The sequence below is a fragment of the Brassica rapa genome, chromosome A06, assembly GCF_000309985.2.
Source record: "Brassica rapa cultivar Chiifu-401-42 chromosome A06, CAAS_Brap_v3.01, whole genome shotgun sequence".
Classification (NCBI taxonomy): Eukaryota; Viridiplantae; Streptophyta; class Magnoliopsida; order Brassicales; family Brassicaceae; genus Brassica; species Brassica rapa.
Window position 1 is genome coordinate 7,938,855 of NC_024800.2, and position 115,155 is coordinate 8,054,009.

The 115,155-nt window shown below is 36.3% G+C and overlaps 15 protein-coding genes across 26 annotated transcripts; 5 read left to right on the forward strand and 10 right to left on the reverse strand.

The window, feature by feature from the left end:
* Positions 1-2,717: 2,717 nt before the first annotated feature.
* LOC103872727 (E3 ubiquitin-protein ligase RNF185) lies at positions 2,718-5,782 on the reverse strand. Its single transcript, XM_009151158.2, has 2 exons — positions 4,234-5,782; positions 2,718-3,633 (listed from the first exon to the last, which is right to left on the reverse strand). Exon 2 carries the CDS (start codon positions 3,598-3,600, stop codon positions 2,917-2,919), a length of 684 nt encoding a protein of 227 aa, XP_009149406.1. The 5' UTR covers positions 3,601-3,633; positions 4,234-5,782; the 3' UTR covers positions 2,718-2,916.
* An 8,721-nt stretch (positions 5,783-14,503) lies between these two features.
* Positions 14,504-15,679, forward strand: LOC103872728 (pathogenesis-related protein 5). Its single transcript, XM_009151159.3, has 2 exons — positions 14,504-14,646; positions 14,810-15,679. Exons 1-2 carry the CDS (start codon positions 14,592-14,594, stop codon positions 15,493-15,495), a joined length of 741 nt encoding a protein of 246 aa, XP_009149407.1. The 5' UTR covers positions 14,504-14,591; the 3' UTR covers positions 15,496-15,679.
* A 585-nt stretch (positions 15,680-16,264) lies between these two features.
* LOC108868776 lies at positions 16,265-19,185 on the reverse strand. 2 transcript variants are annotated; one of them, XM_018659967.2, is made up of 5 exons: positions 18,002-19,185; positions 17,610-17,749; positions 17,460-17,522; positions 17,293-17,361; positions 16,265-17,192 (listed from the first exon to the last, which is right to left on the reverse strand). In XM_018659967.2, exons 1-5 carry the CDS (start codon positions 18,003-18,005, stop codon positions 17,076-17,078), a joined length of 393 nt encoding a protein of 130 aa, XP_018515483.1. In that variant the 5' UTR covers positions 18,006-19,185; the 3' UTR covers positions 16,265-17,075. The 2 variants fall into 2 exon arrangements, with proteins under 2 accessions (XP_018515483.1, XP_018515482.1); XM_018659966.2 differs by having other exon boundaries at positions 17,610-17,764.
* Positions 19,186-19,441: 256 nt separating this feature from the next.
* On the forward strand, positions 19,442-20,954 carry LOC103872731 (pathogenesis-related protein 5). 2 transcript variants are annotated; one of them, XM_009151165.2, is made up of 2 exons: positions 19,442-19,592; positions 20,116-20,950. In XM_009151165.2, exons 1-2 carry the CDS (start codon positions 19,538-19,540, stop codon positions 20,799-20,801), a joined length of 741 nt encoding a protein of 246 aa, XP_009149413.1. In that variant the 5' UTR covers positions 19,442-19,537; the 3' UTR covers positions 20,802-20,950. The 2 variants fall into 2 exon arrangements, with proteins under 2 accessions (XP_009149413.1, XP_009149412.1); XM_009151164.2 differs by having other exon boundaries at positions 19,479-19,592; positions 20,110-20,954.
* Positions 20,955-21,919: 965 nt separating this feature from the next.
* LOC103872729 lies at positions 21,920-24,871 on the reverse strand. 2 transcript variants are annotated; one of them, XM_009151162.2, is made up of 6 exons: positions 24,423-24,855; positions 23,178-23,304; positions 22,794-22,936; positions 22,590-22,652; positions 22,429-22,497; positions 21,920-22,326 (listed from the first exon to the last, which is right to left on the reverse strand). In XM_009151162.2, exons 1-6 carry the CDS (start codon positions 24,633-24,635, stop codon positions 22,210-22,212), a joined length of 732 nt encoding a protein of 243 aa, XP_009149410.1. In that variant the 5' UTR covers positions 24,636-24,855; the 3' UTR covers positions 21,920-22,209. The 2 variants fall into 2 exon arrangements, with proteins under 2 accessions (XP_009149410.1, XP_009149408.1); XM_009151160.2 differs by having other exon boundaries at positions 21,925-22,326; positions 22,794-22,951; positions 24,423-24,871.
* Positions 24,872-25,265: 394 nt separating this feature from the next.
* LOC103872732 (methyltransferase-like protein 2) lies at positions 25,266-28,975 on the forward strand. Its single transcript, XM_009151167.3, has 8 exons — positions 25,266-27,237; positions 27,315-27,442; positions 27,542-27,575; positions 27,699-27,774; positions 27,881-28,058; positions 28,145-28,234; positions 28,305-28,404; positions 28,522-28,975. Exons 1-8 carry the CDS (start codon positions 26,748-26,750, stop codon positions 28,659-28,661), a joined length of 1,236 nt encoding a protein of 411 aa, XP_009149415.1. The 5' UTR covers positions 25,266-26,747; the 3' UTR covers positions 28,662-28,975.
* An 898-nt stretch (positions 28,976-29,873) lies between these two features.
* On the forward strand, positions 29,874-31,508 carry LOC103872733 (protein BRASSINAZOLE-RESISTANT 2). Of its 2 annotated transcripts, none has more exons than XM_009151168.3 (3): positions 29,874-29,965; positions 30,090-30,424; positions 30,532-31,508. In XM_009151168.3, the coding sequence occupies exons 2-3, from the start codon at positions 30,164-30,166 to the stop codon at positions 31,264-31,266; spliced, it is 996 nt and encodes a 331-aa protein (XP_009149416.1). In that variant the 5' UTR covers positions 29,874-29,965; positions 30,090-30,163; the 3' UTR covers positions 31,267-31,508. The 2 variants fall into 2 exon arrangements, with proteins under 2 accessions (XP_009149416.1, XP_009149417.1); XM_009151169.2 differs by having other exon boundaries at positions 29,900-29,945.
* Positions 31,509-31,537: 29 nt separating this feature from the next.
* LOC103872734 (arabinosyltransferase RRA3) lies at positions 31,538-33,635 on the reverse strand. Its single transcript, XM_009151171.3, has 2 exons — positions 33,092-33,635; positions 31,538-32,874 (listed from the first exon to the last, which is right to left on the reverse strand). Exons 1-2 carry the CDS (start codon positions 33,245-33,247, stop codon positions 31,759-31,761), a joined length of 1,272 nt encoding a protein of 423 aa, XP_009149419.1. The 5' UTR covers positions 33,248-33,635; the 3' UTR covers positions 31,538-31,758.
* A 777-nt stretch (positions 33,636-34,412) lies between these two features.
* LOC103872735 (uncharacterized membrane protein At1g75140) lies at positions 34,413-39,984 on the reverse strand. The gene has a single exon (XM_009151172.3). It carries the CDS (start codon positions 36,369-36,371, stop codon positions 34,563-34,565), a length of 1,809 nt encoding a protein of 602 aa, XP_009149420.1. The 5' UTR covers positions 36,372-39,984; the 3' UTR covers positions 34,413-34,562.
* An 11,774-nt stretch (positions 39,985-51,758) lies between these two features.
* Positions 51,759-53,235, reverse strand: LOC103872737 (putative wall-associated receptor kinase-like 11). The gene has a single exon (XM_033273596.1). It carries the CDS (start codon positions 53,183-53,185, stop codon positions 52,184-52,186), a length of 1,002 nt encoding a protein of 333 aa, XP_033129487.1. The 5' UTR covers positions 53,186-53,235; the 3' UTR covers positions 51,759-52,183.
* Positions 53,213-54,389, reverse strand: LOC117125737 (putative wall-associated receptor kinase-like 11). Its single transcript, XM_033273419.1, has 3 exons — positions 53,600-54,389; positions 53,369-53,500; positions 53,213-53,226 (listed from the first exon to the last, which is right to left on the reverse strand). Exons 1-3 carry the CDS (start codon positions 54,387-54,389, stop codon positions 53,213-53,215), a joined length of 936 nt encoding a protein of 311 aa, XP_033129310.1.
* Positions 54,390-55,345: 956 nt separating this feature from the next.
* On the reverse strand, positions 55,346-57,693 carry LOC103872740 (uncharacterized protein At1g01500). 7 transcript variants are annotated; one of them, XM_009151176.2, is made up of 3 exons: positions 57,363-57,519; positions 56,413-57,172; positions 55,346-55,785 (listed from the first exon to the last, which is right to left on the reverse strand). In XM_009151176.2, exons 2-3 carry the CDS (start codon positions 57,109-57,111, stop codon positions 55,576-55,578), a joined length of 909 nt encoding a protein of 302 aa, XP_009149424.1. In that variant the 5' UTR covers positions 57,112-57,172; positions 57,363-57,519; the 3' UTR covers positions 55,346-55,575. The 7 variants fall into 7 exon arrangements, with proteins under 7 accessions (XP_009149424.1, XP_009149427.1, XP_033129488.1 ...); XM_009151179.3 differs by having other exon boundaries at positions 55,354-55,785; positions 57,474-57,693; XM_033273597.1 differs by having other exon boundaries at positions 55,354-55,785; positions 56,413-57,240; positions 57,474-57,693.
* A 232-nt stretch (positions 57,694-57,925) lies between these two features.
* Positions 57,926-61,658, reverse strand: LOC103872741 (probable methyltransferase PMT28). 2 transcript variants are annotated; one of them, XM_033273594.1, is made up of 9 exons: positions 61,384-61,658; positions 60,317-61,318; positions 60,090-60,239; positions 59,747-60,017; positions 59,574-59,666; positions 58,903-59,077; positions 58,579-58,821; positions 58,315-58,509; positions 57,926-58,239 (listed from the first exon to the last, which is right to left on the reverse strand). In XM_033273594.1, exons 2-9 carry the CDS (start codon positions 61,151-61,153, stop codon positions 58,041-58,043), a joined length of 2,163 nt encoding a protein of 720 aa, XP_033129485.1. In that variant the 5' UTR covers positions 61,154-61,318; positions 61,384-61,658; the 3' UTR covers positions 57,926-58,040. The 2 variants fall into 2 exon arrangements, with proteins under 2 accessions (XP_033129485.1, XP_009149431.1); XM_009151183.3 differs by having other exon boundaries at positions 60,317-61,313; positions 61,383-61,656.
* A 2,469-nt stretch (positions 61,659-64,127) lies between these two features.
* Positions 64,128-66,690, forward strand: LOC103872742 (3-ketoacyl-CoA synthase 4). The gene has a single exon (XM_009151184.3). It carries the CDS (start codon positions 64,949-64,951, stop codon positions 66,467-66,469), a length of 1,521 nt encoding a protein of 506 aa, XP_009149432.1. The 5' UTR covers positions 64,128-64,948; the 3' UTR covers positions 66,470-66,690.
* Positions 66,691-70,431: 3,741 nt separating this feature from the next.
* On the reverse strand, positions 70,432-71,253 carry LOC103872743. The gene has a single exon (XM_033273420.1). It carries the CDS (start codon positions 71,251-71,253, stop codon positions 70,432-70,434), a length of 822 nt encoding a protein of 273 aa, XP_033129311.1.
* Positions 71,254-115,155: the final 43,902 nt, after the last annotated feature.

Genomic DNA, 115,155 nt, shown 5'->3' on the forward strand with positions numbered 1-115,155 from the left:
CGCTTGTGTCTACACAGGAAAGGGTTCAGATGGCAGTTTGGTATACCTCTTGTTATATGTAGACGACATGCTTCTAGCGGCTAAAGACGTGAAAGATGTGAAGAAGCTTAAAGAGCAGCTGGAGTCAAGTTTCGAAATGAAGGATCTAGGACCAGCACGAAAGATTTTAGGCATGGACATCTATAGAGACAGAAGCAAAGGTGTTCTAAGGTTGGGACAAACTGACTACATCAGAAAGGTGGTCTCAAACTTTAGAATGGAAGGAGCAAAGAGCTCTCTCACACCAATGGGAGCTCATTTTAAACTCTCTGCAGTAAAAGAGCGAGAGGAAGGCATTGATACTGAGGTAATCCCATATCTGTCTGCAGTGGGAAGCATCATGTATGCGATGATTGGTTCTCGGCCTGACCTCGCATATGCAGTTGGTTTGGTCAGCCGGTTCATGAGTAGACCTGGGGAGATTCATTGGGAAGCAGTGAAATGGCTACTCAGATATATGAAGGGTTCAGCAGAAGTTCAACTGGTCTTCACCAGAGAGAAGGAGTTCAAAGTCCAAGGTTACTGTGATTCCGACTTCGCAGGCGATAGAGACAAGAGTAGATCTCTATCTGGATATATTTTCACAATTGGAGGTAATGTGGTGAGTTGGAGATCGAGTCTCCAACCAGTGGTAGCTCTGTCAACAACTGAAGCAGAGTATATCTCGTTAACGGAAGCTGTGAAGGAAGCCATATGGCTTAAGGGTCTGCTTAAGGAGTTGGGAATTACGCAGGGACCAGTTCAAGTTTGGTGTGACTCCCAAAGTGCTATTTGTTTGTCCAAGAACGCAGTGTTCCATGAACGCACAAAGCACATGAGGGTCAAATATGATTTCATACGAGATATCATCGATGAAGGGGAGATTGAAGTGGTGAAGATACATACGAGCAGGAACCCGGCTGATATTTTGACGAAAGTGGTTCCGGTGAGTAAGTTCAATGCAGCGTTGAGCTTGCTCAAGGTCATTAAAGCTTAAATGCTTGACTGCGCCAGACGGTATAAGTCTAGAAGGTGAATCCACAGCAGAGAACAAAGGGGTACTAGAAGAGCAAGTACGAGATGGAAGTTTCAAGCTTAGCTCAAGGAGGAGTATGTTGGTGAGTGATCTAATCTTGTAACAATGGGTTAGTTATTAGCTTGTTACTCGGGTAGTTAGAGTTAGTTAAGTTTGGTTGAACCGGTTAGGTGTTATATCCGGTTTAGCTTAATTGATTCAGAGAGACTTGTAAACCCCCTTGGTTATATAAAAGGGGATGAGAGATAGAGTAACAAGAGAGACGTTAGCTAAAAACAGAAAGAGAGAAAAGACGACTTGTGTAGCTCCGGTGATCTTCATCTTCTCCGTTTTGGAGAGGTGCCTTTGTTCTAGTGGATTTGCTAGACTGAGTCTGGCCCCAGGGATTAGTACTCCACATCGGAGTGATACCCTGGGTAAACAATCGGATCTGTGTCGTTCTTGTATGCTTTCTTTAGAGTATCTTTAGCTATAGCGTTCTTGAGAGTTGAGAGGATCACACGAGTGTCTCAACCGATCGAAGTAGACTTCTGATTCATCTCGAATCAGAGGCGTTCCGCACAACAGCGTCATATATGACACATTAAACATAGAGACGATCGTAATAATAAATAAGCATGTGTCATGAGTGCATGAATAGAAGGCTTTTAGTTAATATATGTTCATGTATCTATGCAATATACATATGTATCTGAATTTTTGAAGATAGAATAAAACTCTATAGTATATGACTGGCGACAAATATAGTGTAGCTTTTGGTTTTGTATGTGTATGAACTCTGACAGAAAATTGAAAATATAACATCAAATGTAGATTTCCAATAACATTATAGGATATGTATACATGCGCTTCCAAGAGTCCATAAGCCATAACTTCAGTCTTCTTCTGAATTGTTAGATCGGTACATATCCCACTTCCTAATACTTAAAAAACTTGGATGCATTAACTTCATGTGAATTGAATATCTGTATGTGTATCCATTCGGTCCCATACTTGTTTTACGTAAGCAAAATTTACAACGGCGCATGCATGTGTTTGATAGATAAAGCTTGACATAATATTAACATAGTACTCAAAAAGATTTTATACATATATATATATATATATATATATGATTGCATGGTGCACATCTAATACCGCAAGAAACAAGTTAAATGATCACATATATAAACTCATGTACTATTTTTTAGGAAGAAAAACTAAAATCTGGATAGAACTATGGGTATATTTCCTCAAATATCTAGATAAAATTCATATGTTTACAAGTGTTAAAATGTTAATAAATATAGTGACGATGTAAGCAAATAATTATGAGAACAAATCATAGTAGAACAAGTTAAAACCTTTCTACCGCCCAGTTCTTCTGGTAGCTAGCTACTACCAAGTAATAAGGAGCATCTTGTGTCTTGTCTTCCAAAGCTAACACTAGAGAATATCTACTTGCTGTAAGAACGTAGCCAACAATGGGAAGAAGACAAAGCAAACTGGAAGACAATCTCTTGACCAACAAGAAGACAATGTGCAGACAATGATGCAGATTGAACTATCACTAGATTCATACTATAGCCTCAAATTCAAGATCTTTCAATACAATACGAGGCTCCAAGAACGTGTTTGCCAAAAAAAGCCGACCAATAATTCAATATAAGCCAGCACCATGACATAACGGTAAATTATGATCCGATTTTAACATTATAAGAATATAAACACCAGCAAGAGAAGCCAGCAGGTATTACTAACATATGAACAATTTTGCTAAGCACAAGATTACAAATCAAATCATAGCACAATTTTCCCGGGTTTTATATAATCCGATCTCAAATAAACAACTGAAAGCAAAGTTGTCTAATCGATTTTCCTCACTAGCTTAAGATGAGGGAAAACACAACGACCATAAAAACAAAGCAAAGCAATGCCTTCAAGTGATAGTCTTGTTGTCCTTGTCGCCCCGTGTACCGTTGATAACTATGCATATGCGAGTGTCCTCCATGGAAAGGGTTCGAAAACCCGTGAGGGAAACTACCAGAAGCAGCAGCAGCAGCTCCATACATGGCTGCATCAGGGAACCCATGGAAATGGAGGTTGAACAACGAAGGTATCAAACCTCCAAACGCTGCAGGCAACGTAACGTTCCCGAACCGAGCACTCGCCACCGGAGCTGCAAAACCTCCCATGAACCCTCCAAAACCGTGATGACCAAAACCATGATTAGGCTCAGGTGGTTGCGCTGTTTCGGGTCTCTGTCCCGATGGACGGTTCGGCACTTGGATTCCAGGAATGGACTTGGACCTAGGATCGGTAGATGATTTGCCTCTACCGTACAGAGGAACCAACCTGTCTTCTTGGATCACTGCTTTGCAAACGGGACATTCACTTGAGGTTGAGTGGAGATGGAGCCATTTGTATAGGCAAGGCCAACAGAACAAGTGACCACAGAGAGTCACAATGGGGTCTTGAGCCAAGTCAAAGCAGATGTTACATTCAAAGTTACTCGAATCATCGCTGTTTGTATTGTTGCCGCTAGAACAAGAAGGTACATCAGACATGATTCACCGGACAAATCTCTGATTCTCTAACTCCTACAATAACATTAATCTCATAATAATTTGAGTTAAGTTAAAACAAACATAGATAATTTAATAAAAGACTACTACTTTATTTAACTAATCAACAATTCGCATCAGAGAAAGATTGTATACGATTTCATTTTTTGTTACTGAATAACTCAAATTTACTTTGATCAATATATATATATATATTATTTTTACACTAACCTAATGATTTGTTTTTCGAAAGTTATGTATATTGATTTTGTAACATCAATTTAAATCACTAAAATGACTTGCCCAAAATAAAAACACAATTCTCATGGATTCAGTAAACAATTAATTGCTGGATCGTTAAAGCTTCATAAGGATTCAATAAACCTCCAGATCTCTCTTTTAAACCACTAAAACCTCCGGTTTTATATTCCGGCGATTATAATAACCAAACTAATACCGGAATCAAACCAAACCAAGCAAATCACTAAGCATAAACAAGAAATTCAAGAACTAAGACATGAACAAAACCAGAACTGCTTGAAAGCCCTTTTACAAAAAAAAAAAAAAAAAAAAACGAGAACTGGAACAATTTGAAACGAAGTAATGATCAGAATATATATATATATATATACGTACCGATTGATTAAAGAGTTCGATCACGGCGATGAAGGGATCGAAGACTGATCGCAATCCCGCGAGGAGCAAAGTTCGCTTAAGGGCTAAGATTGGCCGGAGACAGGGAGGGGACCATACCAACCATGGAAAAATCTTTTGACAATTATTTAACTGACCTGTTTTTTAATCTATTTTGTTGTCTTTTTAATTTTTACTTAATTGGCGTGTCGTAGTGGTCCCCAGATACACGTGAACACATGTGTACACGTGACTTTGAACTAGTGGTTATTTGAAGTCAACTATGTCTTGTTGATCGTTGGCTAGGTAGGTCTATAAACGATCTAGTTAAAAGTTATTTCTGAGGTCATGTATCTACCAGTTAGTGTATTATTACCGTCGCACGAGGCGGCTTAAAGGCTTTTTAAATTCAATTTTTAACCGCGTTGGTTTTGACTTTTTACTATCCTGAACTTCAAGTGCAAAATTTCTGATCAGTGATCATTACTCTGGTTCGACCTTATAAGGTATTATCCTATACTATGTATTCTACAGCTTATATCGATTGTATACATGTAAATGGAGTGGTATAGGAGTACACGAGTCTGTATAGAGTATAAATACTATCATTGTACATTGTAGTTGAATTAATGAGAATGAGTTTATTTTACTCATATAAGGATCCTTTATTGGCCATCTCTTGACAATTGCCCTTGAGTGACGTCGGTGAGAATGTGATCCTATTCGAAAACCAGAGAATCTCCCACATGAAACTTTTTATTCTCACGGAACCTAGAACCTATAGGTAAAGATTGTACTGGCTAACATCAAATCCATAGAAGAAGTACTACAAAACTCTTTTTTTTTTTTTTTTTTTTTTTTTGTAAAAACTCTTTTTATTTCTGCTTAGACAAAACTCTCTTCTTATGACCTTTTTGTGTGGAGATGCAATCTATGATTTGAAGCTTAACCACGCTGCCCTTCTTTCGTTGAAAATGTATCCAGAACTAATCCTTAGAAAAGCTTCAGCTCTATGTTGGACAAGTTCCATTGGTAAAAGTGCCTGATGGACTAATTTTTTTTAAAACGGGGTTTCGTTTGAATTGTGAAAAAAGTGTGTTGCATTATTTAGAAACAAGAGGTGATAAATTTTCTGATTTGGTCGGTGAAGGAAGTATTTTTACAATTACTTAGAAATAAGATCCTATGAATGAGCGAGTATACGTAATTTTTTTTTTTTTTTTGACTAATGAAAGGTTATGAAATAGGTAAGCAACTAGTAGTACTAACTAATTTAATACCGAGACTCAGCAGTGAGAGGTCTTCTAGAATTTCGGAAAGTTTATTTAAGGGTTACGTAATAAACACGGCACTAATCAATCAATGATCATAAATTATTTTGCCTACACTTTTTGCAAGTTTCCTAGGCATTCATATGTGTATCCGGGGAATTTATGGGATAGTCTGTAGCATGCTAAAATTCTTCCTACCCGTCTTGGAACGAATTTAATGTAGTTAAAACAGTATACAGTATATATATACTCCATAACTAGGGTCGGCCCGCCCTACGGGAGGGATATTAGTTAATATGATATTCACTAAATGTTCTAGTTGAAATTTGTTTTAAGATTCAAGAATTTGATTATCTGTTATGTCTTACTTATTAGTATACGGTGGTATAGTTGTTTTTCGATTATTCTTGCTTTTGAATTGGATCAAATTAACTAATTGTCCAGCTCATAATTATAGATATACAAATGTGGATTTGTGATAAAGTTTGATGACAATACTATTTTTTTTAATTATTATTCATACTGGAGTGTGCATGTGTCAGAAAGATGTCTATAACAACTTTTATGCTTTTGTGTATGGATTTTAAATATATATTATTTTGTATAATGCATACTTGCTCTACAACATTTGCTTGTAGACTAAAAAAATTGTTTTCTATATTTTTAAAAGAGAAAATATTTAGTTTAGAATATAACATGGACATATGTATTGACTATATATATAAGTTGGGTGTTATTTTAAAATGACATATGTATAGAGATTTTTCAACTATTACTTCACTGGCATAAAACATTTATAACTGTAAATACCTTCTTTTAAAAGCAAAACTAATAAAAGCGTGTACAACAAATGTATTTTGATATATATTATATACATCAAGTTATAAAGGTTGGAAACATTGCAAAACTGTTTGGAGCAAAGTTTTTAACTTCACGATCTTCATCTTGACGTCAGTTCAGTGTCGGTCCTGGCCACAAGCAGAAGAAGTATGGGCTTCCAGCTGACACGATAATAAGTATTTTCGCGGCCACATATTTATAAAAAGTGACTTTAGCCTAGTGGTTCTAAGAGAAATTACCAGTGCTAGAGGTGATGGATTCGATTACTCTTAACTGCATTCATTTATTTTGGCCCTAAATATAAAATGGGACACGTGTCACTCCCAGAACGCACGAACTGATGACGTGGCTTCACGGGAGAGAGGCGAACATCCCCCTACACATTAAAAGAGAAGTCACTTTAGTGATTTCTGCTGACATGGCATTAATATAGAGCTTCTCAGAAAAATTGTTATAATTCTATTGGTCGATTTTTTGAATTTTATTTTTCATTTATTTTAATCAATAGCTTATGTAGACAAGCCCAAAACTATTCTCGATTTCGTTAAGCCCATATATAGCTAGGGAATAATAATTATCGATTTAGTTTAGTCTTGGGTACCCGTTCGGGTTCGGGTCGGGTATTTTAGATTTTCGGATATTTCGGTATAGAGATGTAGAACCCGTTTGGGTATTTCTGTACTTCGGATCGGGTTTGGGTATTTTTAGTTCGGATTCGGTTATTTCAGATCGGGTTCAGATATTTAGATTTTGAAAAAAAAAATTAAAATTTTCATTTCTCAAGTTTCTTATATTTAAAAATATAACTTTCAGTTAACTAATTTTTTATTTTTAATAGATTGAATGGTTTATAGATTTGGACATAACATTTTAAAACTAAAAAGATATTAATTTAGTTATTTTTTTTTAATTTTGGATGTAACTTTTTGTTAATTTTTGAAATAAAAAAACTTGACATGCATTTTAAGTGAGTAACAAAACATTTTTTTCCGTAATTGTATGTATATCATATGAACTTAAAGTATGTGTAGTATCAATATAAATATTTTATATAAAATGAGAGATGTAAACTAGAAATATAAGGTTAATTATACATATGTTCGGTTATCTTCGGATACCCATTCGGGTTCGGGTATTATCCGTTCGGGTTCGGGTATCCAATCTCTCCTTATTCAATACCCGTTCGGGTATTTTGCTACTTCGATTCGGATTTCAGTTCGGTTTTTCGAATCGGGTTCGGGTGCCACTTTGGATATCGGGTAAAGTGCACACCCCTACTAATTAGGTTGTTTGTTTTTAATAACTTAGCTTTCTAATATGAATTACTTGCGCAAGTTGAAATCATTAAATATGCAAATAACTTATTGACAAAATTTGTTTTTAATAACTTACATTTCTAATATGGATTACTTGCGCAAGTTGAAATCATTAAATATGCAAATCACTTATTCACAATATGGATTACTTGCGCAAGTTGAAATCATTAAATTTTATCGATTTAGTTTACCCTTGGGCAAGATTTAGAATTAAGACAAATATTAAAAACTTTCCTTATTATTCAACGGTAAACTTGCGCATGTTGATATCATATTTATTATATTGCTTACAAAATATTTTAATGTTTTTAATTAGGTTGTTTGTTTTTAATAACTTACCTTTTTAATATGGATTACTTGCGCAAGTTAAAATCATATCATATGCAAATCATTTTTTGACAATACACATTTAATATCTTTCTTTAAACGATTTCATTATTTATTGTGCGTCATTAATATGAGAAATAAATCGACTGTATATATATAGGAGACACCCAAAATTTTAAAATACAAACATTCTCTTTTCATTCTTTAAAGTAATATTCACAAATCTCTCCTCTCATACTATTAAGGTATTAAGACGATCTTGCTTGTGTGCTAAGAAAAATGTGTTTAGACGCAAAGGCTCCTCATCTTTAGAACCCTGAACTCAACTCTTTATGTCTTGTCTCCAAAAAGCATGTCTGGTCTATTTTTTTCATGTGTTGAATACTGGTAACGACAATATGGTCTTCCTTTTTTTATATGTAAACCAGGTCGTGAGAGTGATAGTGATCCAGAAGACCTTGAACATGCTGAGAAGCTTCGCCAAGTTAAAGCAGTTCTTGAAGAGGTTCTTTAATACTTTCTCTTTTTTTGTTGAATATAGTCCGGGGAAAGTATTAGAATTGTATTGTTAGTAATACTATCTTCTATCATTTTTTTGTTGAATATACTATTTTATAAGTAAGTTAGCATTATGCATTTTTTATTTAATTCATGAGGTCATTTTCTCACAGCAGAGAATCTTTTGGAATGGCGCAGGAAGAAAATTTCTCAGGGATATACAGGAAGGTTCAACTGAAGCCGCTGAAGTGGAATGGTGAAGGCGAAGAAGAAAGACCCGTAGAGGCCCTTATGATTCTTAAATACGGCGGTGTTCTAACTCACGCTGGTAGAAAACAGGTGTTTACATACTCTACCATTTAATTTGTCATTGTTATATATATATATTGTTTTCCAAATATGGAAGAATTGTTTAAGTTATTGATGTTTGTTTCATCTGCATGCAGGCAGAAGAGCTTGGTAGATATAATTTTTTGTAGGTTTCTAACTGAATTTGCTTTCTTTATCGTGTACTTCATAATTTATATTATTTATGGATAATATTTCGATTTCTATTATATTTTCTTTTAATATGTCTACATAAATGTTTGTTTATTATTTATGGAAAAATAATATTATTCACCTAAAATAAAGAATTACAACACATATACAATACAATTCTAATTAATGATAATATAAAATCTGTTACTTCTAAAACTATACACTATTTATTCCATTTTTTTAATGAAAGAATCTTCGTAAACACACAAAATATTTTGTAACGTTGCAATTATACATACATACAATATCTGTCTCTTCATACTGACGTTACTGTGTTCCCTTTCGTGAGGTACGGGCCGAGAGGGAACACATGGTACGGGCCGGTTATGTTTTTGTGCCTACACAGGGTGCGGGCCGGTCACCTAGTTTCTTTATATATATAGATTTTGTAGAGAAGGTAATTAAAAGGGTAAGAAAAACAAAATTATCTTTTCAACTATTAAATCTTGCTTTACCTTCAATGGTCTTTTTTCTTCCACACTTTACCTTGAATGGTTAAGTAGTACAGTATTATGTAAGTTCAAATATAATGTCAGAATCATGTAACCTATCACGTATTACAAGCCCATATATTAGTGTATTTCTTTCTTATTATTCATAAATAAATAAATAGGAAAATTGCCAGGGAAAAATGCAAAACAAGATTTTCTTTTAAAGACAAGTCAATTCATTTAATGAAAGAGAGACTTCTTGTACAAGAGAATTCTACTAGAAAAAGTTGTCCACACATTTACATAAAATTGGGAAAACTGTTTTTTAGGCCAAAAATATCGTAACTATGTTCCATTAGACTAATCTAATATATTTAATATTCTATTAGGCTAATTATTTTTAAAATAACAATAATACCCCTTAATTTCAATATAAATTCGAAATTACAATTAACAAAACATTTGTTAAATATTAAAATATAATAAATAATTTAAGTAATTAAAGTAAAAAAATTAAAAATCCTCAAATAAAAAAAAACATAAACCTACACTTTATGTCCCACGAATTTTTTATTTTCATTTTTTTCTGAAAAATCATTTTTTCATATATGAAAACTGAATCTTTTCAAAACGATTTTTTATTTTTATTTTTATTTTTTCTGAAAAATCATTTTTTCATATATGAAAACTGAATATTTTCAAAATGATTTTTTTTTTCATTTTTTTCTGAAAAAATCATATTTTTCATATATGGAAACTGAATATTTTCAAATATTTTCTTCCCATATTTTTTGGAACTGATTATTATTATCCGTAGAATGTAGTAAATCGGTAGAACTCTGTTTCTACGGGTTTTTAGATTTATACTCCCTCTGCTCATAAAAGTAGGATTTTCTAGATTTATTTTTTGTTTCAAAATGATAGAATTTCTAAAATTTTAAGGCATTTTTAGTAGTTAATGTTGAAAAGTTGTATATTTTTAAGAAACATTTATTGAAAATATTTGAATTGGTTGAATACTATTGGTTGATATTTATTAGAAAATGTATAGTAAAATAAATAATAAATTCAATTGTAAAAAAATAATTGTTTCCTTAATATGTGTGAATACTCTAGAAACAATTTCTTTCGGAAACATAGGGAGTATTAATGTGTAGATTTTGATTTCTACAGGTTTTAGATTTACAGTAAATCTGTAGAACTAGTTTTTTAAAAGTTGTTAGATTTATAGTAATGTGTAGATTTTGATTTCTACATGTTTTATATTTATAGTTATCTGTATATTCCAATTTCTACAGATTTTAGAGCAATAGGTTAAGCGCGGAATGTGTATTATAAATATTTTTAGAGTACTATTATTTATGTAGATCATGTATTCTAAACATAGTAGATTCAATGAAAAAAATGAATTTCATTTTCTACTTCGTAGAATGCCAATTCTATTTTATGTAGAACATAATTTGAAATTATGATTTAAACATTTTTAAAATTAAAAAAAATCTCACTAAGTTTATATGGATATTTCATCAGTAATTACTATTTTCCAAGAAAAATTAGTTTGTAAAACTATTATTTGATTTATTTTCAAAAATACTAAAAGACATTAGAAGCAAAAGTGGTACAAAATATGAATTAGCCTAATGAAACATAATTATCATTTTTTTGGTCTAAAAAAACAATTTCCCTATAAAATTTAGGTCTATTTAGCTAGAAATCAAAATTCAGCATGGTAATTGCAGATCTATGCAAACTTTTTAATAATTGGCGAACCATGACAATTTTTCATGAGTTGCCAATTATCTCCTTTATCCACACCTTGCTCGTTACCTGCTACCCGGGTTGCTCGCAAATAATTAAATTTGTATTCAAAACGCAATACACTTAGCGAAACCGGCTACATTCTTTTACAACTATGATATTAGTTATTGCAACCGGATGTATCTATAAAAATTAAAGAGAGAAGAGTTTTGATATATTTTACAAGTAACCTGCAACCGGCAGTTATGACTATTTATTAGTTTTATTTTTGAACCTATTGAAAAAGTAAATAAGTGTACAAAATCGGTTATATTTTTCCAAATTGGTGAGAGAAGAGTTGTAAGATATTTTTAGAGAGGAGAAGTGAAGAGAAGAGGAGAAGATATTTTCGGTGAGGATAAGATATTTTCGAAGAGGAGAAACCGTCGTTGCCTATACATAAAAACCGGGTACAACTAATAGAAACCGGATTTGAGTATATACATAAAAACCATGTACAAAGTATAGAAACCGGATTCGAGTATAATTGTCTGAATATTATTTTTGTCGACTTACAGGGACTTCGTTAGGTGAACCCGGTGGAGATGAGTAATGGCTGAGATTTGCCAATATTTTTTCTCTTATCTTACGATTTTCGTAGTCACCTACTCCCTAGGTTGTTTGGAGGAACCAGGAATTGAATCTGAAACTTTTTTTTTCATTGGGAGAAAAAAAATCAAAAGCAAAAATGAAAAAAAAGAAACAAACTTTGCTTGAAGAAAACATAAGAAACAGAACACATGTTCGTTATTACACACATGAAAGAAACGATAAAGGTTGTTGTAATAAGGAGAGAAAAGAGACCAATTTTAATGGCGGTGACTCGGAATCCACATGATTTTAGGATGAGACCGATGCTACTTGCCGTACTCGTACTCATCTACTCCCGTAGGTTATTTGGAGGAACTGAGAATTGAGACCGATTCGGGGAATAATATTATTACAGATCCCTTTGGTTTTTTTGCATAAAAGAGAAAGAAAGTCTTAATTCTTTGCATTATTGACACTTTTTGTGTGCAACCGTCTGTTTTAAGTAATCACGTCTCACGTGTAACAGATACTGTACTTTGCTTTTCCTGTAGAAATAAGGACTGTCTTGGTATTACCTAAAAATATACAGTATCTTATCCATCTACCTAATTATCTCCTATATTTTTGCTATCTAGTGCAAATCCCCAAAAATTTAAGATTTTTATTGATAATTCAGTACAGATTTTTTTTTTAATTGGAATACGTAATGAATACTAGTATTTTGACGTACGTGGAAAATAAAAAACGTAAAATGACAAAAACAGAAAGCGAAATAAACTCGTACAAGAAAATTCAAGTTTGTGTCGTGTGTTTTGGATCTTTGAATTAATACATGATCAAGATAGTAGAAAAGTAATCACCAATTGAAAGTTGCCATATCTACCAGTTTTCCGTTCACCTCGCATATCCCAAAACATCAGTTAGGAAAAGACACACCGATTAGACCGGAACCAAGAAAATCATAGTTCAAAAGTTTGTTATTGAAAATACTAAAACTAAAGGACAGATGAATCGTATATACATATTTACGTTTCTCATGCACAGCTTAACATGGAAAATAATTTATATTGTCACTTAGAATCTTTCGAAAAAAATGATATGAAAATTGGCTCTAGCAAACAAAATGATATGAAAATTGGCTCTAACAAACAAATACACCATAACAAAAAGACTATTCAAACTACAGACCGGGGCGTACCTAGGACCTAGGTGATAGATGGGGAAAATGCCACATACAAAAGTTATATATTTTTCTATTTATGTTACTGAAAATCCAGGAAGTCAAATGGTTTAATCTTGAACCCCTATGGCTATTAATCTTTAGTTAAAAACGTCTTTTAGTATGATGTGTTATATTTGCTAGTTCCGCCCCTGCTTACAGACAAAAAAATTTGTATACTCGTATGTCTTTGTCAAGTCTCCCTAACTTGAGTTACAAAAGTCGTCTATATCGTCTTCTCAATTTATTTTTGATTATGTCCGTTAATTGTGATTTTAACTCTGTATGTACATTGGCCAAACAATTTAACTATGAGGTATTTATTTCAACTTTTTTGCATCTTACAATTTGATGCATTTGTTTGTACAAAATAAAATTAGGATTACTAGACCATATATATATATTAATAATATTCAGTGTTATATATATTATCTTTTTAAAACATAAACCTCTCAATGTTAACTAGAGTTAAATTATATATATATATAAATATATATATATATATAATCTGATATAACTTTTAAAGATAGTCGCTAGTTTAATAACCATGATAAAATTTTAAAGTTAGCTAGTGTGTTTCTAGTTTAAAAATATATATTTAAAATTAAATTAAATGCAAAGTAACCAACTACAAAAACAAAAATAAGTAAAATTGAATATAATATGTGCTAGCCGGTTTTATGTAGTTTGATTTTTGGTATATCCATATCTTTTATATTTTCTTTTAACTTTTCATATTTTTAATTTGGTTTGAATTCTATTTTTTTTATCTCTCGTTTATGTATGGCGAAAGTAACTAGTTGTAACCGTATTAAATAGTTGTATTACTTCGTAATACTCTTATTATGAATATACACATTATTCAGTTTGACCCAAAATTTATAATAAACTTGATTCATTTAAATCTTAATTCAAATAGACCCAGATCTCTTAATTTTATAGCGTTCTAAGATCTGGTAATTTTATATTACAACTGAAACGCTATTATATGCAATAAAATTATTTATTATTATATAGAATTCCATAATTATTTACTAATTACAATAAAAACATTTAAAATTATTTCACATATTTCATTTTAAAATTTAACGAAAATAGATTATATGTAAAGAACAAATCCTTTTGTTTCAGATTCTAAACCTACAAAAATGAATGATAATGTGGAATTGACAGACAAAACTATTTCAATCCACCTTTCTTTCTTTTTTCTGAAAATATACCTTTTATTGTTTCATCAATATTTACAGAAAGACATAGCATTGATCTATTTTACTATAAATATAAAAATGAAAATGCTATTTGAACAAATATATATTGAAATAAACTGCACAACTATTATAAAATTAAACTATTTTATAAAACAACAAAAACATTGGAATAATCAATTTGTATTCTGTATATTCTTTATAGGAAAAACCAGTTACAACCAATATTCACGTCACCCCTTATGAATTTTATAAAAATATTATTTTGAAAATGATAAAATTCAGTCGGTAGCACACTTGAAGGTTTACTATAAATAGAGGGATCCGTGCCATTAACTTTCGTTCATCATAACATACACATTCGATTAATACTTGAGAGATTAAAAATGGCGAATTTCTCTGGTTCACACCTTCTTTTCTTCTCCTTCATCATCGCTACAGGTATACACCACAAATACATACATTTTGTTCTCTTCTAACTATTCCAATAAATCATTGTTCTTATTAGATCTCCACAATAGTTTTCACAACGACATTTTATTTCATGCAGAAAAATGATAAAATCTAATTTAATCTAACTAACTTCGATTGCTTATTTTGCAAGGGACACTATCCGTTGTCTCCGGCACCGTCTTTACCATCGTGAACAGCTGCAGTTTCAACGTCTGGCCAGGCGTCCTCACTGGAAACGGCGCACAACTCAACGACGGCGGGTTTCTCTTAACCCCTGGAGCTTCCGTCGACTTAACCGCACCCGCGGGATGGTCCGGCCGCATATGGGGCCGAACAGGCTGCAACTTCGATGGCTCAGGCGCCGGAAGATGCCTCACCGGAGACTGCGGTAACAAACTAAAATGCGCGGGCGCAGGAGGAGTTCCACCGGTCACACTCGCCGAGTTCACAATCGGCAACGGCGGCGGACAGGACTTCTACGACGTCAGCCTCGTCGACGGCTACAACGTCCAGATGGGAATCACGACGCGAGACGGATCAGGCGATTGCCAAAACGTTGGATGCGTTTCGGACCTGAACGGGAGCTGTCCGAACGAACTACGCGTTATGGACGGAGGAAACGTTGTGGCATGTAAGAGCGCTTGTGCGGCGTTTAACAAACCGGAATATTGTTGCACCGGTGCGTTCGATAAGCCGGAGACTTGTCCGCCGACGGATTACTCGAGGATATTCAAAGCAGCTTGCCCTAAAGCCTACAGCTACGCATACGACGACGCTTCGAGCACTTTTACTTGCACCAACGCTAATTACTCCGTCGTTTTCTGTCCCAGATCATAGATACATACATGCATACATTATCATTTATCACACCATAATTATCATTATCATCGAGTAAAATTACAGTGGAGTCGCTGGATGTAATAAGAGCTTTTGCGGAATGAGATAAATTCCGCAGGCTGACATTATAGTTAATAATAAAGATACAGAATAAAATTTATGAAAAAAATCGTGTGATTAGCTATTTTTCTGTGGAATGACAGCATAAGTTCATACTTACCAACATAAACATGTCTAATATTTAGAACTTGAATGATTTTAGTATTTTACTCACCAATAAACGCAAAATATCTTAATAAATCATAATTATATTAATTAATAATATGGTATATATTTTCCTTGTACATAACAACAAGAAAAGCCTATTAAAATTCCAAATACAATCGGGTTTCTTATGTTATTATATTCCGTATGTTCCTAAATATAAGATGTTTAAAAAAAAATTGATGTTTCAATAATATGTATGAGGTTCTAATATTTCTAGATAATTTTAAATTTATCAAAAACTATGTAACCAATCATATAGTCTATTTGTTTCAACTAAAATATCTTATATTTAGGAACTGGGGAAGTAGTTATTAATTGTTTGATCGTTGATGCATAGTTACGCTACTAAATACATGTTGCATGGTGATATTCAATTTTCTTGGTATCTTTATCCAAGCGCACATGCGTTCTATAAAAGTAATTCACCATGATATGCATCTATAACTATAAGCAGCGATTCCTGTTCTTATACGTTTATACTCCACTAAAGGACTAGTCAGGCAACCAAGTTGCTTTGGTCTAGTGGTATAGGAGCTCCAGCTGGAGTGCCCGTCCTGGGTTCGAACCTTGGCCACTGCGGAATTTACATATGGGCTGCAGCATCCGAGACCGAAGACCGTTACGCGGTGAACCACCTGGTGACCTTCGGGTCCATGCTCGCTTCGGTCTCTAATCCGGACCACCACGGTGGATCCAGGATACTCGGTTATAAAAAAAAAAAAGAACTAGTCAGGCGAAAAAGAAAAGGGAGGCAGATTCTCCCGCGAGGGTTTATTATATAAGAAGGCGAGAGTAAGAGTATGAAGTTATATCAAATCTGATTGCAGCAACAAAAGAGAGATTGAAAATCTTGAATATGTGTTTATTGCGCAAAGAGAAGGACGTAGATGAGTGCATGGAGAGAGATGAAGAGGAAGTTTGGTTGTATGTTTTGTTTTACTCGCAACAGGCCCATCAATAAATTATGTTTCAATCTATAAAATAATGTTACTACTCAATTTAAAACAAAAAAAAAAGGACTGAGAGAAAGGTCACATAAAACATATTTACATTGTAACATACTAAAATCAGAACAGATAGTAAATTCAATTGGAAGCTTTAGAGAGTCATGTTTCTTGATTTCAGGGTCTTTTTTTGTTTGATTGGGGGTAATTACATGGTTAAACAACAGAAGCAAGAAGAAACAACATTCTACTCCTTAGCCAAATATCTCCGGAACGAGCTAAAACTTGCTGCAGCAAGCCACAAATGGTTACTCAAGTTGGCATCACTTTACTTAGAGGATCTATTATTAAAGTCAGGGCTTGTTTCTTTTAGCTGATGCAGTTAAGATCGGTGTTTCTGGCTTCTTTGGATTGCAACTTGCAGGCTCTCTTCATTCTCTTTGCAGCTTGAACAAACCCCATAATAACTTGAGGCTCATCCATTTGCTGAAAGTATCATACATATTTAAATTGTTTTATCAGAACCAATATTATAATAACACATGAGACGAATCAAGTGAAGTCTGAGAAGGATATAGGCATGTACCTGAGACATAAAGTGTCTCTGAACAATGTCAATTAGTTGCTCCTTTGATGGATTTGGAATTGCATCCACCTACAAGGAGTTTATTCATGAGCAAAAGGACACAGGAGCAAGCACATACAAAAGTAGAGTTCCAGATTGGATAAAGTGAAGGCTTTCTTCTTTTTTACGAGGTTGAAATGTTGCCAATATTTGAGTAAAGCAGGCATTTCCAGTTTGCTAAGATCAACCTTCTGCGTGAAAGCATATTAGTACAAGATCAGTCGCCTTATATTCAATACCAAATGGAATAAAATTTATAATAAAAATTGAATGCTTACCATGTTTTGAGGGAGAGTAAAAGCAGAGCTTTTTGATTGTGAGTCAGATGATAGAGACCTGCTCAGGGTCTTGTGAAATGACCGTGATGATCTCTGCCCTCTTAGCTTCGACTTATGAGGCTTCAGTGTGTCCTCGGATGCTGGAAAAGAAACAACTTGTCATAGAAACAAGGCTGAGAATATCAGTTTAAAAAGGTTACAGACAGCTTTTATGTGTGTCCAAAGAACAATATGCCTCTTAGTAACTCACTGGATACTAAATAAAGTTAAGAAAACTCTTATCAAAGTATTTATACAATTGACAGAATCCTTAAATAAAATTCATTCCTTTTCTTTTTTGGTGGAAATTTTGAAAAGCAGAATCTTGAAGAAAGGCAAGGAATCAAACTTACTCATATCAGAACCATTCCTCAGTGTATTTTCGAAATCAAGATCATCGTCTACTTCATTTCCAGTAGGAGCTTCAAGGACACTGAATGCATTCCTCTGCAACTTTACTTCTATTCCATTTGTCAACACCTAAAAATGATTGGGATTAAATAATATTACTCCATAAACAAGTACTGACAGATTCATTTAAATAAACTCCAGAAGAAGAAGAGCAGATATGACATGTTCCCGTGTCCACGTTGGGTGGAACCCAAGCTGGGACACAACGTTCCTAAAGAAACTCCACTCTAGTCTATTGTACACCCTGTTCATATCCGTTTTAACGGCCATTGAACAGTGTCTCTTTGCTGATGAAGTACACAAATAATGGAAAATTTGATAAGAAATCAATACACTGTCAGAGATTGACCTCCTGCTACAAAGGCAAACTGATGAAGTTGCGATGATCTTGCGAGGAACACACAGCTACGGGCCTATAATCAATCATAACAGTCCTCGGGCTCTTTGTCTTCGAATTAGTCGGACACAAGTTTCGTTTTTGCCGCCTTTGAATAGATCCCGTTTAAAAGGTTTCAACTCTATGTTGGACAAGTTCCATTGGTAAAAATGCTGCTGGGCTAACATTTTGTTTTAAATCTCGGATTCATTTGAATAGTGTGACGAAGTGTGTTGCTTGTAGATTTTTTTTTTTTCTAGGTTGTCCACATATTTTTTATAAAACTAAAGATTTTTACTGATAATTCAGTACATATATAACACTTTATTTTTTTTAGAACGTAATCAATACTAGCATTTTGACGTACGTGGAAACTAAAAAAACGTAAAATGACAAACTGAAAACGAAATAAACTCGTACAAGAAAATTCAACATGTGTCGTATGTTTTCGACGTTCGAATAAATACGCGATCATAATGATAGTAGAAAAGTAAGCACCAATTGGCAATTGCCATATCTACTAGCTTTTCTCGCATATACCCAACATCAGTTAGCAAAAGGACACACGACTTAGACTGGCAGCAAGAAAATTATAATTCAAAAATTTCTGACGGAACATGCTAAAACTAAAGGACAAATTAATGAATCACATATACAAGCTTATGTATCAGATGAATCTTTAGAAAAATGATATATAAATTTGTTGTCTTAGATGCCTTTAATTAAATTTGGCTCTACCAAGGAAATAACCATTACAAAAGAATATTCAACCAGTTTAGCAAATAAAGAAAGAATATTCAACCATATGTTACAAACTAGATCAGATCACATGGTATGTTTTTGTCAAGTCTCCCCAACCCCTGTTTTACTTACAAAGTCGTCTATATATCGTTTTTTGCATTTATTTTTTTATTATGCCTGTGAAAGAACTACTTGTGGAATTTAGTTCTGTCTGTAACTTGGTCAAATATTGTTTGAAGAAATGATAGAATTCATTCGGTTGCACACTTGAGAAGATTACTATAAATAGAGGGATCCGTGCCATGAACTTACTACTACATTCATCATTACACATTCGATTAATACTTGAGAATTTAAAAAAATGGCGCGTTTCTCTGGTTTACACCTTCTCTTCTTCTCCTTCATCATAGCTACAGGTATACGTACACACATGATACGTACACTTTGCTCTAATCTTCTAGTAAATCATTATGGTTCTTATCAGCGTTCCGCATAAGTTTTCACAATACGGGTGCAACTGGATTACAAGTTTTTGGAACGAAATTGTTTGGAATGACTTATTCCTGCAGATTCCAAATTTTTTTTACCATTTGAATGGAATAGAAAACAAATCTCATTCCAATGATTCCTTATGGAATGTCTGGAAAAAAATGGAATGTAGTTATAAAACATTCATGGTTAAAAAAACTCATGAATAAGTGGAATGAGTGGAATGGAATTCAATTTTTTTTATTCCATAACTTCCCTTATTCCATTCATCTACGTTCTATTTTTTTTAATTCCATTCATTCATGATATTCCATAAACTGATAACCAGTTACAGCCTACGTACTTGTTTCATGCATAGAAAAGGATATAGTACAAGTATTTCAAAGGATATATAATACAATCTAATAAAACTATATAAGTAACTTTGATTGTGTACTATGCAAGGCACAGTTACCGTCGTATCCGGCACCGTCTTCACCGTCGTGAACAGCTGCAGTTTCCCCGTCTGGCCGGGAATCCTCACCGGAGACAACGGTGTACAACTCAACGACGGGGGATTTGAATTAGCCCCAGGAGCTTCCGTCGATGTAACCGCACCTGCGGGATGGTCTGGCCGAATATGGGGGCGAACGGGCTGCAACTTCGATGGCTCCGGCGCGGGAAGTTGCCTCACCGGAGACTGCGGCAACAAACTAAAATGCGCAGGCGCAGGAGGAGTTCCACCGGTCACACTCGCCGAATTCACAATCGGCACTGGTGGCGGGCAGGACAACTACGACGTAAGCCTGGTCGATGGTTACAACATCCAGATGGCACTCACAACGCGTGACGGCTCAGGCGATTGCCAAAACGGTGGATGCGATTCGGACCTGAACGGGAGCTGTCCGAACGACCAACGCGTTATGGACGGAGCGAACGTTGTGGCGTGTAGGAGCGCATGCGAGGCATTTAAAAAGCCTGAGTATTGTTGCACCGGTGCGTTCGATAAACCGGAGACTTGCCCGCCGACGGAATTGTCGAAGATATTTAAAGCAGCTTGCCCTAGAGCGTATAGCTACGCTTACGACGACCGTAATACGAGCCTTTTTACTTGCACCAATGCTAATTACTCCATCGTTTTCTGTCCCAAAGCATAGATACATCCATTACCATTATCATTATTAGCAACTAGTATTATGTACCGTGTAATCGCTGAATGCAATAAACGCTTTTGCGGGATGTGATAAATTCCGCAGGCTGATATTATAAGAAATAATAAACCTACAGAATGAAATTTATGAAAAAATATCGTATGATGATTAGTTAGTTTTATGAGATGGCAGAGTACTATACTAGAGAACTACCAACATATATAGCGATATGTTTGATATTCATAGTATTTTTAACAATGAATGATTCTACTCACTCAATTAACGCAGATACAACAGAAATCTTAACTGGTTAATAACGTGATGTGTATTTTTTTCTCCTAAGAGCAACCTAATTGCAAAGGTTCATTAGTTTTGGATATTTCACAATTTACAACAGAAACAAAACACTGTATTTCTAAATTAATAAGATTTTCAAATGCTGATATATGCATCCCAAAATAATATTCTTCTAGATAATTAACATTGAGAACTCTATTCATTTAAATATAATTTTGTTTTTGTTTAGTGTGAGATACCAAAGTTAAGAACCTAGGAATAGAAAAGCTCGAAGAAAATATTATTTTTTCATATATGATTTATCTTATTCTAATAATTAATTGTTTGGTACATTGTTAGTGGTGGAATACAAATCTTTTAGTATCTTGTTTTTTTTTTAATCCAGAGGCACATGCGTTCTATAAAAGTAATTCACCATGCAATGCATCCACATTCCTCACCAGGCTAACTTACCCTTATCGTCATCATCGTCGTATATGAACAGCGATTCTTGTTCGTATACGTTTATTCTCCAGCAAAGGACTAGTAGTCAAGCGAAGAAGAAAGGGCCGGGAGGCAGAAAAAGAGACCGCCGTGAGAGTTCTTGCATTTATATAAGAAGGCGAGAGTAAGAGTATGAAGTTAAGTCTCGAGAGTAAGAGATGTGATTGCAGCAAGAAAAGAGAGTAGAAAATCTTGAATATATTGTTTATTGCGCAAAGAAAAGGACGAAGATGAGTGCATGGAGAGAGATGAAGAGGAAGTTTCGTTGTATGTCTTCTTCTACTCGCAACAGGGCTATCAATTAGTTATGTTTCAATCTATACCAATCGTTTTGAAACAAAAGAAAGAGTGAGAGAAGTCATATAAAAACATATTTACAATCTAACAAACCAAGTATCAGAACATATAGTAATTTAAATTGGGAGCTTTAGAGAGTCATGCTTCTTGGTTTCAGGGTAATTTGTTTTTTTTTTTACACGGCTAAACAACAGAAGCAAGAAGAAACAACATTCTACTCCTTAGCCAAACATCTCCAGAACGAACTAAGACTAGCTGCAGCAAGCCACAAATGGTTAAACAAGTTTGGCATCACTGTACTTACAGGAACTGTTATAAAAGTCAGGGCTTGTTTCTTTTAGCTGATGCAGTTAAGATCGGTGTTTCTGGCTTCTTTGGATTGCAACTTGCACGCTCTCTTCATTCTCTTTGCTGCTTGGACAAACCCCATAATAACTTGAAGCTCATCCATTTGCTGAAAAATATCATAACATATTTAAATTGTTTTATCAGAACCAAAATTATAATAACACATGAGACGAATCAAGTGAAGTCTGAGAAGGATATAGGCATGTACCTGAGACATAAAGTGTCTCTGAACAATGTCAATTAGTTGCTCCTTTGATGGATTTGGAATTGCATCCACCTACAAGGAGTTTATTCATGAGCAAAGGACAAAGACTTCTAGAATGATGAGCAAAGAGAAGGTTTTCTCTTAGTTCTTAAAATCTAACTTACGAGGTTGAAATGTTGCCAATATTTCAGCAATGCAGGCATTTCCAGTTTGCTTAGATCAACCTTCTGCAGAAATCATTTAATCTCGCATTAGTACAAGATTTTTTTTTTTTTGAAAACATTTTTTTAAACATCACATTAGTACAAGATCAGTCGCATAATGTTCAATAGCAAATGGAATAAACCTCAAAGATTTTGAATGCATACCATCATGTTCTGAGGGGGAGTAAAAGCAGAGCTTTTTGATTGTGACTCAGATGATAAAGACCTGCTCAGGGTCTTGTGAGATGACCGTGATGATCTCTGCCTTCTTAGCTTCGACTTATGAGGCTTCAGAGTGTCCTCGGATGCTGGAAAAGAAACAACTTGTCAAAGAAACAAGGCTGAGAATATCAGTTTAAAAAGGTTACATGTTATGTGTGTCCAAAGAACAATATGCCTCTTAGTAACTCAGACTAAACAAAGTTAAGAAAACTCTTATCAAAGTATTTTTACAATTGACAGAATCCTTAAATAAAACTCATTCCTTTTCTTTTTTGGTGGAAATTTTGGAAAGCAGAATCTTGAAGAAAGGCAAGGAATCAAACTTACTCATATCAGAACCATTCCTCAGTGTATTTTCGAAATCAAGATCATCGTCTACTTCATTTCCAGTAGGAGCTTCAAGGACACTGAGTGCATTCCTCTGCAACTTTACTTCTATTCCATTTGTCAATACCTAATAAAAACAAAAATAAACAACAATTATTGGGATTAAATATTCTACTCCATAAACAAGTACTGACAGATTCATTTAAATAAACTCCAGAAGAAGAAGAGTAGATATGATATATTCCCCTATCATTGAAAGAAACTTTATCATATTTTTCCATGGGAACTGGTGGGAATGTGATATCGCATAACTAGAAAACTAGTACTGAGAGAAAATCGTATATAATATTCAGATTACTCTTTAAAGTTGAAAGCCAGAATATGGTGAAGTTAACTCCTTTTTGGTCCACATACACAGAGACACTATAAACAAAAAGGATCTTGGCAGAGCAATTTATAATATTAAACTATATACTAAACCAACCAGAAGAAAAAGATTTTGATAAAAGAAAAGTCGACAGAAAATGACTCAACTAAACAAAAAAAAAAGCCAAAAACAAATGATTATCATTAAAAAAAGACTCTTATTAGTCTTGAATTTCAAAAGGCCAGCTTGAATCCATAGGGTGGAGAAACATGATGGAGAATTAGATAACAAGTGCACATTTGATATGATGTTTTTTTGTTCAACAGGGGCGAAAAATATAAAGTTGTCTTTATTTTCTGCCTAACTCAAAATCCCATTATCTCCTACAGATGATTCCTGAGATTGAGCCTGAATCTCAGCAAGAAACATCAAATAGATGCAAACAAAGTTTTAATCAGAAAAAACCAAAATTAAAAAAGAAAAAATCAATGTAGGCTTCATGAATAACCTAACAACTAAAGAACACCAAAAGCAAGGTTGAACAGTTGTAAGAAAGCCAGTAAAACAATAATGGTAAACTTAAATGCCAACATGCATGCAAAGAAGCTCAATCGAGGAGAAACATTACAACTACTTAATGAATCTGTAAACTAATAAATCGAAGCTCATTGATGATGATATATCATTTAAGTAAAGACATTTCCCAGAAACTAAATCATATCCAGAAATTCAAGAAAAAGAAAAAACCCAAATTCGAAAACTTTACAGATTCAATAGATTGAATTCAAATTTGATAAATCTAGAGTAAACCCAGATTGGATCGAAACGTTTTTCACTTACTAAAAAAAATCTAAAGATTGAAACTTTGGTTCACTAACCAGCCAATGCCAACCACCAAGACCGACAGCTTTTTTGACAACACCTTGAAGACCAACAAGCACCGATTTGGTTCGGTTGTTTCCGGTCACCACCACTTTCGTATGACGTGGCAGAACAGTTAACTCCTCTTCGCTGCTGCTGTCTCCGCAAAAGCTCTTTACTTGACGAAATCCTCCATTAACGACTCCCGAGCTATCCACAGTCTCCAGCATTCTTCTTGTCTAATTAGATTAAGTCTCAAGGGAAAACAAAGATTCTGAATTTCAGCTCTCCACACTGCTACAAGATCGAAGATCATGCATTGCCAGAGAGTGAAAGTTAGATGATCTCCAAGGAGATATTGAAAATGTAAAAAAATTATTAGGGTTGTTCCACAAGAAGAAGCAGAGAGAGAGAGAGAGAAACAGAGTAAAGAGGAGGAAGCGAGGGAAAGAGAAGAGAGAGAGAGGGTGATGATAGCGACCGGCTCCGAACACGTTGACCAATTAAAACTCGCCACGTAAGCATTGTACTGACACTATATGCGTTATGCAGAAACAGAACCGGTTTTTCAAAAAATTTCTTTGGATTTTTTTAACCGAAGGTTACTTTTCGTAATTTTAGACACGCGATTGACCTGAATGGTTGACTGGTGTTTAATAAAGACAGGCATGAATGGGACCCATTTCGCAGTAAATTACGCTTGTATCCTTCTTCATGTCACTTTTTTCCTTTGTTTGAAATTTAGTTTGCCTCTGTCCTTATCTAATAAGTTTTCTCTTTTAGTATAATGGTTCTCTCTTTGGTAGAATTTTTTTCTTTTTTAATGTTTTTTTTTGGTTGTTGTAAAACTATGTTCTGTAATCAGAAAAAATAAAAGAATCCAAGGAAACAATTGCTGGTTTAGAATATAATATCAGTGAAATTAATGGAACACATGCATCAAAATAAACAGTCTACAATAATTATAAACTCATTTAATGACTAAGAGCATCTGTATTGGTGGGATGAGGAGAGAGGGAGAGAAAGTCCCTTGTTGTTGTTGTTGTTTTTTTTTTTTTTTTTTTTGGTCATAGAAGAGTAAGGGACAGCCCTTAATTAAGGGCTTTTCCCTTCTCTTTCTTCCTCGGTTCCCACCCCTTCCCCTAAGGGATGTCTTAAGGGCCTTCCAATACAGATGCTCTAAAAACCTTTATTAAATGATAACTCTGTTTGATTTCAAGAAGTAGAATGGTTTGTAAAATTACAAATCAATACGACTCTTTAAATATCATGGTGTTGTTAAGAAAAATAATACAACGGATACATGTTTCAAAAAATAGATTGGTCCTATGCCATTTTAATTTTTTTTTTAAATAGTGACATAAATTTTAAAATCAAACCTTTAATATGTAAAAACTAAAAATTTAGGAATAATAAAGAAATTTTGGCTAAAAATGTGGGACTTTGTGCATATGCACTCTTTGCACTCCCCTTGAATTATTACTGTATGGATATAAAAACGAAATTTAATATTATAATTAGAAAATCTCAAACCAAGTAATACAACAAATCATAACAATATTAATATCTAATAATTTTTAAACATTAACAATGCTGAGGAAAAACACTAATATCTAATAATTTTAAAACTTTTAAAGCAATTAAGTAACAAATGTAATTATTTGTTGACTGAATTTTGCAGAAAATAATTTCTTTACTTTTTTCTTATAATTGTTTTATTTAGTTTGATTATGGAAGATTAATTGAAAACCTGTTGATAGTGATGTTACGAAAGGTCCTTAAACCAAATCAGCAGCCATCAAGCTATGTTTTTGTTTGTATGAATTAATTTATTACTAATTTAAAAAGAGAAATGGTTTTTTTACTTTTTACTATGTAAAATTACACAGCTTTAAATCAATTATTTGTCCATAACTTTTACGGGGTCACTGATTGTCATAGTCACAGTTTACAAAGGCCACCCCCACAAATAAAACAAACCGTCCCCATATTTGGGGAAACTATCAAAGCGACCCCTCACCAAACCCCTGCTTCAATTATTCACAGCTTTTAATGCTTACCATCTCCCTCCCTCCTTCCCTCCCATCAAAAAATCAAATTCTTAATATTCTTTAAAACATAAAAAGCTATAAATAAACCTAGGGACCAAAATGGGCCTTTTGCTTGTTTGAATTAAATGAACACAATCTGTTAGTTCACCGGCAATCTTTTTAAGGATTAAATGTGAACATTCAAAAGCCTAAGGTTAATTATGATTAGTTGTAAAAACTCAAGGGGCTTATAAGAAAAGTTCATAAAAGTATCCTTCTTGGAGGGTTTTGTTTGAAGCAGAAGACCCGTTAATGGCGAAACCTGATCGGCTAGCTCGCTTCCTTGATTCAGGTATCCACGAATCCGAAGATTCTAAATGGTTCTTCTTAGACCCAGTTCGTATAATCAACCGTTCATACACTCGATTTAGGGTTTCACCTTGTGGTTACTACTCTCGTTGCTTCAACTCAAAGCATCTCAATCCACAACAACCAAACGAACTTACTAATACGAGAAAGCGTAAACGGAATAAGCAGAAAGACCCTAGCTTTCACCTTCCTAGCGCAGCAGAGCAAGCTTCTAATCTCCGCCATCAGGAGGCGAGTCTGTTTATATCCGAAGCGTATGAATCGCTTTTAGAGGAAACCGAGTTGCTGAGTTTAATAAAGGGTCTAAGTAGTGATGATGATGGTGGTTTGTTGAGGACCAAGTGTTGTGAGGATGAAGTCTCTTTTGTTGAGCTTGGAGGAGTGTGGCAAGCTCCTCTGTACGAGATAACACTGAGTTGTGACGATAACAAAGGTTTTGTCTTCCTCTATATCTTTATCTGAAAAACAATGAATTTGATAATGTGGTCTTAATTGGTTGCTGCTCAATAGAGAAGTGCAGTGAAGAGAGAGTGTTTAAGGTGTTCAATAATCTAGTAGTGAACGAGACAGAAGAAGACATTGATGCTGAGTTTTCCAACAGGAGATATATAATGCCTAGAAAGAGCTGCTTCTACATGGTTTGTGCTAATTTATGATTGCTCTCTAAAGATTGAATTTTTATTTGACTAAGCTGATGTGTGATATGGTTCTTCTCGTGTTTTCATGTTGCCTTGAAGTCTGATTTACTGCACCTCCGAAACCTTGTTCCTGGTAACTATTGTGATTTATTGCTGCTTTAGAGTAAAGTCCCTTGTAGAACGATCAGTCATGACCATATCAGTAGGCGACTTTGAGCCTAGTTATGTATTTATCTTATTGACGTTATATGTGCAGCTAAATATGAAGAAGGCTTCAATCTTATAGTTATTGATCCGCCCTGGGAGAATGCAAGCGCTCATCAGAAGTCAAAGTTTGTTCTTCCTGCCTCTGTTATATAATATCGACTTGAGGAATAGATTGTTTATTGCATTTGAATGAGAGTTTATGGGACATGTTTTTTTTGGGTCTTGTTTTAGGTATCCGACTTTACCAAACAGATACTTCTTATCCCTCCCAGTCAAACAGCTTACTCATGCTGAAGGAGCTCTCGTGGCTTTATGGGTGACCAATAGAGAGAAATTACTTAACTTTGTTGAGAAAGAGCTATTCCCTGCGTGGGGAGTTAAGTACGCAGCTACTATGTATTGGTTAAAGGTTGATCCCAACTTGCACCTCTTGATTTCTGAGTTTGGGTACATGATTTGAACTTTTCTCACGTTGTCTATGTAAAAATGTTATAGGTGAAACCAGACGGTACAATGATTTGCGATCTGGACCTGGTCCATCATAAACCTTATGAATATCTAATACTAGGCTACCGCTTTACCGAGGTAAGTTAGTCAATTATTGTCTTTGTTACTTGGATAATCTGCAAACTGAGCTTCTGTTTCTATGTTACAGCTTGCAGAATCAAAACACAGGTCAGATTTTGAACTCTTGGATAAGAACAAAATAATCATAAGCATCCCTGGAGATTTTTCGAGGAAACCCCCAATTGGAGGTATATTTCTACATCTTTGTTTTACAATCTTCATCAAATTCAAGAGCTTAATGCAGTTTATTAAATATTAGCTGTACAAGTTCCCTGATTCTCCTTTTCACTTGGACTTTTGTGTAGAGATACTAAAGAAACATGTTCCCGGGTCTCAACCAGCTCGGTGTCTTGAGCTATTTGCTAGGGAAATGGCATCTGGATGGACCTCTTGGGGAAACGAACCGCTTCACTTCCAGGACTCGAGATACTTCTTGAAAGATTAATGGGTGCATTAACAAACATTTTTTAACCAGAAGAAGCCTGGCTTGGGCCAATTTTCATTGTGGGGATACAGTGAGGAGACCTTCGGCTAGCGCTAGAAGGTCTTGCCGACCGTTAAAATAAAGACGAAGCCTGAAAGAGCTACAGTTAGATTATTGTCTGAAAGAGTCAGAACTGTACCATCATTTTTCTTTTGACATCATTGTACCATCAATTTAGTAAAGCTAATTTTTTTCTCCTGTCATGGCAGATGTTTCAGAGAAAAATAAGATATCATCAGTAGAGTAAGATCACATACTGTATTAATATCACAATTTATTCGAATTTCAATTCTTTTTAAAATATACACCATGAATAACTAAAAGCAAAAGCGTGTAAATGAATTCAATAAATGTCTACTCGTTGGAAGATCATATCTGCTTTGATGGGTCAATGTGTGGGGCAAATCCACTATCCCATTTTCCTATTATGTTCAATGAACTATACAGTTTTTTAAAAAACATGAAAATTAAAGAAAATCAAGACCAATGAATGGAAGGTCCACAACAATAATTCCAAGTATAGTTGATTGTCACAGCAATCAAATAATATGCTTACAAATATCAACGATATATATAATCCAACCATAAACGGTTTCAAGTTTGTCTTTGTAAATCAAATATTAAACCTGACATTAGCTTATGATATGGTAAATACGTTTGTACAAAATCAGAGATTAGCTTATGATAAGCAAATGTGGAACTATATATATGGAGGTAGTAGCTTTCCAAATTTTATAAATATACTCCATAACTACATAAGGGTTTAGTCTAAAGATGGCAGGCAGCTTAATCATCTAACAGAATCCAATTTGCATATTTTGTTTTCACAATATTATCAATTAAAATTTATAAAATTTTGTGAGAAAGCAAACAAAGTAAAAAGAAAAAGATAGCAATCATTAGATAGCACATGATAATATTTACATACAGCACTAATCAGGACAAAAGTGAGCATTTCTTTTGTTTTTGTTTCACACTATAGGCTCTATAGTGACAATTAATTTCTAATTATAATAAAAAATCACTAAATATTATGAGGCTTAAATTAATTTGTTTTCTAATAACATGTCCCAGAAACCAATCAGGTGGGGTGTTCCACGGTCATACTATCAAGGGACCCATTTCAATTAACCGGACCCCACATGTCTCTCCTCTCTTCTCTTTATAATCTGGTCATTTTACACAGATCGAGAGAAACACACATAAACGTACTGCTTCAACTGATTCACTGCGCAAAACCACACCGTAAGTTACGTACGCCACAGGTAATTTCACCATTCGTCAAAAACTAGATAGACACGTGGCCAATTTACGTCAAAACACAATCATCCAGTTTTTTGCTTTTTTTAATTTATTTAATAATGGGAAAGATTCTTTGCATCATTCCAGCGAAGAGAGAAAAAGCGGCTTCCTCGTGAGCACTAACTCCTCTCACTCTTTCCGAAGGTGGTTGAGAGAAGAAGATGACGTCTGACGGTGCGACGTCGACGTCAGCAGCAGCAGCAGCAGCGTTGGCGACGAGGAGGAAGCCGTCGTGGAGAGAGAGGGAGAACAACAGGAGGAGGGAGAGGAGGAGAAGAGCCGTAGCTGCGAAGATCTATAACGGTCTTCGAGCTCAAGGTAACTACAATCTCCCAAAGCACTGCGACAACAACGAAGTCCTCAAGGCTCTTTGTTCCGAAGCTGGTTGGGTGGTTGAAGAAGACGGAACCACTTATCGCAAGGTATACCTATTAGATCTGACCTTATATATATGTCTGAAAGTTTCTAAAAATGGATCTAGTTACTATATTTAGATCTCTTCATTGGTTAAATTTTCTTTGACCGTCAGGGACATAAGCCTCTTCCTGGTGATATGGCTGGATCATCCTCTCGAGCCACTCCTTACTCCTCTTCTTATAACCAAAGTCCTTTCGAGAGTCCCATCCTTTCTTACCAAGTCAGTCCATCGTCGTCTTCATTCCCTAGCCCTTCTCGTGGCGACAACATCTCCACCATCTTCCCTTTCCTCAGGAACGGGGGGATCCCTTCGTCGCTTCCTCCTCTCAGAATCTCAAACAGTGCTCCCGTCACTCCACCTGTCTCTTCACCAACCTCTAAGCACCCCAAGCCGTTACCTACTTGGGAGTCTTTTACCAAACAGTCCATGGCCATTGCTGCTAAACAGTCAATGTCTTCTTTTAACTACCCGTTCTACGCGGTATCTGCGCCTGCGAGTCCCACTCATCATCGCCAGTTCAATGCTCCGGCTACTATACCTGAATGTGATGAGTCTGACGCCTCAACTGTTGATTCTGGTCATTGGATAAGCTTTCAGAAGTTCTCACAACAGCAACAGCCTTTCCATGGGGTGTCGTCTGCAGTGCCGGCTTCTCCTACTTTCAACCTAGTGAAACCACCAGTGCCTCAGCGGCTATCTCCAAACACTGCGGGAATCCAAGAGATTGGTCAAAGCTCGGAGTTTAAATTTGAGAACAGGCAAGTTACGCCGTGGGAAGGGGAGAGGATCCATGATGTGGCTATGGAGGATCTGGAGCTCACACTTGGAAACACCAAAGGTCGTTAGTTGATATATGAAGAACAAAAGGACCTGTTGTGGCATGTTGGAGTGTTAGTGTGTTGTTCAGTTCTTGGTTCTGGTTCTTGTACTAGAATCGATATTCATAGTACCAGTAAGAGTTTGTTTCACATTGCATTATTTTGTAGATAGACTGTGTAAGGTGTTATGTTTCTATTATGTATCATTCCTTTTAGAGTCTTGTAAGACATTACAAATATTTTAATATGATTTGGCTTGAATTTGAGACATAGCTAAGGATGAAACAGAGAGAACAATGTGGAAGAAAAAGGATTCATCATGTAAAAAGAACAGAGTTGTAAAGAAAAAAGACTTGAGATTTTAGTCATAAGTTACACAAAATTCATAATACAAAAAAAGAAGGCAGATGACATGAAGCATTAAACATGAAAACTATAAAGGAAAAGTAAAATTAGAATCACGAAACGTCAAGAAACTGTGAAACTTTTGAGCCTACCCCTGCTTTTTCAGGTGAATGAATCATTCAGAACCATCAGGGAAGCTATCAAGTGCGTCTTGCTTACCGTTTACATAGAACTCAACGACAGCTTGCATTCTATTAAGCTTATCTGGATGGTAATTCACATGAACAATCACCGGCTTCACCTTCTTCTTCAGTTCCTGATCCTTCCTAACAGTCTTGAAAAGCACCTTACTGTTCATAAACTCATACATATCCATGACTCTCTTCGAAGCATGGAGCCCAATGTAGTCAGGATGCGAAGGATAAAACAACTCCTCATTAAAAACCGCTTGGTCCCATAGTTTAGCCTTGGAGAGCCTATCCGCTACACGATCCAGCAGCTCGATGGATGGAACCGTTGGTCTTAGATAGAAAAACCCGGAATTGAAAACCCATATCCTCATGGTGTGAGCATACCGAGCCCATCCCATGGCTGGCTCATCAAACACATCGTTGAATCCGTAAGCCGTCATGTTGCTATGCCCATCGCTCATCGACTCAACGTCAGAGTCTCTGTACAGATGCCTAAACGGGTTCTGCAAGAAGACAATGTCCACATCCGAGAGGAGAACGCCGTACCCGAGCTGCAAGAACTCTCTCAACACACGGAACTTAAGTCCAGAGACAGCGTGGTTACCTCCGGTTTTCCCGACCGTGTCCACGTCCTTGTCCGGATCCCTCTTGTAATAAGCAACATCGTTTGATTTACAGAAGTTCTCAATGTAATCGTCCAACGCAACGACAAGGTAGTTAGTGATACCCAATCTCTTCACGCTAGCGATCTGAACCTCTAGCATTGCTTTGACGTTAGAGTTTGCGAGAGCCACGATCACCTCTTTGTCGACAGCGATGTCCTCTAGAATCTTAGCTAGTCTCGGGTTTACGGATTCATCGGGGAGGATGGTTGGATTAGTTCTCAAACTCTTGACTGTTCCGAAAGGACCAGCCTTGATCTGTGGTCCTAAAGACAGAACTTGTTTTCTTGCATTGTCTGATCCTTGCTCAGCTAAACGCAGCTTCTCCGTTAGCTCCCTGATCTGTTTCTTCAGCTCAGCGTTCTTCTCAGAGAGAGATGCGAAGTCTGATTTCAGCATCTTGATCCGTGCGGGGGATTCACAAGAAGATGATCCAACCTGAAACAAAGAAAGTAATGAACTTTCACCAAGTCAACTACAACCTCAAACTAATCTCTAACAAACACAACATCAAGAGAAAAGTTTTCATTTTTATTACACAACACATTGCAACTTAAGACCTATAATGGGTGAGACTAGCGCAGGGGATTCTCAATTCAGGTCAAATCAATCTATGTAACTTGTTCTATACGTTTTAGGGCGCAAGATCGAGTACCTGGACGCGTTCATTAACTGTAAGAGACGAGCTCGAGTTGAAGAAGCCGTTGGGGAACAGAACGGCGCAAACGCAGCCGATGATGATACCGATGAGGATGGCGATCGCGATTCGAGATCCACGGAGCTGTTGGGTTCTGTCTCTACGACCAGCCATGGCCGTTGACTTTCTCTGATCCGGAGACGCAGAAGCTAAACTGAATGACGTGACTCCTTCTCTGATTTACCCAAACGAGAAAAGTTTGGAACAGTGTGCAGCTGGATCAGAGAATTTTTCAGACAAAGCCCTAGAAAATGTGGTTGTTTTCTTTCGGTGGGGTTTGAAGTTGTTGAGAGAAGAAGAGAGAGCTTGATTGGCCTGTTCTGCGTAGACAACGACGACGACGATGAATCAGAGGCTGCTAAGTAGTGTTTCTCTACTTCACGGTGTAGATTTATTTCTCAAGTTCACTAGTTTCAAATGAAGGCTGGACCGTTCGATGAGATGACTTGATACATCTGACGGTCAACATAAGCAAAATATAAAACCTGTAAGTGGTAATTAATTTTATGAATATTATGAATGAATGAAATTAAAAAAAAAACAGGATGCAAATGAATGGAATAAAGAAAGTCATAGAATTATAAAGAAAAAAAAGAATTTCATTCCATCTTATTGCATTTTATTTATGAGCTTTTTAGTCATAAATGTTTTATGACTATTTCATTTTATTCTATATGAATCATTAGAATGAGATTTGTCTTTTTATTCCATTTAAATGGTAGTGTTTTTTTTTTTTTGAAATCTAGGGGAATAAATCCATTCTTTACAATTCTATTCTAAAAATTAGTACTCCCTCCGTTTTTTAATATAAGTCGTTTTACAGCTATGCACGTAGATTAAGAAAACTATTAATTTCTTATATTTTCTAAACAAAAATATCATTAATTATTTACCTAACCACAATTCAACCAATAGAAAAATAGAAAATATATTACCATTGGTCGTACAACATTAATTATTAATAAATTTTACATAGAAAAACGAAAACGACATATAATTTGGAACAAAAAAATTTGTCTAAAACGACCTATATTAAAAAACGGAGGGAGTAATTCTCTTGTACCTAAAGAAAGATTTGAGAGAGATAGAAAAAAAAGCCTAAATAACTCCTCACATCTATAATCCACTTGCTAGCACGATCACACATGATAGACCAAACACTCAACGTGATTGAGATTAGCGTAAGCTGTCATGCCTTGAATCGCATCTTTACTACCAAACGTCTATCTTAGTGATCAAGAACGTGGTTTCAGCTGAAATTTTGGGTTGTGTGCATCACTTTGCAAAGAATTTAACATTATTCAAACATTTTGAAGAGAATGTCTGTAAAATTACAAAGGAAGGAATAACAAAAAGCTTTGAGAATTACAAAGTGTATTTTCTTTCTTACACGTCAAAATTCAAATGCAAAAAGTCACAGAGATTCTTTTTAACTCTCGTCGTCCATAACTTTGTTGTTACCATACAAACTATCTCTTCTATTACCAAACCCGCTTGAGTCAAGCCCCGACCCGCCTCGATAGTTATTATGATCCTGTGCCGTTGTTCTATACCCTCCTCCATCCACCGGAGCTCTCGAACTCTGGTCATTACGGTACGGCGACGCACCAACGTACCTTCTCCTTAGATCCATGAGGTCATCGCTTCTTCTAGCAGGCTCAGTAAAACTCGGCTCTTTCGCCGAGCTGTTCTGTCCCGCAGCCGTCGGAGTAAAAGGATCATCTGGTCCCCAAGCCGTGAGAGATTCTTTCTTCTTGGCGAAAAAATGCCAAGCTCCGAAGAGAAACAGTATGAAGAAGAACACAGGACTGCTCCAAAGCATTGTGTTGAACTCTCCTTTGAGACTCGGAAGCTTCGACTTGTAAACACCGAAGTACCCGTCTCCTAAACCCATCACAAGAAGATTCTCTCTGTCGCTAGCTATCAAAGGCCTCGCCTTTACACCTACATTTCTTGAAGATGACTGACGATGGCTCAAGAACGAGGATCTGATCTCTTCCAAACCAGCTGAGAACAAGAGACGAGGACCAGCGGTTCGTACGTAATGCTGAGTCGATACATTAAAAGCGAAAACTTTGTCCTCGTTGATCACAAGAAGGTAGCCTTTGATTGATTGTAACGCGACTGGCTCCTCCATTTGAAACTTCTTCTTGGATCTAACTCTGCATTTGAAGTTCATTATATCTCCGTGAAGCAGCACGTGAATGATCTCGCCTTCTGAGGTGAATCCGTAAGCTTTGGACCGTTCGGTCGCGTCGAAAACGTAGCTTCTCGCAAGAGAATGGTTTAGTCCTTCGCACTCGGTTTCTCTAATCTTCATGCTCCTCAAGTCCAACGAACCGGCGCCAGACTCGGTGAGGAACAACAGCCTCTGCTTCAAGAACACTAGCGGTCTACTCGTCGGGATAACCGAACCGTAAACCGTCCGGTTCTCGGTTAAAACCGTCAGCTTCCCGCTAAGATCCGTGGCCAAAATGTACCTAACACGTCCCACGTGGTGCACTTCCAACAGAGTGACGGGATCAGCGGAATCATCAACATCGAAAGCCCCAACGTGTTCCATCGAGACCGAGTTGGAGTTCCAGTCTTCTCCACTCGATCCCTCGTGGATCCGGTGGAACAAAACGGCGCCGTTTTGGTGACCAGTGACGAAGAAACTCGAGTTCTTAAACATGGAAAGATACGAAACCATAGCTGTAACGGGCGAATCAACGGTGGTGAAGAACTCGATCAAAACGTCGCCGTTTCTCAAGAACACGTAAACTCTACCTCTAGAGTCCCCGATCGCGAAGTACTTGCTCGAGCCTTCGAAGTCTTTAAACGGCAGCACGTTGATACACGTGGCGTCTGAATCGAGCTTCACTGCCGATGTGAAGGAGAATCTCTCCGTCCAAAAGGGGCTGTACTTTGTCACTGAGAACGCCTTGGCTCTTCCTCCTCCGACGAAGGCTTCATCATCTGATTTAGAGATCTCGTTCTTCGATTCGGATAACTTAGCGTCTAGATTAGAGACGATCTCGGTCAGATTCTTGACGAGTTCCTCGAGCTTATGCAGTAGAGCATCTTCTCGGGTGGGTTCGGTAACCGACGCAGCTACATCGGTGGAAGTAACGTCTTCGGTCGAATCAACGATAGCCGGAGACTCGTTGGCGTCCGACGGCGAGATGAAAAGCAGAGTGAGGGTGATTATAAAGTAGAAGGTGAGAAAGAAGGACTTGCCGTTTCGAGGATCTGCCATTGGAAGTGATGAAAAAGTGAAGTCCTTTTTCGGCGTGTCTGAATCAGTGAGTAACCGCCATATATGTAGATCTGTAGGAGGAGATGATGAGTGGTTTAGGATCTGGAAGGAGAACTGGTTGGAGTTTAACTGAGATTTTGTTTTGGGTTTGTTTATTAAGAAAAATAATTGTCCGAAAGAAGGAGACTTTTATGTCCGAGATTTGATCCGGTCGTCTTCAGTCACGGTGAAGCTTGGAGCTACGAAAAGCGGAAAAGATCTGATACATGTCTTTTAAGATATTTTTGAGACTCTTTTTTTTTGACATCAGCATTCAACAATCACAAATTTAATTGGTTAATTTTGTGGTTGGTTGTATATGTTAATTTTGTCTTTAAGGTATATGACTAAATCAGTAATTATTATTATCTTTTGGATCAAAAATTGAAACTACCTTCACGGAAATCGAACTCATAAAGTATATCAACGAATGCCTGGCTTGTGAATTGATAGATAGATAGCCATATTAGAGAAAAGGCATCGTAAGACGTTATCTCTTACAGAAATAGAAGTTATAAATTAATTAATGTAAAAACGCATATTCAACTGACTGTAAAACGCATAAATTGGTTTTTGGATTTAAAACTTTTTTGCTTGTTTCAGGTTAAATCAATTTACTTCACGAACTAAACAATAATATCACAGATATCATTAAGTTTTTCGCCGCCGACCCTTTTACATGGCCACATTTAGAAATAGAATTAGAGAAAAGCTCACATGCTGATAGGCGACAAGATCCACAGACTCTCCACGTGAAGTTTATTGGTCACAGTGAAGCAAAGCCCTCGATCTTTCCACAACACATTGTCCCAATGCTCATACATAGACAATATTCCACCCAATCTCATACGAGATCTCGTAAACTTGTTTTCAATTTAAAGACCAACCAAAATCGAATGTATCAAAACGCTTTCTGTGTTCGGTCATTGAAAAAGAGAAATGTGAAATGAGGAGAAAGAGGAGTGTCTGAATAGCCGAGGAGACTGCCTACAGCCTAACCAACTCAGAGACTATCGATAAAGTCTGTGATATGGTGTTAAGACGCAGGCAAGTCATCCTTGGCTACCACACAACTTCTCATTCTTCATGTCACCGTTTCTCTTTATTTGTTTTTCCCTTTGTTGTGAAGTTGTTGATGTGTTTACACTCTACTACTATGTATATATATAGGCCTGACGGCATGAACATCTAGTGGACACAAAATGTTTGACTCAACTTGTGTGCATGGCGGTGTTGGAATATGTTCTTAAAGATTTGGTACTGGAATGGTCTGATAAGTATAACAAGTTGGCTAACCATAATTAAATATTAGAACTTTGAAGAACGTTGTTTAAGTGTTGGAGGTCTATATTCACATGTGATATATAGTGTTTAGAAGAACAAAAGCAATTCAAAGTGATATTTTCACTATGATAACTATCAAACAGTCTAGCTACCAAAATAATATCATTATAATATGACGATTGATAATCCATTATAGACACAACCACTTGATTTTCTCAGTTTATAACTGTGTTTATTCATCTAGATAGATGGACGACATGTGAACGATTTGTTATCCTTGTCTAAGTTTATATTTCTTCTGCCAGACAGAGTAAACAAGCGACATCAATAGACAGGTCATCAACCAATCTATCACTCCTCCTACGGTTGTGTTTAAGGACATCAATAGACAGGTCATCAACTCCAACAACGCTCTGAGAAACAGGAAGAAATTCAGGAACCTCATGACTTTTTAGTTGATTTAATTCTTTGCTAAATAGCTTTCGGCCTTTTGCATCTTCAAGGGACTCCTTTGGACTCCATTTTGTTGTTTCACTCTACCAATTACCCTGTTTTATTACTTTCTTTTTGCCAGGGTGTTGTTGTTGTATAGATTAGTCTCTTTTGTAAGAAACAATCTCTATCTTTTATGATAATTAACATTCTTTGCAAAAAAAAAATTCTTTTGTTCCTTCGTGGACCACCTTGACTTATTCTCCAAAATCTGTCCGTATCATAAATATGGTTATTTTTTGTATATACAGACTAATTACTGGAATATATAAAAGACTTCAAACAAAATCTGTATACAAATTCTACTAAATATGTGTGTTTAACATAACACGGGGATATAGTTTTTTTTTTGTCCCAATAAACTCGAACTAACCCATATCCTTCTTCCAAAAAAAAAACTTGTTTACATAACAGAGTTGTTGGTTAATATCAACATACCCGCATATCACAAATATACTGATGGTCGCCTCTATGTGTGTTTTTTTCTACTCTTCTTATTACATATGTTTTCTAAATGCTTAAATAGCATGAAATATGCTTTGAAGCCTAATCTTCTCTACCGGGTCAATACCCTTTTTTTTCACTAGTTGACTACTAGTGTAACTGGGACCATACAGATAAGAACATTTATAAAAGTCATGGTGGCATATGAATTTGTGTAGTAAACATGGAATATATGGAGATTTCTGTGAATACTAGCTATATTGAAATATAAATTATAGTATTATTCTCATTTCTATTCAGAGCTAGCAATAAGGAATGTACCATCATGAGAGATGTTGGGAAACGAAAGCTGTCGCCCATATATATAGGATATTGCTTTATTTTCCTTTTACAATATTTTGGTATGTAGGACTTGTATGAATGATCTGAGAAAAGACACATAATCAAGAATGTAGCTATTAGAATAGTAATCACCAGTCAGCCTTGTATATGAAACTTATATTATATTACCAACTTAACACATGGGACAGCTAATCTATAAATTAGTGTATTAATAATATATATTCCAGTGTTAGTGATATTTGCACAAATCGTTGGTATGTTTAGTTAACTTATAGAACATTGTATTTGTGGTTTTTAGATTTTATAGGCCAGGCGGCCTGCTATACGTTTATATTATCACGAATTATGCAGCTTTTACTTTTTGTACAGCACTGATCGAGATCCAGCTCATCAAACGATTATATTTGTACGCGTAATCTGGATGATCAAGGCGAAGTCAATTAGACGTAAAAGTTATATAGGTTGTTGCATCTGTCTGTCTTAAATATCTGTGCACCAGTAAAAATCCAACATTCGTGGATACGGTATGCCTTTTAAGTTTAGAAAAATTTATTTTTTTCTAGATAAGTATGTATTCCTAAAGGATAAAAGAAATCGGGTTTTAAGCCTGTTATAAATATGAGTCTAAAGATTTGTAAGATTATTAATTCACACAATAATAAAAAACCTTAAACGTGTATTTGTCTCAATACGTTTTGTTCTCTATTGTCTTCTTACTTAATTTGTGGCTGTTCACAACATAGGTGAAAAGCATTTTTTTTTCTCTATTGTCTTCTTACTTAATTTGTGGCTGTTCACAACGTAGCTGAAAAGCATATATTGTTCCTATGAAATATAATTATCAAAAAACGATGGTCTAAAGTATTCCAGAAAAAAGTAATAAAACCAAAATGGTCGATGATATACACTTGATATCAATCGAATATTTCGTGGACTCATTCCCGGCGTAAATTTTACATATGGACGATTCTTTATGGATATGTTATTGTTGGTTTCCACTTCCATGCATGTAATATAATAATAACTAGAGCTTGACCCGCGCATCCGCGCAGGTGTTAGTTTTTTGATAAATGAATATTTATTTGTATAAGTGATAATATATATTTTAAAATTTACCCGTTTAATTTTTTTTTAATATGACATTTATAAACACAATAATTTTATAGTTTATATTGAGTAGTTTTATTTTATCATGTAAACCCTTAATAATATCATCCATTTATTTAGAATACGACCTGTAAAATCACACAAATGTATTTTTATTTTTTATGGATCAAAATTTTATGATTATATATAATAAAATTATTGTATAAACTGTTTTTATGGATCAAAATTTTATGATTATGTATAATGAAATTGTTGTATACTATTTATTATGTATATGTGGAATTAGTAAAATAATTACCGTATAATGTATGTAATTACGAAATGTATATATGGAATTAATTATTTTCAAATACACATATGTATAATAAAAAGGAAAAGACAAAAAATATTAAAAGTTAGGTTTATTAATTATTGTTGCCATGATTTTTTAGTTAGAATTTGATTTTGGAAATACATTAATTGAAGAGAAAAGACAAAAATCCTAAAAGATAGGTTAATTAATAACTTCAGTGGCATGCCATTGTAAATATAGTGGAAAACTAAGGGATAATCTAATTTTGTACTCCTATTTTAATAGATTAGATATTCGAACATGGGCATATATAATCAAACATGTTGGACTCTACAAATTTCTATATCTGCCTACATATTTCTTATAGAGCCATGCATGGATCACAAACAAGTTACCGGTCCAAACGAAAGGCAATCTTATGAGAAGTAAAATCGAAAGAAAACACCTTTACAGTGCTTGGGTTTCCGGCAAAGAGGTCAAAACACATTTTTTTTAGACCAAAAAAAAATCGAAAGAAAAGAAAGCACATGAAGTTTAGAGTGCACATATGTACATACATGTATATAAACAAACCCAATATATATCAATCCATCTTTCTTGATGATTTTAGTTTTCTATTGTGAGATTGCAGTGATGATCAGTAGGACTTTTTTTTTTTTTGGTAAAATAGTAGGACTGTTTTCCTTGGTTATTTTAATTACATCTCTTTCTCGTTATATCACATCTTATTTGATACGCTTGCGTTTAGACGAACTTTTTTTTTTTTGATAAGTCGTTTAGACGAACTTTATGTTTTGTTTGAGATGTTTAACAATGTGAAGCATCTCCAAAATAACATTGGAGACGTGGAATGAACTTTTGTATGTATATCAAAATTCTTTGCATTGTACAAACAAAAACTTGTACATACGTTGATACTGCTAGAATCACACCATGAATGGACTGAGACTTATTTGACTTAATACCCCATTAGAGCCATTTTACAACAAAACACCGATCAAGTTGATGTTCCAGTCAGACGGTAGTACGGTATAGAATATCAGGCTCGCTAAGTTTCATTAATTCTTTTTGAGGACTGTTTGGACACGAAGACCTCTTTATCCACCGTCTGGATTGGCTATAGTAAATCCATATGCAAACTATATATATACTATTATTTGAAAAGTGAATTTGCTTATTTGTCATGTTCTCCATGATTTTAGGCTGAGTTATTAAACAATTTTAATTTGACTAATTAAAGTTTTGATATCTAATAAATAAATTATATAATTAATTATTTAACTGATTACAAACTAATATTATAAAAATATCTCAAAAATAAATGGAAAACGTTTTTAAAAAAGAAGATAATTCCATGTATTTATTTTGTGTTTATCTACATCTTTATTTCTTATATATATATTTTTATAATTAGTATTATATATACACATATCATTTTTCATTTATATACAAAAATTAATGTTTGTAAACATAATATGTCATGGGATATTTTTAAAAATTATTAAATTTATTTTAGTATTAAAATATTAAAAAGAAATATATAAACAATAGCAATAAATTTGATTTATTGCTGTTTGTTAACCTGATTTTTGGGATATTTTCATTTTTATTCTTATCACTAATTTGCAAGAATAACTTGTATTTGTTATTTAAGTTGAAAATTTAATATTTCTTTTTTTATATTTATTAAATATTTATTGTTATCAATTATCATCCAGTTGCAAGAATAACTTTCAAAAAAGAATATTTTCAAAATATATGTATATTTTTACAACAAGTACCTTATATTTATGAAAATTTAAAATTTACTTTTAATTTTTCAAGAGTTTCAAAGAATTATAATTTTGTTTAAATTAAAATTTCCTTAAAAGACCATTATGTAAATAAAAATCTGATTCTATTATTTTTTATAAAAAATGTATTTTCCAAAATATTTGTCTTAGTTATAATTATTAAAGTTTGAAAGTTAAAAGACGATTTGAAAATAACAAACTATGATTTACAATTAAAAATATTATTTTATAGGAAAATAGTAATCTCTATTTTAAAGTAAAAACTATGGATTGACTATAGCTTATTGTTCTCTATTATAGCATTTAGAAATAAAAACAACAATAGATAAAAAAATGTTCTTATCTTATACATTACATATTAATGTTTTGTTTCTCAACATAGTTGGTCTGCTTGAGTGTTAATTCAGTTATTATAGGAAGTAACAATATAATTAATTAATTATACATATATCAATATTCTTATTTACTTTGACTAATATAATATGTAAAGCTGAGTTTGGTTTAACATTCTTGTGTTTTTGATTTATTTTGAGATTTTGTAGTTTATGCTAATTCTTAGAATTTGGTTTAATAACATCACTTTATATTAACAATTATATATTTGTTTATTTAATTATATCATTCTTTATAAATCTTATATAATAAAAATATGTTTAAGATAACAACATATTTTAAAATACAAGATATTAATGTTGTTATCCAAAATAATGTTTTAAAATCAATAAAATTAAGAAATTAAGAAATTGAAACATTCATAAAATAGTATAAATTTATTTTTTTATTTAATTTTTGATCTTTAAACTAATAGTATATTTATTAATAAATATTTATTAAATAAATATGTCCGCATGTGCGGACAAAACTCCTAATTTTCATTATATTTAGTTAGATTTTTAGTTAATTAATTAATAATTGATTTTTGAAGATTTTCGTGATCTATTTAAATTTGGTAGAAGATATAAATGTTTTAACATATTTTTTATCACAATAAGTTTTTTAAAGATATTATATCCTGTTTTAATAAAACAAATAACTATTATTGTTGGAAAAGAAAATTATATAGCAATCAAATAATTTATTTTAATAAGTTAATAAATATGGATTATATCCCAATTATTTGCTCAAAATAAATAAAGTAATTAGTTGACACATCAAGAACTATATACTCCCTCTGTTCCTAAATGATCCATGTTTTGGAAAAAACATTTGTTTCAAAAAGATGTATATTCTATGTTTTCTATGAAAAAATTGCAAACTTTAAGAAAATTAATTGGTTTTATTAGATTACTATTGGTTAAAAGTTGTTGAAAATTGAAAATTACAGAAAACGATAAATTTATTATAGCTATTTAATGCGTTTTCTTAATATGTGTGAAAACTCTAAAAAATCTATCTTTTAGGAACAGAGGGAGTATTAGGAAGATAAATCCTATATACTGTCAACAAGTATTAAAAGAGAATCTTACATTAAGAGAATATTATGACACGTGAGCTTTCCAAAATTAATTTATTTTGCCAACTTAAATCACGCGCGAATGTTTAACCGACTTTGCTCGTTATATTTCATCTTTGCCGTTGATTAATTTACACGTCCAACAATTTGAGACCGTAGGATCTCTCTGATATCCCCGAAATTTGAAACCGACTCGGGATACTGGGGTTCTATATAAGAAGTGGTCAACTTATTATTCCTTTGCACCCAAATCTCCCGCTAATTAGGCGATGGTTCTCTTGTTAGGGTTTGGCCTCAATTTTTCCCGGCCCTTCATCGAGGTACGTTCTTGTCTATTCCTAGGTTTTCTCGATTTCTGGTTCCTACTGTTTCTGACTCTTTCGGGTATTGTGTTGGATCTCGTCGATGCAGTTGCGTTACTTTTGGAGATTCGTATTTCTATAGGGATGGAATAAGAGCGGAGAGGGGTAAACGAGATCTGATCAAGTCTCGTTGATCAACAAACCACGACAAGTCCTTGTGTAACTCTTGCACATGTTTTGTTTGGGCTCTCAAACGGAAAAAGAAAGTAGTTAGGGATGTATATGACCTTTGCCATGACAGGTGCGCTTGCTTGGCAGGTCACAAACCCTTAATAAAAAGTGAGTTTTTGTTGTGCGGAGGATTGGGAGATGGTACGGGATTGGTTTATTTTCTTTCTTCTGCCCGGCTCTCCCTTCCTCCGGTCTGTGTGTGTGTGCGCCTGTGTCTCTCTTTTTACTTTCTTGCTCATTCATATGCTTCTTGCATACCACGAACATGCTACTTGCATACCACGAACATGCTTCTTGCATAACCCGAACATGCTTCTTGCATACCACATTATGCTTCTTGCATAACCCGAACATGCTTCTTGCATGCACGTTATGCTTCTTGCATAACAAGAACATGCTTCTTGCATACCACATTATGCTTCTTGCATAACCCGAACATGCTTCTTGCATGCCACATTATATATGCTTCTTGCATACCACATTATATATGCTTCTTGCATACACACATTATGCTTCTTGCATACCACAAAGAGTATCACAGACCCAACTGTGGCATCAATTGTGTCTCTCTAATATGCGGCTTGCATATGAACGAAGAGAATCACTGAGCATCACTTGTGCTCTTTATAATGATTCTTGCATGTGCTAATGGGAAGAACGAACCTGACATTGAGCCTTGGATGACCAAAACGATGGTTATTATCTGTAAATCTTTTTCTCTCAGAAACATATTAAAGAAGTAAAGTGAAAACTAGTCACAAACTGGGTCATTGCATTTTTAGTTAAGTGCGGTTTATTTTGCGTCCTCCAGTTCAGATTGGGTACGTGGCTAGGATTATAAAGATATATGTATAAATATTAATGATCAAAGGTTTGGCTCAAGTAATTGTTGTTCTGATGTATCTGTGGTGTACTGTGGGTAACACTTAATGTGACTATGCTTGTTAGTATTTTTACCATCGAGTTATTCTAAAGCGATGGATGTGTTTCAAGAATGGCGGGCAGGACGATGGAAACTGAATCTATAAAAGCTGAACAGTTGTAAGGAGGTTGGTATCTGTATAATTTGGGTTTGCAAGGATTTTTCGTACACACTATTATCCAACGGTAACGTTTTTGGCCAAGAAAATACTAAGGCATTAATGCGTTGTTCATGGCTCTCTTTTTTCCTTTAATCATTGCCCTTTTTCTGGTACAGAACTTCATATTATTTGATGACTATTGTCTGAATGTTACTTGTCCTAATTGCGCATGCATGCCTGCCTAAGATTCCTCTTTCGTGTCAGGTACTTATTACGTAATGACCATCTAAAGTGAGCAAGCCTTCGTCTGTATATATTCTTTTGGATGCAAACGAGAGACTAAGAAAGTGGACCTATCAGCTCAGATGAGAAAGTACAATCTGCAAGAAAGTTCGGAGGCTTAAGGTGGCTGTAACCTATTTGGTTCCTTTTGCTCTTTTTTTTTGTTTATTCTCTTTTCAAAGAGATCAAGAAAAACTTATAGGCTTGGATGGCATAGATAATAAGGATACATGTATTGTTTTGTGTAGTAGTACTTGAATGAAACTTGTGGTTGTCTAGGATAGTCATGGCTTTTTTTGTGTACATCTGAGTATGCCTCCTCAAATGTGGGAAAGCCTTAATACTGTAAAATCTAGATAAGTTTGAAAGATAAAAGACAAGAGTTTGATAAAAGCTTTTAGAGTACGAGGTTGTAATTAAGTTCAGCATGTAGAAAGATCGCCCTATGTCTTTTACAAATAACAAAGAAGCAGATTGTTAAATGAAGAAAAATAAACGCAAACCACAACCACATCTAATTAAAGCACAACAAATGCCAAACCTTGGAAAGTGATCAGAGTTACCTTCACTTTTTACAATTCACCATGTGGAAGGAGGAAACAATGGTTTAACATCTGAAGATGAAGGCGAAGCGACAATACTGAAGGCTGGAGCAGTAACACCAGTGGTCCATGAATCAGCAATCTCTATCATATTCATTCCTTCTTCCTCTTCATCATCATTATCAATGTCATTTTCAATCTTTACCAATGGATCCTCTGGAGATGAACATATCTTCTCCAACTGGGCAAACACTTCTCTCATATATGGCCGCTTCTTCCCCTTGTTGAGATGAAGAGATCAAGCTATATGAAAGAAGGATATCAAAGGTACCAGACTTGAGAAGTTAGGCACCAGACTTGAGACTGTTGCTAAGGCACCAGACTTGAGAAGTTAGGCACCAGACTTGAGACTGTTGCTACAGTACTCGGCCCAGAAAGGAAGAAGCCCATGACAGCCTTTCTCAAGCTCTTAAAACCCTTGTATCCTCTCTATATAAACTTTATAATCTCTTCATTAAGATTTAAGCAAGATAATAAAAAGTCTCTGGTCATCTTTGAATTCTCTCTCTAGCCTTTAATCTCATTTCCAAATCTCATTAATCTCCAATCTCTAATCTCTAATCTCTTTAATAATCCTCTCAAATCTCTTTCTAATCTCATTTATTATTCAAGATGTCTAGAAATCTTATGGTATCAGAGCCTGGGTGAATGTTCTTGAGTTCTTGAGTGTTCTTGAGATTATCCAAGGCTAGATCTTTGAAAATCTCAAGAAAGTTTCTGTTGGTGTTTTTACTGAAGAACTAGCCTAAAGCTGGTTTCTTTGGTGGTTTGGAGAGCTCAGATCCGTGTTCAAGCTTAAAGGTCAAGTCTTTGAAGTGTATTGGTGCTTTTGTGTACAAACTGAGAGGTCTTTGAGGTGTTCTTAAGGATCTAAGTGAAAAAGTTCAAGTCTTTTCAAGCTAGTGGGTTACTAGAGTCAAGATTGAAGCTTTTTGAAAGATGGAAGATAGTGGTGGAGTCTACATGAAGATTGCTACCAAGTTCAAGGGAAACAACTACCTTGTGTGGTCTAGGATGGCCAGGAATGCTATTGGAGGCAAGGGATTGCTCAAACATCTCACATCCAGTGTGATTCCAAAGCAAGAGATCAAAGAAAAGGAGGAAGAAGATGACGAAAGTGAGACTGCCTATGATAAATGGCAACAAGCTGATTATATGGTGATTAATGCTCTTCTTGCCTCCTTGGATCAGAACTTGATGGATGCTTATAGCTACTGTGATACAGCTAAAGAACTTTGGGATACATTGAAGCAAATCTATGGAAACACCTCAAATCTCAATAGGGTCTTTGAGGTGAAGCAAGCTCTCAATAGTCTAGTACAAGAAGATATGGACTTTGAGAAGCATTTGGGCAAGTACAGAGCACTGTGGTCTGAACTAGAGATGTTGAGGCCAAATACCATTGATCCAATGGAGCTTAACAAGAGAAGGGAGCAGGATAAAGTCTTTGGACTGCTTCTCACTTTGAATCCAGCATATGGAGGGTTCATTCAGCACATGTTGAGAGATGAGACTCTACCTAACCTAGAAGAGGTGTGTGCTAGGATCCAAAAGGAATATGGGAACATGGAGCTATTTAACAAGAAGGGAAAGGAGCTAGCTTTGGCAAATCAAGCAGCGCAAGCTCAAGGAGATCAGGGAGAACTTGCACAAGCTAACAAGGCCATCCATGGCAAGTATGAGAAGTTTGGTGGGAGTTGTGATCACTGCAAGAAGCAAGGCCACAAGAAGAGCCAATGCTGGATCCTACATCCTCATTTGAAGCCAGCCAAGTTCAAAGAGGCCAAAGCTCACATGGTGGAGAGTAGTGGTGGTGGTGCAAGCAAGGAACAGGCTGGAGAGATGGATAATGGGAAGTCTTTGGTGGCTTATACTGGTGGTCCTAGTTCTAGAGGCAGCACTAGTGGTGATGAATACTTGAAGAGATCAGACTTGGATGTTCTCATCAAGCTCTTCAAGGAACATGGTAACACCCTTGCATACTCTCATGGAGCTTCTATGATTGCTAGAACTGATAGGTTACTAGAGGACTCATTTGACATGTATAATCATCTTAGAAAGGGTATCTTTGATAGGATTGATCATGCATATGATTCTGCCCATGCATATAAGCCCTCTAGTATACTAGCGCATCTAGCTAACTCCACATCTAGTTCATATAAGCCTCTCATTGTTGATTCTGGTGCATCTCATCACATGATAAGTGACACTAGATTGATTAACAACATTGAACCTGCTCATGGTAATGTGATGATAGCCAATGGTGCTAAAATTCCTATTAAAGGAATAGGAGAGCTCAAGCTATTTGATAAAGATTCCAAAGCGCTTTATATGCCTGATTTTACTTCTAATCTTCTTTCAGTTAAGAAGTGTGCTACTGATCTGAATTGTAATGTCATTTTCAGCCCTAACAGTGTAAAATTTCAGGATATTGAAAGTCATAAGGTGCTTGGAAGTGGAGTTACCAAGGGAGATCTTTATGTGCTAGAGAATTTGAGCTTCTCTGCTCCTAGTTCAAAATTTAGTTGTTCCTTTTCTTCTGCTTCTACTAGTCTAAGCAAGAATGCATTGTGGCATGCTAGACTAGGACACCCTCATAATAAAGCTTTAAAACTGATGTTGCCAGGTGTTTCTTTTGAGAATAATGATTGTGAAGCTTGTATTTTAGGCAAGCATTGTAAAACTGTTTTTCCAAACTCTTCTACTATTTATGAAAATTGCTTTGATCTTGTTCACTCGGATGTTTGGACAGCTCCCTGCTTATCTAGGGAAAATCAGAAGTATTATGTCACTTTCATTGATGAAAAATCCAAATACACCTGGTTAACTTTAATTCCAACCAAAGATAGGGTGCTTGATGCATTTAGAAACTTTCAAACTTATGTGATTAACCAATATCATGCCAAGATTAAAGTTTTCAGGTCTGATAATGGAGGAGAGTACATAAGCAATGCATTCAAGCAACACCTATCTGGCAGTGGGATTCTTCACCAAACTAGCTGTCCATACACTCCTCAACAAAACGGTGTGGCTGAGAGGAAGAACAGACATTTGATGGAGGTCGCTAGGTCCTTGATGTTTCAAGCCAATGTCCCAAAGAGATTCTGGAGTGATGCTGTCGTTACTGCTTGCTACTTGATCAACAGGACACCTACTCTTGTGCTACAAGGGAAGTCGCCATTTGAGGTGCTCAACAAGTACAAGCCAGTTCTCTCACATCTCAAGGTCTTTGGGTGCTTATGCTATGTAATGGTTCCTGGTGAGTTGAGAAATAAGCTAGAAGCAAGGAGCTCCAAGGCTATGTTTATTGGATACTCTACCAGCCAGAAAGGGTACAAGTGCTATGATGAAGACACTAGGAGAGTGATGATCTCTAGAGAAGTGAAGTTTGTGGAGGAAAGAGGGTATTTTGAAGAGAAGAACCAAGAAGATCTGAAAGATTTGGCTTCAGATAGAGCAACAGTCTTGAGAACTATACTGGAGAATCTTGGTATCAATGTGAACCAAGGAGGTGGTAGTGCACCAAGGGATGCGCCTACTACAACAACAAATGGAGGTCAAGAAAGTGCACCAGTGAGTGCACCAGTTACTGATGGAGTTCATGTTCCTACTCTTGATCATGAGGGGGGGAATGAATCAGAGACTCTTAACCAAGGGATGGGAGAGAGTAGTTCAAGTGGTCAAGAGAGTTCTAGTTCTCATGATCAGAGTGGTGATCAAGGTGTGGAGCCTATGAATCATCAAGGAGAAGCTGAGGCTAGTGGTGATCAAGGTGTGGAGCCTGTGAATCATCAAGGAGGAGCTGAGGCTAGTGGAGATGATGCGCAAGAAGAGGACAATGTGGAAGAGCCAGAACCTGTACAAGGTCCCATGTTGAGGAGGAGCACACGGAATAGGAAGCCTTCCAAATGGGTAAACACGAGAGTGTACTACAATGCCCAGGCTGTGGAACATTCTTCTCAAGCTGTGTGTTCTTTTGCTCAATATCCAGAAGAGCATTGTGCATTTCAAGTGAGCTTGGATCAGAGTCATGTTCCAAGAAGCTATGAAGAGGCAATGCTGATACAAGAGTGGAGAGATTCAGTTAAGGCTGAAAGTGATGCTATGATCAAGAATGAGACATGGTATGAGAGTGCATTGCCAAAAGGGAAGAGAGCTGTTTCTAGTAGATGGATCTTCACCATCAAGTATCTTCCAAATGGAGAGATAGATAGGCGCAAGACAAGGCTTGTTGCAAGAGGTTTCACTCAAACATATGGAGAGGACTACATTGATACATTTGCTCCAGTTGCTAAGCTCCATACTATCAGGATTGTGCTCTCTTTGGCTGTGAATCTCGAGTGGGATCTTTGGCAAATGGATGTGAAGAATGCCTTTCTTCAAGGAGAGCTAGAAGATGAGGTTTACATGCATCCACCACCTGGTCTTGAGCATCTTGTGAAGAAAGGGAATGTATTGAGACTAAAGAAAGCTATCTATGGTCTCAAGCAATCTCCTAGAGCTTGGTACCACAAGCTGAGCACTACTTTGAATGGAAAAGGATTCCGCAAAAGTGAGCTTGATCATACTCTCTTCACTCTCACTTCTCCCTTGGGTATTGTTGTTCTCCTTGTGTATGTTGATGATATCATCATCACTGGTAGTGATAATGATGGTATCAAGGCTACCAAGGAGTTTCTCAAATTGTTTTTGAGATTAAAGACTTGGGAGAGATGAAATACTTTCTTGGCATTGAGTTGTGTAGAGCCAAGGAAGGTTTGTTCATCTCTCAAAGGAAGTATACACTTGATCTCTTGAAAGATGCAGGTGCTTATGGAGGAAAGACAGCCAAGATGCCCATGGAAGATGGGTACAAGGCGCCACGTGAGGGGGAGCTTGAAGATAGCAAGCTTTTTCATGATCCAAAGCTTTATAGAAAGCTAGTGGGTAAGCTCATCTACTTGACCATCACTAGACCTGATATTTGCTTTGCTGTGAATCAGGTGAGCCAGCATATGCAAGCTCCAAGGGAGCATCACTGGCACATGGTGGAGAGAGTGCTCTTGTACCTGAATGGAACACAAGATCTTGGAGTGTGGATGGGCTGCAACAGAAGCACTGAAGTGGTGGGCTACTGTGATGCAGATTGGGCAGGAGATAGGACTGATAGGAGATCAACTACTGGCTACTGCACATTCATTGGTGGTAACTTGGTTACTTGGAAGAGTAAGAAGCAGAAGGTGGTTTCATGTTCTAGTGCAGAAGCTGAGTATAGAGCCATGCTGAAGCTTACCAACGAGTTGGTGTGGATCAAAGGGATCCTGAAGCACTTGGAGATTGATCAAGCTACACCAATGACCATGCATTGTGACAACCAAGCAGCAATCCACATAGCCTCCAACTCAGTCTTCCATGAGAGAACCAAGTACATTGAAGTAGATTGCCACAAGGTGAGGCAAATGATTGGTCTTGGAGTGATTCTACCTTGCTACACCAAGAGTGAAGATCAGTTGGCTGATGTGTTCACTAAGGCTGCGCGGCAAAAGACTATGGAGTCCATCCATATCAGGTTGGGACTCATAGATCTTGGCAAGAGAAACTAGTACCCCTTACCATGAGGTCTTTACTCTTTTTCCCTCATCAAAGTTTTGTCCCAATGGGTTTTTCTTTGGTGAGGTTTTTAATGAGGGAGATCTCATGGCTTCCAAGCTTGACTTGTTCCACATGGTCAAGCTTGAGGGGGAGTGTTGAGATGAAGAGATCAAGCTATATGAAAGAAGGATATCAAAGGCACCAGACTTGAGAAGTTAGGCACCAGACTTGAGACTGTTGCTAAGGCACCAGACTTGAGAAGTTAGGCACCAGACTTGAGACTGTTGCTATAGTACTCGGCCCAGAAAGGAAGAAGCCCATGACAGCCTTTCTCAAGCTCTTAAAACCCTTGTATCCTCTCTATATAAACTTTATAATCTCTTCATTAAGATTTAAGCAAGATAATAAAAAGTCTCTGGTCATCTTTGAATTCTCTTTCTAGCCTTTAATCTCATTTCCAAATCTCATTAATCTCCAATCTCTAATCTCTAATCTCTTTAATAATCCTCTCAAATCTCTTTCTAATCTCATTTATTATTCAAGATGTCTATAAATCTTACCCCTTGGAGTTCAAACATTTCCTTGCGAGGTTTGCCACTGCCATTACTTGTTCCGGTTTGCACACATCTCTTATACGAGCATCAATAATATCGAAGAATTTATTTTCTTTCATGGCAGCTCTGAAATGATCAGCCAAGCCTCTTATTTCCTGAGAATCCGGTAGGGTTATCACAGGCTTCTCCCCTGTGATTAGCTCAACAAGGATAACACCAAAGCTATAAACATCACTTTTATCAGTATATTGGCTAGATCCGTAGTACTCTGGATCCACATATCCAACTGTACCTGAAATAACAGTTGTCCAGTGTGTATGATCCACTGTTACTGTTCTTGAAGTACCAAAATCAGACACCTTGGCTAAATATTTCTCGTCCAATAATATATTTGTTGACTTGACATCTCGATGATAAATAGGAGAGCACGCAGCAGAGTGCAAATAGGAAAGAGCTCCTGCGATATCTACAGCAATGCGTAGGCGCACTCCCCATATCATTGTGTAATCATCAGACTCTTCATGTATGTGTTGGAAAAGGTTACCATTGGGGATAAACTCATAAACCAGAACAGGAACTTCCGTCTCTAGGCAACATCCCAGGAGCTTGACGACATGTCTATGGTTGACCTGGGTTAGAATGACGACCTCGTTGATGAACTCCTCTAGGTTATCTTCATCTACAACTTTGGATTTCTTGACAGCAACCGTCCGACCATCTGCCAACATTCCTTTGTACACAGTGCCTTGACCTCCCTGTCCAAGTATCCTGTTGTCGCTGAAGTTTTCTGTGGCTTTTTCAAGCTCTCTTGAGCTGAATATTCTTTTCTTCTCGACGTTGCCATCTCTTGTTTCTAATTGTTGTTGTAACAATAGCCCGCTGTTACGTTTGAAGAACATTCTTTTCCTCCGAGTTATCCTTCTCTTCTTAAGAAATTTTCTCAGCAACCAAATTCCACCTACTAGGACTAAGACGCCAAACCCTGCACCTACTCCTGAAAACATCACAAAATAACGGTATATGGATGATCCTCACATGTTTGAATCTGTGAGAGTATCTTTATGATGATGTTAAACTAAAACTCAATATATATATATATATATATATGTTAAACTAAAACTCAATATATATATATATATATATATATATATATATATATATATATATATATATATTTAGTGACTTGCCTTTCATTATTGCTCCAGTCTTATCTCCCACGCAACGAAAATCTCCAGGCACATTTACGCAAGTGTCGCTGTCTCTGCAGTACATGCGCGTTCCATTTCTATCAGGATCTCGTTCTAGGCACTCATTAATATCTGGATAATGGATATGAAAGAACGTGATTTTGTAATCAGTTGTCTATGTACTACATGGAAGCCACCAAACGTTAAAGATTTTGAAACAATTTTACTGACCTTTGCATCCGTTAAAGAGGTAGGGGTTGCCTGTGTAACCTTGGTTGCATCCACAGTTTGCATAACTGGTCCCAGAAGTGGTGACACTGTAGCATATGCAGCTTATTTCTTGAAATTTACTATATGGAACACTCTGGTACTCTTTTGTGGTTTCGCAGCCCAAAGATTTTATGTAAGAAAGATTATTCGTCTGAATGATCCATCCCATCCTAACTGTAGCATACCCCTTAGAGAAAAAACTTTCTGGCTTCGTTGCATTCGATAGCATGTACACTTCATCTGTTAAGAGAGCGACTCTGCATTTTCTGAATGTCGAGTTTCCTTGCTCAAAGCTCTCTATTCTGACACCCATCACACGTTTATCCTGAAAACCTTCTAGAGTTTCCTCGCAGCAACCATTACCATCGCATCTTCTTTCATCTTCTCCTTTGTTCTTGGTACAAACCGGATTGCTAGAACACCAGGCATTGTCGAAAAAAGGGATACTTTTGCTAGGTAACCTCTCTTTGCTTGCAGTACAATTCAACTCGCATCCCACTTTGGTCGGTTCAATGTTAGTCAACGATGCTTTTCCGTTGCAACCAACCGCTACAAGGCTGTTTCCATCTTCGAAGAAAAAAGGACTATCCGTCAAATTCAAAACCAGTCCTGAATCTTTTCCATCTCTGGAACATCCAACGGAGGTTATCAGGCTTTTAATACGGATTGACCCATACGAACTGGAAGGGTATGAACTGGTTGTATAAGAATTCTCACGCGGAAAAGAGAAATTCACAACTTCCAGGCCCATCTTGAAAAGGAAGGGAAAAGTATTGTTTCTGCATTCGATTTTGTACCATTCGTTGAGATAGCAACCTTCTCTGACTCCAAAGGGGTATGGGATCTTTATACTTCCACATGATTCGGTTTGACACAAGCTCGAAAGAGTGACAACATTTGAAGCAAGGATGAGCATCAGCATAACAAAGAGAAGAATCGACGTGGAGTAATTGTTATAGCACCTCATTATGTTGATTCTCTTGCTAGACAAGATTTGGTCCTTCCGCACGGACTCACACGGAATGTTACGTTTACTTGCAACACAGGTTACAAATTAACATATAATGTTTTCACAAGAACTTGGAAGATATCATAGGACAAGTTTTGGGTGTTGTGTCGGAAACAGTTTTCATCTGAAAAGTATAATTCAACCAGTTGCGAATTCTGAAAGGTCAAGGTTAATAGTCAACTATAATGTTAAACTATATTCCCAAGATTACATTATCTCCTACTCCCAATTTTTATTTATTTTAAGTCTTAACTAGAGAGACAACGATAGAAGAGTGATCGATTCGACTTCTGTATAAAAAAGGATGATAAATGTGGAAAATAGACAAACCATATACAAGTAAGAAGAAGAAAGGAGGTGAAGAAGGTTGAATGTGACAAAGTAAGAGAAAAAGAATAGTATAATTGAATATATTCTTTTTATAGTTGGCTGTCTATTTTTACAGTTTTATAATTGGTTTATGCGTTGGAAGATAAATAATTAGATCTCGTCATAGGGAGAACTATCGATTATGATCATAGAGAAAGATTTGTTAGAGAGTGTTATCTGCAAATTAGGTGATTTTCAAAAGTGTGTTTCTGAGTTCAGAAAAGATGATTTCATGAGAGATAGTAAATGTGGTGAATCGATTATGTATTTCACTTTGATAACCAACACAATAGAGTTGTTTTCTTATCAAAGATTTAACAAGTATTCACTATTCAAAGGGCATCCAAGCCAGAATTCTGTAACCAGTATATTTATCTAGTTTACAAGTGGTGGTCTCCAGCCAAGTTCTGAGTACAAAAAGCTAACTCTCTCATTCATTTATTTACAGGAAATCAGATGCCAATAAACCCACACCTAAGTGTTTAATTCAAATCACACCCAAAATACTACGGTTATAAAACAAGAAGATTCTTACAGAATTTCAATTTATTTTATAAAACTAGAGAAGCCTCCTCCTGAAGTTTCTGGTAGTTGATTGATAAGTACGTACGAGAAGACCGACACCAATCCCAATACCAACACATGCACCAAGTCCAATCCCAACACCAACTCTTACACCTGCATTGAACCATGACATTTCTCCATCTAAGCACTCACTTCTCCAATACCTGTCTCCTTCATAATCTTTGTAATTCGCGTATTCTGCTGCCTAGAGATAAAGAGATTGATACTTTTAAGGACACTAACAATATAAGAGAATCATACTTTCAAAGATCAGCTTTGCTAGTTACTTCTCATACAGGCTTCTATGCAACAACTCCCATTGCCTATTTACTACAACCCCCTAGTCCCTAAAACACTCTTATAAGCCTACAATGATTCAAAGTATTTGACAGACTTTTTTTCAAATCACAACATTACAAACAGAGTTATATTGGGGGGGGGGGGGGGGGGGGGTTGTGGGTGGCAACCATATGTGGGCACCACATTGGGTCATAGAAGCAGCAGACAAATGGATAAGAGCTTCAAGATAACAAAAGCATATGGGAGATTTTTATTTGTCTCCTTCAACTGTAAACTGTGTCCAGCCACATGCCACATTCACCAGCAGGAGAGACTGGTCCACTTCATTTCTTTAAACGATTTTTTATCTTCCTACTATCAAAAACATGAATTTGCTAGGGAAAAGAGATCCAAAAACATTAAAGTTTTCATCAGAGATTTTGAGGCTATGAGAACATTGAGAAGGCATAAGACTGTATCAGACATATGCTATATCTCGAAATATGTTGAAGAAAAAATTCAGATAATGTCATATGATAACGTTGATAGTTACCTGAAGATCAAGCTCAGAGGATATGTCTTTCTGAGGCTCTTCTGCAGTTTCATACTCAGGAATTGAATCCAATGCCATTCTTCTACTTTGCTTCTTTCTCAAACCAAGCTGCAGAGTCTTGGTTAAGATGATGGGTGTTCCTGAGAAGCAGCCAGTGACATAGACCTCGATAGTTGGCAAAGCGGGCAATAACTCTTGACCATTTCTGCTCTTCTCCTTTACAAAACCAGACCCTACAGTGATCTCAGCTTCGCAAGTCATGTTCCACTGCTTCTTCGACTCCCCCGTGAACCCATTACCATCAGACATCTCAAGAAATCCAGACAAAACTAGCTCTTTCTTGTCATAAACCTCAAACTTTACACTACCATTTAACCTGATATTGTCTGTGCTAACGTAAGTAGCTTCTTCAGATTTCTTATCAACACGATCCCTCCTAAGCTGTGAAGAACACCCTTCCGAGTACATGCTCATCCTAACACCGTTTATCTCCAGAAGCGTGTCTGGATCCAGAGCAATGTGATTGATGGTGAGGGCCTCAGGGGTTGAATCTTCAACCCTGACGTTGCTTATCCTGACGTAGAACACTCTCAGATCCAACCAGGGGGAGGAGATTCTGGGGCTGTGGTTGTTATAGCTATGATATCTAGACATGTGAAAGGCTTCACTATTGTTGAGTGTCTCACAAGGATCCTCCATGACACAGAGGACGAGGATCAACGAGTGTTATAAAACACAAAGTTAATTCTTACTCCAAAACCTAATCAGAAAAGTGAAAACACTTGTGTGTAAGCCTTGATCCTGATGCAAAGGGAGAGAGACCTGGTTCTGAGGAACAGAAAGACTTAAGGACATGAAACCAGTAAAATACTTAACATATAAAAAGAATCATTCTGTCCAAAAAGGGAATATTCTCATCATGTAACACACAAACAGTTGATGGTACCTACCTGCTTTAAGTTGAATCACAAACGCTTAGGTAACTAAAGATTCAAACTCTTGAAGATCCCAAGAGAATAGAAAGTATAATATATATATATAAAGAGAAAATAAAAACTCACCAAAGAAGAAACACCATCCACAAATCCTCTAAATCAGGTATAAATTGACTCGTCTCTAGACTCGTGGTGTACAATATTAATCTTCTTGTCAATGTCTTAAAGAAACAAGATTAAAAGATATTGAAGGGAAATATTGTTTATGGCCAAGATTATACTTGTGCAAACCCCACCAGGCCACCACCACCACCAAGATCACAGCTTTTCTTTTCTATCTAATGGGAACGCAGCGCGTGTCCGAGGATGAAGATGGACCCACTTGAGGTGATATAGTGTTAAGTATGTCCTTGTCTAAAGAAAACATCCACCAAATGTCGGTAAAATAGAGAAAAGTCTTAAGGGGATGAAAGGGAAAAAACAAAAATATCAGAAACAGTGATGAAGATGATGTGTTCTTCTGACCTAGCAATCTTATCTCAGTACTTAGAGATATAACTTCTAACGACCGACCTTATCTCAGTAATATAAATTGCATTTGAGTCCTTGCAATTGAGATGAAGATGTATGTATATATGTAACTTAACAGTAATATCTGATAGATACAGAGTAACAAAAGTAAAAAAAAAAGAATCAAGGACGCCACAATGTCTTCTGAGCACATAACATTCCTTCTTTGTCTTGAGCATAAGTCATACGTATCTCCCAATGCAAGCTTCTTAATATCTCTTCCAGTGGCTCTAATATCTCCACTTTGTCACGTACCACCACCCAACCTCCAGGCCTTGTCAACCTATCCATCTCCACCACTATCGAAGCCGGTTGCTTACACCTGTAAGAAGAAGATGGAGATTCCTCATTTGCCAAGCAGTTTAGATTCAACGGTCACTACTAACTTTACTAGTACCTGTTCTTGAGCCGTGAGAAGAGATGATCAGCATGAAGAAGGTCATAAGATCTTGGATATGTTCCAAATGGTTCACACCAATCATGGTATATACCGATGAGACCTCTCTCGTATATGAAAGGAAGCGTATCTGGCGAATGAACAGGCACTACATTCATCACCCACACGCTCTGATTCACCAATGAGGCTGCAAACCTGTTGATATTTTTGTAAGATTCAAAACCACCAAATGCATAATAAAGAGTTCTTCTTTTTCCTCATTACCCGCCATATATTGCTGTCATGTCCATCACATTCCTGATATGTAACCAGTCGATGCCTAGTCCAGTGAGGTAAGACTTGTTAACCATAGCTTTCCAGTGATCTGTATCTCCAACAGCTTTCTCTTTGCTGGTTAACCACTCAGGGTATGTTTCAAGTCTCTTTGGCCATTCTTCAGGCCACTCTGCTCCGTGTTGTTCTATAGCTGACGGTATCTCATATAAACAGGTTTTCATCGGCACATACCTAAGCCAAAAGCTCAAAACTCATCAACAAGTTCATTGAAAGAAAGATAAAAGCTATATATCAACAATTGCTGTTACTTACCAAGCTGCGTCTGGGTTCTCGTTTTCCTTGCAAAGAGGTGGATTCTTCCTCCTTCTCAGTTCATAGATATCATTTGATTCTGGTTTCTGATATATTCTTACTCCCATTTCACTTGCTTCTTCGGTTTTGTGTGCAAGAATGTTCCAACAAATAGAAGCTGTCAATGCAGTCATCGCTGCCCACCACGGATGAACTTTGTTACAAGTAGAACTAATTACAATAAAAATACTAAAAGAACAAGTAGAGTTTCAACTAGGCCTGAAATTTTTAACCGAACCACCGAAATTTTTGGTTAGTTCGGTTGGATTCGGGTAGGTTTTCTAAAAAAAATCGTTTTTTGGTTTGGCAATCGGTTACATTGCGTTTCTTCTTTTTTTAAAAAAAAAAAAGAATACCCAAACCATATCAAAAATCCGAACTGAACTAACTAAATTTCTAAGCAAATTAACGGAATTTAACCAAATTTATCTGAAATTTTAACAAAACTGAACCAAAATCAAAAACTTCGGTAGGATTTTTGAAAACCGAACTAACGAATACTGAACCAAATTTTATTTTGGGTTAATTCGGTAAGATTTATGTTGAACCGAACTAACCAAAAACCGAATAACCCAAACCCGCATGCCTAAAACCACAGATGATTATGAGCTTTAGATACACAGTATATATACCTTCATCATCCTCAATCTTTTCATTATTACTTGACAATATGAAGTATCCATTGGGTCTTAAAATCCTGTTCATCTCCAGAAGAAGTCTACCACCTGAGATTGGGAAAACCTCAAATAATCATATGACTCAAAAAGCAAATTGAAACTCATGACAATGTAAGAAAAACACTTACCATGAGAATGCCAGTGGACTCTGCAAGCAGAACAGTGAATTATATCAAAGACCCCACTCGGAAAAGGAAGCCTTCTACTTGCCAAAGCACTGACAAAAGTAGGAAACCCGCGCTCAAGAGCGACTTGTGCTAAGTCGACTAGATCGTCTTTTAAGCCTAGAGATACTGTCAAAACATCCTTATCCAGCAATGCAGCTACAAAACTTGACTCTGAGCATCCAATGTCCAACACTATACGAACATTCTTCCCCCATTCAATGTCTGGTACCATCTATTAAAACACCAATCATGTTTTCAAAAGGTTCTCTTACACAGAGCTTTGAGATTAACAAATGATACTCACCTCTTGGATGAATTCAAGGTACTGAAGAACATTTCCACTGAAGGCAGTCTTGTTCTGTGGGAAGGTTAGGTATTCACCGGACTCATTCACCCAGTTGTGCTTCTTTATATATGCAGCCAACTTCGGATGCGCCACGTTCTTATACAATATCTGATGTGAATAAAGAAAAAAAAGCATGAGATGAAAACTAACTTAAAATCAAAGTAAAGAAGATCAACAGTCTTAACCTTAGATTTGCTTTCAGGCCAGGGAACAGGAGGATCATATCCATCATGTGGTAGAGGAACAAGACACATTACAGGCTTCTTAGGACAACTCCTCTCTCTATGTCTGTAACTCTGAAGCCTCCCTATTAACCCATCGTTATCAATACACGGCATGTAATTATGCTTGCTCCTAGTGTTACACAGTCTCCAGCTATACTCAGCTTTAGGATCAAACACTGGACCTTTCCTCTTCCTCTTCTTACTTATCTCTACTTCCTCCTTCTTTTCTTCCACTTCTTCGTCCACTGATGCACTTGATTCATCCCCATTTTGATCAGACTCTCCTTCATTGCCATCTGACTCAGTTCCGTCCTCTCCATCTTCCTTATTAGACTCAGACTCCTCAGTTTCTGCTTCTACTTGTTCTTGAACCTCTTTAACCACAGCTTCTTCTTCTACTACCACCACAGGCTTAGGCAAATCCTTCTTCTTATGTGGATGAGACACAACAACATGCTCTTTCTTTTTCTTGGTTTCGTGTTTATGAACAGACCCACCAACGTGTCTCCCCTCTTTTGATTTCGAACCAGATTCAACTTTGCTTCTCTCATGTGATTTGCTAGATTCAGTCACTTCGTTACGAGCTGGCTTAGTGCGGGAGGACACTGGCTCAGCTATGTCGTCGAAGCTTTCTCTCTGAACATTGAACGAAGAAGCGTAGGAAGATAAGAAGGACCAGAAGAAGACGAAGCAGAGACCCAAAACAACAATGAAGGCCATCTTCACCCAAAGCCCACGTGGATGTTTGATCCTGCGAGCGAAATGAGCAATCCCCATTTTTCTCTTTATCTCCATCATTATAGAAGACCACTTTCAACGCATATATGTCTGAACAACAGAGATCTCCAAAGAATACTTTAACCAAACTTGGGATAAGCTCAGGAAACTCAAGGATTTGAGCTATAATCACAGATTTAAGCAGGATTCAAAGAGTCTTGAGCTCGAAGTAGTGGAAAAGCTGTTAAAAAGAAGAAACTTTATAGATTTGTTCGAAACGTACGGATCAGCAAATCTCAGATTTTCTTACCGGGCGAGAGAGAAGAAAACAAAGTATGAATCTTGCAGCAACCCAAATCCAATCGTACAAATCAAGCTTGAGGTAATCAATCACACAACTGAAAATTACAAACTCTTTTTGCTTACAGCTTACATTAATGTATTACCTTCAATGATATTTCTCGCTTTTTTCCATGTTTAGTTGAAAGTTGAAAAAGGAAAGAAAAAAAAATTGTAAGTTCGGTAATAAGTTAATAACCGAGCAGTGGTCAGAGCTAAGTCCGGTGAGTGTCAAAGTGCGATGAGACAACCAGAGGTATCAGATTACTGAAAGTTAAGCCCAATGGGCTTTAAGTAATTGAGCTCAGTAGGATTTAAGTAATTGAGCTCATGCGATATATAATATGGGAGAATCTATATTATTAAGGGTTTTTAGTAATTAAACCCCTCAACTAAAGATGAATCGTAAAAAAAACCGTCAACTAAAAATCCTGTGAAATAAACCCTCAACTTTAGTTCCGTTAACATATGTTACCCTCCGTCTAAAAACCCGTGATGGAGGGTGACATATGTTAACGGTTTATAAGTTGAGGGTTTATAATGTTGAAAACTTAGTTGAGAGTTTTTTTACTATTCAAAAATAGTTGAGGGTTTTTATTACTAAAAGTCATTAAAAGGTTTTTAAGTTATTTATTATACATTTATACAAATTGTTTTAGATTGATTTGTAAGCCTTTAAAACTAATTTATATTTTTAATACATTAATCTATTATAAAATTAATTTATACATCTTAAATTAATAATTTTCAATACGATTTACAACTTATTATAACTTCAAAATATTAAATTATTTGATATTTGGCAATAGTGATATAAAAAAAATTGTGTGTTTATATCGTCATTTTCAAATATCAAATAATTGAAAGTTTCTAGGTTATATTAAGTCTTAAGTAGTGTTGAAGATAATTCATCCATGAAGTCAATCTTTCTATTTGGAGTATGATGTACTTTTTCTTATTTTCATGATTTTCGTCATCAGGCTCATACTTTCCTATTTTCCTATATTGTTCGTAATTTATTGTATTACTTTATGTTTCAAATATATTATTGATCAAGAAAATAAAAATATAATGTAGTTATTCAGAAATCAATGAGAATAAAAATAATCATGCATTATTTTGGAGGAGGGAGAAGTATGAGTCGGATGACAAAAATCATGAAAATAGGAAAAAGTGTGTCATATTCTAAAGTTGAGGGTTTATTTCACAGAATTTGTAGTTGAGGGTTTTTTTAACGATTCATCTTTAGTTGAGGGGTTTAATTACTAAAAATCCAATTATTAAAACTGAAGTACAAAATAGGTTTGTTTGGAAACATGAATTACAGTTTAAAAAGATTGTTTGTTTGGAAACATGGATAACAATGTTATATGAGAATTGTTTGAAAACTTGGATAGCAATATATGTATTTTTTTTTATTTACACATTTAGTCATTGCATTTATAATAAATTAGATATTTCTTTTTGTATTTGTTTTTATTTACAGATTGTACCACTTAAAATCAATTTAAATTAATTAATTACAATTACAAAACTTATCTAAACAAATCGATATTCATATATCGATCATTATTAATATTGTACAAATATTACTAAATAAAAAAATTTCTATTTCATTTAATTTAGCCAAACACATTAAAATAATTTTTTTATTTGGTTACGGAATCAGTTAGGCATAGACATTCGGGTACCCATTTAAATACGGGTTGTTTCTTTCGGATAAAGATTTTTTGGGTTTTGAAATATCTTTTTAGGTACTTCTTTTTTGTATTTCTTTTTATTTACGGATTCTACCACTGCATTTAAATTAACTAATTACAATTCGAACACTTATCTAAACAAATCGATATTCATATATTGATTATTATTAATATTGTAAAAATATTACTAAATAAAAAAATTTATATTTCACTTAATTTAGCCAAACACATAAATATATATATCTATACATATATTTATTTGTTTACGGAATCTGTTAGGCATAGACATTCGGGTACCCATTTAGGTACGGATCGTTTTTTTGGGTATAGATTTTTTGGGTTTTGAAATTAGGCCATGTTTGGATATAAATTTATGTGTGAGTTTCAAGTTGGATCTCCCGGATTTGTATGAATTTGGTTCTGATATACAAAAAAGTAAAAATATTCAAATAACGAATGTATTTAAAAATGATTTAGATATTTGAACCAAAAATAATCATATTATCCGGTTCGATCTGGATTTTTTGAATACAATTAGTTATATGAAGACATATCTCAAATATATTGCACTAATCATGAAAAACAAATATCAATGTATGAATACGTAAAAACTAATACTTGCACGGACGCGCGGGTCATGCTCTAGTGTTGATTAATGATTACGGTAGAATATGTTAATGGTTGAAGTTTCAAAGCTATCTTTAGAAAATGAGAAACGTAAATTTCAAATAAGAGAAAGCGTGATAGAGAGAATCTCAACTTCCAATGAAAACTGGGATAGCATTTACTACTTCCCTCTGTTCTTAAAAGTAGGATGTTTAGGTAGAAATACACATATTAAGAAAATTACTTTTTATCTAGAAAGTATCATTAAAACTATAAATTAATAGTATTCAACCAATTACAAAATAAACTATTAAAATATGATTGGGTACACAATTTTTAATAAAGTAAAAATTATCTAAAAAAATGAAAACATCTTATATATTGGACCATCAAAATTTTGTAAAATATCCTACTTTTAGGAACAGAGGGAGTACTGTATTAGCCACTTTCATAGGTGATAACGAAGTCAACAATGCTGTTCAACTTTAGATAACATTTCATCAATCACTAGTCACAATAATACTAGTATTTTAGATTTCTTTTTCAGTGGTAAATTATTTACATAAATGTTAATGGATTTTTTTCCCAGTCCACTAGCACTCCCCTCTTTCCAAAACATGCTTTTCTGATAAAGATAAACACTCATTTTAGTCATTTATCACCAAAAACATGTATTTTAACGAATTTTAATCAATTAAAAATAAGAAAGTTGGTGTTGTTCATTCACGGAATCTATGGAAGTTCATTTTTGGCACACGCGCAAACATTTTCTAGAAAGAAGTATATTTACAGATAGAAGAGATGCTAAATTTTATGTATTTTCTTACTAATAAAAAGAGGGACAGACAGATTTCTCAAAAAAAGGAAGAAAACAGGTCACATGGCTCCTCACGTTCCTCGGGTCTCTCTATATTACTGTGTGCCTTGGCGTCAAGATTCCCTTGGACCCTCCACTTCAATTCATTTCCGTTTCTCTGATATCTAAAGTTTCTGGGTTTCTCCTCCTCCATTCTCATTCTCAGACACAAAGTATTCTCTGAAATTTGTTTTTTTTTCTTTTCCTTTCTCAAATTCAAACCTCTGAGTTTTTTAGGTGGGTCTTCGTCAAACTTTGTCTTTCCAAAAAAAGGACGCCTGAATTTAATAATCTTCAGACAACATTGTCCGCTTCGGCTCCTTTTTAAAACAAAACAAAACAGACTCTTTTTCTGTAAATCTCAGACCTTTGACCATGGACGGTGCCGGAGACGACGGCAATGGTTCGGTCGGAGTACAGATCCGACAAACCCGGAGACTCCCGGATTATCTCCAGAGCGTGAATCTCAAGTACGTGAAGCTAGGCTACCACTACGTAATCTCAAACCTCTTGACCCTCTGTCTACTCCCCCTCGCCGTCGTCATCTCCGTCCAAGCCTCCCACGACGATCTCCGCCACCTCTGGCTCCACCTCCAGTACAATCTCGTCAGCATCATCACCTGCTCCGCCATCCTCGTCTTCGGTTTAACCGTCTACGTCATGACCCGACCCCGACCCGTTTACCTCGTCGACTTCTCCTGCTACCTCCCTCCCGATCACCTCAAAGCTCCCTTCTCCCGCTTCATGGCCCACTCTCGCCTCACCGGAGACTTCGACGACTCTGCCCTCGAGTTCCAGCGCAAGATCCTCCAGCGCTCTGGTTTGGGAGAAGACACTTACGTCCCCGAGGGGATGCACCACGTCCCGCCGAGGATCTCCATGGCCGCCGCGAGAGAAGAAGCTGAGCAAGTCATGTTCGGTGCCTTGGATAGCCTCTTCGAAAACACTAATATAAATCCCAAGGATATTGGGATTCTTGTTGTCAACTGTAGTCTCTTTAACCCGACTCCTTCCTTGTCTGCGATGATCGTGAACAAGTATAAGCTTAGAGGGAACATTAGAAGTTATAATCTCGGCGGGATGGGATGCAGCGCGGGGGTTATCGCGGTTGATTTGGCGAAAGATATGTTGTTGGTGCATAGGAAGACTTACGCGGTTGTTGTGTCCACGGAGAACATAACTCAGAACTGGTACTTCGGTAATAATAAAGCGATGTTGATACCGAACTGCTTGTTTCGTGTCGGTGGCTCTGCGGTTTTGCTGTCTAACAAGTCTAGCGACAAGAGGAGGTCTAAGTACAGGCTTTCGCATGTGGTCAGGACGCACCGCGGAGCGGACGATAAGGCTTTCCGCTGCGTGTATCAAGAACAGGACGATACGGGAAGAACGGGTGTTTCTTTGTCCAAAGATCTGATGGCGATAGCCGGGGAGACTCTCAAGACCAATATCACCACGTTGGGGCCTCTTGTGTTGCCGATAAGCGAGCAGATTCTTTTTTTTACAACTCTGGTTGTGAAGAAGCTTTTCAACGGTAAGGTGAAACCGTATATTCCGGATTTCAAGCTTGCGTTCGAGCATTTCTGTATCCATGCTGGTGGAAGAGCTGTGATCGATGAGTTGGAGAAGAATCTGCAGCTTTCGCCGGTTCACGTCGAGGCTTCGAGGATGACTCTTCATAGGTTTGGGAACACGTCTTCGAGTTCGATTTGGTATGAGTTGGCTTACATTGAGGCGAAAGGAAGGATGAGGAGAGGTAATCGTGTGTGGCAGATTGCGTTTGGGAGTGGTTTTAAATGTAACAGTGCGGTTTGGGAAGCTTTGAGGAATGTGAAACCTTCTAAGAACAGTCCATGGGAAGATTGTATTGACAAGTATCCAGTAACTTTAAGTTATTAGGCTTCGTTTTGAGCAACTTTGAGAGACTCTTATGTAGTATCAAATGGTTGTTTCGTTAACAAAAAAAAAAAGACGTTAGATTTGATCTTTGACAATGTCAATGTTCTGTTGTTTTTACTATGTTTTGAGAGGTTTTGTGGTGTCTTAGTCACCTTTCTTGAGAAGTTGAGCTCATGAGTTCAGATCTTAGTTGTGTAATGATGAATTCACAATTTAAAAAACAAAAAAAAAACTGAAAATAAGATGATGGTCTTGTAACCTTAACAATTGGTGAAACTGAAAACCGTGTTGAATTGTCTGAATATGAGCTCACAACAAAATCATTTACGTGTTTAAGAGTAATGTGGTAACTGTCTTGTAACGTTTTATTAAATTGCTTCTGTGTCTTTGATATTTTCCTACTTTATGGAAGAAAATGATATTTTTGATGTAAACTTAAGAGATTGGAATCTGTAAGTTATTATTATTATTACTCAATCATAAGGTGTCTTTATATATGGAAGTTACAAAAAAATAAAAGTAAATACATAAATATGGAAAGTATACAAATACCGAGAAAAGGAAATAGGGTTTCTTTTTCTGTAACTACGTAAACCACCTCTCTTTCTCTCTCTCTCCTGCTGCGGCCGCCTCTCTCTCTCTAGGTATTGGGCCGGTTATGGACCGGACAGGTTATGGACATCCATCATATGATTTATAACACTCCCCCTTGGATGCCATAACCATACATGGATTGTAATACGTTTTGGATGTTGCCTCATTAAAACCTTACCAGGAAAACCCAGTGGGACAATACCATGGTGAAGGAAAAAAAGTACAACACATATACTCCCCCTGATTTGTACCTCCGTATATGTCCTTCAAGTTGGCGCATCCCATCCTGATGGTTGAGCTTCATGGACGCCAATGACTAATGGTCTCAATACCAAGGTAAAGTAGTGCTACCGCGTTGCAAAGACATAACTTGCCTGGGATCTATCATTGTGGATCCGAGAGATAACATGTATCAATCAAAACATATTAACCCTTCTTTGGGTTTTGGTTAGTATAACGTAATCTCAAATTTTAGTTCCTTATAGGTAACATAGGATGTATTTTATCATGTCCCAGTCCTTTATGTTCGGACATTACCTAGGGACAACTTAATGGGTGAGCTTTGGTCTATGTTAAAACCGTTTGAATACCTTTCTATAAGTCCTTTGATGCACAAGGATTCCATCTTTTAAGATGTTCAATTTGTAATCCTAAACAAAACTTTCTTTGTCCCAAATTTTCATTTCAATCTCTTTCTTTAGATAATCGTTTGAAAGTCTCTCCAGAAGTTCCTAAGATATTTTAGATCATTAACATATGCTTGTATACTTTAGTTCTCGAGAACCTGTTGCATTTGACAACTCAATACCCTTCGGGACTTTTATATATATCTCATTATCCAGTGGACCATACAAGTAGGCGGTTTCTACATCCTTTAACCGCAAGTCTATTTTTCTTCTTTTATGGCCAGACTTGTTAGGAATCTAAATGTCTGTTGTATCCACCACAGGGGAGTATGTCTTCTCATAATTGATTTCTGGTCTTTGTGGAATCCTTGTGCATATGGCCGTGCCTTATATCTTGCTATCTCGCCATGTATCATTTCTTTCACAAAGACTCATTTTTGTCCAACTGGTTTCACATCTAGAGGTGTCCGAATTATGGGACCAAAACCTCTCTTTTCTTAATGAACTTGACTCCGCGTCCCCTTTCCATTTGATCTAATCTGATTTGTTGAGTGCACTCATGTATGGACGTGGGTTCATGATCCTCATTCATTTCATAATCTCAAGTGCTACACTGCATGCAACTATATCACCAATGTTGACATTCTTTCTCTTGTTCCATTTGTGTCCCAGACATGACATAACTTATTGAGGTTTCATTATGACCTTCAGTACCCTGAAGCTTGGCGTCCCAAGCCTCATTGTTAGGCACCTTAGGTGCAACCATGTTTATGGTTTCTTCATCCCCGACCGTGGCTTTTAAGTTTGTCTATCTTAGGATCGACCATGTCTAGGATTCCCTCGTCCACGGATTTATTAGCACCTTTCTTTAATATCCGAGGGATCTTATCTTTGGAACTTATTGGTCTACCATGTTTCAAACGTGCCTTAGACTCAGTAGCAACTTGATTGTGTCCTTCTTGAACATCAATTCGAATTTGGTGCATTTACAGCTGGTATATATGACTTAGTCATTCTGTTTGGGTCAATAACGGAATCTGGCAATTGTTTAAGCTAGCTTTTGTATAATCTTTTGGACTTCTAAATCTCATTCTTGAGTCCGAGGATCTTGCCAATATAAGGATGTATAATTCCATGTAATTTCTTTTACTCTTGTACCAGCTTATTACTTTCTCCCCCTAATCCGTGTACCTGGCCTCAAACTGATCACCCATATTTGGCTCAAGGTACTTAATAATCGTAGGAGAATCATATCCAACATATATCCCCATCCTCCTTTGAGGTCTCATCTTAGTTCTCTGTGGTGGAGTAATTTGTATATAGACGGTACATCCAAATGTCTTACGATGGGATATGTCTAGCTCTTGACCTGTTATCTAATCGATGGGGAATATTTATGCTCACTAAATGGTCTGATGCGTATGAGCTCGGCCGCGTGAGTAATGGTCGAGAAATGAGTTGTATGCGTTTTATAAATGATTCGGCCAAGCCGTTATGTGTATGTACATGTGCCACGGAGTGTTCCACACTTACCCCCATGGACATATAGTAATCATTAAACGCTTGGGAAGTGAATTCACCAGCATTGTCAAGACGTATAATCTTTAAAGGAAAATCTGAAAAATGAGCTCGTAATCGAATTATCTGAGCAAGTAACCTAGCAAATGCCTGGTTGCGGGATGACAGGAGACAGACATGCGACCATCTAGTGGACGCATAAATGATGACCATGAAATATCGAAATGTCCCTCAAGGTGGGTGTATTGGTCCACATATGTCTCCTTGAATTTTTTTCAGAAAGTTTATAGTCTCCTTAGTGACTTTGGGAACAAGGAACACAAGATAGGTGTTTAGGGATCATTATTTTCTCTTTAAGAAAATGGCCATTTGAGTTTAGGATCAGTTTACGCATCATGGTCGAACCGGGATGGCCAAGCCGGTCGTGCCATAGAGTGAAATTGTTGATTGCCTCTTTGTTAAAAGTGGCATTGGCCTCGATCATACTGACTTTAGCATGGTAAAGACCAGTAGATAGTGCAGATATGGATTCTAAAACTTTCTTATTACCTTGGGCGAGATCAATGATCTGGAGGAACTCTTTGTTTCCTTCGCCCTTGGTTTCAATATTCATTCGAATGTCTTTAAAGCTTAATAGAATTCTCTTAGAGTTGGGTGAATACAAATCATCTGGTATCTCAAGATGTGTATCCATAGGAAACAGGATATTAGCCTGGCCGTGACCCTCTATGAGACTAGCTTTACCTGCAATGGTTGAGATGTTGGTGTTTTTAAGGGTTAAGTTTATGAAGTATCTCTTGTCTTTTAAGATCGTGTGGCTTGACCCACTGTCCACAACGAGTACATGAGTACATCCTTGTTCTCGTTCATTTATAAAACAAGATTCAAAAGGATGCTACTTAGAGAGTTCATTTATAAAATCATTCATTTATTATTAAGTTTTAAAATAAGTTCAAAGGAATGACAACATATAAATGAAAACCACCAAAGCACATAACACATAAATTAGATTACAAATGTCGAAATCATACTTCAGTTTTTAAGACAATCTGAAGTTTCATAATCCATAAGATCGTCCTTCTCATGATTGAAGTCATTTTCATTATCTTGGTAATTCATATGGGTTTCAGGATTCTTCCCTTTCAAACTCTCTTGATAGAGTTCAACTAGATGCTTGGGAGTCCTACAAGTCTTAGCCCAATGATTGCCCATACCACATCTATGTCACACTGATTTGCTGGAATTGGTCGAGTGTTTAGGTTTGAATGAAGATCCACGGCCGCGACCATGACCTCTTCCAAATGAGCCACAGTCTCGACCATGCTGATTCCCTCGCCCGCGGCCAAAAGAGCTTCGGCCATGGCCACGTCCGTTTCTGTTTCCTCGACCACGGACATGATGTCCGTTTCCTTGGACATGGTGGGACTCTTTATTGTCCTCAGTGGTGTGTGCTTCAGGTGGTGGTGCTGATCTAGTAGGTCTCATCTCACTGTTTCTCATCAATAATTCATTGTTCTGCTCAGCGAGCAAGAGACAAGAAATAAGATCAGCATAGGTCTTGCAACCTTTCTCACGGTACTGTTGTTGTAACAGCACATTGCTTGTGTGGAAAGTGGAAAAGGTTTTCTCAAGCATATCCTCATCCGTAATACTTTCACCACACAGTTTCCATTTTGAAACAATCTTAAACAGTGCCGAGTTATACTCGTCCACGGACTTATAGTCCTGGATTCTGAGATCTCTCCAATCAGACCGAGCCTTAGGTAATATCACTGTTCTCTGGTGATCATATCTCGATTTCAATTCGTTCCAAAGATCTAGTGGATTCTCAATGGTTAGATATTGATCCTTGAGACTCTCAGCTAGATGATGACAAATTATCAAGATGGATCTGTAACGATCTTTCTCACTAGCATTAATGTCCTCGGTGATACACTCACAGAGTCCCTTGGATTCAAGGATGATCTTAGCATCAAGCGCCCATTGAAAGTAATTATCTCCAGGGAAATTTAGGGCAGCAAAATCCAAGTTGTTGATTTTCGACATCTGAAATCATAGATTTAATTATTTTAGGTCCTTTAGGAATATTATTAATGTTTAAATAATTAATATGCCTCACGGCCAAAGATGATGCCTCTCGGCCAAGAAGAAGCCACACAGCCAAAGATAAGAAACAAGCCGCACGGCCATGGAGTAGTATTAATGCATTCAGTTTGTTGTGTAATTGCAATCTTAGCATAGATGATTTCTATCAGTTTCATGATGTAATCAATACAAACAAACCTCTCGGCCAAGCAAAAGAACAATCATACGGCCACTTGATTTTGATTCAATACCATCCTAGCATAAGATTCTAAGTGTAATTGCAATCAATCAATGTGATTAGGCTATGGTATGAATGCAACAAGGCCGCACGGCCGCGAGATGATATGGTCTAGTGATTTTAATCAAAGCTATCAATATTAGGGTTTCAATCAATTCAATACCAAATTTGAGATTAAAAAATCTTAGCAACATATCTAGGTGATAAAACAATCAATTCAGATTCAAATTCAAACAATCAAAACCGATTTAGGGTTTAGGATTTTGAATTTGATCTTAGATCAAAGGGGTTCGTTTTGAGATTCAAAACCATTACGGACTTTGATTTTAATCGATCAATAGATCAATCTCGATTTTAGGGTTTGGGGTATCGAACTTTAGAGCTTCGATTTACTCATTAGGGTTAATCTATTACCCTATGGCTTTATCTTAAAGATTAGGTTTTAGGGTTTCATTCTTTATTAAACAATCCAAATTTGATCACAGGTTCTTATATTTCGAATTACCTTTTAACCTAGATGATTGTTGAAACCGGACCACCAAGAAGGATGAACCGCGAGCTGCAATACAAATAGGAACGAACGCGAGCTATCCGCGAGCTGGACACGAGCTGATCGGGATCACCTTGATCGTCGGATGAGTGCTGACCGTGACCTGGACACGCGCGGATTGAAGTTGATCGGAGACGCGAGCTGGAATGGGTCGAGTCGCTCCTATCGAGTCGCGAACGTCGGATCGGGAACGCGGGCCGTCCGGGATGCGAGCTGAGGCTGAGGTCGTCTGAGTGCTGAGCTGAGACGGATCGCAATCGGGAACGCCTCGGATCGGGATGTAAGAGACGCGATCGGGAATTAGGGTTCGTCGGGTCGCGGCTAGGGTTAGGGTTTTAGGGGTTTTGGCGATCTGGGTTTTTGGCTCAGGGTGTTTTTAGAGTTTCGTGTTGATAACGTGTTGCAAACTTACGAGATTGGAATCTGTAAGTTCTTATTATTATTACTCAATCATAAGGTGCCCTTATATATGGGAGTTACAAAGAGATAAAAGGAAATACATAAATATGGAAAGTATACAAATACAAAGAAAAGGAAATAGAGTTTCCTTTTCTCTAACTAGGTAAACCGCCTCTCTCTCTCTAGGTATTGGGCCGGTTATGGACCGGGCCGGTTATGGACATCCATCATATGATTTATAACAATTTTAGTATTGTTTAATGTGTTTTGAACTTTGTAATGAATATTTTTTCTCTCTCTTCGCAAGGCGATCTCTAGAATTCTCTAGGAGAAAAACGAAACTCAACTCGATCTTTGATTCATCCTCAATCAATCGGAAATTCATCATGCAATCAGAGGATAAACACCAAGAGCAGGATCAGAATCATCATCCCTATCCGCAACCAGATTCGACGAGGGTGATTTGGAAGGCGTTACAGGGGCTGAAGCTCGGAGCTGATAGATCAAAATGGTCAGTTCATGATGATGCCCAGAAGGAATTCGAGAAAGATCATCGACTCTGCCTTGTAGCCAAAGGCCTTAATATGGAGCATCAAAACTCGCCTGGAATCAAGGAGCAGCATCGTCCCACTCGCCATATGGCGAGCTGGGTTGGTTCCGTCCCGCTCACAATATGGCGACCACGACTGCATTATAACAATATCATGCTCTTGTCTCACCCTTGTATCTTTCTCATTCGAGCCATGACCGTACCGGCTCTTGTTACGTCTTGATTGGAGTTACAGTTGAAACTTTACGATAAAAACCGCAAAGACTTGTTTTCTCGTATAAAGTCTGAATCAATCGTATAAAACGGCAACGGTTAACTAAAACACCATAGTTATCTTAACTATACGATTGGATTAAATTATTTCATAGAAGCGACATCGTATCAGGGATGATTTCTCAAAGAAATCATAAAATAGGCTAAGTCGAAAAACAACCCGAAAAAGTCTAAAACGCGGCTAAAAGCCCACTTACGATTTCAAATGAGAATGAACCCAAGGCTACTATGGAGGACTATCTTTTATGCACAAGAGTAGATAAATGTCAAGTTTCGAAGAAAAATGTCAAGTTTCAAGGGATAATCGTGAAAATCAAAGAGAAGTGGAATATTTCTGCGAAGCAATAAACTCGACTCGGGGATAGAAAAGGAAAGGGAAAACCGACCTATGGAAGAGTATATAAGGGATTTTGAGGCGAGAGGCGCAAGAGAGAACTTTTACACAGCAATTCAGCACTCGTAGCAATTTAGGCAATTTTCCGTTTTTGTTATCGAGCTGCACTCAGTTAGGTTTACGCAGTCTCTTAGGTTACTAGAACTAGTGCCGACAGCTCTCGTAACCAAGACTCTTACCTTCTCTAAACGCTTAAACGCGGATTTGGAATAAGACTTTTTTGCTCTCTTTTTGATTCGTCTTATATTTTTTTCATTTGTTTATTCGTGTTTCTGATTGCTCAGCGTGTGGTTTAGCAGTAATCTGGGACCTCTGGGAAAATTAGGTTTTTTTAGTTTTCCTTATTTTACTGAAATTGACGGTGCAAATTTTTTTTCCCACAATTGAGTCTTGATATTCTTTGGTTAAGAGTTTGATAACATATGTTATAGTTTTGTTTGTATTTTTAGGGTTAGATTTTGGAATTTTTTTTAAAAAAAATTAAAATTGATGTATATGTGTTTAGTTTTATGTATATTAAACACTTTAAATATTGATTTTAAGATTACTGAGATATGTGTTGCTATTCAATTATTTATTTAATTTTATGGTTTAGATGGGTTCTTGGGAAGTGTTCTAATAAAAATTTACTTGAAAACCTTTGGGAATTCTTCTAGGACAAATAGTAAAATTTAGGGTGTAGAAGATTTTTTGAGAGGTCTTCAAAATTATTTTCTCCACAAACAGTATACATCAACACATAAAATTGCACATTTTATTCATAAATTAAAGATCAAAAACTAAACTGAGAAGTTATATACAAAATTAAAAATTTTAATAAAATATTTCTCTTCTAAATTTCAGTTACTTTAATTAAAATAGTACATGGCATGGGTCAAAAAAATTTCCTAACCCAAAAATTTAACACACTTAAAATTTAATAACTACGATATATATATATATGGAGTTAAAACTTGTTTAAAAATTGTTAAACAAAAAATATCTCGCGCGCGGATCAAAATCATTTAAACATTTAAATTTAAATTATTAATGATATAACAGTTTAAACCAGTATTTAATTATCTCGATAAAACAAATATAATCCTCCTTTACCGCTGCACTCTTGTGTCCGTACTTTCTAGGGCGTCCATCATTCTTCTTCATCAGTCCGCTGGAAAAAATCTTCTGCTGCCAGCTGCGGAACGCTCAGAGGAATGAATATTTTGAGGGGGAGCGAGGGTGTAGGTGGATTTGAAGTTTCTGACCTCGAGCCATATGGAAGTCTGACAGTGCTTTGGATCTCACCACCATCATTCCTGTCATAACATATTTGCCATGGCTTTATCTTTTGTTGTGGATGTTGTAGATTTCTCTTGGAAGAAACCTTCAGTAAAGTGATTTAAATAGGATGAGAAAGAAAGGAGGTGAAACGATATCATGAAGTAAGGATTAAAGAGAATAATTGAATGATGGAGATTGGCTGCGACTTGTGATAATGGTGGTTTCAAGTGACTGCAAACAATGAAGATGAAGGAGAGGAGCCGAAACGATTAACGCTTTCATGGCAGATTAAGTTCTCGTAACATGGACTTGAATTGAGCCAATGTGAATTATTATAGGCGCATACGTTTGTAGACTTTTTGATGTGGCAATTTGAAGAAAACTTAATTTCTTCTAAAAACACTTTTAAAATACAATTTTAAAACCATTGAACCAATTATAAAAAGTTTGAAAAATCTAATTGGTTGAACCGTTTCTAATAAAATTAAAGTTAACCTCACAATCTCAAAACATCTTATGTTTTGAAACAATATAAACCTTCTAAACATCATATAATTTGAATCAAAGAGAGTATATAGACTAAATAAAGAAAGTACATGTGTGTTTTACTAACCATTGAGTCTTGATTAAAATTTATGTTATTCATTATTATAAATAATGCAACAAATCCGAAACAAACAATTCAATACTTTATTTATATTTCAACTTCAATACTTTATTACAAGGCTCCAAAAATATATATTGTAGTGTTTTTCTATTAAAGAAAAAATTACAGAGCAAAAATGTGAAAAATACTTCAAAGATATCATGGCTGAGAATCATAATTATTCACCATACTTAACCAGGAGGTCTAGGAGGTCCAGGACGTGGACAACGAATTCCGCAACTGCATGTCTCAATTCCAAATAAGTGTCTATACCTCTTACAAATAAACTCCGCCTTAGGTCCATGTGTTTCATGACACTTCTTTTTGCATTCAGAATCAGCACACGACTCATTTTTTTTTACAAAGTGGTGGTCTTGGACATTACAAAATAGTTCATTTTCTTTTTTATTTGCATTTGCCATCATTCCTGTTGAATATAAAATATCAGATTTTGTAGTTAAAATGAAAACAAATACCAATGTTCTCTTTTCTCTGAAATATAATTTTTTTAACACAAATATAAAATTTATTTATAAAAGAAAGACTGAATTAAAAAATTTATTTTAAGAATTATTACCAATAGAAAAAGAGAGACCGAAGTAAAGAAAAAAAGAGAGAGCATATATATGATTTGATCACAAAGTATTTTTTTTCTTTGGTGAAGATAACTCTGAATAATTTCTGAATATTACTGATAAAGTGTGAGTAACATATAAATATGTTTTAAAATTTTTTATTTATTTTTGAAACATGACATATTACTACAAAAATGTAGAAATATACTTAATATATCATATAAATTTACTGAAAAGGGCATTAATAGTTATGAAAAAGAAATGTTACCAAATTTGTATGTTTAAAAAAAAGACAACTGAAAGATACATGATAAAAAGTGGAAATATGTGGAACCATTTCTATATTATAGTTCTTCATAAATTATGAAGAACATATATATTTATACAAAAACCTCTAAACTCGGTTTTCTAGTTTTTATGTATGTTATGAAATTTACTTGAAATAAAAACTTCTAAACTATATAAATTATTATGTAGTTTTCACAAAATAGCCTGAATGATATTTTTAAAATATCAAAATCACATTATTCAAGATCAGTTTATTTTATAACGAGTATATGCAAATGTTAAGATAAACTTAAAATAAAAATACAAACCTAGCACAAGAATGATGAAGATAGTCAAGACTGTAAACGAGAGTTGAGGGGTTTTCTTCATCATATTTGACAGAAGTGAATTGATAATGGTTTTAAACTCTAATAAGAAAAGGTAATCCTTTTCTTATTAATAGATAAACATTTTAAAGGAGTAACCTTTAAACTGTAACTTATTTACAACCATGTCATGCTGAGGTGGCATGCTAACAATGATTCTCACACTATTAATTTATCCTCCATTCATTACTAAACTAATTACAAAATATGCCACACTCATTCAAGGTCCACATACGACTTATTGCTATATTACTATACTAGGATAAGACCTGCGCTTGCGCATGGTAAATTTATATAAAATTATTTAAGAAATATTGTATGAAAAAATTATATTATTGATCAAATTAATATATTTGGTTCTTAAATATTTTTTAAAAACTATTTTGTTAATTACATAATTTGTTTACTAATGAACTGATCATATTTTTAAAAATATTTTAGGTCAAAAAACTATTTATCGCATAAAAATCTAACGTTTGGGTTGAAGAATCTCATGCCTACTATTTGGTTACAATGAAACTATGTCAGCACAGTTTTATATTATTATTTAGCAACTTAAAAGTTAATTATGGTTATGAGAAGTTTATGTTCACGTGCCAATCTTATCTATCTTCGATATTTTTCTTCTTTTTGTGTCATTTTGGTTATTGCTCGATATAAATATTGATTTTTGAGTTTATTCTCATTTCTTTCTTTTATTTTTGCATGAGATTTAGAAAATGTTTAAAATTCAAAATTATTAAAGAGATACATACTTAGGTTAAGATTTGCGTCTTGTGCAGAATAAATACTTATTTTATATTCTGCATAATATGAAATAATAAAATAATAATCCCCTAGACAATATTTGCGAAGTGATTTTGCCACATGTCCTTTATACAATCAATTTCACAAAACAAATATGACATGGCTACTAAAATTGATGACATGTCTTATAACTTAATATGACATGGACAATTGCATTTAATGTTAATTTATATTTTTGGTAAACTTTTTAAAATATGGTAATAACTCATATATTACATTTAATGCAATTTTTATTTTTGGTATTTTTTTAGAATATGGGAATAAATCATAAATCATAATTAAAATAAATATATTCATATATGGCATTAGAAATTTCGAAATCTATTTTAATTATATATTTTTAAATTATACAATTTTATTACTAAAACTTTCAAAAATGTATAGAATTTTTTTTAGAAAATTATAAAAATTTAATCGTAAAATCATTATTTTCTTATATATCTACAAATTTTATAAATATTGTTTAATTTTAATTTTTGGTAATTATGCAACTGTTACAAATTTATTTAATATATTTAATTAAAATAAATAGTTAGAAAAATAAATCTAAGATTATAATTTCAAATATATACATACATATTCTTAAATATAATTTTATGTTTAATTAAATCAAATTTATATTAAATTATTGATACGAAAAAGGCAATTTACAATATTAATAAAATTTTATTTTAAAATATAATATATATTTATCTGTTAAAAATATTTTAATTTTTTTGGTGCACATAGTGCAGTAAGGCACCTAGTTATATATTAAATAACTAAGAAATCAGTTAATATTATGTAATTAATTGGCTTGCGCATATAAATCAAATGACCGCTCTTGCTTATTCGCAACTATTTTAGAATAAATAAATCAAAACAATCAATTTTATCTTCATATATGATATATAATTAAATTTAAACGATATGAAGTACATATATATATTAATATAAACAACTATTAAAATAAAATTATTTATTTATCTGATTTTATTATCATTGTATCTTATTATAGAAAAATAATTAAACATTGATCACAAAAGTTTATGTGAGACTTTTAAAAGTTTTAGTAATTTATACTCGTTTAAAAAAAAATTCAAAATACAACATATACAAATCTAATTTTCTTATATATGATTAATGTAATTGTATAATTTATTTTAATAGTAAAGAATTAAACAAAAATAATAGAAAGCATACACATTATTAGCAAATCTTCATTATTTAAAATCATTAATTACTATATATATCATAATCACAATAGGTTGTAGGTTTTATTTAATGAAATAATATATAATAAATAGTCACCTTGCTTTATTTAATATCATATGATATCATATAGTTGATATTAAATGTTTCTACTGAGATATAAAAATTGAATTGGACCAACATATTTTTCAATTTCAATGTGAGGATGACTCGTAAAATTAATTAACTACGTAATTGATTGACACATAAGTAAAGAGTCTTTTTTAATTATTATAAAATTGAGGTTACATATTTTTCAAATGTTCATCAATTAATATATATACTCGGTTAAGACCCGCGCCTTGCGCGGGATAAACATTATATATATAATTTTTTTTATATATTATATGTTTCAAACATATTATGAAATAATAAATATGTATTGAATAATTAAAATGACGGTAACTATTACTTATATAATTAAATTGGATAGAACATATAAATAAATTTGATTAATCCAAAAATAACTTTTCTATTTGATATATAATATAATTAAATTTAAATGATAATAACATATATATAGTATATTTTAATATTAATATTTATTAAATGTTAATTTTTGCTCATATTTTTTTTTACCATTTGTATGTGTTATAGCCAAAAAAATTTAAATTGGTGATAACAAATTTCCACTGTGAGATTAATAGTTTAAATGATTTATAATATTTTTAAAAATTAACTTGTCAATATTTTTCAAATTGTTTATCAAAAACAAATTGTTCACAGTAAATTTCAAAATTAAAATATTTATATATTTTTATATGGTCGTATAATTTAATTTAAAATGATATATATATATATATATATATATCTTTTACTTTTAATACTTATTAAATGAGACTTTCAACTTATATAACTTTTTAATTATTTGCATCAACTCATAACAAAAATTTTAAACCATGGATCACAAAATTTGAATGTGAAATTTTTAACAGTTTTAGTAATTTATAATCGTTTTTAAAAATTTAAATATAACATACAAAGAAAAAATTTAATTTTTATTATATGGTTACTATGAGTTTTTAATTTATTTTAATAATTTAAAATTAAACAAATATAATATAAGACATCCTTATTTTTATCAAATCTTTATTATTCAAAATTATTAATTGTCATATATATACTTTAGCCACATTAGGAAATTCCGTAATTTTATTTAAGGAAATAATGAATCACATTAATAATGTATTTATGGTTAGTTTAATAAAAAAACTTATTATATATTTAGATGAACCAACCTATTTCTTTAAGAATTCTATGAATCATTCTATTGATGACAAATGGCTACAAAAAAAATGTTGTAATGCTTCTCAAATAATATATAAGGGATATGATACATAGATAGTTGACTATTTTGCATAACGAACCAACTAAAAACGGAGTATAACAAACATACGTAATTATCAGTTTATCCATTTTTTATATTCTGGTCTGCCTGCAAAACAAAAGAACACATATATGGTTGACACACGTAAACAATGTAATTATATGATAGTCAACTATTATATACTATCTAAATAATCTACTGAATCATACCATTTTTGATATTTAGTATTGTTTATTTTCTATTCACGAATTGGTATGATAATTATAATATTATACGTATAATATATTTTATAAGTTTAAGCAAATATTTTAAATAAACAAATATAATACATAACATCAGGGCCGTCTTTTAGCACGTGCAAGTGGAGCGGTCGAACAGGGTCCAAAATTTTAAAGGGTCCATAATTTTTTTTATTTTAGTAATATAATAGTTAAAATTTTAAAATCATATATATTTATTAAAAATCAGATAGCTATATTTAATTTTAATTTTCGTATTTATTAACCAATAAATATAAATTACAAATTTGATTTTGTTTACATAACCAACAAAAATGCAATAAGTCAGGAAAAAATTAACATTTATATCAACTAATATATTTTGGAAAGTACAAAATAGATGTTGGTGTTTGATTTAATATTCAATGTAAATTTAGAAACTTAATATTATAATTTGATTATTTTTAGGAAACTATTATTAATTAGTTATTATAAATAAAGAGATAAATATATAATTTTCAGCAACTTTTACAAAAAATAGTAAACACAAAGAAGAATGACTAATCTAAGCTCTATTGTGAAGAAAAAAGAGGAGTCTCCAACTTCTTGTTTAATCAAATCAAGAGTCTACGGATTTTGGTCTAACCACTATCGATGTTCTATTGCTCTACTAGTTTTCTTATAGATTATAACTCATGATTGTTGATATAAAAAAAATCAAAAGAAAAAGGAAACTGAAATATTCATAGTCTCAAAGAGATGTTTTTCCAAGGTTTTAATTATAAAACCAAAAGATGTTAGTAAAATATATTATAACAATATTTTGACAAAAAAACATAAATCATTTCAGGTTAGTAAAAAGAGCTTTTTTTTTTTTGAACAGGGTCTCTTTAGAGTTTGAGACGGCCCTGCATAACATAGTCAATCACGTGTACTATTTTAGGGGTTTTTGCAAAATTGACCTACAACTTAAAGTCAAACACATAACTAACCTCCATTTTTTAAAAAAATTGGTTTTGCCCTATTCATCCCACAAGTTCATATAATTTACGAAAATGCCATCAATTTTTTTTTTTTTTTTTGAAAATGACATTTTTACTCTCTCACCCTCATCATCTTCAAGTAATTACAAGATTGCCATTGTCGTCAATACCACAACCACCATGAACAACCAATTTGAAGCTCTTAATGCTCCCAAAATCGATTTACCCTTCTTTTTTTTCCATTCTTGTGAACTAAACACAACATATCTCTTACTTTCTATCCACAATGAGCTAAAAAAACCCAAGATTTTGATTCTAAATTTTTTATGGTTCATAGAGTCATAGAAGCTAACGATTATGGGTGGGTGACTTTCGTTTGTGATTCTGTGTGCTTGGAGAAGTCTTATGTATGCTAAGGAACTTATCTCACCAATATAAGGTATGACATCGAGTTTTTTTCCAGATCTGTTCGTCAGACGATTTACTTGGGAAGTCGTCTGGCTGTCGTCTGGCTGTAGACGACTTACCTGGAAGTCGTCTGGCTGTAGACGACTTACCTGGAAGTCGTCTGGTCAACGCAGAGGTTATTTTTGCAGTTGACTTTGAAATCTGTAACCTGAGACGACTGAAAGTTAAGTCGTCTACTATTGTTTGGTTTCAAAAAAAATTCCAAAGAACCTAGACGACTTACATTTCAGTCGTCATAGGTTAGTTTTGCATTTGACTGGATAATTTCAGAAGTTTGACTTCCCCAGACGACTTACATTTCAGTCGTCTGGCGAAAATTAAAATAATAATATTTTTTTAGAGTAAACGACTTACAATTAAGTAGTCATAGGTTAGTTTTGCAATTGAAAAAAAAAAAAATTCAAGATTTAATTATACACAGACGACTTATAATTCAGTCGTCCACCATACGACTTAATTGTAAGTCGTCCTGGATTTTTTTTCGAGATTCTGGTCAAACCTCGTAAATCCTGGACGACTTACATTTCAGTCGTCTCGTGGACGACTGAATTATAAGTCGTCTGTATATAATTAAATCTTGAAGTTTTTTTTTAATTGCAAAACTAACCTACGACGACTTAACTGTAAGTCGTCTACTTTTAAAAAATATTATTATTTTAATTTTCACAAGACGACTGAAATGTAAGTCGTCCAAAAAGTCAAACGTCTGAAATAATCCAGTTAAATGCAAAACTAATCTCTGACGACTGAAATGTAAGTCGTCTAGCTTTTTTGGAGTTTTTTTTTAACCAAACAATAGTAGACGACTTAACTTTCAGTCGTCCGAAATAACAGATTTCAAAGTCAATTGCAAAAATAACATCTGCGTTGACCAGACGACATATAGTTTAGTCGTCTAGACAACTTAGATTGAAGTCGTCCGCGTCTTCTCCACTAGTTTTTAAGTCTTCTACGTAAGTTTTTGAATAACTTGTATTTTTAAGAGTGATAAGTAACTTCAAGATATGTAAAACTCATATTTACAAAATATGTTCTCTCCCTTAGTTTTACTAAATTTGACTAAGTTTTTCAATGCAAACTTATAAAAAATATGATATGCTTTGACAAGTTACTATTGTTTGTTTCCATCTCTTAAGTATTATTGTTATAGACAATAATGATGACTATTGTTATGAGTTGGAAGAATGGTTAAAATGCTTCTTAAAATGTTATATCAATATGAAGCTACCAACATTCTTGTTTATTAAAATGAGAAAGAGGCCATTGGAGTTTATTATTGCATATGAGAGATCCAAAGATAAGAAAAAGGCTATTGAAGTCTATTATTTCATTGATTTGTAAATGTGTAAACACATTGTTAGCACATTTAATACATCTTGGAAAACATTATTACTGATTTTACAAAAAGTTCACAACTAAAAGAGTATACATGCAATTCTCAAAACAGACCACAAACAAAACTATTATAGATCATTCATCTACAAAGACAAGCTTGAATTCCACTTGAGTAGACAAGACCAGACGACTTTTAAGAAGTCCAGACGACTTCTAAGAAGTCCAGACGACTTCCAGGAAGTTCAAACAACTTTGTAAGAAGACTTTTAGGAAGTTCAGACGACTTTACAGGAAGTCCAGACGACTTTTAGGAAGTCCAGACGACTTCTAGACGACTTCCAGACGACTTCCAGACGACTAACAAGTAAGTCGTCCCAGAAGTCTTCCAGATCTGAAAAACCTGCATATTAAATCCAGATCTGAAAAACCTGCATATTCAAAAACGTTCAAATGGCTTAAAACAGAAAAAAATGAGTGGAAGATTAGATAAATCTACCTTTTTAGAACACACAAAAATACATATCTAAAAATAATAGATCTACCTTTAAATTAGTGGAAGATGAGTACCATCTAATTAAAAACCTGCAAAAAAAAAATAGATTAGTAAGAAAGACATGAGACAAAATTGAAAAATTCATATAAAGTTTGGTGTTTTCAAGTCAAAGAGATTAGAGTGGGTTTGGAGAGTTTTAGTTTGGGAAAAAAGTAAGAACTTTATACAACAAGAAGTTACCAAATGAAGAAAAATCAGACATAAGAACTTACCAAAACGCTCAGAAAAATTCAGACGACTTCCTAGAAGTCCAGACGACTTCCTGAAAGTCCAGACGACTTCCTGGAAGTCCAGACGACTTTGTCAGAAGACTTCCAAGAAGTCCAGACGACTTCCAGACGACTAACAGGTAAGTCGTCCCAGAAGTCTTCCAGATCTGAAAAACCTGCACATCAAATCCAGATCTGAAAAACCTGCATATCCAAAAACGTTCAAATGACTTAAAAATAGAGAAAATGAGTGGAAGATTAGATAAATCTACATTTATAGAACACACAAAAATACATATCTAAAATTAATAGATCTACCTCTAAATTAGTGGAAGATGAGTACCATTTGATTAAAAACCTGCAAAAGAGATAGATTAGTAAGAAATACATGAGACAAAACTGAAAAATTCATATACAGTTTGGTGTTTTCAAGTCAAAGAGATTAGAGAGAGGTTGGAGAGTTTTAGAATGATGAACATTACATTTTTGTTGCAGCCATTTGAGATGAGGAGAGTGAATGTGTAAATTTTTTTTTATATATAGGGAGACAAAAAATCCAATTAGGTTAAATATTTTTGACTCAGACGACTTCCTGGACGACTTACATTTCAGTCGTCTGGTGAAGAAATTAAAACAGACGACTTACATGTAAGTCATCCAGAAAAGTTTAATATTTTTAGCGGGAAATTAAATATTTTTAGCGGAAAACTAAAATATAAGACTTTCCAGACGACTTACAAGTAAGTCGTCTGGTTTAAATTATTTAAGCGGGAAAATAATTTTTTTAAAAAATTTTAGGCGGGAATATTTGGACGACTTACATGTAAGTCGTCTGTTTTAATTTCTTCACCAGACGACTGAAATGTAAGTCGTCCGAGTAAAATGATCCGGTTAGGTTAAAACGTACATTGGTAAAATATAAGGTTCGGTACGATGTGGACGACTGAAATATACGTCGTCCGGGTAAATTATTCAACAGACGACTGAAATATAAGTCGTCCACACCCTAAACATAACCCCTAAACTTAATTATCTAATTAAACACTTCATAATACCAAATCAAACTTGAAAAGTGTTTACTATACACAGAAATAAACACATATAGGTGAAAACTAATTTTTGAAAAAAAACATTTTAGTTTTCCAAAATCTAACCCTAACAATACATACAATACTACAACATATGTTTGCCAAACTCTTAAATCAAAGTATTTCATGATTCACTACTTCCACTCATCTATCTTCAAAACAAATCAATTTTATCATATCTTAATTTATATCAGTTAAAACTGTTTATAATTACTTAATTTTTATTTTTTACGCATTAAAATATTTTTTTGCAAGATTTATAAATTATTTTTAAAATAAACTGGTACCAGACGACTTACACTTCAGTCGTCCAGACGACTTCCAACATCTCAGACAACTCAGACGATTTACTGGGGCTATATTCGTAAAAATGGCTTCTGTTTTTTTGTTTGGTCACAAGGAGCTGAACTGTAATTTCACTAGACTTTTAGGTTAGTTTTGCATTTGATTCAAGTTTAGGTATAGGTTTGGGATTAAAATCAAGTTGTGGGTTATTTTTGGCAAAAACCCCACTATTTTATACTTCTTCTCCAATAACCATGTGTAATTTTTTCAATTATACTGAACTCGGTTATGATCACCACAGTATATAATAGTCTTTCGTTATATCGTTTATTTAAAATTTTGCAAAACCCAAACCAAAATCATTATTTAAAAAATGTTAACCCAAACCAAAATTACCACAAATCAGTTTTTATGGAAGCCCAAACCAGATTTCTAGTGCTTAACCCAAACCAGATTTTTAGTGCTTAACCCAAACCAAAATCAAATAGAACGGATACTAGCAAAAATAATCATACCGAATTGAAACTATGGTTAAGGAATTCCTTAGAGAAAGAATATTAAGTAGTAAAGTATAATGTATATAGCCTAGAAAGTGGATCTTATTCGTGTATTTAATACAGTGTTTCTTGCCATCTTTAGATTTAGGAAATACATTTGAAAAGATATAACCTTAATTTAGAAATAATTAAAAAAAACGCGTGTCAATCAATTAGGTAGTTAATTAGTCATACGTGTCTCATAATGAAATTGAAAAACATGTTGGTCCAATTGGATTTTTATATCTCATTAGAAACATTTAATACCAACTATATGATATCATATGATATTAACTAAAACAAGGTGGTTATTATTATATATTATTTCCTTAAATAAAACTTACAGAATTACCTAATGTGATTATGATATATATTGAAATTAATGATTTTAAATAATGAATATTTGCTAATAATATGTATGCTTTCTATCATTTTTGTTTAATTCTTTAGTATCAAAATAAATTACACAATTACATTAATCATATATTAAAAATTTTGATTTTTTTTTTTTATATATTGTATTTTGAATTTTCAAAACGAGTATAAAAGACTAAAATTGTTAAACGTCTCATATAAACTTTTGTGATCAATGTTTAATTTTTTTTCTATAATAAGATACAATGATAAAAAAATCATATAAATAAATAATTTTCTTTTAATTGGTGTTTATGTTAATATATATATATACTTCATATCGTTTAAATTTAATTGTATATCATATACGATAGATAAAATAATAAAATTGATTGTTTTGATTTATTTATTTTAAAATGATTGCAAATAAACAAAAATGGTCATTCGATTTATATGTGCAGACAAATTTATTACATAATAGCCATGTTCTAAAAGGCGGATGCCTGGCCTAGGTGTTCGGCGGAGCTTGACCGATGCGGTTTGGACCTATTCGGTTCAATTAATTGGAAATCGAATTAATTAATTGATTAAAAAACCAAATAATCGCCAAAAAAATCAGAACAAAACAGATTCATGCCCAAAAACATTAGACTTAAATGACAAATTTTGGGCCTGAAAACCGGCCCAATTGTCTTGAGACGAGATCAGACCTTCTCTTATTTATTTATAAGAAGATTCCAAGACCCCTCTTAGTGATATTAGTCGCGATGTGGGACAAATTCAACTGGTTTCTTAATTTGGAGATCGAACCCAACACCCTTTAAAACAACAAAAATAAGTCACGGACCACTGGGTTAAGTTACTTCTACGTCTTTTTTTCACATGTACCATATATATCCTTATATTTATAATTGAAAAATAGAAATCTAGGTTCCGTATACCCTTATTAATCCCCGATTTTTCGATAACTCGCTAGGCCCGGAATTACCGTCTGACTAGCGCCTAGCATAATTCCGAACATGACATAATAATAACTGATTTCTTAGTTATTTAATATATAATTATTATTTTATTATTTCATAATATGCAGAAAATATAAAATAAGTATTTATTCTGCACAAGACACAGATCTTAACCTAAGTATGTATCTCTTTAATAATTTTGAATCTTAAATATTTTCTAAATGTCAGGCCAAAATAAAAGAAATAAATGAGAATAAACTCAAAAATCAATACTTATATCGAGCAATAACAAAAATGACAGAAAAAGAAAAAAACATCGAAGATATATAGGATTGGCACGTGAACGTAAACTTTTCATAACCATAATTAATTTTTAAATTGCTAAATCATGATATAAAACCAAACTGACATAGTTTCATTGTAATCAAATAGTAGGCATGATAAATTTTCGGTCTAAACATTAGGTTTTTATGTGATAAATAATTGTTTGATATAAAATATTTTTAAAAATTAGATCAGTTTATTATTAAACAAATTATGTAATTAAAAAAAAATAGGTTTTTAAAAAAAAAAATTAAAAGCAAAATATATCAATGGGCAAATCTCCAAAATAGCACTTTTCTAAGTTTATGTCACAAATAGCCCTCAAAAAACTAAAATGACCAAAATAGCATTTTTTATTTTGAAAATTTTAAGTTTTTTAAATTTTTTTAAATTGGAAATCATTTCCCCAAAACCCCACTCCTCAACTTTAAACAAAAAGATCTAGGATTAGTTAACTCAAGGAGTAAAAATGAATAATTTATAAAACATTTAAGTGCTATTTTGATCAATTTTATTCTTAAGTGCTATATTTGTGATAAAAACCTTTTTAGTGTTATCCTAGTCATTTTTTCTATATTAATTCGATCAATAATATAAATTTTTTTCCATACGATATTTTTTAAATAATTTTCATATAAATTTACCATGCGCGAAGGTCTTATCCTAATCACATATATAATATTATCTATTTTGAAATCAATCGCGTTATTTAAATTGGTCAACTTAATGTGATACGCGTTAATTACTGTATCAATTGAGTGTGTGGTTAACAAGCAAGACATATATGTTCATAATTACCAAATCGTGGGAATATATTCCATAAAACGATTCTTACACCTATATAACCAAATGTCATGTGGTCCGCTTTGTCACTCATTCAACCCTAAACCTACTGATTCTCCATGGCTGTGATGAACCTAATCTCCGAATTGAAGCCTTTCAAGATTATCCGTCTATTAAAACAGTACTCGGCTGCCGAAATTGTTTTTGTCCATGCTAGGTATTCTGTTTATTGAATCATTACTCCATTATCTCGCTAGGGTTCCTATTGTTGTCTATTTGTTGATATATTGTACTGCTTCCTTTTAAGGTTCTTATATAGGTTTGGGTTTTTGTTTAATAGGGAGACAAGATTCATGGAACCATGAAGAAACTGTAACTCATCAATCATTGTCGGAAAGATGATTAACTTCTTAGTTGGTCGGACATAGATTTTGGTTGATGTAGATGAGGAAGCAACATAGAGGAGGTGGTTTGTTATTGAAGAAGAAACATACTGATTGAGTTATCCACCGTCTTAGAATAGCCTAGAAAATTCTTGTTATTGAGCGCACGTCAAGTTCGGTAGCTACGTAGCGAACGGGCTCGAGCCAAGCTCGAGCATGCGTACTGTTCGGTCGATGCATAGCGACCGAGCTTTTCCGAAACATCGGATGCGACATGAATCCATGCATTCTCATCTACCCTTTGATGCTATCTCTCGACATTTGAAGTCATCAATCAAACTTTACGATAAAAACCGCAGAAAGTTCGTTTTTATCAAAAGAAGCCGTAATAAACGCTTCGAGTCAAAAGACGGCCCAATGGGACCAAAGACATGACTCGAAGCCCACTTTACGATTTCTTAACCAACAGCCCATAAACCATAGGACGGTTTACGCTTGGTTCGCAAAAAAAGATAAATGTCAAGTTCCGCGGATAAATACGAAACTTTGAAGATAATTATGAAGATCGGGAAAAATAGAATATCTCCATTTTTACGCTATGATGGCTTAAGGGCAGAAGGGGAAAAGCGTAAATCGACCTAGGAGAGAGTATATAAGGAGTCCTAGGCGAGAGGCATGGAGAGAGAACTTTTTTCAGAGCAAACGTAGCACTTAGAGCAATTAGGCAACTTTCTGTTTTTTGTTATTTCGAGCTGCGACTCAATTAGGTTTAACCGTCTTAAGGTTGCTAGAACTAGGAATCTCGCCGACAGGTCTCGAGCCCAGGCTTATACCTTGTTGTAAACGCTCATACGTAAATTCGGAATAAGACTTCTCTTTGCTCTCTTTTTACGATTTCTTATACTCTATCGTTGTTATTCTCGTGTTCTGATTGCTTGGCATGTGGTATTAGCAGATATCTGAGACCTATGGGAACTAGGGTTCTCCTACTTTCCTAATTTAAACGGAAATCGACATTACGAATTTCGATTCCCACAACCGCTTTCAACATCGCTATGGGTTGAAATCACATCTCCGACAAAGAGAGAGACTCGGGTCTCTGCCAACTATTCGTCGAGAGCCTCTCCTGACTGGCCCTAAGTTGGTTTTCCCATTTAAAAGAAGGTTTGATCGATAGCTCCGACGACCTGTCCGCATCTTTCCTGAAAAACTGCATCATGTGGTCCCTTCAAGGAACATCCATGGCCGACCTATGGAAGCTATCCCAGTCGCAAAACGAGTGTCTCAAGGACTTTATGGAAAAATTCAAGCAAGTACTATCAAAGGTACCTATCCCGGATCACACCACCGTGGAAGCCTTGACCAACGCGCTTTGGATTAACTCCAAGTTTCGAGACTACCTCGGGATTAACCCGACTATAACCATCGACGACGCTCTGCACGATTCAAAGAACTTTATCAAGATGGACGAAGACAGGCGAGCTTACAACGCGAAGCAACAGGCTCTAAAGCCAACGGCATCGAATACATCAGACGCCCAGGAGCCACGACAGCACGCCCTTACAAAAAGAAAGGACCCGTCTATGCCATCTCCGAGGATGACCATCTGGAGTAATTGCTGCGGTACGTGAACCAGGGTGGAACGTATGGGAACGCGATACCGAAGGAAAAACCCAGCAGTCCCGCAAGTCCGCATCCGCTAACCCTAAAAGCTCATTCGACCAAAACAAGTCCCGCAAGTATCATGATATGAACGGTCATGACACCAAAGAATGCAAACACCTCTACGAAGCATGGCTTGCCTCCACCAGCGACGGTCGCACCGAGGTCGAACTACCGAAACAAAAAATGATGGCAAGAAATCGAATCACGAAGAGGAATCAACCTCCAACGAAGAAAAACCAAAATCTCGGCGAAAGATTTTCACAATCCGAGCCATGCCATCCCCTGCTCCATCCACAACGGCAAAGTCGGAGAACGATCTACATATATCACTCAACCAAAAATCAGTGTAGACGATCGAAAGCCTCACTTCCACTGACTGCACGCTTATGGAAGTCGATGGCGCACCGCCTAGGATCAGTCGCTACGTAGGAAAGCTCAATGCTTACGACGCTCGACACATCCTAAACGCCAAGCGAAAGGACCCCTTCTACCGACAAGACGAACTTAAACAAGAACTGTGGTCAAACAATCAGTCTGATGGTATCGAGACAACTGATCTCCGAATTAAGCTCAACTCGAAGATCTCGGATCTTCGCAAAAAACTCAAATGATGCAAGACCGACCGTTCCGAAGCAAAGCCAAAGCCGATCGTCCCGTATCAACGCAAGACTCAAGACCTGCGTACGTGTCTCGATTCCCTCAGGGCCGAGCGAACTGCACGACCCGAGAAAGAGAATCAAGAGCAATTTCAGCGCTTGAACGTGATCATGGGAGGATCCCCCTGGCAACGATTCCGTTAGAACTGTAAAAGCTTTCTGCCGGAAGGCAATCACAGCTAAGCGCTGGCCCAACACCCCAGAGGGTAGCCCTCCAATCACCTTTTCTGCCGAAGACGCGGCATGCATCCACATGCCGCACAACGATTCGCTCCTGGTTGACATCGGAATCAGTGACTGCACGGTAACCAAAGTCCTCGTGGACATTGGCAGTTCGGTCGATCTCATCTTTAAAAGAACACTCATCAAGATGGGGATAAGCCTTGACGACATGAAACCTTCCGCGTGATCGCTAATATGCTTTAACGGGTCAACTGAAGCCATGCTCAGAATGATACGCTTGCGAGTGTACGCCGAAGGCATCACCAAAAACGACAAGTTCTCCGTCATCGATGCCCGAACTCCATATAACGCAATCCTAGGCACGCCATGGATCTATGCGATGAAGGCTATTCCTTCCACCTATCACCAATATATTAAATTTTCTGGTAACGATGGACGGATCATCACTCTTCGGGGCGACCAAGCAGCTGCTCGAGATCTACTCATCGCTGAGATAAAAAAATGCGGCTTCCCACGTTAATGCAGTCGCCAAACCAATACAGAAGATCTATCCTTTTAAGGAAGAGATTCTCGAGGTAGCCATCGACGACAGTGACCAAGCCAAAACTGTCCGAGTCGGTGCCCACCTTCCCGATGACACGAAGGATAAGATTGTTTCATTTTTTAGAGACAACGTCTCTACGTTCGCTTGGCCTAACTCCGACATGAAAGTGATCGACCCCATCATCACTACACACGAGCTCAACGTCCACCCAACATTCAAACCAATTCGCCAAAAAAAGCAAAAGCTCGGCCCTAATGATCGAAGGCCGTCAATGAAGAGGTCGACCGATCGCTTAACACAGGTACCATCAACGAAGTGAAGTATCCTGAATGGCTGGCAAACCCAGTCGTCGTAAAGAAGAAGAATGGCATATTGAGGGTCTGTGTTGACTTCACCGACCATAACAAAGCACTTCCAAAAGACAACTTCCCCCTCCCTCACATCGATCGACTTGTCGAATCAACAGCCGGCAATGAGCTGCTGACATTTATGGATGCCTTCTCTGGTTATAACCAAATAATGATGCATCCAGACGATCGAGAGAAAACCACTTTCATCACTGACCGCGGGATATACTGCTACAAAGTAATGTCTTTCAGTCTCAAAAATGTCGGCGCGACATACCAACGACTCGTCAACAAAAATTTTGCCGAGCGATTGGGAGCCACAATGGAAGTATACATTGACGACATGTTGGTGAAGTCCCAAATGGCAGCCGATCATGTCGACCACCTCAAAGACTGTTTCTTCATCTTGAACAAGTATGACATGAAGCTCAATCCAACGAAATGCACTTTCGGCGTAACGTACGGCGAATTCCTTGGATACATAGTCACTCAAAGGGGGATCGAGGCGAACCCAAAGCAGATAACTGCCATACTTGACCTTCCTAGTCCCAGAAACAGTTGCGAGGTGCAACGATTGACCGGTCGCAACACCGCCCTATATCGATTTATATCACGATCGACCGATAAGTGCCTCCCATTTTATGATCTGCTGCGCGGCAACAAGAAATTCGTTTGGAACGAACGCTGTGAGGAAGCTTTCGAACAGCACAAATGCTATCTCACAACGCCACCCGTGTTGGCTAAGCCAAACAGAGGTGACACATTATACCTTTACATTGCCGTCTCCGACGCGGCTCTAAGTAGCGTGCTCCTCAAAGATGATTGAGGTGAGCAGCGCCCAATATGATATACTAGCCAACGCATGACCGAAGCAGAAACACGGTATTCGACCCTCAAAAATATGGCATTGGCAGTTATGACCTCGGCAAGGAAGCTTCGGTCTTATTTCCCATCTCATTCGATCGTTGTCCTGGCAAACTTACCACTACGAACCATCATGCAAAACTCCAATCATGCGGGTAGACTCTCGAAGTGTGCCATCGAGCTCGGTGAGTACGACGTCACGTTTAAGAGTAAACCAGTGTTGGGGTCAAAACCGGTCACGACGGAATCAATGTCTGAAAGTCCGTAAAAATCAGCATAAACATTTTTACGAAAAGTAATCTTCGTAAAGATATCTTTACGAAGAGACTTGCGGTAAAATCTCGTCCAAATCTCAATCTAACCACTAAATACCGATTGTCCGAAGGCAACAGACATGTATCCAAATCGGCTGCGGACAAGCTTGAGTATGGAAATCGGACTGCGGACAAGCCAAGCTCGATCGATACGCGGCGACCAAGCATGCACACTGCTCGGTCGCTACGTAGCGACCGAGCGTCCGTCTCGCTCGGTCGCTACGTAGCGACAAGGCTCGAGCCAAGCTCGGTCGCTACATAGCGACCGAGCTCGAGCCAAGCTCAAGCTCGAGCCAAGCTCGAGCTCGAGCCAAGCTCGGTCGCTAAGTAGCGACCGAGCGTCCGTCTCGGTCGCTATGTAGCGACCGAGCCCGAGCCAAGCTCGGTCGCTACATAGCAACCGAGCGTCCGTCTTGGTCGCTACGTAGCGACCGAGCGTTCGTCCCGCTCGGTCGCTATGCAGTGACCGAGTACTTCCGAAACATCGATATGACACCAGTCCATGCGTTCCCATCTATCCTACGATGCTATCTCCCGAAGACCGTAGCAAATTTAGTTCATGCCTTCCGACCATCCTAAGACATCAACTAAACTTCGCGGTAAAAACCGCGGAAAGTTCGTTCTTTATCGAAAGAAATCGTAATAAACGCGTCGAGTCGGAAGACGGCCCATAGGGACCTAAGACACGACTCGAGGCCCAACTTACGATTTCTTAACCAAAGCCCGTAAACCGTAAGACGGTTTACACTTGGTTCACAAGGAAAGATAAATGTCAAGTTTCCGCGGATAAATACTGAAGTTTAAAGATAATTGTGAAGATCGGAGAAAAATGGAATATCTCCATTTTATGCTATGACTGCTTAAGGGCAGAAGAGTAAAAGCATAAACCAACCTTGGAGCTAGTATATAAGGAGTCCTAGGCGAGAAGCATGGGAGTAAACTTTTTTAGACACAGAATTCTCTTCACTTAGAAACTTCAGGCTTTATTCTCGACAAGTTTGGTTTCTATGACTGACACTCAATTACTAGACGAACTCGCCCAGGCAGTTCGATCTCTTGTCAAGCTCTATCAATTGAACTACGTTTGGCTTGATCCTCGAAAGGGGTACGTAGGCAGCCTTTAACAAGGTTCAGTCCGAAATCAATCAAAAACCTTTTCTGTATCTTTTTCGTCTTTTGTTATCGAGCTGCGAGTCAACTAGGTTTGAGCTTTTAGTCCGCTAGAACTAGGTAATTCGCTGACAGCCTTCGCGGCCAAAGCTTTTATGATCTCTTGTAATGATCGCAACGCTCTTACGCAGACTCAAAATAAGATCTACTGTTTTCTCTAAACTCGTTTGTTATCGTTTCACGATTTTCGCATATATTTGGTCACTTGTCGTTGGCTCTCGCAGAGATCCGGGACCTCTGGGAAATTAGGGTTTTCTTAGTTTCCTAATTTAAACGTAAATCGACAGTGCGAATTTCGGTTCCCACAGTTTGGCGCTAGAAGGAGGGGGGGGGTCGGATTACTCTTACTCATGGCCGCAAAACGCTTGATCAAAACGATGTCTGGATATATGAAAGACAAAGTCGCAGCTCGCAAAAGCGCTGGTAAAACAACTACAGCAGCGACAACTCCTATAGCCAACGCTCACGCAAACGCTGCAGTACTTGACATGAGAATACCTAATCGCGACTTTTCGCCACAGGAGGAGCAGAAAAAAAAGCTCACGATTTCTCTCTCTGATCACTAAGGGCAACGATAAAATCTATCAAACCCCGTAATGTTCTCTTATTTCCGAGTTGGACAAATCTCATTGCGTATGGGTTGACCAAAAGGCGTTTTCCGAAAAATTTTCGGAAAAATAAAAATTGCTTTCCTAGAAACTGCGTAAAAAACCCTAGGTTAAACGCGGAAACACTCTAGGTTACTCACGGAAAAAACCCTAGGTTACTTGCAGAAAAACCCTAAGATACTCGCGGAAAAACCCCTGGTTACTCGCGGGAAAAAGGGAGCGCAGCAAATTACAAACGAAACGTCCAGCTTGTACAATGGCGAGATGGACAAGACTCTCAGGATCCCAAGCCTGATCCTACTCCAAACAACGATCATACAGCCTTTCGTTTCGTCTCTATCGGACTTTCCGTTGAGATTCTACGACGAAAACAAGTCAGCCCGACGAATCAAGACTGCCCACACCAGCTCGCCCAATGGCGAGCTGGACCACTCCTCGAGTTTCTCTCTCGATTCTCCATCGCGCAGATTTTCATTTCGTCTCAATCGAAGTTTCCGCTGAGATTTTACGATAAAAACCACAAAGACTTGTTTTTTCGTACAAGATCGAATCGATCGTCTAAACGGCAACGGTCGACTTAACGCCAAAGTTGCCTAAACTATACGAGAAATTTGAACTCTCTAAACACAATCTGGTTTTACAAACTTCTGCAACGTTGAGTAGAAAACATCTAATCGTAAACATCAGATGAATTTTTCAACGATATACAAAGCACACCTAGTAAGTTAAGTAAAACCAGCAGTACGAAGAAACGAGAACATAAACTTGGATGTTGAAATCCCTTTTTCACTCCGAAAATCTCGTTGGTATTTTGTCAAAATCAATTCGTACGAGAATAAGTCAGAAGACACGAGAATACCGAAGAAGAGGCAGCTCCAAATCATCGATGAGACTAAGGTATGTCTGATTTGAAAATTTTATTAGACTTCTAATTTCTCGTAGGAAAGAAATGAAAACGTTTTAGAAACTGCCGTAAACCCTAGGGAACTTAGAATTTAGATGGATAGTCTAGCAAGCTAAGTCATATGCAATTTTTCTATCTCGATCTATTGTTCTCTAACTGTTCAGGAAAACTCGCAAACCGATCCAATCTCTCGTGCAACCGAGAAACGATTGCCACGCATTCAAGCGTACTCATCTCACTTCCTAAAGAAACAAGAAACTAGAGACACGAACGTCGTCTTAAAACCGACTCGCTCCTAGAAATTTTCGTAAAACCAACATATTCCAAGTCATCATCAAATTAGTCGTGGTCTTTAATCGACCCGGATTGACGATCATCCCAACCCTTCGAAGGAACAGTTCATCTGTTTTCTTTCGTAAAAAAAAGAGGGAGTAGGTGCGTATACTATACTCGTATACTCCCATACTTCAGAAACATTTTTCCTCGCATCAAGAAAAAAATTTCTATAAAGCAAACTCTCGCAAAAATAGGCGGAAAAATATTCGGACAATGCAATGCCTCGTCAAAATCATCCCAAAAGCAAACGACAATCTAAGATTCATCTAAACGCTAAAAATTGATCTAAACCATATGGGAAATAATCTCGAGGACTATACAGCATCTCTCGTCGCAATCATGTGTTTAGAATACCTCTGCCAAACTTCAGAGTGGAACTCGATGATTTGCCGAAGACATAAAGATCTTTTCCAACTTGATAAAACAAGTTTTGTATAAGAATCAAAAATTATACGAGAAATCTTTAGGCATCAAAGAATTGCTCTCATTTTCCGTCGAACCAAGTGAGCCACAGAATAATATCAAGAACATTTGCGGCAAAAGGAAAATCGAGAACACAAGAAGCAGCAATAAGGCACACGTCCTCCTTGCTCGCCGACTGATCCTATCACTGGTCAAGTGATTCGTTCCGCTCAAGAAACCCGCTAAAAGTTTCGCGACTAGATCTCGGTGAAATAACCTTTGGTAAAACTCCGTGAGTGATTCCAAGAAACTATCACCGAAGAATCGAAAACGAAGCGGAAAAGTTTTCTCAAAAATTCGCGGAAGCATCGTTATTTTGACATCTCCATAAGTCGCGACTATTTACTGAATTCGTAAAACCAGTCACCCGTTACTTACGCAAAAATCCTTCGTATAAATCAAATCAAGCATACGAAGAAACTTTTGAAAGTAAAACATAACAAGTTTTACGAAAAAGTATTTTTTTCTTATGGCACAAACAAAGCCGTATGGTCCACCATTGGACGATCAATCTAAACTTTATTTCCTCGCGCCACGATCTGCCAGATCCTATTTTTAGCCTTGCGGCTCACCAGCATCCACTTTCATTCCCTCGGTTACATCTGAGCAGGAAATCACCCCGCAACTGAATCTGCACGGGCTCTTTATCGAGCTTCTTAGGCTTTGCCTCTATCGGATACAAAGGAAACAACTTCCATACGAATAAAGGAAACATTATACGAAACTTTCATCGTATAAGTTAAACCCAAAGTGGAAAATCGTTCTCTACAACCATGGGCATACTCGGCCTATCAATCTCGATAAACGCTGCTCGGTCCTCGAAGCCGAACTGGATTACGGCATCCCTTTTAAGGATGATTCTAACTGAGTTGACCTTATCCTTTAAACAACTACATCCTCGGCTATGCGGCTGAACACAACCTCCACGCCAAGCCAACCATTTGAGAAATCACTGCTCCATTCGATCGCTCGACAGAAAAACGACATTCCGCGATTTGTCTAAAAATGCTAGGCGACAATTAAGCAAATCATTATCGTATATACCATAATCGGAAATCATATGATAAATTCTTCGTAACGACACTATGTCCTAACAACCAAACGGTTAACGGAAAATCTAAACTTTTCGAAAATTGACCAAGTTCAATACGCTCCACAATTCACTTTAAACCCGCAATATGCAGCATGTAAGGAAAAATTCGTAACAAAGCTTCTAAAGCTATACGAAACATCCTAAAAAATGCACAAAATAGATCTCGGAAGGCCAACACTTCACAAAGCACTATGAAGGAAAACGCTTGTTCCCATGGACAAATTTACACGACACCTCAGTCATAATTCCTCGATCGCAAATAAAACTATTAGCATCCAAACAGGAAAAACAATTTTGGCTGCGAACATTCTTAGTCAAACCAGAATGTTTCTCAAACGCAGGGCTAAGACTAAACCCTCGCAACATCGCGAAATATCTTCAAGCCCGCGAACATTTCAAGCACGAAGCGTGGCATACGAAAGAATAACAAATCTTCAGCATCGCGAGACGTCGCAGACACCTGAAGATTAGTTCTTCGACGAAATTTCCTTCCTCGATAAAAAACACCTTCATGGAAGACCAGACAATCATAGGCACTAACACCTTCTCAAAACATAATCTTCGCGAAGACTCAAAATGGTAATTTTTACCATTAAGTTTGTTGCTGATCACAACAAACTCTTAACGTCCTAAACAGACTTAGCCATCTCGTAGAGATGACTCTCGTACATCCGACACAAGGATAATAGCGATATAAAAGAAACCCAAAATTTTTGGTCAGCACTTCCAGGAGGCTTAAAAATTGTCCTTGGAGAGATGCTCGGTTCCAACCATACAAGTCGTATAAGCTGAGAACCCATCGCGGACTTTAAATCGGTATGGAATCAGGATGAAGCTGAAACGGGATACGTAAGTTGAATTAGTCATCGCACCCTCTAAAACCAGGAGTAAACCTAGGTCTTGCCCTAAACCCAGCGCACTGGTCTTTAACATCTCTAGGCATAGTATCAAACACCCTGATACGAGATCCCAAAATTTGTCTCTTTGCCAATATTCGAGAATCTTCAGAAATCCCGCAAGTTTACACATTGCGGAAAACTCTCGAAACAAATTATGGATATGGCAGTTCACACAGAGTTAGATTACGAGATGACAACTCGTAATCTTCCCTCTACACCCATACAAAATGCTCTCGGCAGCAACATGCCTTATAACCGCTACATAAAAACTAGACCATAGAGATCCTACTGGAAAACTAGTCATAAGAACCTTGACTCCAAGACGAACTACGAAAGGCAGCCGTCATAAGGCGCAGCCCCAATCTTATCGCGTTTCTACTTTTAGGAGAGCGAGAAGATCACTTACCACAGACCTTTTCAACCATTAATTCCGCCTAAGTCACCTAACTTGCCAAGCCACTCGCTAGAACCTCACGCTAGAAGCTCATGGTTCTAACGAGCTGGGGGCTAATTGTTGGGGTCAAAACCGGTCACGACGGAATCAATGTCTGAAAGTCCGTAAAAATCAGCATAAACATTTTTACGAAAAGTAATCTTCGTAAAGATATCTTTACGAAGAGACTTGCGGTAAAATCTCATCCAAATCTCAATCTAACCACTAAATACCGATTGTCCGAAGGCAATGGACATGTATCCAAATCGGCCGCGGACAAGCTCGAGTATAGAAATCGGAACGCGGACAAGCCAAGCTCGATCGATACGCGGCGACCAAGCATGCACATAGCTCGGTCGCTACGTAGCGACCGAGCGTTCGTCCCGCTCGGTCGCTACGCAGCGACCGAGTACTTCCGAAACATCGATATCACACCAGTCCATGCGTTCATGTCTATCCTACGATGCTATCTCCCGAAGACCGTAGCAAATTTAGTTCATGCCTTCTGACCATCTTAAGACATCAACTAAACTTCGCGGTAAAAACCGCAGAAAGTTCGTTCTTTATCGAAAGAAATCGTAATAAACGCGTCGAGTCGAAAGACGGCCCATAGGGACCTAAGACACGAATCAAGGCCCAACTTACGATTTCTTAACCAAAGCCCGTAAACCGTAAGACGGTTTACACTTGGTTCACAAGGAAAGATAAATGTCAAGTTTCTGCGGATAAATACGGAAGTTTAAAGATAATTGTGAAGATCGGAGAAAAATGGAATATCTCCATTTTATGCTATGACGGCCTAAGGGCAGAAGAGTAAAAGCGTAAACCGACATTGGAGCTAGTATATAAGGAGTCCTCTGCACTTAGAAACTTCAGGCTTTATTCTCGACAAGTTCGGTTTCTATGACTAGCACTCAATTACTAGACGAACTCGCCCAGGCAGTTCGATCTCTTGTCCAGCTCTATCAATTGAACTACGTTCGGTTTGATCCTCGAAAGGGGTACGTAGGCAGCCTTTAACAAGGTTCAGTCCGAAATCAATCAAAAACCTTTTCTGTATATTTTTCGTCTTTTGTTATCGAGCTGCGACTCAACTAGGTTTGAGCTTTTAGACCGCTAGAACTAGGTAATTCGCTGACAGCCTTCGCGGCCAAAGCGTTAATGATCTCTTGTAATGATCTCAACGCTCTTACGCAGACTCGAAATAAGATCTACTGTTTTCTCTAAACTCGTTTGTCGTTTCACGATTTCCGCATATATTTGGTCACTTTTCGTTGGCTCTCGCAGAGATCCGGGACCTCTGGGAAATTAGGGTTTTCTTAGTTTCCTAATTTAAACGTAAATCGAAAGTGCGAATTTCGGTTCCCACAACCAGCTGCGAAATATCAAATGCTGGCCGACTTTCTCATTGAGCTAACGCCAAAACTCGAGAAAGATTTACAACTACCTAACGCTACCTGGATTCTGCACGTCGATAGATCATCTTCTAACAAAGGTTCTGGGATCGGCATCCACCTCCAATCCCCCACCGGCGAATTGCTCCAGCAATCTTTCCGACTCGGTTTCAAAGTATCCAACAATGAAGCGGAGTACGAGTCCCTCATCGCTGGACTACGCCATGTGCAAGCTGTCTAAGCAAAGCGCATCCACGCTTACTGTGACTCTTAATTGTTCGCTTACCAGTTTAGCTGGGACTACGATACTAAGTCGTGCAAGACCTCGCCAAAAAATTTGAGTCTTTCCAGCTTACAAAGATTCCTCGTGGCAAAAATATATGCGCAGAGGCTCTAGCGGCACTCGTGAGTAGCCCGAAAGATCAAGAAAGCAGACCACTCAGATTTAACAGATTGACAAACAGAGCATCACTTTATCACACGATAAGATCGACCATGTAGTAGCCATCGACGCAACAACGCAATGGATACAAGTGAATCGGGTGATCGACCCGATGATACACCGCCCGACTGGCGAACTCCTTTCAGCCAGTTTCTCTCGAACACCCCCTTTCATCCAATTTCTCTCGAACGGATCACTTCCGCAAAACAAATGGGAAGCTCGTTGATTGAATACCAAAAGGGCAAACTACGTCCTCATCGATGGAAGACTACATCGTTGGACCTCTGCCAAAATTTTGTTGACATGCCTCGGTATAGAAGAAGCATCTCTAGCCATGACCGAAACTCACGAAGGAGTAGCGGGGAACCATTCAGGCGGCCGGGTGCTAGCTCTTAAAGTGAAAAGCCTCGTACGCACACAAGTGCGACAAGTGCCAACGGCACGCGTCGAACATAAACAGCCCGACCGAAGTTCTACGAACTATGACGGCTCCCTACCCGTTCATGCGCTGGGCAATCGATCTTGTGGGAACTGAAATTCACACTGCCGATTTTCGTTTAAATTAGGAAAGTAGGAGAACCCTAGTTTCCCAGAGGTCTCAGATATCTGCTAATACCACACGCCAAGCAATCAGAACATGAGACAACAACGACAAAGTATGAGAAATCGTAAAAAGAGAGCAAATAGAAGTCTTATTCTGAATTTGCGTATGAGCGTTTACAACAAGATATAAGCCTGGGCTCGAGACCTGTCGGCGAGATTCCTAGTTCTAACAACCCTAAGACGGCTAAACCTAATTGAGTCGCAGCTCGAAATAACAAAAACGGAAAGTTGCCTAATTGCTCTAAGTGCTAAGTTTTTCTCTGAAAAAGGTTCTTCTTCGTGCCTCTCGCCTAGGACTCCTTATATACTCGCTCCTAGGTCGGTTTACGTTTTTCCCCTTCTTCCGTTAAGCCGTCATAGCTTAGAAATGGAGATATTCCATTTTCCCGATCTTCGTAATTATCCTCCAAAACTTCGTATTTATCCGCGGAAACTTGACATTTATATTTCCTTGCAAACGAAGCGTAGACCGTCCTACGCTTTACGGGCCTTTGGTTAAGAAATTGTAAGTGGGATTTGAGTCACGTCTTAGGTCTATTTGGCTGTCTTTTGGCTCGAAACGTTTATTACGGCTTCTTTCGATAAAAACGAACTTTCTGCGGTTTTTATCGTAAGGTTCGATTGATGATTTCAAATTACGAGAAACATGAAAATGGGTTTGCTACGGTCTTCGGGAGATAGCATCAAAGAGTAGACGAGATTGCATGGATACATGTCGTATCGTCGTTTCGGGAAAGCTCGGTCGCTTCGTAACGATCGACCCAAGTCTTAGCACTCCACTCTCGAAAAACCATGTCTCTCCTGAGCGAACTGGGGGGGGGTTACTGTTAGAGGAGAATCTAGCATTCCTCCACAAGTCCCATCGAATAATGGGATTCTGCCCATCACCATTGATAACTCAATCAAAGTCGGTTCAAGTCCATAGAACAATCGGTTCGACAGTACGGACGATCGATTCACTGAGCTCGCATCGGGTTAATGAATGTCGTTCTACTCAAAGGCCCATCAAAGCACGAAATCAGGCTTGGGCCTTCAAAGCAAACACCGTCTTAGGGCGAACGAAGGATAGACAAACTGGAGCTATAAAAGAATGACATAAGGGAAAGAGAAAGGGATCCAAAAATATACACAAAGACTTGCAGGCAAGATTTAGGGTTTAACGACGTATCGATCTCTCCAGTGTTCTTGTCGGTGTTTTCCTACAAAACTCCGACCTTTCTTTCCGTTAATCGTTTTGTAATCTCGTTCGTTATCACATACTGATCAATAAAACGTCTTTGAAGGACCCACCATCGAGTTTAGTTTCATTTCTTTCAACCTAACCAAACTCGGATTCAACACCACTCGTCTCTCCTTCTTCCAATTCTCAAGCCTTATTTTTTGCTCAATACAATCTAAGCAATACAATCTCATCTGTCTTTAGTTCGTCACTCTCTCTCTCTCGCCATCTTTACTTCGTCACTCTCTCTGGCTTACTCAGTCTCGCTCTCCAGGTTTTGTCGTAATTGTCGTCTCTCTCTGTTCTTGGTCCTTGTCTCTTTCTCTCTCTCTCTCTATCTGTTCTACGTCGTCCTCGTCTCTCTCTCTCTCTCTCTCTCTCTCTCTCTCTCTCTCTCTCTCTCTCTCTCTCTCTCTCTCTCTCTCTCTCTCTCTCTCTCTCTCTCTCTCTCTCTCTCTCTCTCTCTCTTTGTGTTCTAAGTCGTTTTTCTCTCTCTCTCTCTCTTCTACGTCGTCTCTCTCTCTGTTACCGGGAATGAACTGTAAATTAATTAACTCTAGTGATCAAATGAATTGAGGGAAAGTATTATAGAAAAAATCTCTAAGCGTGTTATACAAAGAGTTTTGCCATAATAAGATAGCACAAACCAAATAATCACAAACACAATCATTTTTTTCAGATTATCAGTCTCATGGAAGACTGTTGTGTAAAGACTGATAGCGTCTCTAACAAACAACATCAAATCATACACTCTCACTCTCTCAAACTCAGCTCTTATACATAACTAGGGGCTCCGCCCCGCGCATTTTTGACAATTTACATGAATCGTAAAACTTGAAAAATGTTACAGCAAGTGTTGTGGATTGATTTGTTTGTTTAGTTGAAGTGGTTTATTATGAGTTGCTTATATGTTTTCTGCGCACATTGGTTCTTGTGTTCGGAGATCTACCGGAGGTTTAACCATGCTTATTAATCAAATCCTTATATGTAATTAATGCATCACACACGTGTAGATATATTAGTCATGGGTATTGATTGTGTAAAAGATAATATAACAAACGTGAGAGTAGAAACAAATCTCAGTTGTTTTGAAAACAGTTTTAAAAATGAATTCAGGAAACTGAGAAACAAAGTAGAATTTTTTTTAAATTTGTAAAAAGTTCTCGATGTGCATCTGTATTTAAACACACTATCAGCCCCCAAAGTTTCATTAGTGATAATATCTCCAGAATTCATAATTAACCATGTACAAAGCAAAAATAAATTTATATTTTTCCTAAGATGAACGAACATAATAAAAAGATTGTAGAGGACATAAGGAAGCAGAGCTTGTTGCTAATAAGGTCCATATATTTAACGCTTTTTAATCTGGGAGTTTCTTTGTCTACTGGGGTTTTATGCTTAGGTTAAAACTATAATGAACTCTGTAGAATATTGACAACTCCTTCGGGGTTTGATCCTAAACAAAGATCAGTAGAACAACATAGAGACACATCTAGGTGATATTCACCGTTTGGTTGACGAAATAAAAGAAGCAACCAATAAAGAATATTAAGAAACAAAACTCAGTCAAGGGGGACTAAGGCAAGACATAAGCACATTAGTTACCAGACATCAAGTTTTATTTGATTGATTCTACTCACTCCATTAGGAATTGCCCGTGGCAGATGAGTTCGTTTAGGTATGAGGGGGCTGTGTGATCCTGAAATAGCACGCATTCACAACCATTGCCGACAGCTCTATGACTGGTTATGACTTTTAGAACCAATACACCAAAGGCAAACATATCGACCTTCTCATCAACAATATTGGTGGTCTTGGTGGTCCACTTGGCATGGTCTTCTACTCTTCCGATCCTGCCATTAATTCAAATATATTCAAACAAAGAAACCTATGGATCAAATTTTCATCAAACAAAATTAGATGGAAAAATGTAAAGATGGGGTTTTACCTTATCCTTTGAAGTTTTTCTTTCTTTATTATTCTACACTTGAATATCATTTCTAACCATGTTTCCTAGCGGGTCAATGTCCAGGAGATTCTCTGTTACTTCACCACCCTCTTTTTCGTTTTCCCTACGGCCTTCCTAAACACGCTGTCCTCCTGATGGAAGCCCTTCTCCCATAGCTTTTCAGTAACAGTACAGCATCCCACAGCTATTAAGGATTAAAAACCTTATATCCATCCATCCCTCAAGTTCGACGAACATTTAGACATACTGCTGTCTTTTATGAGCAAGCCTCAGTACAAAAAGGTATTTCTTTGCTTTTTCTTGGCAGCAGATTCCATGACTGACTCGATGACTCTGGGCCAAAAATATCAATCTCCAATAAATCATATATATATAGATAATTTGCACAAAGCTGTAGACAACACAATACTATGGAAAAATCAAAATCATAGGCTCTAACAATCCATAGAATATCAGACGATTGACTGAAAGATTGTCAAATATAAGATCTAGAGTATGGATCAAGAAACCAAGGTGATTTGTGGGCTGGAATATCAAAAAAACATACCTGAAAGTTTGATGCTTAAGTTGAGAATAGGTCACAGTAGTCCGTCTAAGAAACTAAAATTTCAGAGAAACGAAGAAATATCATGGTAGAATTTGGCTTGCCTTGATTCTTCATCGTCATCCTTGCCTTTATCATCTTAAACATGTTCCCCTTGAACTCTTAAACTCTCTAAGACAAAAGATTTTTTTCGATGACATCAAAGCTTCAGATGCTCTGCCTCCACTCGATCGAATCAATGGTTCTGATTCATTTATTTGCTCATCTATCAAACCAGAAGCGTAGAATCAGACCAAATTCCGAATCAGTAAACATATCAAATATAACTGAGGGAAAAAAACCACAAAGATACTAAAACAAAAAGGTGCAAAACAAATGAAAAGAAAAACGATCGAGCTCCCTGCATATGGAGTCATCAAAAGATTAATAAGGAATATGAGACTGAATTAAAGAGTAAAGAACATAATCTCGTTGTTTGAAAAAAGTTTGTACCTTCTGATGCTTTTAATCGTCCTGAAGCATATAGTTAGGCCTTGTTCGTTTGTACATCTGGAAGATGCATCCAGATGGTTCATCTAGATGTCTTATCCAGATACTCCATCTGGATGTTGTTCCTTTCTTCATTTCGTTCATGCATCCAGATGAATCATTTGAATGCAACTATGTTCGTTTGCTTTTCATTTTTTAACTTTCATTTGCATCCAGGTGGACTTGTTAATAAAATGACTAAAATATAATTTTTTACGTTTCGGCGGGAAAATAGCATTTTTACGGTTTTGGCCGAAATATTTTTGCGGTTTTTGAGGAAATATGTGTTTTTCGCAAAAAAGTGCATTTTTATGGTTTTGGCGGAAAAATACGCTCTATGGGTTTGGCGGAAAAATATGTTTTTGCGGTTTGAACGGAAAAAGTGTGTTTTGAAGTTTTAGCGGGAAAAGTGTTTTTGACGGGAAAAGTTTTTTTCACGATTTTGTGGTAAAAGTTTTTTTCGCGATTTTGGCGGGAAAAGCATTTTTGCGGTTTTGGCGGAAAAATACATTTTTTCCGGTTTTGGCGGGAAAATACATTTTTTCGGTTTTGGCGGGAAAATGCGTTTTTCCGGTTTTGGCTGGAAAATGCATTTTTCCGGTTTTGGCGGGAAAATGCGTTTACCCGGTTTTGGCGGGAAAATGCGTTTTCCGGTTTTAGCAGGAATGCATTTTCTGGTTTTAGCGCGAAAATGCATTTTTTCGGTTTTAGCGGGAAAGCGTTTTCTGGTTTTAGCGGGAAAATACGTTTTTTCGGTTTTGGCGGAAAATTTTCATTTTCTGGTTTTGGCGGTAAAATTGTGTTTTTCAGTTTTAGCGAGAAAATGCGTTTTTCCGGTTTTGGCGGGAAAATTTTGTTTTCCGGTTTTGGCGGGAAAATTATGTTTTCCGGTTTTGGCGAGAAAATGCATTTTCCGGTTTTGGTGAGAAAATTGCGTTTTCTGGTTTTGGCGAGAAAAAGTTTTTTGCGGTTTTGGCCAGAAAATGCTTTTTGGAGTTTTGGCGGGAATATGCGTTTTTGGGTTTTGGCGGGAAAATGCATTTTTTTTGTTTTGACGGGAAAATGCGCTTTTTAGGTTTTGGTCGAAAAGTGCGGTTTCACTGGTTTAGCCGAAAAATATGTTTTTATGAAAATGTGTGTTTTATGTTCTTTTTTTGCGGAAAATTGCATCTTGTGGTTTTGGCGGAAAAGTGTGTTTTTCAGTTTTTGCGAGAAAATGCATTTTTTTATCGTAGCGGAAAAATGTATATGCAAAAAAATAGAATTTACGGTTTGAAAATAATATTTTGATTTTAAAAGGTCATTTTTGTCATTTATCATTTTGCACTGAACTAGATGCATCTGCATCCAAATGCACCATCAAGACTCACCTTCATTTGGGTGAGAATTTGAGATGAGTTTTTAAAAATTCAGCTGGGTGATCCATCTGGATGTAGCATTATAATGCACAAAACAAACATCAATTTGCATCTTCACTCAGATGGATCACCTGGATGAGCAAACGAACAGGGCCTTAGTCATCTGCCTCTTCACAGCATCGGAGGAAGACTTTATCAAAGGATCTTTGTATGCTTTATATGGAAGATTAATTGAAATCGATTGTGAAGATTCATCCCACTCGCAATCCTCTCCAATACATAGATCAAAGGAAGGAAACAGAGAGGTTTACGTTATTATTGGGTTAAATGAGAATCATATTAATGGGGGAATTAAGTAGAATATGTTGAATCTACGTTAGGGGAGGTTAAGAGTTGTAAAGAAGGGGAAAGGGCGAAGAGAGGAGATGTCGAAGAGATTCATCGCCTGACCGTTTTAAGGTTACTAAAGAGCGAAGAGATGAGATGTGGAAGAGTTCGGGTTACCCATCACGAACGTTATCCGATTTACCCAGATTTGGGCTTCTGATCCACATGTTTCTTGCATTTTCACGGCTCAAAAAAAAATAACAGCCCAAGATGAGTCCAAGTTCGGTTTGACGTGGCAAAAATCTGATTTCCTATTGGTCGATTTTCCAAGCTGACGTGGACACCTCCCCATGGCTTATATTTGCCTTCTTAGTATTGTATATATCTATTTATCTATGATAATAAAGTTGAATGGAAAGGCTCCTCATGAAGCCACCTCGTCCCTTTCTGCTCCAAAATTCGTCACGTGTCACCATTTTTTTTCTCTGTTTCGATTAGTAACTTGCGTGAAACTGTACTTCTTTGGGCTGTAGTAATTTCAGCTTTAGTTACAATACTAGAACTCTAACTAAAGCTAATGTTTTGGGCTTTGTTTATTTCTTTTATATTTCATTTTAGGTCAATGTTCCTGGGCCTGGTCAATTAATTAAGCCATATATACATAAAAACTCATTAATCTATCTTTTAAAATAATAAAGTTGAACTATCTGCCATTTTAGGCTGTCCACGTCGCTCAAGGAGGGTGGGGGGTTTTGCGCCACGTGCCGATTCGCCAGACCACTTGCGTTTTTTGTTTCCAGCCGTTCGATCTAAATCCACTTATTTACACTGGGCTTTTATACATTTACCGATTAAGCCCAAACCTAAAGGCATGTTAGAGACCCACATGGAAATAGATTTTTTCTTCGGTCTTCCTCTTGCTCCTGTCGACGACGAAATTCAGAGACTTAAAGTGCCCTTTGATCTCTAAAACGTCTCAACCATCCTTTAATCCGTTCTTTACTCTGTGTTTGTTATGATTAATCCACTCCTACCACTTGAAAAGCATTCAATCTACCTCTTCGTTACTTCCAGCTGAAGCTTCAGCTTTAAATACCGGACCTTCCTAACATGCACAATTCAACTTCTTTTTTCTCTCTCTCTCTCTTCCTCCAACATCATTTGTGTTTTTGCTTTTTATTTTCGTTTGATCCAGAGCTCGATTTGGTTTCGTTCTTTAATTCTCCATCTTTATTTCAATTTCAGTTACCGAAACACCATCGCAGGTTAGTGTTTTCTTGGTTTGTGTTTTAGAAGTGATCTGATTACTACGTGACGTTTTGGATTCTTGAGGTTTCACTAACGAGTTTACAGTGAGTGGTGAAGGCGAAAGAAAAAGTTTTAGCAGGGACGATGCATCATCCGACTCTGGAGATATTGTCTGTGAAGAAGAAGCTTTACCTAGCTTGAAAACCATCATCTGGTATGTGTTATGGTTGCATAATTACTATAGAATCACAAAGTTAATAAGAAGTCCTTCTCTTATTCAATCAATCAAGCAATAGCTCAACAAGTCAATCAAGTTCTGTTAATCACAATCACAACTCACGCTTTTGTTTCATGACAAAAGCTTATATATATAAAGCCATCAAAACCTATTCCTAGTTGATAAACCCAAAACATATTATGATCATTATCTATAACAATTCATAATCCAACTAGGAATTAGATAACTTGTCACTTAAGGTTTCTTCAAGCTAACTCCAACATTCTCCCCCTTAAGCTTGAACTCACTCACATCTTCAATTCCAATCAGTCTTCTCATTTCAACGAACTTGATTCTCCCGAGTGGCTTGGTTAGTATATCAGCTCTCTGTTCGCTGCCGGGTATATGCTCAACTTCAACCTGTTCATTCTCCACACATTCTCGAATAAAATGGAATCTCCTATGAATGTGTTTGCTTCGACCATGAAACACTGGATTCCTTGCTAGTTGTATTGCTGACTTATTATCAACTCTGATGGTTATCTTTCGACACTCCTCATTCACAACCTCGCTCATCAGCTCTTGAAGCCAAATATCCTGCTTTGCGGCTTCAGTAGCAGCCATAAACTCTGCTTCACAACTTGACAAAGCAACGATCTCTTGCTTTGTAGAACACCATGTTATGGGAATGTCTCCAAGATAAAATACATGCCTGGTTGTGCTTTTCCCACATCATCTATGTCCACATTATGTGAACTATCACTGTAACCCTCAAGTTTCATACCTTTTCCTCTTTGAAACCGGATGCCAAGAGTGCACGTTCCACGCAAGTATCTTATTACCTGTTTTAATGCTGCAGCATGAGATTCCTTTGGTTCTTGCATATATCTGCTAAGCACTCCCACGCTAAAAGAGAGATCTGGACGAGTATGTATTAGATATCGTAAACATCCAATGCTACGGCGTAGCATTGGATGTTAAGGTGTTGTCTTTCATACGAACCTCACATCCAACTTCGGTTGCTTGTCCCAAGCTAATTATATTGCTCCTAAGCCCCGGAATGTAGTACACATTGTTTAATATCTTCTTCTCTCCTCCATCAAACACGAACCGAATAGAGCCTTTTCCTTTTATGTCAATTCGCGAGTCGTCTCCGAACCTTACTTTTCCTGTCACTGTTTCATCCAGCTTGTAAAATAATAGACGATCACCGCACATATGATTTGACGCACCATTATCTAGATACCATATCTTTTCTGTATCTTGATTAGCTTCGAACATAGCAGTGTTTATTTTCTTTTCATTAAGATAGACAACCTCGTGTACCATCAACTCATCAGCATCTTGAGTGTCATCGTCCCTTCTTTCCACGGTTTCTTGAAGCTTAAGCTTCTTGTCCGGACAATCAGTCGCATAGTGACCTTGTTTATCGCAGCTGAAACACGTTATGTGAGATATGTCTCCACTTTGACGTTGTTTGAATGCTTCTCTTTGACTTTGATATGTTGATCCAGTACGGCCACGGCCCCTACCTCGCAAGTTAGATCTACCACCTCGGCCGCGGCCTCGTCCATAGCTTCCCCCATAACTTTCTTGACTTGTATCACCATACATCAATTTTTCTTTGTCCTCGTGTGTGTCATCTTCTTCTTCTTCAGCAATCCTTTCCTCATATGCCTTCAAACGCCCAACTATATCCTCAAAACTGGTGATGTTAAGATCAAGGACTTGCTCAAGAGAGGCAACCATATGAATATATTTCTTTCTTGGCAAGCTTTTGAGGAATTTCTTCACAAGTTTGGATTCTTCGATTGTCTCACCCAAGGAAGCAGATTTTGATGAGATTTCAGCAAGTTTTCCAGCAAATAGATCGATTGTTTCATCATCTTTCATCTTGAGTCTATCAAATTCTGCCATTAGGGTTTGTAACCTGGCTTCTTTGACTCTCTCAGCTCCCACATGGCGTGCTCGTATTGCTTCCCACACCCCCTTCGATGTATCAATGTCGCCAACTTGTAGAATTAAGGCTTCGGGTATGGATTGAAATAAGAATGCTATAGCCATATTGTTTTTCTTCTCATCTTTCGATCCGGGATCAATTGTTTCCCACACCTCACACACTTTAAGCGCTATCTTCATTCTCATGGACCAGACTGTATAGTTTGAAGAAGATAACATTGGGAATTTGACAGCAGCTGGGCCGGTGTCTTTGTTCTTGATGCTCGCTTCTTTGATGTCGTCCATGGTTGCAGTTTCTTATTTTGTTTGTGTGTGGCTCTGATACCAAATATAGAATCACAAAGTTAATAAGAAGTCCTTCTCTTATTCAATCAATCAAGCAATAGCTCAACAAGTCAATCAAGTTCTGTTAATCACAATCACAACTCACGCTTTTGTTTCATGACAAAAGCTTATATATATAAAGCCATCAAAACCTATTCCTAGTTGATAAACCCAAAACATATTATGATCATTATCTATAACAATTCATAATCCAACTAGGAATTAGATAACTTGTCACTTAAGGTTTCTTCAAGCTAACTCCAACAATTACTGCTTAGTTATGGCTTTCAGTCAATACGTACCACTGCGTGTTTTTCAGTTCACCTTCCCCACCTTCTCTATTTCTCAAGTCTCTGTTTATAAGTATTAATCACTTGATTACCAAAAAAAAAAATATATTAATCACTTCTCCAGATTTTTTTCCTTATTTACATATTATAAGAGGAATGCATCCGAATCTAATCTGATTTTGAAGATTGAAACTTTCGTACGTTTCAAGTTTTGGGTTAGAACATTCTTGATTGTTCATGTGTCATAGTCGATCAGATACATATTGTAAATTTATTACTTTTTACTGTTTAACAGCTTCAGGCTTTCTGTGGGCATCTAAAGGTCCGATTTTGAATGAATCGTGAAGCTTCAAATTCGTTTTTTAAGACCCATGAGCTGGTGTTTGCCGATCAGTCATGCGGTGAAGACTGTCTTTGTAAACCTTCTACTTCAGCTACTGGTAGCGAAGAAGATACCATCTATTCGAAAATCTTCAATTCGTGTATATGATTATTAAAATAAGCCCTCCCTTGACTTATCTCTTAAATAGAAAGATTCTTTGTGTATCCTAGATGAACATTTAGATGATGATTGCATTTGTTGTATTAAGCTTGCAGAGGGATTGAATGTTGATGGAGTATTGGAGAGCTTGGGATGAAGAAGTTAGAGATGATTGGATTAAAAAGGACTTGACAATTTGGTTTGGTGTCAATAGGTATGCCTTCAAGATCAATTCCTAGAGAACACAAGTTTAGAGACCTATATTGTCGAAACAACATGTTCATATAGTCAAATTCACGATCTATTATTCAATGCAACTTCCATTACCTCCTTCAATTGTCTGTGGGAATCTTCGATTATAAATAAGTAAGCCCCTATCCCTTGAAATTCATCAGTACAGTCCTCTAAATCTTTAGCTTTCTGGGAACAACGCTGCGAAAGATGGCAAAAGTCTCGCTCGAGAGACTATGAATATGTGACTACTATACTTGCAGATTCTATCCATAAGTTTTATATACTGAAACTTTCTAGGTCAGAGCTTTATGTTGTTACCACGAAGCTACTGTAATAATTTAAACTGTCTAGACTTGCATACTGTGTGTCGCTATTTATAGCTGAACTTTGTAGTATGGGTTGGTATGCAGAAGCGTTGTAATTGTAAGTTTATTTGTAAAGATGAAAGTTCAAGCCCAATACACTAGAAAACAAATACCATATGGACCGGGTATGGAGTATGAACAATCAGAATCAATCAAATTAAAAATTTGTAATTAAAATATTAAGAGCTCAGGCTTTGGTTGACTATCCCAACCCAAGCTGTTGTAGCCAGTATGAATCTTTTCTCGAGAACCTTCTTAAGGAAATAATACTTTATAGTAGGAACAAATTCTAAAGAATATGAACACGTTGATTTGGTTATTGTTATTATCCCAAGGTTAGCTTACTGAAAATAATATATTTCATGTGAGGTTGAAAAGTCAAAATAGACCATGCCATGTGAAAAAAAGAAAGATGGATGAGTTGCTTACTTCTAATGCGATGAATTCAATAAATAAACAATACAAAAACAAGAAGTAGTCTATGCGTTTAGTTTTTTTTTGGATGGGTTGTGAGTAGCATTGACTCCTTAATTTTTTTTTATGACTTACTTAATTTGTTGAAGACTGATCGTTATGCTGGTTTCTAAAATGTGATGCATGTTTTCTTTATCTGGGTTTCAGATGATGATGAGGATGGCTCAGAAAAAGAGAAGGAAACAAACACCTTAAAAGTATTTTTTCTAAGAAATTAGCTCTTTGCACAAGTGCCTACGAAATATGGATCAATAATAAAAGGAATAAAAAAGAGTGGAACCACCGAGCAAGAGGCCAAATGAGGGAGCAATGAATAAGAACAACACGATTGTGTCAAAGAAACCAAGGATGCAACACAAACTAACTTGGTAATAAGTGGCACAAGTGCATTGATGTTTATCCTCCAAAAAGAAATTAGAAAATAGGTCAAGTAACATTTTTCATATAAATTTTTAATAGTTTTTCTTATTGGTGAATGGTTGAGTGGGTGAGGATTTGGGATCCTAAAATTTTGGATTCTTAAATCATTCAAATCTATGTTATGTTGTCGTTTGGGATGTTAATTGTGGGTTTTGGTCTTCATTCTGATATGCTAATGGGGCAGCTTTCATTCTATTGGGCCATTGAAGTGTTGCTGAGAGATCGAGGAAGCGTTCGAGCTGGGCCTCGTATCACTTGAGATGAAACTGAGTCAGCATACGGTTATAACGGCCTAACGTCTTCTTCTTCCTCAAGCTGATCACTCTGGAGAGATAGAGAGATCAAGAGAGAAACAGAGAGCTTACGAGAGAGATAATCAGAGAGAACGAGATCTACCTGAGACGATCAAGCGGGAACGGAGTCGGAGTGTCTCCGGCGACGTCGTCATAGCAGGATCCGATTACCTGTAGTGTATTTCGGAGGTAACATCAACTCCTCTTCTCCGGTGTGTTTAGATCGAGTTGTATTGTTGTTACCGGAACTTGAATCTGATTATAGTGAAGCTCTTGAGGGATACCGTTCCCTCCCCGGACAGTAGGAAACGAAGTCCGGGTGAACAAATCTTGATTGTATTGTGTTTGATTGAGTTTCTAGACGTGAACACAAACCTAAGCGAATTAGATCACCTATTGAATCTGAAATTGAACCAAGATCAAGCGAAGAAATTACCAAGAAGTGGTATCAGAGCCGTGGTTTGCTTGCTTGGTGGCTAATTTGTTTCAGGGAGGTTTATTGGGGAAGATCTATTGAGAAGGCGTATCAAGAAAGTGTTCAAGATGGATCCTGTGAATGACCGTGTGGAGATCGATCCTACTCGAGGCCGTTTCGAGATGGATAAGTTCGATGGAAAGGGAGACTTTGGCATGTGGAAGTACAAGCTCCTCGGTCAGTTGGAGATTCAAGGTTTGGGCTCAGTTCTACAAGAAGGAGCCACTCTTTACAAGACATCTGAGAAGCAGGAAGAAGGAGCAGACCCTGTACTGGATCCTACAAAGGTAGCAAAAGATACAAGAGTTAAAAATCTGATGGGAACGTGTTTGAGTGACATCATTTTGCGAAAGGTTATGCATGAAACTACAGCTTATCAGATGTGGAAAGCTCTTGAGCGTGATTATCAGACTAAGACTCTACCAAACAGGATCTACTTGAAGCAACAGTTTGCGAGTTTCAGAATGGATGAGACTAAGAGTATCGAAGAAAATATGGATGGTTTCTCGAAGCTAATTGGAGATCTAGCAAGCTTGAATATAAATATCAGTGATGAAGATCAGGCAATCCAGTTACTTACAAGTCTACCTTCACAGTATGAAGCTCTAGTTCATACCCTGAAGTATGGAACTGGGAAGGATACTCTCACAGTAACTGAAGTTGTTTCCTCGGCTTATGCAAAGGAGACAGAGCTGAAGCAACGGGGTCTACTTGGGAAGTCTGGAAAGTCTAACGAAGGATTGTATGTGGAATCACGTGGAAGGTCTAGCAAGAGAAATGATCGAGGAAACCACAACAGTCAGTCTGATAAAGGCAGATCGAGGTCAAGAGGTCA

Excerpts from the sequence above, each read along its gene's own strand:
- LOC103872727 (XM_009151158.2), bottom strand. The coding sequence starts at position 3,600 with ATGTCTGATGTACCTTCTTGTTCTAGCGGCAACAATACAAACAGCGAT.
- LOC103872728 (XM_009151159.3), top strand. The coding sequence starts at position 14,592 with ATGGCGAATTTCTCTGGTTCACACCTTCTTTTCTTCTCCTTCATCATC. Across the intron at positions 14,647-14,809 it reads CTCCTTCATCATCGCTACAG|GGACACTATCCGTTGTCTCC; the intron begins GTATACACCACA and ends TTATTTTGCAAG.
- LOC108868776 (XM_018659966.2), bottom strand. Across the intron at positions 17,523-17,609 it reads TTACTCTCCCTCAAAACATG|AAGGTTGATCTTAGCAAACT; the intron begins GTAAGCATTCAA and ends GCTTTCACGCAG. Across the intron at positions 17,362-17,459 it reads ATTGGCAACATTTCAACCTC|GTGGATGCAATTCCAAATCC; the intron begins GTAAAAAAGAAG and ends AACTCCTTGTAG.
- LOC103872731 (XM_009151164.2), top strand. The coding sequence starts at position 19,538 with ATGGCGCGTTTCTCTGGTTTACACCTTCTCTTCTTCTCCTTCATCATA. Across the intron at positions 19,593-20,109 it reads CTCCTTCATCATAGCTACAG|GCACAGTTACCGTCGTATCC; the intron begins GTATACGTACAC and ends GTACTATGCAAG.
- LOC103872729 (XM_009151160.2), bottom strand. The coding sequence starts at position 24,635 with ATGCTGGAGACTGTGGATAGCTCGGGAGTCGTTAATGGAGGATTTCGT. Across the intron at positions 22,498-22,589 it reads ATTGGCAACATTTCAACCTC|GTGGATGCAATTCCAAATCC; the intron begins GTAAGTTAGATT and ends AACTCCTTGTAG. Across the intron at positions 22,327-22,428 it reads AGAGACACTTTATGTCTCAG|CAAATGGATGAGCTTCAAGT; the intron begins GTACATGCCTAT and ends GATATTTTTCAG.
- LOC103872732 (XM_009151167.3), top strand. The coding sequence starts at position 26,748 with ATGGCGAAACCTGATCGGCTAGCTCGCTTCCTTGATTCAGGTATCCAC. Across the intron at positions 27,238-27,314 it reads GAGTTGTGACGATAACAAAG|AGAAGTGCAGTGAAGAGAGA; the intron begins GTTTTGTCTTCC and ends GCTGCTCAATAG. Across the intron at positions 27,576-27,698 it reads CCTCCGAAACCTTGTTCCTG|CTAAATATGAAGAAGGCTTC; the intron begins GTAACTATTGTG and ends TTATATGTGCAG.
- LOC103872733 (XM_009151168.3), top strand. The coding sequence starts at position 30,164 with ATGACGTCTGACGGTGCGACGTCGACGTCAGCAGCAGCAGCAGCAGCG. Across the intron at positions 30,425-30,531 it reads ACGGAACCACTTATCGCAAG|GGACATAAGCCTCTTCCTGG; the intron begins GTATACCTATTA and ends TTTGACCGTCAG.
- LOC103872734 (XM_009151171.3), bottom strand. The coding sequence starts at position 33,247 with ATGGCTGGTCGTAGAGACAGAACCCAACAGCTCCGTGGATCTCGAATC. Across the intron at positions 32,875-33,091 it reads CAGTTAATGAACGCGTCCAG|GTTGGATCATCTTCTTGTGA; the intron begins GTACTCGATCTT and ends TCTTTGTTTCAG.
- LOC103872735 (XM_009151172.3), bottom strand. The coding sequence starts at position 36,371 with ATGGCAGATCCTCGAAACGGCAAGTCCTTCTTTCTCACCTTCTACTTT.
- LOC103872737 (XM_033273596.1), bottom strand. The coding sequence starts at position 53,185 with ATGTTTTCAGGAGTAGGTGCAGGGTTTGGCGTCTTAGTCCTAGTAGGT.
- LOC117125737 (XM_033273419.1), bottom strand. The coding sequence starts at position 54,389 with ATGGGCCTGGAAGTTGTGAATTTCTCTTTTCCGCGTGAGAATTCTTAT. Across the intron at positions 53,501-53,599 it reads CCTCTTTAACGGATGCAAAG|ATATTAATGAGTGCCTAGAA; the intron begins GTCAGTAAAATT and ends TCCATTATCCAG.
- LOC103872740 (XM_009151176.2), bottom strand. The coding sequence starts at position 57,111 with ATGGAGGATCCTTGTGAGACACTCAACAATAGTGAAGCCTTTCACATG. Across the intron at positions 55,786-56,412 it reads CCTCTGAGCTTGATCTTCAG|GCAGCAGAATACGCGAATTA; the intron begins GTAACTATCAAC and ends CTTTATCTCTAG.
- LOC103872741 (XM_033273594.1), bottom strand. The coding sequence starts at position 61,153 with ATGATGGAGATAAAGAGAAAAATGGGGATTGCTCATTTCGCTCGCAGG. Across the intron at positions 60,240-60,316 it reads GGCCTGAAAGCAAATCTAAG|ATATTGTATAAGAACGTGGC; the intron begins GTTAAGACTGTT and ends TATTCACATCAG. Across the intron at positions 60,018-60,089 it reads ACCTTGAATTCATCCAAGAG|ATGGTACCAGACATTGAATG; the intron begins GTGAGTATCATT and ends GTGTTTTAATAG.
- LOC103872742 (XM_009151184.3), top strand. The coding sequence starts at position 64,949 with ATGGACGGTGCCGGAGACGACGGCAATGGTTCGGTCGGAGTACAGATC.
- LOC103872743 (XM_033273420.1), bottom strand. The coding sequence starts at position 71,253 with ATGTCGAAAATCAACAACTTGGATTTTGCTGCCCTAAATTTCCCTGGA.